This window comes from Mobula birostris, chromosome 15, assembly GCF_030028105.1.
Source record: "Mobula birostris isolate sMobBir1 chromosome 15, sMobBir1.hap1, whole genome shotgun sequence".
Lineage (NCBI taxonomy): Eukaryota > Metazoa > Chordata > Chondrichthyes > Myliobatiformes > Myliobatidae > Mobula > Mobula birostris.
In genome coordinates, this window is record NC_092384.1 from 25,968,503 (window position 1) to 26,077,529 (window position 109,027).

The window sequence follows — 109,027 nt, forward strand, 5'->3', positions numbered from 1 at the left end:
ATTTCTGGAAGATTATTTATGTCCTCCTTAGTGAAGACAGAACCAAAGTAATTATTCAATTGGTCTGCCATGTCCTTGCTCCCCATAATCAATTCACCTGTTTCTGTCTGCAGGGGACCTACATTTGCTTTTACCAGTCTTTTCCTATTTACATATCTATAAAAGCTTTTACAGTCAGTTTTTATGTTGCCTACCAGTTTTCTCTCATAATCTTTTTTCCCCTTCCTAATTAAGCCCTTTGTCCTCCTCTGCTGAACTCTGAATTTCTCCCAGTCCTCAGGTGAGCCACTTTCTCTGGCTAATTTGTATGCTTCTTCTTTGGAATTGATACTATCCCTAATTTCTCTTGTCAGCCACGGGTGCACTACCTTCCTTGATTTATTCTTTTGCCAAACTGGGATGAACATTTGTTGCAGTTCATCCATGCAACCTTTAAATGCTTGCCATTGCATATCCACCGTCAATCCTTTAAGTGTCATTTGCCAGTCTATCTTAGCTAATTCACGTCTCATACCTTCAAAGTTACCCCTCTTTAAATTCAGAACCTTTGTTTCTGAATTAACTATGTCAATCTCCATCTTAATGAAGAATTCCACCATATTATGGTCACTCTTACCCAAGGGGCCTCTCATGACAAGATTGCTAATTAACCCTTCCTCATTGCTCAAAACCCAGTCCAGAATAGCCTGCTCCCTAGTTGGTTCCTCGACATGTTGGTTCAAAAAACCATCCCGCATACATTCCAAGAAATCCTCTTCCTCAGCACCTTTACCAATTTGGTTCACCCAATCTACATGTAGATTGAAGTCACCCATTATAACTGCTGTTCCTTTATTGCACACATTTCTAATTTCCTGTTTAATACCATCTCCGACCTTACTACTACTGTTAGGTGGCCTGTACACAACTCCCACCAGCGTCTTCTGCCCCTTAATGTTATGCAGCTCTACCCATATATAGAAGGCCACATCGGGAGCACCAGACACAGTATATCATGCCAGCCGACTCACAGGTGAAGTGTCGCCTCACCTGGAAGGACTGTCTGGGGCCCTGAATGGTGGTAAGGGAGGAAGTGTAGGGGCATGTGTAGCACTTTTTCCGTTTACAAGGATAAGTGCCAGGAGGGAGATCAGTGGGGAGGGATGGGGGGAACGAATGGACAAGGGAGTCGCATAGGGAGCGATCCCTGCGGAAAGCAGAGAGGGGGTGAGAGAAAGATATGCTTAGTGGTGGGATCCCGTTGGAGGTGGTGGAAGTTACGGAGAATAATATGTTGGACCCGGAGGCTGGTGGGGTAGTAGGTGAGGACAAGGGGAGCCCTATTCCTAGTGGGATGGCGGGAGGATGGAGTGAGAGCAGATGTGCATGAAATGGGGGAGATGCGTTTGAGAGCAGAATTGATAGTGGAGGAAGGGAAGCCCCTTTCTTTAAAAAAAGGACATCTTCCTCGTCCTGGAATGAAAAGCCTCATCCTGAGAGCAGATGCGGCGGAGACGGAGGAATTGCGAGAAGGGGATGGCATTTTTGCAAGAGACAGGGTGGGAAGAGGAATAGCCCAGATAGCTGTGAGAGTCAATAGGCTTATAGTAGACATCAGTAGATAAGCTGTCTCCTGAGATAGAGACAGAAAGATCTAGAAAAAGGAGATGCCTATCGACTTGAAGGAGAACTCACATAAATCTCATCTCTCTTTACATCGATGGCACAGCAGCGGAAATTGTAAGTAATTTCCAACTCCTGGGAGCGTACATCTCACACTACCTCTCATGATCCCAGAACGCATCCTACACAGTCAGGAAAACTCACCTACACCTCTGCTTTCTGAGGAGGCTGAAGAGAGCTGGACTATACACATCTATACTCACCTCATTCTGCAGATGCGCTGTACAGAGCATCCTAACAAGCTGCATCGCTGCTAGGTACGGAAACTGCACTGCAGCGGACAGGGAGGCGCTACAGCGGGTAGTCAGAACTGCCCAATGCCTCACTGGCACCAGCCTACCTGCCATGAAAGACGTACATACCGAAAGGTGCCAGAAATGGGGCAGTAGCTTCATGAAGGATCTCACCTGTCGTGCTCGGAGACAGTTTGTCTCACTCCGGTCAGAGAAGAGGCTATGTAGCATCCACACCGGACCACCAGACTTAAACACAGTTCCCTTCCCTAAGCAGTAAGCCTGATCAACACTTCCAACCACTAACTCACCCAATACTCCTCACATCACCACTATTTTATCATTTTCTGTCAGTCACCTTACGTGGACACGCCTGTGCCTGAAATCACTTTATGGCTATACAGTACAACTGATCTATGTATATAAGCTATCTTATGTATTTATATTTACTGTATTTTTTATTATTCTGTTCTTTATCCTATTATGTTTTTCAGAGTAACTATAATTTTGTTGCCCTTTGCACTTATGCATTGGAAATGACATTAAACAATCTTACTAAGTTTCACTTGACTCAGAGCAATATCTTTCAGAAAGAAACAGCATTCCCAAGAAAAACAGAAATTAGGCATACTTAATAAACTTGTCAGAATTTTTAATAAATCTGTGAATACACAAGTTTTACAAGAAAACAGAACAATAAAGTCCATTTTAGTGCAAGAGGGCCAAAGTATTCACAGTGTGGCTTCACTGTAGCGGTGAGGGTTTTGCGAGCTGGTTCCAAAATCGAATGATTGAGGGGAAGGGGCTGATCTTGAACCTGCTGGCGTCTGTACCTCCCGCCCGGTGGTAGCTGCCAAAAGATAGCACGGCCTGAATGGTGGGGCTCTCTGATGATAAATGTTGCCTTCATGAAGCAGTGGCTCCTGTAGATACTGCCGATGGTGGTGGAGTTGTGGGATGCCTCGGACAAGAAGAGACTAAATTCAACCTCGGTTGTGGTAGAATGGCATTCCTCCGTCTAATGGATTCCAGTAAGAATGGAAATTAGGCTGGAGTTTTAGCTGTTGCTATAATGGGCCCGCCGAAAGTTAACTTCACCCGATCTGAACTTGGCAGTGGCATGAGACAAAGGGGGAGAGAACTGGGAAGAAGGTTGTCGGGGGCGGCAGCAGATGATCTCTATCAGTTTGATTAAAGTCCTGACGAAGGGTCTCGGCCTGAAACGTCGACTGTACCTCTTCCTAGAGATGCTGCCTGGCCTGCTGCGTTCACCAGCAACTTTGATGTATGTGTTGCTTGAATTTCCAGCATCTGCATAATTCCTGTTGTTTGCGTGATTAAAATGCTGGCGACTTCTCTGATCTTAAGCTTGGTGATGTTTTAAACATGCAGGTCTCCCGGAGAAAAGAATTCAGATATGAAAGCAATGGGATCCGGGATGAGGGTTTTTATTGTAAAAGGACTTCTTGCTAATCGGTATTTGTATCGTCAGGACGGGGTCATGGGTAGTTTATGTTTTAATCTATGAACAATGCGCCTCGGTTTAAACATTGAAGCAGCGGGACTTCACAGACTGCCGTGAAGTGCTGCGGCTGATTATGGTATATACAGCAAAATTAACCACCTTTTCGCTGTTTTCCTCAAACGCGGGCTTTGCTCATCATTAGTGACCCGATTTACAACCGCTCTTGGACTGAGCGGCAACTAAAGCACCTTCTGCGATTTGCGGAGAAATGCCACAGTCAAACAGTGCGCGCCCCTGAGTGCTCACACTCAAAATGTAAAGAGCCCTGGCTTCGAGGGCTCAGAGTACCTCTCCGGATTAAAGTGCAAACTCTTACTGTCTTTCCAACGAGAAAAGGCAGCCTAACCTTCCCTTAAATTGTCTTTCAGCGAAACTTGACAGCAGTGTCCCAGTGACTTGCCCGCTCAGCAGGCTCCCGGCTGAAGAGTCGAGATCAGGTTGCTTTTTTTTATATAGTGAACTTCATCACCAAACTGGCGAATTAAAAGAAACTGCAACTATTTAGTCTCGTGCAAATGTTCATAATCCCTCCTCCCTTTGTGATTACTCGCGCTTTTTGAATGGTATAAAAATACCGTCTCTGACTCAGCCCGACTCTTGGACCAGCTGCAAGTGTTCCTCTACCAGAGCCAATGGAGGGTTATCCCGCATCCTCCCTAGCTTACGCGTGTGTCATCAGCGTAGCAGGCACTATTGCTTTCCTGAGACTGGTCATGGCTGAAATACAATTGACTCATCGCCTGGTCATTTACGTGATACTCCTCGTCGTCCTGGAGAGGATCTGTTGCATTTTTCTGACAGGCTTTTCAGGAATTCTGATCTTCTCTGGCGCATGTTTCCTTGTTATTCGAGCACTGTCCTTGCCTAAATTACCTGTGCAAGGGAAAGCTGTGTTCATTACAGGTAAGACCTAGATTCAGGTAATCACTGGCACGTTGTGAAACTTGTTCTGCGGTAGCACTGGAGTGCAATAGATTAAAGCTATCCATTACAATAAAAGATGTGTATATATAAATATAAAAATAGTGAAGAGGTGTTCTTGGGTTGGTTCATTGACTTCAGAAATCTGATGGCCTAAAACTAGAGTGTGTGTCTTCAGGTTCTGACCTGCTACTGCAAACTGAACAAATGCGAAGTGATTTTAGGTTTTCTTTGTCCTTGATGGATTTTTTAAAAAAATAAATACAGTCTGAAATAGGGTTTCTAAAACTATTATTGAGAAAGTAAAAGTAATGAACTGCAAGCAATGGAATGTGAATTCAAGCTGAGAATGGGTAGTTTTACCAGTTTGAGTTTGTGTCTAACACCTGGGGCTCTGAAATAATAAAATGTGTTGTGTGTAAAATAGTTTTAGAAACATAGAAACATAGAAAATAGGTGCAGGAGTAGGCCATTCGGCCCTTCGAGCCTGCACCGCCATTTATTATGATCATGGCTGATCACCAACTCAGAACCCCGCCCCAGCCTTCCCTCCATACCCCCTGACCCCCGTAGCCACAAGGGCCATATCTAACTCCCTCTTAAATATAGCCAATGAACTGGCCTCAACTGTTTCCTGTGGCAGAGAATTCCACAGATTCACCACTCTCTGAGTGAAGAAGTTTTTCCTAATCTCGGTCCTAAAAGGCTTCCCCTCTATCCTCAAACTGTGACCCCTCGTTCTGGACTTCCCCAACATCGGGAACAATCTTCCTGCATCTAGCCTGTCCAATCCCTTTAGGATCTTATACGTTTTGTGCCATTGCACCATAGTGACAAAAAAATGAACTATGTTTGGAACTGCTATATGCTAAGTTGTAGAAAGCAAGACCTTGCAAACTCAATGTGTTGGAACTCTCAGAGTAATCTCACCCTGCTTCATACTATGTTTAAAACAACCTCAAATTTTCTTTCTGAAACAAAAACTGCTTGAATGTTTATTTGCTGCTTATAAAACATAATTCACTTTGCAGATTAGATCTCATCTACATTAAAATAAATCTTGGTCTCTGTTCTGGTATTCGGTGGACTAGATTGTGATTTGCTGCTTCAAAAGAAACTGCAATGAAATAGAGTGAATGCAGTTTAGTTTGTGCTGAGTGCCTTTGTAATTTGAATACTTTGCAATGAATTGAGTGAAATGGATGATGAGTTTGCCCTAATCAGTGGGAAAACAGATCCTAACAGCCACTCATCTTTTTGGCACTAGACTAGACATGACTGTCCACTTTCACAGCCTCCTCCTCCGTTCATTCCCATCAATACCAGCAGGAGGAATTGGCAATGATCTACCAGATCCATAGGGGCCACCAGCAGTGATCTATGTTCTTCATTGTAATTTGTATGTTTATATTCCTTTTAATATTCCAGCTTTAGTTCCTTGGATATTCCATAGACGAAGCACTGTGTGAAAGCCGAACTTGAAAGGCAGTTTCTGTAGAGTAAAAGGTTATTTTTTTACCATCCTTTCCATCCCTCAACCGTGTATTTGCCATGTTTTGTTTCAATGAACAAATATTAATGAAAGTTGAGCAAAGTTTCTGCATTCAGAATTGGTGAGGAGGCTATTCAGGTCTTTGAACCCAATCCAATTAAGAGTCATCTGTTCATTCACAAAATTCTATCATTTGGTTCTGATGGGTTCATATAACTTGACCTTTATTGTTGGCTGCCTAGCGTTCCAGATTTCTAATGTTTATTGCATGGTTTGAGAAATGATTCCTGATATCACTTCCAATTAGCCTGCCTTTAATTTCCCTTATAATCATAATTTAGTTATCATAAACACCTCAATTGGATCACTCTAGCTGTGCTGCAGTTCCATGTAGAGAGCCTGGAATGCTTCTAGATGTCCAAACAAGTATCAATCCAACCATTGTTATAATCCTCCTGTAGAAGCAACAGTGGGTAAATTGGAATAAATTTCCTTCCAATCATCTTCCTGCCTTGTAATGATTTTTGCCCAGTATGAATCTTCCTTCTCCAGATTTGATCATTATTCATGCCTGGGTCCATGAACTACTGTGACCACACTTTCCCACCTGGATACGCCAGTTACTTCCTCTTGCCAAGATTAAAATAGAATAACAAACCATTCTTTAATGATTAAAATGAATTATTTTATGGTTCAAAGTCAGTACAACTTGGAGTGTGTTTGTAGGGGCTGGTGGGAAGGAAAATACTTCCAGCAGGCTTTAAACGGGAGAGATTCTGCAGATGCTGTAAATTCACTGTAACATGAAATGCTGGAGGAACTCAGCAGTCAGACAGCAAGCATGGAGAGGAATAAACAATTGATGTTTCGGGCTGAGACTCCTCATCAGAACTCTAAAGGTACTGATAAAGGGTCTCGACCTGAAACGTCGACTGTTTATTCCTCCCACAGATGCAGCCTGACCTCCTGAGTTCCTCTAGCGTTGTGTGTTATCCAGCGGACTTTTGTTTGCTTGCATTAGTCACAATTTCCTAGAAACCTGTTTTATTAGTGTCTCTGATACTCTATCAGATTTTATGATTGAATTTATCTTTTTGCATTGAAATTCTTCCCCTTAATCAAATGCTATCACTTTCACTCTTGTGAAAGATCTTGGTGGATGGCAAGAGTGTAATCATTAAAGACTTGGTAACAGAGGGTTTAAAGCATCCAATGACTTGCCTTTCCTACTAATATATTCCACAAGGTTTGGAATAACACTGAATAAAATGTATTGACACTTGGAATGTTTGGAATTGTGTATGAAGGAATAATAATCTATTTGTATGTGGCACCTGTTAATAAAATGAGATATTCCAAGTTTCCTCGCAAGGGATGAATTAAGTAAGAGTTAACACCAAGTTGAAAAAGGAAAGATCAAGCTGGCATTTAGGATGCTTTAGCTCTGATTCTGATTTATTTAACACAGGTAAACGCATGATGAAATGTGTCATTTATACCCCTCCGATCAAGGGTCCAAACCGTGGAGCAGGACGAGACGTGCTCACGCTTCTTCTTCCAAAAGGTGCACAGGGGGAGCTCTGTGATCCACAACCTTAAGGGAGAGGACGGCTCAGTCGCGTCCTCGCAGACCGACATACTGAGGATCTGCAAGTCCTTCTATGCCGGTCTGTACGACGAAAAGGCACAGAATCCACAGCCTCCCGCAACTTCCTGTCGTCTATCACGCAGGTCTTAGACGACGGCAAGCGGGAGAGTCTGGATCAGCAACTGACCCTGGACGAGCTGACAGGCTCCATCCGTTCCTTTGGGTCGGGTAAGACTCCCGGAAGCGACGGCTTACCGGCTGAGTTGTACTCGGCTCTGTGGAACTAGATGGGCCCAGACCTGCTGGAAGTGTACAACGCTATGCTTCTGGCCGGCAGTATGTCTGAGTCCATGAGGAAGGGCATCATCACCCTCATCTACAAGCATAAGGGGGAAAGGGAGGACATTAGAAATTGGAGACCCATCTCTCTCCTGAATGTGGACTACAAGATCCTGTCCAAGGCTATCGCCAACAGGGTCAAGTCTGCTCTGGGACAGGTGATCCACCCGGACCAAACCTGTGCTGTACCGGGCAGGAAGATCTCAGACAGCCTTGCGCTGCTGAGGGACACCGTCGCCTACGTGCAGGACAGGGGGGTGGACGCCTGCCTGGTCAGCTTGGACCAGGAGAAAGCCTTCGACAGGATATCGCACACGTACATGGCGGACGTGCTCTCCAAAATGGGATTTGGGGAGGGAATCCGGAATTGGATTAGACTGCTCTACACAGACATCCGTAGTGCAGTGCAGGTCAACGGGTGGGAAACAGACAGCTTCCCCATCAGGTCTGGAGTCAGGCAGGGCTGTCCCCTCTCCCCTGTCTTGTTTGTCTGCTGCATAGAACCCTTTGTGGAAGCCATCAGGAGGGATGAGGGCATAAGAGGGGTGACGCTGCCAGGCAGTGGAGGGACCCAAGTGAAAACCTCCCTGTACATGGACGACGTCACCGTCTTCTGCTCTGATCCGAGGTCAGTTCGCAGGTTGATTGGCACCTGCGAACAGTTCGAGCTAGCGTCGGGGGCCAGGGTCAACCGCACGAAGAGCGAAGCCATGCTGTTCGGCAACTGGCCCGACCGATCCAGCGTCCCCTTCACCATCAGGTCTGACCACGTGAAGGTGTGGGGATCTGGTTCGGAGGGGCTGAGGCGTGCAAGAAGAACTGGCAGGAGCGGACTGCCAAGGTGAAACAGAAACTGGGACTGTGGGGAGGACGCTCCCTGTCGATAACGGGCAAGAACCTGGTCATCAGGTGTGAGGTGCTCTCAGGGCTGCTGTACTTGGCGCAGGTCTGGCCCGTCCCCCGCTCCTACAGCTCGGAAATCACCCGAGCTGTCTTCAGATTCGTCTGGGGATCCAAGATGGAGCGGGTGAGACGGACCGTCATGCACAAGTCCCTGAACAACGGGGGCAAGAACGTCCCCAATGTCGCCCTCACCCTGATGGCCAGCTTCGTATGTGGCTGCATCAGGTTGTGTGTAGAACCCAGGTATGTAGGCACCAAGTACCACTATGTGCCCAGGTTCTACCTGTCGCCCTGGCTACGAAGGATGGGTCTGGCCCCACTCCCGCGCAACGCCCCAGTCAGCTGGTCGTTGCCGGCATACCTATCCCACGTAGCAAAGTTCTTCCAGGAGAACGCCTTTGACCACAAGGCCATCAGGCAGTGGTCGGCACGAAGTGTCATGCAGGCACTGCAGGAGAAGGACGTGATGGGCACAGTGGGGTGGTTCCCTGAGCAGACTGTCCAGTTCATCTGGCAAAATGCCTCATCGCCAGATCTCACCAACAGGCACCAAGACCTCGCCTGGCTGGCGGTGAGAGGGGCCCTCCCAGTCAGAGCCCTCCTGTACGCCTGGAATGTCGTCCCCGCACCCCACTGCCCACGGGAGGACTGCAGTGAGGAGGAGTCTGTGACCCACCTCTTTGCACACTGCCAGTTCGCAAAGAGGGTGTGGAGGAGGATGGACGGGCTAGTGTCACGTTTCATCCCCAGCAGCTGCGTGACAGAGGACTCTCTGATCTACGGGCTGTTCCCGGGGACGCACACGGAGACCAACATCCGGTGCTGCTGGCAGATCATCAACTCGGTGAAAGACGCTCTTTGGTCTGCCCGAAACTTGGTGATCTACCAGCACATGGAGATGTCCGTGGGAGAATGCTGCCGACTGGCACATTCTCGGCTGCAGGAGTACGTGCTGAGGGACGCACTGAAACTCGGTGCAGCCACCGCAAGGGCCCGGTGGGGAAGGACCACAGTATAGGTTTCTCCACCCGTGGGAGTGGGAGGGGTCGGTGGGCGGGGAGTATACCCCTCAACAACGATATGGTACACTGAACTACTGGAGTGCCACGTGGGTGGCTATAAACACGGATATGTACTGAGAAATGGAAACGTATGTAAAGGATGAAAAGTTATTGAATGGTTTATTGTATATATTTATTTTTGAATAAAGTATATTTTGAAATTAAAAAAAAATTTAAACCCCTCAACAATGATATGGTAAGCTGAACTACTGGGGTGCCACGTGGGTGGCTATAAATACGGATATGTACTGAGTATAATGGAAAAGTATGTAAAGGATGAAAGGTTATTGAATGGTTTATTATATATATTTAATTTTGAATAAAGTATATTTTGAAATTTTAAAAAAAAATTTGCACTAACAACCAACACACCTAAAGACGTGCTGCGGCCGCAAGTGTCTGCACACATTTCAGCACCAATGTAGCATGCCCACAATGCTAATGCTATGCTGCTGATTAAAGAGTGCGCGGATTTCTGTAAAATGACATTAGACTGTGCAGGGATAACATGTGGAAGCCTAGTGCTTGAGCGGCTGAAGATAAAGCTGCTGGTGGTGGGTGATGGTACCGCAAATTTGTGGAAAGTTACTTTGCAAATTGATCAGAACTTCACCAAATAAAATCAGTCTGTTTCCAGTCTGCAATGGAGACATTGTGGTTGCCATTTCAAAGAAACTTTAATAGAATCAATGTTGTCAGTTTGAGTTGTGTAGCTTTAAAATTTGAATATTTCATTTTGAAATGAATGAACTTGTTGTTTCCCTGAACAGAGGGAAATAAATATTGGCTCCCACTCATCTTTCAGTATAAGATATGACTGTTTTCACTGCCCCCTCTTCCTCTTCCATTAATGCCAGCAGGGGAAATTGGCATTGATCTACCAGCTCACTGGGGACCACCCATACTGAATTGTCCACTTTCCTACTGTAACTTTATGTTAGTGTTTCCTAATATTCCAGCTCTGATTTAGTGTTTCACAGATCAACACCGTTCACTCAGTGAGGGCTGAGCTTAAGTGGTAGTTTCTGGATGGAAAAGGGATTTTTCATCTATTCCTTCCCACTGGTATTTAAACAAAATATTTTAGAGTTTGGCAAAAATTCTGTACTTGGAACCAGCACTAGTTATAAGCTCTGCCACAAAATGGAGTCTCATATGAGGTGTGAGAATGCTCTTCTGGCCCTCTGAGTTTGTTCCAAATCAACACAAATCTGTACCTTCACAATGTTCTGTTGCTTGGCAGTAAAGCATTCACTTAGCCACAGCTAGACAGCAGGAAAACAGGCCATCAGCCCAACTTGTCTGCGCCAATCAAGATGCCAAACTGAGCTGCCCCTCCTCTTGCCTATTGTTTGGCCCACAACCCTCTAAACCTGGTGTTCCCAATCTCTTTCATGCCACAGACCAATACCATTGAGCAAGGAATCTGCGGACCACAGGTTGGGAACTAGCCACCCTCAGTGGGGGTAGGGGAGGGAAGGGGCTGCAAGAATAGTTGCCTCTTGGATTCCTTTGAAAACATTCCCTGCTCTCTAGTTTTGGACCCCCTCCCACCCACCCTGGTAAGAAAAACTCTTTGCCTATTCACCCTAAAAAATGTCCCACGTGATTTTACAAATCTGTAAGGACTCTTCTCGGCCTCCACGCTCTTGTGGGTTGAATAACAGCTCCTACCCCATCCAGCCTCACCAAGTCCATCAGTCCTAGTAACATCCTCAAATCTTTTTAGTACCCTCTGCCGTTTAATGGCATACTTTAACCTATCTTTAATTGTTGGGTATTTAGTGTGGCGCGTTCTGGATTTCGAATCCCCATTGTATGGGGGTGGGAAATGCTTCCTGATATAACCCCTGATTGGTCTGCATCAAATTTCATTCTGGATTTCACCACCCAGGAATTGTACTAAAATCTTAATTGTCCATCGGCTCACTTTAATTTTCTTTTATTCAGTGAAATCCGACTTTGTCCATCAAAGCCATCCTTGTAATGAAACCTTTCTAGCCTTTAGCTATTTCAGCTGGGTGGCATTATTGCATTGAAAGTAAGTGCACCCAGGTTGGGGTGTCCAGGAACTGTACCCCACATCCCTAACCAGAGCTTTAGCCTTACAAGTACGCCTGTGACCTTGCTGCTGTCACAGTGGAGGCCATTCATAGAAAATGCTGGAAATACTCAGTAGGCGCAATTTAATGACCTCGCATTTGATCTTAGTATGTCCAGCCTCGTTGTCCAAATCATTAATACAGATCATAAGTAAACAAAACCTCACCACTGATCACTGCCTTGCATCTATTCGCGCTTTGTCAGCCTCTTCGTTTTCTGTCAGTTAACGAGTCCTTTATCCATGCTAGCGTGTGGCCCTCAGTAACAGTACACAGAGCACACAAGGTTGTGCAGCAGTTAGTACCGCTGGCTCGGTTCCAACCAGCCAGGCTGATCCTGGCTCCGACTGCTGTCTTTGTGGATTTGCACACTTCCCTGTGGGGTTCCTCTGGTGCTTCCCTTTCCTTCTGTCTCCCAAAGTCAAGCTGGTTGGTGGGTTTAAAAAGCTGCTAAGTGTTCCTGGTGTAATTGGATGGTATTAGAATCAGACTGGGGAGTTGAAGGATGTGGGAGAGAGCAGATTACTAGAAATATAAGAATGAGACATGCCTAGAGTCAGCACAACTTAATGGGCCAAATGGCCTCCTGTTCACAGAACTGCAAATAAGCTTGAGTATTCCATGCAGCATTGTACTGAATGTCACCTCCACTTGCTCACCATCATCCACTCTGCTAGTTACTGCATCAGAACCTTTTAAATCTTGCCAGACTTTTCAGTTTGCACTGTGATCAGCCGAAGGGCCTGTGTCTGTACTGTTCTATGACACTGACGTTTTCTTTCTTGGAATCAGAGGTCAAAGTTTGAGAACAATCTGATTCTGCCTGAAACGGTGACGTGGAACGAGATGACATGATCTATTTTCAACTGGCTTTTTAAAGGTCCATTCTGATTTGGTTCAACATGTTAGCAATTGGATTTATGGAATGCCTACTGTCCATTGGCATGAGAATGGATATTTGATGGAGCTATTCAGTATAACAATAGAAGGATGTAAATACCTTCGGCATAAAGGTTTGTTCCATATATATAACATGAAGGATTAAATAACCATGACGTTATTGAAGCCCACCTTCTCTACATCAACTCTACGATGTGGAGTTCCAGTTATAATGAAAAGTGATGTGTGTATTGTCATGGGCTATTCATGAGATTTGATTAATGTTAGTAGTTTAACGTTGCACCAAAATACAAGCAAAGGACATTTAACCTATTACAAGACTCAATATCACATAATTCTGCTTTCAATAGCAATGATTCTCAAAGTTCAAAATAAGTTTATTAAAGTACATACATGTCACCATATACTACCCTAAGGTTCATTTTTTGCAGACATTCACAGTAGATACAAAGAAATAAATGGAACTGAAGGGCGGTGGGGGGGGAAGTATTCTACAAGAAGGAACATATAAAATTTAACCCTATTCATAAGTATTATTAACTGATGACAGAAGGTGATTGCTGGGAAGATTTGTCACCTCTGGTTTGCTTTACACAGTGTGATCTCCCAGAGGACATTAATTTCAATTCTACTTCCCATTCCCATCTCAGTCCATGGCTGTCCCTGCTGCTGTGATGAGGCCTCACTCAGGTTGGAGGAGCAACACCTTGTATTCTGTCTGGGTAGCCTCCAACCTGATAACATGAACATTGATTTCTTGAACTTTCAATAATTCCCCCCTTCACATAGCCCTGACCCCAGCATCTGTAGAGTATTTTGTGTTCCTGTTCCTGTTTTTCACCCCCCCCCGCCCCTCACCTCATCTCCTTACCTGCCCATCACTACCCTCTGGTACTCCTCCTTCACTTTCTTCCATGGTCTTCTGCCCTCTCCTATCAGATTCCCCCTTCTCCAGCCCTTTATCTTCTTCACCAATCAACTTCCCGGCTCCTTACTCCACCCCTCCCCTGGTTTCATCTGTCACCTTCTACTTTCTCCCCTCCCCCACCTTGCTCTAACCAGTGATCTTTTTTCCAGCCCTGATGGAGGGTTCTCTGCTTGAAACATCGGCTGTTTACTCTTTCCCATAGATGCTACCTGATAGATGCCTGCTGAGATCCTCCAGCATTTTGTGTGTGGTGTTCCCAGTGTTGACTGAGCTGGCAGAAATCTACACTAGAACCTAGCACACCAGTGGTAAGAGGAGAGACTATTTCTGCAAATGTATTTGTCAAAAATGCAGCTGGTAATTCCAACAAGAGGGATGTGTGCCATTATGAAGGGAAACGCCGTTGTCTGTTTTAGTTATGCGGTGATTGTGAATTTATGCAGTTTTTGTAGAACTATGTGGAAAAGACAATATAGCAATGAGAAAAGTAAATGCAAATATTTAAATATTTCCAAGCCTCCGTGCTTCCCACCTTTATAAATGTCTGCCTTCTCTACATTTACCTTTAGAGATGCAGCACGGTAACAGGCACTTTCGGCCCAGTGAGCGCATGCAGTCCAAATACACCCAAGTGACCAATTAACCTACTAAGCTGCACGCCTTTTGGATCTGGGAGGGCACCAGAGCACCCAGAGGAAACCCACATGGTCATGAGAGAACATACAACCTCCTTACAGGCAGCAGCGGGAATTGATACCAAGTCACTGGCACACACTTCATAGTGAGAATGTGTACCTAGTGGTGTGGAAAGCTTTCCAGGTTTTCTCAGAATAAGATAAAGAATCTGAAGACACTTCAGGTCAGGCAGCATCTGTACAAAGAGAAACACTTAACACTTCAAGTCATAGACGTCATGCCAAAGTCAGTGGAACTTTCATTTCAACGTTATTAAAGTTCTGATTTATGAAAGATGCTGTTTTGGAAACCTTGCAACAACATTTCACTTTTTCATGTATATATATAAAAAATTGAAACTACATTTTGTGGAGATGAACTTCATATAGAAATAACATTTTTTTCCTTTTAGTATTAGATTAGATTAGGTTCAAGTTTATTATCATTGTGCCGAGTACAGATACAAAGCCAATGAAATGCAGTTAAAATCTAACCAGAAATGCAAAGAATAGTGTTATTTACAAAATAACTGCGAATAAAAAGTAAGTGCTACAGCACGCAAATATAAAAGTACTGAGACAGTACAATACGGGTGCAATACTGCTTAGCGCTATGATGTGAGGTTCAGCAGGGTCACAGCCTCAGGGAAGAAGCTCTTCCCGTGCCTGCAGGTGCGGGAGCGGAGGCTCCTGTAGTGCCTATAATGTATTAATGTAACACATGAGCTTAATTTCAGGCTGAGAATTTTGGCAAACTACAATGCAATTGATATTTCTTTATTCTAATAGACTAAGTACTTTAAAATGTTTTTTGAAAGGATTTCTTTTTTTAAAAAGTGCTTTGGAGGGTTGAACCACTGAGCTTAATTGAGGCAAGTAAAATATAGACCCCACTGTCTTTGAAGCTGAACAGATCCGTTTCTATATAATGTAACAAGCATTTGGAAACGTAATTTACACTACAAAAAACAAGTTGGCAGAATTTCTACACAACAGCAATGTATGCGACTGCTTAGAGGAATCTTCTTTCATTCCTAAGATATTTGAAGTGCAGTCCTATGTAGTGTCGATGGTCCTTCTCAACAGCTGTCTGAGCCCTTTAGTGAAACAAAGTTGTATAATCTCTGTCTAGCTCCAAGTGGGCGGGAATACATAGTACAAAGCTGCCCCATAATTTTGCACTAATGGACAGAAAATTGGCAGTTTCACAAGGAGGCCACAATGAGCAAGAAATAAAAAATATTCTAGTGTAGGAGTAGTGTTGTTCCAGCTTTCTTTGGATGCTGGAAGTGGAGATTACCAGTAATCACATTGTGTGTACAACATCAAAAGAGAAAATGCTGTAGTCCCTGTTACGTACCCCATAACTGGGTTGCCAAACCAGCAGAAATGGATTACTCAGTTGGAGTCTGGATTACTAGAACTAAGAAAGTTTTATTAAAGAAACAAGCAACACAGTAATCGAAAGGATAATAAATGCAACAGTTCAGCAATGATAAACACACATGTGCACAGAATTAAGATAACAGGATCAATCAAGCTCTATCGTTGTCTAGGGGTAAATGACCAACTTCAAAGTGACGCAAAGTTCAGTCCAATTTAGTTCAGTTTGCAGTAATCGTTGCCGTGGCGATGGACAATGTGGGGGGAAGGAGAGAGAGAACAAGAACGAATAATCATTCAAAACGGCTTCCACTCACAGACCGGCGATATTGCTCACAAGCAGCTTTCGGGCGGGTCCTTTGTGATGTCACCTGAGGTCACCGACTGTGACCCCTCCTCCAGATGCGGTCGATCCTCTGCAGTGAACCCGGCACCCAAGCGAGGGCAGACACACACCGGGCTCCCGCTGATCGTACCTTTCCACCCTGTGCGTTTAAGGCTTGGTTCCGCCACCAGCCTTCCAAAACGACTCCCGCCGACTTGCAGGGGGGCACCGCTTCCAGGGTCTCGTTACCTCGTGGTGTCGTGTGTGTCTTGCCTTAGCGAACCTGTCCCTTTTTATCCCCCTGCTGGGGTATCGCCTGTCCATCACTTCAGACAGTTCAGGGTTCAAAGGGGGAGCCGCTCTAGACAGCACTCTCTCCCGTCCCTTCATTACACATCTCCAAATCGCCTGTCCGTCACTTCAGACAGTTCAGAGTTCAAAGGGGGAGCCAATCTTGACAATACCCAGACCGATGGCTCCTTCATTAACATCTCCAAATGCTGCTTCATTGTGTTCCTTATCTCTCCCTCCCCTGAGGACAGGTGGCAGACCAGCTGCTGATGCCACTGGTGCTAGCCCAGGCCAGCAAACATCTTAATTTATGTGTATTCTCGTCACATCCACAACCTACAGTCCCTCTGCTCATGGGAACTAAATTCTATAGACCATGAGAAGACTTAATTTAAATTTAATCCAGTAAGGAAAAAGCAACTGCTCCTGTCTTTGGGCACAATATTTTTTCCATGGTCAATGGTGGCTGTGAAACTGGCCGGTGGTGTAGTGGAGAAAGCACCTGACTTTGAGGTGAATGGGCTCAGGTTCGAATCTGCACGGCTCATTGCACGCTTTCCATTTCTCATGAACAAGAGAAAATCTGCGAGTGCTGGAAATCCATGCAACGCACGCAAAATGCTGGAGGAGCTTAGCAGGCTGAAATGTTGACTGTACTCTTTTCCATAGATGTTGCCTGGCCTGCTGAGTTCCTCCTGTGTTTTGCGTGTGCTACACGCTTTCCATCCGTGCTGGGTTGAGGTTCGAACTAGCAACTCAGCCTAGTTTTATTTTTTTTAAAAAAGAGAATAAACAGTCTATGTTTTGGGCTGAGATGCTTCATCAGGACTGGATAGATGTTCCCTGATCTGAGCTCCTCCTGCAGTGAGTGTACTCTGGATTTCCAGCACCTACAGAATCCCTTGTGCTTTGCACCTTCTCCCACATCTATTGCTCAGCTGCTTGACTTTTGGCCACCAATGTCGCTTTATTCCAGCTCGCTTTCTCCTGATGGAATTTCTGTTTTTCTGCTTTCCTTTCTTCCTTCATCTTCACCATTTTGTTTCATCTCTCTGAAGTATTTAGAGAAATTGTTCTTGATGAGGAAAGGTGAAAATGGAATGAAAACAAAAAAGAAATGCAGTTAGTGACAGGCAATATCTGTGGAGAGGATTAGCTAATGACATCTCATCAGAGATGGTAGTGATGAGTTCGGTGTCTGCCCTGTTCTACTGGAAGTGAGAGCAATGTGATTATAACGGCAGCAAGTTTTGATGCCTTTTTTTTTTCTAATCTGCTGACTCGTAACTTGTCCTTACAATACTTAATGAAATTTAAACAGCTGTTGTACATTTGAGTTTACAATCATGAAACTTTACTGAATTTATCTTTGGGTGTCTTCACTCTTCTCAAAAGAAGCAGGAATTGAATTCAGCAGTTTCTAACTCTAGGACTGAGCCAAGGGCAATATATCAGTGTGCGTTTATGATCCAGCATTCCATAAAATGAGTTCTTGGTAGCCATCATGACTTGGAATTCCATTCCACGGCTGTCCGGTGAGTAGAACTGAAATCCCATCAGCCTCCAGCTTTTCATTCCTTGCAGAAGTCACTTGCCAGAAATGGTGCCAACCTAATCTTGTCAAATGCAACCAAAAATATTGCAACTGTGACGTTTTGGTAAATAACATCAAACGTTGATCAAGAGTGGCTGATTTCCGCACACTGCCCCAAATTTATGAATCCGTTGAAACAATCTTGCTCTGATGCAGAAGGCAAATTGTGCCTGGGCTTGTTCCGTGAATATTTAATATTTGAGTAATTGAGTGTTTTTAAGCGTTCTGTTTAAATTCATTATGGTTTATATGCATAGATGTGTGTTGCATAATCATCACCCTACCACACGACTAGTGCACACCTCGCTTAAAGTAAACACAAACTAAGATGCTTATCTCTTTACTTACTCTTAATACTTTGAAACTGCAAGACATAAGTGGCGATGAGGATGGCATTGGAAAACTCAAGCATATAATGGGTAAAATAACGTTAAATGAAAATGCCATGCTCAAGTTTTACCACCCATCCGGTTCCTTACACCAACCATGATAAAGTATCCAGTGAGCTGGATCACATGGAGGCTGATGGAATTTTTAAGGTTGAGTGGAGCATATGGGCAATACCTGTGGTATCAGTAGCCAGAAAGGATGGGTCTGCCAGGATCAGTGGTGATTTTAAGATCAACATCAACCCAGTACTAAAACTATATCAATACCCTCTGCCCAGGATAGAGGATAACTTTGCAAGCATTTCTGGAGGAAAACTCTTCAGCAAAGTGGACTTGGATGAGGCCTACCTACAGATGGAGATGGAAGAAGATTCCGAAGTGTTTCTTAAACACTCACAAAGGGATTTGTCACTATAATAGGTTTATTTTTGGTGTGGCATCTACACCTGCACTCTGGCAGAGAGCTGAGGACTTTGTGCTGCAAGCCTGCCCAGACGTTCAGTGTTATCTGGATGTCATCATTTATTACTGGTATGGATGACAAAGAACATCTCCAAAATATCAAGACAGTGTTAAAAAGAATAGATTATGGGCTCAGAACACAATGTGAGAAGTGTAATTTATATATATATATATAAGCCAAGCATCTGTTGCTATGGTCACACTATTGACACAAGAATTACACAAATGTGCTGAAAAATTTAGTGGTAGATGCCCCAAGGCCAAAGGACGTGTCACAGTTGTGGTCCTTTTAAGATTTGTCAATTACTTTAACAGGTTCCTGCCAAACCTGGCTACTGTGCTCCAACCCTTGCATTCGTTGCTGCAGAGCAGGAAGAAATTGTGATGGGCAAAGCAGTGTGAAGTGGCTTTCCAAAAAGTAAAGGAAATGATTACATCAGACACTGTACTCATACATTCTGTGATGCCCCACCTTGTGGTTTTGGTGCAGTCATGTCACATGTTATGAGTGATGGAAGTGAATTCCCCAGAGCCTTTGTGTAACACCCTGGGAGAGGTTTCACTGCTAATGTAATGGTCTTTCTGTAGAAGCAGTGCTTGGGTTATGCTTAGAGATAACGGGTGCGCTGGAACGTGAGCCGTACAATGACAGGATGGTGTTTTCGTTATGTATGCCTGACATTGGTGATCTGTAGTCAAATTAAGAGATATAAAGCAAAATCGTTTATTTGTATGCTGTGTGCTGTCTGTTTAATTGGTACTGATTTGTAACAAGGTAACAAGTCACGCAGCATCCACACAAACGGGGGTTTCGGGGTGGGCTCACATCTCAATCTCACCCGTTTCGCGGGGCCAGGGATTGTCTTCCCTAGACTTGAGCAGCCGACAGTACCTGAGTTGTATTTGCATCAAACTCCCTCTCTGCTGCAGGGAAAACTCAGGCACAGTTTGACAGAGAAGCCTTGAGTCTGGTTTGGGGTGTAAAGCATTTTAATCAGTACAGTACTTGTATGAAAGAGTTTACCCCTGTTACTGATCATAAGACCATAAGATATAGGAGAAGAATTGGGCCATTTGGCCCATTGAGACTGCTCTACATTTTGTCATGGCTGATCCAATATCCCTCTTGGCCTCAATCTCCTGCCTTCTCCCCATATCCTTTTATGCCCTGAACAATCAAGGATCCATCAATCTCTGCCTTAAATATACAGAAAGACTTGGCCTCCACAGCTGTCTGCAGCAGAGAATTCCACAGATTCATCACTCTCTGGCAGAAGAAATTCCTCCTTGTCTCTGTTCTAAAAGGACGCCACTCTATTCTGAGGCTGTCCTCTGCTCTCAGACTTTCCCACCATATGAACCATCCTCTCCACACCGACTCTATCAAGCTCTTTCACCATTTGATAAGTTTCAATCGGGTCACCTGTTATTCTTAATTCTCGTGAATCCAGGCTCAGAGCCATCAAACACTCTTAGTATGACATTCCATTCAATCCTGGAACTATTTTTGTGAGACTCCTTTGAACCCTCTCCAGTTTCAGCACATCCTTTCTAAGATAAGTTAAGACCAACTCCTAGTGTCTACTTTCAATCCACGGAAGAGTGTTCCACTAACAGCAATAGCACGAATGCAGAGATGGGCTCTGTTTCTTGGAGGACACAATCACAAGATTGAATTCAAGGATGACAAGTTATGGAAATGCTAATGGATTATCGCGTTTCCCTTTGCTAAAGGAAATCTGGAAAAATTGACAAAAAATACACTCCTCTTGATTAATTCTCCCTTTCACAAATCGAAAGCACCTATTGCAGCAGAGATGATCCAAAGACAAGCCCGAAAAGACCCCACTTTGTCTCAGATCTACATGGCCACCCAAAATGCGGAAACTCCAGTTACCATTTGTACCAGCACCAAGACGAATTATCCTTGACAGAAGTCACCTTGTGTGTGGATTCAGAGTCGTTCTACCATCCAAGCTGAGAGCTAAAGTGTTGGACAAGCTACACGCCAGTCATCTAGGCATGGTCAAAATGAAGGTGTTGTCTGGTGGCCTGGGATCGATCAGATTGAGCAGATCACCATGCACTGTTTGGGATGCTAACATGGCCAGAAGATGCCAAGAGAAGAGTCTCTGCAGCCCAGGGAATGGCCTGCAGTGACCTGGCAGAGGATCTGTGTGGATCTTGTCTGACACATTTTTTTTGGTAGCAGTAGATGCAGCTACAAAGTGTCCGGAGGTGTTCCCAATGGCCTCCACTACAGTCTTGCACACTGTTCAGGTGTTGAGAAGCTGCTTTTTAAGGACCAATGTTCCAGAGCACTTAGTGACAATGGACCCCAGTTTGTAGTGGAACTGTTTCGATCATTCCTGAAAATGAATAAAATAAGATGCATTACATCCAGACTGTACCACCCAGCTGTGAGTGGCTTGGTGGAGTCTAAAGCACTGAGAAATGTCAGCACAACACACTACACTGACACTGAATCAGAAGCTCACCAATTTCCTCCTTGTGTATCTCAATGCAGCACACTCCACAACCAACAGCTCACCAGCTGTACTGTTCCTGGGCCGTCCCTTGTGCTCACACTTGGATCTCCTCAAGCCCAGTCTCAGTAGGAGTTTGCAGGACAAGTAGCCGAGACGCTGAAGGTTTCTCGACAGGAGGTTTGACGTTCCACTTGTGGACAAGAATTCTTAGCAAGGGATTGCAGATAGGATCAAAAGTGGGCACTCAAAGATAAAGGACAGAATTGGACTCTCCTGCAGTGGAGATGATGTCTGATATCATCTGGCAACACATCGTTCAGTTGAGGAGAGCAGAGCCAATTGTTAAAGAAAGGTGGCCAGGGTTGTCATAACCACATCCAGCAGTCTCAACCAGCTCCTGCAACCTCCGCAGAGCAGGCCCCAGAACCTGAGATTGTTGCACAGCCACAAGCCTCACCTGCCAAGCAGAGTGATCCCCTTGTTATCCCACCAGTGTAAGAAAGCCTCCTCAGTGATTAAATCTTTCGGGCTGAATGGGACAGTTTAAAATTTACAGTGCTGTGGATGACTGTAGATAGCTGTTGTACTATATAGTGTACTGTGGATATAGTTGAGATGCATTTTCTATTGAGTTGGGGCTTGGAGCTAAGCAGAAAGGAGTGTTGTGTATTTATTTCAGAAGAATTTGAGTAATTGTGTGTGTGTATGGGGAGATGAGGCATTCTTGTTCATTTAAATAATTCATAAATGTGTTAATTACATGTGTCCTTGCACTACCACGTGATTAACACATGGCTCACTTAATGTAAACACAAACTAAGACTTGCATCTCGGCTCTTTTCCTTTGAATAAATTTAATGTTCTGAAGTTACAAAACATAACACTATGTTTATAAATTAACATCTACTTGGCAAACTAGTTCATCTTTTGTGATGTATTCCTCCACTTCTGCTCTCTTAAGTATGCTGGCATTTTTTAATTTAATGGGAAGTGATTGTGCTGTCAGTCAACAAAACCCTGCACTCAAGTTCATTTTCCTAAGGTCTGCCACTCCTCCTCTCCATTTCTATTTAAGACCCTCTCTTTGACCAACCTGATTGCTTCAAAGTTCTCTGTTCACTTGCTTTAGGTCGCATCTGGAGATTCCAGTTGGTGGACAATTTCCCTCCACGCCGCTGTGACATGTTGGGAACTCATGTACTCGGCAAGTTACAGCAGTGGTTTGCCTTTGCCTACTGCCAGGTGAGTTTAAAGAGATCACCACCTCTTGCAGCGGATGACCAGGATGTCTAGGTGCCTTGTCGTGCTCTTAACGCTCTACTAATGCCTGCTGGCCTGCCTTCTTGACCGTTGGACCATTAATCAGTCTCCTCTGCTCCATCTGCCAAGGCCAGACTTCATACGCTGGAATAAGCAAATCCTCTACCTCACCAAGGGTTGAAGACCTGTTGGCTACCCTCACCTGGTTTGGTCCATCTGCCGAGACGGTTTACCGGGGTGTGGCCGCTACGTATGTTACAGCTACTTGGAGCCACAGGTGAGAGCTGAGCGCCAGGTGGGGACCAAAGGTGGATGAGCTGCCCTGAAGAAGGGCACGGCAGGTCCCCCACCAGAGGTGCAACCCCTCCCTAGACAACCCGTACACCCAAAATTCTCTGTAGCTTGATATAAAACATCGCACAAAGTACTGAAGAAAAATGTGTTAACAAAGAAAACTGTCTTTTAAAGAGATTGTTATCTTAACTGGCATTTCTGTGCACGTAGCAAGTGTGGTGACAAGCCATCAAAATTCTAGGATGGTAATTAGTAAAAGACCTATCTCATGGACACGGCCTCCAAATAGAAAGGCATCCCCTGAACAGGGGTGAGGAGGAAGCGGAGGTTGATGGTGCTGTTTTGTAACTTCGAAACATATATTTACATGTGAAACTTTCTAAAAACTGAAGACCATATTAACAGACAGAAAGATGAGCACGTACACTAAAAACAGAATACTGCAGTGCTACATTTATTCTATCCTGACTTATGGAAGTGAATGCTGGACCATTTCCCCAGCAATGGAAAAGAGACGAGAAGCAGCTGAATTATGGTTCTACAGGAGAATGTTAAAAATATCATGCACCACACACATCAAATGAAGAAGTTCTCAGAAGAGCCCAAGCAGTTCGATCACTCATACCAACAATAAGAGAAAGACAACTCAGATTCCTAGGACACATCACGCGGAAAGATGAACTAGAAAAACTCATACTCTCTGGAAAGATCAGGGGGAGCAAACCTAGAGGACGACCTCAGCTTATGTACATCAAAAGCCTAGCCAGGTGGCTACACATCGAGGAAACGGAAGTCATCCAAAGAACGAGGGATAGATCTGTATGGAAAACCATGGTCACCAACATCCACATCGGATGTGGTACCTGGACAGACATGTATAAATATATTATATACACAAGACTACCTAAGTAACAAATATTAAATGCAGAATAGGTTCTTGATAAGAGCGTAAAAAGGTTATGGAGATAAGACAGGAAAATGGGGTTGAGGGGGAAAATGAGCCATGATCAAATGGAGAGAGGACTCAGAGATGAATGGCTTTATTTGGCTACTATTTCTTATGGTTTTGCCTACCAGCTTGTACTTTCTCTTACCCTTCGCATCCCCCACCCCACTTTATTCTAACTTCTTCCCCTTCCTTCCAGTCCCAATAAGGGGTCTCGGCCCAATATTTGGTTTATTTCCTTCTACCGATGTTGCTGGATCTTGAGCTTCTGCAGCATTTTGTGTGCTGCAATAGATTCCTGACCCTTGCTACTTGAGCTGCCCTCAGCGATGATAACTGATCACGGCTGTTGTTCACTCCTATGACTGGCAGAGGAAGGTGGTGCAGAATTCCTGTCTTGTGGTTTTGCATACGTTCTGAGCCAAGATTTGATTTTGCTGTGACCCTACCTAGAGCTGATGTGACTGCCTGTCCATGAAGAACAGATGCTTTAACAAGGTCAGCTGATGACATGTACAAACAATTAATCCCATTACCTTGTGGGCTGCGTGGCGTAGATGACTGATGTGCTGTAGTGTTGGTCAATCAGTGGAGGATACAATTCAGCTCTTACCACTCATTACTCCAGCTTTGGGCTCTGAAATTGAGTCATGACCATTTGCTTAGCCATTTAGTTCAACAACACACTAAAAAATACTTGGCTCTCGTTCTCCACTATGTTGGCATCAGCTGTGAAACTCAGCTGGAGCTTCTGAACAAGGCAGGATAGAAGATGAGGAAGAAAAACATACAATTCAAAACTTTTGGGTTTTACCCATTCTGGGCTCTTGTGCCAAGAGTACATCTCTACACCTTGGGTAGTGAGGGGATTTGGGATTAAATAAACAGTCAACAAATATCTATCTTTAATCTGGCCCCTAAAAGCAGGCAATCTGAAATCCTGTGTATGTCTGCGAGGCGCAACGAATGTGCGGCAAGGTTATTTCTGTGGCAGGCAACACTGTGACCACAAGTTGCTCCTTCTGGAGAAGCTGTTAAAGGGGGATCAACAGCAAGATAACCTTTCAACATGCCCTTGGGGTTGGGGACAGACACTGAGGATAGAAGGCCTGCATTTAGAATTTGCTTCAATGTAAATTCAGTGCACTTGCTACCAAGGAGCAGTGTGAAAGCTTGCCCAGAAATGTCATGACTTGTAATTTAACATGATATGAAAAGCATTTACCCTTGAATAGTTTTAGTCAGTTACTTGTTGCTTCCTGGAATGCTGAGCAGAGGAAGTGGGTGCCTTTTGCCTAGTACAATGCAGAAGGAGACTATCCAGCCCCACGGGTCCATGAGCTTCAGTCGAATCAGTCCCATCGGTCCTGTCCTCTGTCCCCTCTCCTCTTGTCTCCCCTGTAGTCCTGCCGTCTATCCTTGCTTGCGTTTCCACCCTCCGGTTCTTTTGCCACTTGCCTGTGCTGAGGTAACTTACACTTGACAATGAACCTTCCGGCTCATCTTGTAACTGGGGGCAGGGGGGAAAGTCCTACAGACGAGGAGAATACACAGGCTCCATGGAGACAGACCAAAGTCAGGATCAATTCTAGGAGTTTGGAGCCATTAGTTAGCCAGCAGTGTTAGCTGCTATACTACCAGGCTGCTTCCTGTAGCTGTCAGCGGAGAGACAGCCAACATCCGCAGGCAGTCCCCTGATTGGAAAAGCAAAGAAGCACCGAAAATCTATTAAAGGCTTTTCCCATGACTGACTGACAGAATTCATTGAGGACTTTGCATCTACCAATTTAGTAATACAATTGCTTTATTATTGCCACATGTACCGACTTGGTGGAAAGCTCGTCTTCTATACTGTCCATTCGGATCAGATCATGACTGTGTATTGAAGTAAAAAATGTAAAATCATATCAATGAAGAATATTGTCAGAGCTCCAGAGATGGTGCTGTGCAGGTAAACAATGAGGTACAAGGTCATAACGAGGTAGATTGAGTAGAGTCCAATTTGGCCTACTAGGGAGATAGTTAATAGTTTTGTAACAAGGGGGTTCTCAAATGTTTGAGTAGAGTTTGTAATCTTGTGTCTGTTGTAGTAAAGTTCACCCAGCAACTTTTCAATGGTGAAAATGTCTTCCTAGATTGTTCTCGTTCCATTTCACCTCAGCATGGACTCGCAGCAGCTAAACCATTGCAGGGCAGGACTGACTACTTCACGTTCAGAGGTTCAGATGCTTCAAAAGGAATGGGGGTGGGGGGTAGGTGAGAGGTGAGGAAGTGTTATAGCTAATCAGTAATAGTATCACAGCTGCAAAAGGAGGGTGTTGTGGTGGGATGATCTGTGGAAGTCAAAAACTGGAAGGGAGTAGAATAATTAGATTAGATTATGAGAACACTCAGTCCTCTTTTATTGTCATTTAGAAATGCATACATGCATTAAGAAATGATACAATGTTCCTCCAGAGTGATATTACAGAAAACAGGACAAACCAAAGACTAACACTGACAGAACCACATAATTATAACATATAGTTACAGCAGTGCAAAACAATACTATAATTTGATGAAGAACAGACCATGGGCATAGTAAAAAAAAAGTCTCAAGTCCTGATCGACTCCTGAGTCCCCGATAGCAGGCGACAATGGGGAGAAACTCCCTGCCATAAACCTCCAGGCACCGACAACTGCCGATGCCTTGGAAGCAGCTGACCACAGCCGACAGAGTCCATCCATCAGAAAACTTCGAGCCTCCGACCAGCCCCTCCGATACAGCCTCCCAAGCACCATCCTTTGCCGAGCGCCTTCGACCTAGCTCTGGCCGCCGAAACAAGCAAAGCCAAGGATTCGGGGCCTTCTGCTCTGGAGATTCTGGTTACCACACAGTAGCAGCGGCAGCGAAGCAGGCATTTCAGAAGTTTCTCCAGATGTTCCTCCGTACTCTCACGTCTGTCTCCATCAAATCAGAATGGTGCACGGTACCCTACTTGACAGATCACAAATATCATTCAGCGGAGAGGCCGCCATCTTCTCCTCCTCCTCCTCTATATTGGAGGCTGCCATCTTCTCCTCCTCCTCCTCTATCCTTCCCCCACCCCCCACACCTCATTAGCAACAGGCAGAGGAACTGATCAAGAAGCAGATTTTGGGAAGGTGCAAAGATGAACAGGCTGGTGTCATAGGGAATTTCAATTTCCTTAATGTTGGTTGGCGCCTCCTTAATGCAAAAGGTTTGAATAGGCTGGAATTTGTTAGGGGTCCAGGAAGGATTTCTAGCTCCATATGGAGGGAGACTGACTACAAGAGGCCATATTGAACTTGGTGAACCAGGTCAGTTGTCAGATCTCACAGTTGGCGAGCATTTCGGACAGTGACCCCAACTCCCTGGCCTTTGCCCTTGGAGAGGACTGGGAAAAGATGTAATGGGAAAGTATTGAACCATTGTGATGTGGCTCAGCAGGAACTGAGGAGCCTAAAGTAGGAGCAGATGTACTTGGAGAAAATGCACAACAGAAATGTGAAGGTTGTTTAGGGAGCACTCACTGCGAGTTCTGCCTAGGTTTTGTCCTATTGAGGCAGGAACCAGGTTGAGGGACATCTAGTCAAGAGGAAGAAAGAAACTTGCTTAAAGTTTAGGAAGCAAGGATCAGACAGGGCTTTGGAGATTTACAAGGTAGCCAGGAAGGAGCTTATGGATTTGGGAGTGCTTGAAAGAGGTATGAGAAGGGCTTGGTAAGTAGGATGAAGAAAAATCCCCAAAATGTTCTCAACATGTGAATAGCGAATAGGTGCAGGAGTAGGCCATTCGGCCCTTCAAGTCAGCACCGCCATTCACTGTGATCATGACTGATCATCCACAATCAATATCCAGTTCCTGCCTTATCCCCATAACCTTTGATTCCGCTATCTTTAAGAGCTCTATCCATCTCTTCTTTGAAAGCATCCAGAGATTTGGCCTCCACAGCCTTGGCCTTCTCAGAAGAACCGAAGAATAGCCAGAGTGAGGGTAGGACTGATCAGAGCTAGTACAGGAAACAATGTGTCTGGGTTGGAGGTGGTAGGGGAGGTTCTTAAAGAATACTTTGTTTCAATATTCACCAGCAAGCAGGTCCTTGGTGATTGAAAACAGCATAAAACAGACTTGGCCATCTTGATGTTAAAGAGGATGTGCCAAAGTTCTGAAAAATATTGGAATTGATAAGTTCATGAAGCCAGAAAGGGTATTCCCCAGACCACTATGGGAAGCGAAGGAAGAGATTGCAACACCCTGGTGATGTTTGCATCCTCACTGGCCACAGGATGAGTACCAGATGGCTGGAAGATTGCAAGTGTTATACCTTTGTTCAAGAAAGGGAGTAAGGATAACTTTGGGGATTGTAGACCAGTGAGTCTTTCTTCAGTGGTGGTCAAATTCTTGGAGAAGATTCTTAGACAGGATTTGAGTATTTGGAGGAGCATTAACCAGCATGGTTTTGTGAGGGGCAGATCATGCCTCTCAAGCCTGATTGACAAGGATGTGGTAAAGCACTGATGACGGTAGAGCAGTGGGTGTGGTGTACGTATAGGGATTTTAGTAAGGCATTTGATAAAGTTCCCCGTGATGGGCTTATTCTTAAAATCAGGAGGAATGGGATTGAGGGAAACATGGCTTTGTGGATACAGAACTGGCTTCTGCATAGAAGACAATAGATGGAGAGTATTCTGCCTGTAGGCTGGTCAGTGATGCTCTGCAGAGATGTATCCTAGAATTCCTGTTTGTGATTTTTTTAAAATAAATGACGTAGATGGGGAAGTGGAAGGGTGAGTTGGTAATTTTGCAGATGGCACAGAAGTTGGTGGTGTGGACAATGCAGAAGCTTGTCATAGGTTACGACAGGACATTGACATGATACAGAGCTGGGTTGATGAGTGACAGATGGCACTTAGCCCAGGAAAGTATAACATGATTCCTGTTTAGAAGGTCAAATTTGAAGGCATAATGAGGTTAATGGCAGGATCCTTGGCAGTGTGGAGTGTTACGTACCCCGTAACCAGGTTGCCAAACCAGCAGAAATGGACCACTTAGTTGGAGTCTGGATTACTGGACCTAAGAAAGTTTTATTAAAGAAATAAGTAACACAGTACTCCAATCATAAGGTTATAAATGCAACAGGTTAGCAATGATAAAACACGCATGTACACAGAACTAGGATAATAGGATCAATCAAGCTCTATCGCAGTCCAGGGGTAAAATGATCAGTCTCAAGTGATGCAGAGTTCAGTTCAGCTCAGTACAGTTCGCAGTAATCGCTGTTGTGTCGTTGGAGAGAGAGAGCGAATGATGATATGCAAATCGGATTCAAACAGACCTTTGATATTCCTTGCAGTTAGCTTTCGGGCGAGCCCTTTTTAATGTTTTCTGAGGTCACCGACTGTGACCCCTCCGTTCCAGATACGATCGTTCTTCCACGGTGAACCCGGCACCCAGGCAAGGGCGGACACACACACTAGGTTCCCGCCGATCGTACCTTTTCACCCTGTGCGTCTATGGTCGGTCCCGCGAGCACACCTCCAAAACTTCCACCAACTTGTGGGGGCACACCGCACTTCCAGGGTCTCATTATCTCGTGGTGTCTGTCTTGCCTTAGCAAACCTATTCCTTTTATCCCCCTGCTGGAGTATCGCCTGTCCATCAAACTTCAAACAGTTCAGGTTCAAAGCAACCGGTCTGTCAATACTCGGAACTGTGTCTCTTTTCGTTAATCTCTCTTGTCTCATTAACATTTTGAACGTTTCTCTATTTGTCTCTCTTATCTCTCTCATCAGCATCAATCTTCTGATAATTTGGTTTTTCGTCACAGGAGGAACAGAGGAATGTTAGGGTCCACATCTAGATCCCTCAAAGTTGTCACGCAAGCTGATGGGGTTGTTAAGGAGATGGAGGCAGATGCTGTATGTTAATAAACTTGGAAAGCTGCATGGATAATAGAAAATTGAGGATTGTGTAGGAGGGAAGGGTGAGATTGATCTTGGAGTAGGCTAGAATAAAATTGTGGGCTATGGGACCTGCCCTGTACTGCAATTTTCTGTTCTTCCAACTTTTCAAACTGCAACTGGTAGCTTGAGTTGGGAGCAATGCAAGTTCGAACATCAGACATCCCAGCAGGTTGTCAGTTTCATTTTGGTTCATTTCTTCTATCAATTTTAAGATGATTCTTCAATCTGGAGAAAACATGGTTATTTGGAGGATATGCTGTTATTTGTGTTTAGTAATTGAGTGTTTACATGATTATTTGCAATTCTTCTTTGTATCAGTGCCATGGTACCACTTTTTCCAAGCCTGGGTTGTTTTACGTCCCCTGTAATACCTCTGAGATGTAGTAACTGTCAGAATTTGGGAATGAAGGCCATGTTAATGGGGCTTATCAAAAACCTCAGTCATCAGAGGATCTAAACAAGTATACTATGGTTGTTACGGACTTCATAAAGACAGTGTGTCACCACAAAATCACTCAGTGTTTCCCAACAAGAAACACTGGATGAACAAGAGACCCATAATCTGCTGAGGCCTGGATCAGTGGCAGTCACACCCGATGACCAAGTAAGTACAAGAGGTCCAGGAGTGACAGCTGGCAAACCTTGTGCACTCACTGACAATTCTGGACCAAACTTGAATCGCAGAAGGATGCTCAGCAGCTGTGGAAGGGCTTGAATGCGACAGCTCCTACAGACTAAAATAGTGTCGTGTGTCGCAATAAGATTTTGCTTTCAAGTGAGCTCAATGCATTCCATGCTCACTTGGACTGACAAAACATGGCACCTTCAGTCCCTGTGATCCTGTGATTTCGGTTTCTCAGGCAGATGTGAGAACATCCTTCAGGAAGGTGAACCTGCAGAAAGGATCCAGCCCAGGTGGGGTTCCCGGACAAGTACTGAAGACCTGTGCTATTCAACTGGCTGAAGTGTTCACCGATATCTTTAACCTCTTGCTTCAGCAGACTGAGGTACCTCCCCACATTCTCCAGAATGATTGTTCTGCATTCAACACTATCATCCCCCTCAAAACAAATCAATAAACTCCAAGACTTAAACATCATACTTCCTTGTACAACTGAATTCTCGATTTCCTTGCTGATCCCAGTCAGTTCGGATTGGCAACATCTCCTCCACAATCACCATCAGCACTGGTGCTTCACCAGGCTGTGTGCTTAGCCCCCTGCTCTATTTGCTTTACGCTCGTGACTGTGAGGCTAGGCACAGCTCCAATGCTATGTTTAAGTTTGCTGATGACACCCCGTTGAAGGCAGAATCAAGAGTGGTGACGAATCGACATATAGGAAGGAAATTGTAAATCTGGCTGAGAGGCACTACAACAGCCACCCCTCAATCAATCTCAGCAAAAGCTGATTGACTACGGGAGGAGCAGACCGGAGGTCCATGAGCCAATCCTCGGGGTCAGAGGTGGAGAGGGTCGACAACTTTAAATTCCTTCACATTATCAGTTCTGAGGATCTGTCCTGGGTCCAATGTGCAATGCCATTACAAAGAAGTCACTACTTAGAAGTTTGTGCAGATTCAGCATACTATCAGTGGCGGCATCCGTTAGTCTCGTGAGACCATGGATCTGCGCCTGGAAAGTTTTGCTTCAGTCTGTGTTAGAGCAGCGTCTGTTGTGGCTGTGGAGTCCCACACGGGAGTGACAGTCTCGGCCTCAGCGACTGCACTTGAAGGCGCTGTCCTCCAGTGTTGTCTTGGTGCTGTTTTTCCGACGAGTATTAAAGTTCTGATAAACTTCTATAGATGGGCAGTGAAGAATATTATGGCTGGTTACATCAAGGCCTACTATGGGAACACAATGGCAGATGCTGTTTGTGGATCCTGAGCAGTGGATTTAAAGTTCTGGGGTGAAAAGGTCCCAGTGAGTTGTGTGGAGGTCAATTGGTGGTCTGGAAGTCAAAGCCCAGTGGCCGAAGGTTGGATGCCTGTTGTGGAGTTGGAGAGTGGGTGGAAGGAAAAGGTCTTGATGCTTTGTGTTCTGGAAAATGATGGGCATGCTATATTGGTGCCTGAATGTGTGGTGACACTTGCAATCTGCCCCAGCACATCCCTAGATTGTTTTAGTTGTTAAAGCAAGTGATGCATTTCACTGTTTCAATGTGCGTGATAAGTAAATCAGAGTGGTTCTCATTTGGAGCCTGCTTCTAAAGATGGAAGGAATTGTCAGTCAGAACTGTGGAAGAAGGAACTGCACAGGCACAAGATGGGGTGACTTGACTGCGAACCTGAAGGCACTCAATTCTGTAGTGATTCTGAGCTTGGAATGAGTGTTGCTGGCTGTTAGATATTGGGATGAGGTTGGATGCAGGGGCCGTGGATGAATTTAAAAACTTGGAAAGTTGACTCTGCCCAAGTTCCAAATGCTGAAATCTAACTGTGCTGGAAATGTACTGCATCCTGCTGGTAATGTAGTATCTGTAGCTGAAAGGATATTGGTCCCCTTGTACCTATGAAAGCGTTAATCCCAGTTTGGGGCCATTGACTCCTCCCTTCATCCAAAAAAAAAGTAATGTCTAGGTTATAGTTAAATTTTATGGTTTACTACTTTATGCGATCACGAATTCAAATTAAATTGCAAATAAAATATGGCTTTTATCACGGAGCAAAGTGGTGGTCTTGGAGTATGGAATAGGTAACTGGATGTTTAGAGATACAATAGGCCCTTCAGCACCCACGAGCCCGCACTGCTCACTACACCCATGTGACCAATTAACCTGCTAACCCGTACACCTTGGGAACGTACGAGAAAAAAACCAGAGCACAGGGAACCCCTGCAGTCAAGGGGAGAGCGAACGAACTCCTTACAGACAGTGGTGGGAATTGTCAGCAGTACTGTGACAGCATTAAGCCAAACATGCTGCCTCCCCACCCCAAAATATAAAAATAAAGTAGAGTGAACATTGATAGCTTAGTCGGACTGCTGAAATTTAATAAATAAAGTGAAACTAGTTCATTCCAAAGTTTAAGTGATTGTGGGCTGGTTAATAGATGGATAACAGGAGGAGGTTACCTCAGGACTGTGAAATACACTGCAGCTGGTTAATAGATGGATAACAGGAGGAGGTTACCTCAGGACTGTGAAATACACTGCAGCTGAAGAGAACATACTTGGAAACAAAACAGACCATATCCTACTTCTTTAATCTATAAGCCTGAGCTCCTAAGAGCAATGAACAGTGTAATTGCCATTGTTTCCCTTGCAGTGAATCCTCGTTCTGTTTAATGTCGTGCTGAATATGCCGATGTGTCGTTTGATTATTTTTCACTCTCCACCTGATTTATTGGAGTAGTACTTCAGTCATGAGAACATGCCAATGTTTCAGTGTGATAATTATACATCTTCTCCTCTTAATTTGTAGTCGTTGGTATTAATAGATCACATAAGCGAAGAGCATTTATATCGTAGTCTGGCATTGTGCCTGTGTGTGAATTTTCATCTGGTTCCAAACATTGTGATGTAATTTTTTAAAAATTTCTACTTGTTGAAGGATGTTCCATGTCACCTTGTACTTCACACTTGGCTTTGGTGAATTGCTGCTCAGGGAGCACGTGAGCTGAAGTGACACTGACTGCACTGTGGAAGTTGCAGAAAGCAAAGGTTGAAGGCAAGTGTAGTCAAACCCAGACAAGGGAGACCTCTGAAGTGGGAGTGCCAGAGCCAGCCTTGTTTACTGCAGATGGGCAGCTGAGAATGGCTATGGTGGTGTGTAACCCACCTAGAAACACACTGATTCCCTTTGCACAGCAGAGGGTGCCGAAGACAGACAAGGTGGGAAGGATGGAAGGATATGAGATACACTCACCAACTATGCAGCAATTCAAAGTGTCATTGGTTGTCAGCTTGGTTGACTTTTAACATCTCTTGTGGGAGCTGAGTGATCTTGCAGGTGAGGAAACCAAACATGAACGATATACCAAATGGTCAATATCTGTAACTGGTAAGCCGCTTCTGTATAAAAATAGCAGCTTTCCATTCAGACTTGTGAACAGTGTGGGTGACCGCTGCCATGCTGTTCTCCTGCACAAGTCAAAAAGGGTGTGTGCCCTCTATCCCTCCATTCCACGTACCTAAACAAATTTCTCTAATTGTTGAAATCAACCCTGCATCCACCACTACCACTGGTTCAACACTCTTCCCTCTGAGTGAAGAAGGTTCTCTGTTTCACTTAAACATTTCACCTTTCAACCCTGACCCATGACCTCTAGTTGTAGTCTCACCCAACCTAGTGAAAGAAGCCTGCTTGCATTTACCCTATCTATACAAATCATGAAGAGTATAACTTGGTGTAAATTTTAAGTGTAATGAGTCTTCATTCGGGTTTATTAGATTAGATTAGATTATGAGGACACGCAGTCCTCTTTCATTGTCATTTAGTAATGCATGCATTAAGAAATGATACAATGTTTCTCCAGAATGATATCACAGAAACACATGACAAACCGACTGAAAAACTGACAAAAAACACATAATTATAACATATAGTTACGACAGTGCAAAGCAATACCATAATTTGTTAAGAACAGACCATGGCACGGTAAAAGTCTCAAAGCCTCTCGAAAGTCCCATCATCTCACGCAGACGGTGAACCTCCAGCGCCGCAAACTTGCCGATGCAGCATCCTGGAAGCATCCGACCACAGTCTGACTCCGAATCCATCTGAAAACTCCGAGCCTCCGACCAGCTGTCTGACACTGAGCACTGAGCACCATCTCTGCTGAGTGCTTCAACCCAGCCCCGGCAACAGGCAATAGGCAAAGCCTAGGATTTGGGGCCTTCGTCTCCGGAGATTCTCGATCGCACAGTAGCAGCGGCAGCGAAGCGGGCATTTCAGAAGTTTCTCCAGGTGTTCCTCTGTGCTTCTCACGGCTGTCTCCATCAAATCAGGATTGTGCACGGCCCCTAGTTATCACATACGATATCATTCGGAACGTCCGTGCGCTGTGTCGCGCCATCTTCTCCTCCCTCCTCCTATTAGGACATTTGTTTTTTTAGATCCTTTGCTTAAAATGACATATGGTTTCTGTTCAGAATAATGATCCAATCAGCACACATTGGTATCTGGCCTGAGTTCAGGTTTTTCCCAAGTATAGTTTGTAGCTATGTACAATGCAGCTTCTTTCAATTTAAGTGTTGCTTGAGAGAGAAGTATCAAGTTGACAACTCGTCCAGTAACCACACACAGTACTATTGTACCTGCAACTCTGACTCCTGTAAAGTGCATGTCAGGGCAGTGCTGAATTTCTGACATGACTAACTAGGATTGACAGTTTATACACTTTCTTCATTTTGTATTAAGTGCCCATCAGTTGAGGATTTGAGGAAAATGCCTGGAAAAACTTGTATGTCTTGTAAAAGACCCACAAGGTGAGGAATCTTTTACCCCATGAAGTCAGCAGCAGTTCAGGAACTTTCAGATGGTTGAGGCCCTGTGCAATACTGCACCGTGCACACAGGCAATATCCCTGAGTAAGAAACTGTGCACGTCATGATCATGTACGTTTAGCATCCCTGGGACTTGTCCATAGGTCATTTAACAGACCCAGACTCTTGTGCACAATGTGACTTCTCTGATCTCCTGTCATGGTGGAAGCTTTTGGAAAAACTTGCTGCTCAGAAGTTATTCATCCAGGAAGGAGCTCTAGTCCTGGATTTTTCTAGTTCAGCTCTGGAGATCGGGCAAACGTGGATTTTGTCTGCATGACCTGACAAAAGTGTATAAAACTGAAGAATAGATAAGGTAGGTTTTTTTCCCTCTGTTTGGTCGGGGGGAAGGTGAAATATCAAATAAAATGGGGCATAAGTTTAAACTGAGAGGGAGAAGAGATTTGAGGCAACTTTTAATGAGTACCTGAATGCACTGCCAGAGAAGTGGTGAAAGCAGATAGCAACATTTAGGACATTAATCACTTAGCAAAGCGTGCAAAAGGGTTGCGGATGGAAGATGGGATGTGCAGGAGATGGGATTAGTTTTGACTGGCACTGGTACTGTAGGCTGAAGGGCTAGCATCTGTGCTGTGCTGTGCTGCTTTTATAGGTTCAAGTTCTTTGTAACAAGCAGAGACCCTGCACACTCCAGGAAAGGCCAGCCTCTAGTAGAAATGCACAGTGTGGCCGCATGATGCATTTCCATTAGAAAGCACGTTTGCACTCAATGCATTGGCCTCTATGCAGAGGCATGCCATGTGCAGGAAGGCCCAGAGCTGAATTCTGAGAAGCACACTGTGTGCAGACCAAATCAAATTCAAATCTGCGGCTCGACCCCATCTGTGCTGTGCAATTGAATTCTAGGATAAATATCACCAATGGATTGGTATTGCATGTGTGCGTGCGTGTAGTGGGCTGATCAATCATAAGACCATTAGACATGGGAGCAGAATTATGCCATTTGATCCAATGTCTGCTCCGCCATTCAATCATGGCTGATCCTTTTTTTTTTGTCCTCCTCAGCCCCATTTCCCAGCCTTCTCCCCATAACCTTCGATGCAGTGTCCAATCATGAGCCTATCAATCTCTGCCTTAAATACACTCGATGACATGGTTTCTACAGCTGCCTGTGGTAACAAATTCACCACCCTCTGGCTACATCTCTGCTTTGAATGAATGTCCCTCTATCCTGAGGCTGTGCCCTCATGTTCTGGACTCCCCCACCATGGGAAACATCCTTTCCACATCTACTGTCTATCAACATTTGAAAGGTTTTAATGGGATCCACCCCCCCCCCCCCCCATCCTTCTAAATTCCAGTGAGTACAGACCCAGAGCCATCAAATGTTCTTTGTATGATAACTCTTTCATTCCTGGAATCATCCTTGTGAACCTTTTCTTCTGGACCCTCTCCAATGCCTGCACTTCTTTTCTAAGATGAGGGGCCCAAAACTGTTCATAATACTCAGGGTGAGGCCTCACCCATGCCTTATAAAGCCTCAGCATCACATCCCTGCTCTTGTAATCTAGACCTCTTGAAACGAATGCTAACATTGCATTTGCCTTCCTCACCTGCAAGTTAACCTTTTAGGGTGTTCTGCACAAGGACTCCCAAGTTCTTTTTGCATCTCACATTTTTTGGATTTTCTCCCCATTTAGAAAATGGTCTGCACATTTATTTCTACTACCAAAGTGCATGACCATGCATTTTCCAACATTGTAATTCATAAGCCACTTTCTTGCCCATTCTCCTCATCTCAGTCCTTCTGCAGCCTTCTTGTTTCTCAACACTACCTGCCCCTCCACCAATCTTCACAATATCTGCAATCTTGGCAACAAAGCCGTCTATTCCATCATCTAAATCATTTATATACAGCATAAAAAGAAGCGGTCCCAACATCGACCCCTGCAGAACACCATTAGTCACCGGCACACAACCACAAAAGGATCCTTTTATTCCCACTCACTGCCTCCTACCAATCAGCCAATGCTCTCTCCATGCCTAGTGTGGCACCTCGTCAAAGGCCTTCTGTGTCATCCTACTCTGAGTAGGAATTTGCCACTGAGGATCATTAAATGGCTTCCACGTCAGTGGTTTGTATCCCATACCTTGATGTACATTCTTGCCTTTTCAAACTTTTGCCGATTGCAACGTAACAGAATCATCTGAGGGATCTTTTGTTCATTATATGCTGGTTACATGTGGCTGCATTTAAGGCTAGTGGTGTAATCCATTCTACTGTGAACATCTGCATCAGTTAACCATAAAACTTTTGGCTGAAATGTGCATGGCTCGCTCAGTTACTTCTGGGGTTCTGATGTGTGCAAGAATCATGTCATTTTGCGGAGTGCCACTTGCTCTCTGCAATTTGTATCATTTGCTTGTAGCAATCTCGCTTCTGTGTTATGTGTGAGCCATACAGAAGTTGGTTTGTACTCCGCATAGCTTCTCTGCATGCAACTCGTTCATCAATCTTTTTATGGCTGCAATTAAACCATTTCCTATATCTACCCTTTATACCTGGATTTACTTTGGTTTCCCCTTCCCCCCCACCTCTTTTTTTTTCTGGATCTTTTCCCCAACAACCTGTGTGCAGGTCATTCCCATTCTGTTGAAGTGTTGCTGCCATGCTTCAACATTTGATGGTTCCCAGTCCTTGAATACAGTTCTAGCTGCTTCCAGCTCCGTCTGCCTCCCAGGTTTACGAGTGGGTAACCCAGCTCTGGGAATCTAGGGTCATTTGTGACTTTGGGTTCTGTGATATTTACTCTCTCCCGGTTACCACTTTAATTCCATCTGGTGTACCAGGATCCATCAGTACAATGGTTAATGGGCCACTGTATATTGATCCAAGTTACGTAGGTGAGAGTAGAGTATGAGGCGAGTTTGATGGGAATTGGGGAAAGCCAAATGACATTAAGTACTATTCTAAATGTGTGTTTGAAGGTCAGCATGGTCAAGTTAGACTGAAGGTCCTGCTTCTGTCAGTCATACAAGCCTAAATAATTCACAACCAACTTCAGCCAGAAATGCTGAACCCACAATAAATCTTGACCTGTTTATGATTCTCCAAGGCAAATTCCATTTGGTCCACAGCATATCCAGGAACAGCTGTGAGCACGAGATACAGTACTGGACACTGTATGCTTGAGACCAAACAAAATCCAGCTCCAGTACTGGAAACCTGTGCCAAATCTAGTCTGTCCTCCAAGTCCTGCTGTTCCAGTACAGCAACACTGCTGACCTCTACCTGAGCAGAAGATTGCCTACATTTCCCGTCTGGAATGAAAAACAGGATCAGTTAATCAATCTGCTCTCAATCACCAGTAGAGTGATGGAATGTATTAAAATCAAGTTGTCTTAGCAAAGCCAAATTGTGCATTGGCAAGTTGGTTAGAATTATTCATAGCCAACTTGTCAATGGCCAATTTGGCTTTGCCAAGACAACTTGGCTCCAAAACTCATCATGAGTTTGGTCCAAGCAGGGACCAACCAACAAGCTAAATGCCAGAGGTGATGTGAGTGGCTGGTCTTGCATCAAGACAGCACTGGATGAAATGTGGTATCAAGGAGCCACAACAATTCTGCTGAAGAGCTTCAAGGGGAAAAGGCTTCCATGACTGGAGTTGCATCTGGCTCAAATGGTTGATGGTCAATAATCCCAGTGCCGGGCATCAGAGCAGGAATACCTCTGCTACTTTCTGCTACTTTATCAATAACCTCCTGCCATTGGATCAGAATTGGAGGGGGGGGGGCGGTGCAGGGTGGATAATGATCACACAATGTTTTATTCTGTTCGTAAAAGCAAGTGATGCAGGTGCATGGCTATCCGCAAACAGTCTTGGACAACACTGATGCGTGGGCTGGTAAGAGCAAGTAACATTCATAGAAGAACACAACACATTTCAGGCCTTTGGCCACCATGTTATGCCAACTCTTCAACTTCTTGCAAGATCAATTTAACCCTTCCCTCCCTCTTGGCCCTCAATCTAAGAGACTTAAATCTTATTAACGTATCTGACTTTATTGCCACCCCTTGCAGCCTGTTGCACATACCTACCACTCTCTGTATTTTTAAAAAATCTATACTTTCCTCACACCTTAAAATGCATATTATATTAGCCATTTCCACACTGGGGGAGGGGGGAAGTCTCTGACTATCCACTCTATCTATGCCTCTTGCATGCCTCTATTCAAACTGAAGTGCCAGGTAAAAGTCACTAATAGTCTTAAGGAATTACCTACTAGTTGAGGGCATTTGATTGTACTTGGGAAGTTGCCTCCCATTTAACATGCTTATAATTTACCTCACAGGGTGGTTGATGAATTGTAAGTATGAGTGTATTTTGGATCATCTGACATGAGCCGTCGTATTGAAGTAGTGTGGGGGTACAGTTGTGAAATGTCCATACTTGTATTTGTGAATTGTTGTGTTGTAAATATATTAGCTGTCATGATATGTTCGGGGAGGGCGGATGGGGGGGAGGTTTGTTTTGGGGGTACGATACTAAAGCAAAATGGAGGAAAATGTAATCCATTATCTATTCTGTATTGTGTCATTCCTTCAATAAAAATAAAAAATTTTTAAAAAGTCATTAATGAAACAGCATTGATCGTGACATTGAAGAGCATTGCCTTCATTGAGTCACCCATTATCAATCTACTGGGGTTCACAATTGACTATTGATTAGTAAGGGTGTCAAAGGTTATGGAGAGAAGGCAGGAGAATGGGGATGAGATGGAAAGTAAATAAGCTATGATCAAATGACAGAGACTGAATGGCCTAAAGATGCTCCTGGTCTTGTCTATATTTATATTTTTAATTTTTATTGATTGCAAAGATGTCAATTCTTCCAGTCTTTGCATAAGGATCGACTTTGTTAGCCATTTATAGTGCCTATAAAAAGTATTCGCCCTTGGATGTTTTCATGTTTTACTGTTTTACAAACATTAAATCATTGTGGATTAAATTTGGCTTTTTTTTTGACACTGATCAACAGAAAGACTCCTTTGTATCAAAGTGAAAACAGATCTCTGCAAAGTGATCTAAATTAATTGCATATATAAAATATCCAGGGGGTGAATACGTTTTAAAGGCACAGTACATCTACATTTGCAGAGGAGTGCTGGCGCAACATGAAACAAAACCAACATTCAACAATTATAACTATAAAAGTCTGAGGTTTAAAGTACAAATACAAAATAAAATGTGCTGAAATACACAAGTACCAACATGTACTTGTATTATAGCAAAAGAAAACATCAATGAATATGTATCCATCCGATGGGGTATTAACTATTTTGTAAAAGTTATGAACTGAAGTTGTCCACTTAAGTGTTTCAAGTGTAACACTTAGTTTCCTACCCACAACGCATGGATACCTCAGCAGTCTTTCACTGGCAATTTTGCTGTCTGGTCAGGATGTTTGCTGGCTCACACCTTTTAACGGTGAGTGAGATCCGATCCTGTGAGTGAGGAACAGAAGGTGGTGGTGGTGAGGGGGGGGGGGGGTACATGGCACCTGGATCCATTGGCTTGTAGATTCAGCAAGAGGCAGAGGTTGCCTCTGGACATCTTCCATTGAAAGAATGTGGAAGGCTTGGGTGAAGGAGAAATTGGGTCATCTGGGTATTTTTGGGCCGGTGGGAATTTAAAGGGACAAAGTTCAGAAAATAAAAGCCTACTGGTTGTGTATGTGATTCTACCAAGTACATTAACTTGTTCCTTAATCACCTTGAGCAGGGAGATGGAAGGCATCCAGTTTAATTATGTTAAGAATTGTGTGAAAAGAAAAAATCATTTAATGTACTTGTGTTAAAATGTCTCTAGCTTGGGCTAAAGGTCCCAGTGCTATGTAGTTGAAAGCAATCTTACTCTGGGTAAATTGCATATACAGACTTTGCTCATTGTCTCTCACCTTCAGGAAATTTGATTTGACACAGCTGGTTGAGTTGTCCTCATGACCACAGAGCCAGTTCCACATCCAGGATCATGCAAGATATTGTTCGCTCCTTTTGGTCCATGTGCCCAGGAGGCACTCAGGGGTACAATTAATCTTCGGGCAAAATATGGGATGAGAAGCAAAAAAAATCTCTTACTAAATGATTGCTGTCCCTCATCCTCATCCATATCAGTGGCTTCCACCTCTTGACACTTTCTCATTCCAGTCACTCGTGCCCAGTAATGGTGTTTCATTTTCTTGGTCCTTTGGCGCCTTGGTCAATAAACTTTCACTTTGTCCATCCGCATGCTGTGTTCCAAAGCTACTTGCCACTCTTTTCCTTCCATGCCACCCCTTCCAACAATAAGCAAATGGACAGTAAAACTTGTGACAAGGCTTGATGCCTGGTGACAATGACCTGACCATGACAATGACCATGTCATTCCAGTTTGCCCTTTTGGGAGGCACTGATTTCTGGTCACTCTGAAAATGCTTTCAGCATCTTGATTGGCTGAGTGTTTAGCTGTTTGGGTAGTTACAACTCACTGTAAGGGTGCTGAATATTTAATCAGGTTAAATAGACTGCCTCTCTCTGGTAGAACGATAGTTATGGCAGCTGCTACAAATTCTGCTGGGATCCTGCACTGTCTTTTGTCAGCAAAATATTTTCTTTCTACAATGTGTCCCATCACTATTCTTGGATGTAGCAAATATACTTTATAATTTATACTTTATTGTCACCAAGCAATTGATACTAGAACGTACAATCATCACAGCCATATTTGATTCTGCGCTTCCTGCTCCCTGGAGTACAAATCGATAGTAAATATTAAAAATGTAAATTATAAATCATAAATAGAAAATAAAAAATGGAAAATAAGGCAGTGCAAAAAAACCGAGAGGGAGGTCCGGATATTTGGAGGGTATGGCCCAGATCTGGGGCAGGATCTGTTCAGCAGTCTTATCACAGTTGGAAAGAAGCTGTTCCCAAATACAAAATAGAAATGTCCTAAATATTTTTTTTTTATAAATCAGCATAGAAATATGACTTCCAAACTAAAACTCTGATATAATCTGGCAACAATTGCCAAACAAGCCAGAAGACAAATGCCAGAAACCTTGGATAACTGCTTAGTGTGAGCTGACTGCTCTTAATATAACTCTTTAGGGTGTGATTCGGGTTTTGGAATGGCCATTGCTCAACGTTTTGACTCGCTGGGCCTTCAAGTTTTTGCGACAGTACTGAATAAGGATGGACCAGGAGCAAGAGAACTACTTCAGTGCTGCTCAGAGCAGCTGACCTTAATCCAGATGGATCTCACTAAACCTGAAGATATTGACAAAGCCTTGCAGATCACAAAGGACAAGCTTGGTGAAAAAGGTGAGAGTTCATTAATTAGTCCAAATGTTCTGCTGCTTGCTCTGATTTGATCAATTGTGTTCAATTGAGGTTTGATTTGAGAGAATAAAGCAGGCCAAATTTTTCCATTGGAAGAGGAGAAATGTATATGAGGAGGCTCCAGCAATCAGATCTGGAATTAAATTCGTAACTCATGGATTTGGTGTCCATGGTGCCTCAGAGTGCAATAGTGATACCTCTCTATGAGAAGCATCTTTCAAGAATATGTCAGATCACACCTGGAATACCGTGAGCATTCCTTACCTAACAAAGATGTGCTCCTTAGTGTTTTGGTTGTTGCAAAGGATACGCTGGCATTTGAGGAGGTTCATGAAAATAATCACAGGAATGAAAAGGTGAATGGGGAACATTCATTCCTGTACTCCTGTACTCACTGGAGTTTAGAAGAATAATGAGATTGCCCCATCAAATATCGAAAATCCTAGAGTGAACATGGAGAGAATGTTTCTTGTAATGGGTGAGTCTAGGACCAGAGGGCACATTCTCAGAATAAAAGATGTTCCTTTGGAACAGAGATGAAGTATTTCTTTAGCCAGAGCGTAGTGAATCTGTGAAATTCATTGCCCCATACAACTGTGGTGGCCAAGTCATTGCATATACTTAGAGCGGAGGTTGATAGGTTGTCAAAGGTTATGGGGAGAAAGCAGAAGAATGAGGTAGAAAGGGATAATGAATTGGCTACGATGGAATTGGAGACTTGATGGGCCAAATGGCCAAATCTGGTTCCTATGTCTTGTGGCCTTACTGTGTTTGCAGCTTGTCAGAGAAAATTGAAACTTGTATGTTCCAATGCAGCTACATTTTTTAAAAACCGTGGCTAAGTCTTCATACAAACAACCTCTGGCATTGAAAGCTAACAGCTAAATTTGTAGAACCTCTAACATTCAGATTTGCATCCCTACAATACCCAAAGCAGCCTGTGTAGAAAGTCCACTTTGATTAGGATCTGGAGAGGACATCAGAGATGACAGTGATGAGAAATGTGATGTACAATTACTCAATGATTCATGACTACCCTGTACATTATTAGTGGTGTACTTTAACGATTGGAAACTTGCTGAGTTTATCATGGGAGACTAATCTCTTTTTGTCCTGTTTACAAGATAAATACTTTATTGATCCCAAAGGAAATTTATGTCATAGTAGCATTACAAGTGTACAGATATACTAATGTACAAACATTAGAAGAGAAGCAAGAATAAAAAGTTACCTCAACAGTCTAATAGGAAGGGTAATCACTTCCCCAGCTATAGGTTGACTCACTGCAGTCTCTTACCCGAGGGTAAGAATAACCTCAAATAGTGCTCTTTGAAGAGCACGGTTGTCTTAATCTATTACTAAGTGCTCCTCTGTTCAGCCAAGGTACCCGCAGGGTGAGAAATATTGTCCAAAATTGCCAGGATTTTCCGTTGGGTCCTTTGTTCTACCACAGCCTCCAGTGTGTTCAGTTTGACTCTTATAACAGAGCTAGCCTTTCTGATCAGTTTATTAAGCCTGGTAGCATCACCCATGTTGACGCCATTGCCCCAGGACACCACTGCGCTGAAGATTGGTACTGGTGACAACAGACTGGTAGAACATGAGGGAGAGGCCTGCAAACTCCAAAGGACCTCAGACTCCTCAGGAAGTAGAGGCGACTCTGGCCTTTCTTGTACACAGCCTGTGTTGGTGCCCCACTCAAGTCTGTCACCCAGCTGCACCCCCAGGTACTTGTAGATCCTCAATACATCCATGTTCTCAGTATCAATAGTAACAGGGAGCAGTGCAGGCCTAGTCTTCCTAAGATCCATTGCCATTTCCTTTGCTTACTGATGTTGAGCTGCAGATGATTCATCTTGCACCATTTGACAGTCCTCCACCAGCCCTGTATTCATCCTCCCATCCTCCCTGTACACACCCAGCTATTGCTGAGTCATCAGAGAATTTCTGCAGATGACATGACTCCCTGTTGTCTGAGGTATACAAGGGAAACAAGAACGGAGCCAATAAAGTTCCCTGAGGGGCTGCAGTGCTGCTTATAGTCACCTCCGACACAGCTCTGAAGTGGCACATACTGTGTCCTGCCAGTCAGGTAGTCCGTTATCCAGGATACAATGGAAGTGCCAACCCACATTGAATGGAGCTTTTCCTCCAGCAATGAAGGCTGTGAGGTATTGAAGACACTAAGAAATCAAAAAACACGATCCTCACAGTGCCATCCTGCTTAGATACAGGAACAGAATTAGGCCATTTGGCCCATTGTGTGCTCTGCTATTTCATCATGGCCGATCAATTTTCCTCTCAGCCCCAATCTCCTGCTTTCTCCCTGTATCCCTTCATGCCCTGACCAATCAAGAATCTATCAAGCTCTACTTTAAATATATATACTTGGCCTCCACAGCTGCCTGTGGCAAAGAATTTCACAGATTCACCACTCTGGCTAAAGAAATTCCTCATCGCTGTTCCAAAAGGATGCCCTCTTTTGAGGCTGTGTCCTCTGGTCTTAGACTCTCCCACCATAGGAAACATCTTCTCCACATCCACTCTATCAAGGCCTTTTCACCATTTGATTGGTTTCAATTAGGTCTCCCCTCATTCTTTTGTATTCTAGTGAATACAGGCCCAGGATTATCAATGCTCTTCGTTTGACAAGCCATTCAATCCTGGAATCATTTTTCCTCACCACACTCAACCTGCAAACTGGCTTCTAGGGAATTCTGCACAAGGACTCCCAAATCCCTTTGCACCTCTTTTTTTTGTATTTTCTAACCATTTAGAAAATAACCAACCTTTCATTTCTCCTACCAGGCTGCCTGATCATATACTTCCCGACACTGTGTTGCATCTGCCACTTTGCCCATGCCTCTCTACTTCCTCAAAACTACCTGCCTCTCCCCTATCTTTGTCACATCTGCAAACTTTGTAACCAAGCCATGTATTGCATCATCCAAATCACTGACAAGTAACATAGAAGGAATCAGTCCCAACACAGACCCCTATGGAACATTAGTCACCAGCAGCCAACCGGACAGGGCTTCCTTATTCCCACACTTTACCTCCTGCCAATCAGCAAATGCTTTATCCAGGCTAGAATCTTTCCTGTAATAAAACTTGTTGAAAAACTAATGACATTCTTAGGAAATCGTCTGTGCCTGTGATCTTTGATGTTGTCTCCAAACAGGTTTCAAAGCGGATGTTCAAGTGGTTATTCCAGATTCTGACTAAAGGGACGTCTAATTTTCTTTCTTCCACCCCCCCCCCCCCCAGGTCTATGGGGTTTAGTCAACAATGCTGGGAAGTGCATCAATATTAGTGATGCTGAGCTCTTGGCTATGTACAATTACAGAGACTGTATGCAAATCAACTTCTTTGGTGCTGTGGCTATCACACAGGGCTTCCTTCCATTGATACGCAAAACAAAGGGAAGAATTGTGAATGTTTCCAGTCCAGTGGGTAAGTTGGAACGAGAATAAAACTTGCATGTGAACCAATCAATTCCTGCAACTGTGTGTGAGGGGTTTGTGCTCCGGAGACCACAGGGGTTTCCTCCGGGTGCTCTGGTTTCCTCCCACAGTCCAAAGAGGTATGGGTAACTGGTTTAATTGGTAACGTGGGTGTAATTGCACAGCATTGTCTCACCGGTTGGAAGGGGCCCATTACAGTGTTGTATCTCTAAATAAATTTTAAAATAATCAATTTGGGGAGATGGTCAATATGGCATGTACAGTGGATTCCAGTTAATTGGGACACATGGGACAATACATTTTGGCCCATTTAAGTGGCTGCCCCAACTGGTGGAAGTTTCATGGAAATGGTTAAATGGATATAAGAAGACAAACTAGTGTTTAACTGTGAGACCAATTATGCACTTAAATTAAATACAGACTAATTATATCACTGCCAATACTACTACAGAACTATAAAACTGTATTAGTTCCTCCTGGTTATCGATAGAATAATTTCTCTAATGCTTACTGCTGTGTTTTCATTGTATATGAACAAAATCAGTGCTGATAATCAACTGCCTTCAGAAATGCTTTTGACAATTGCATCTGCCAAATCTTCATTGTAATGTTCGACCTGATTAACGATACTTTCAAATTCTTAGGTCCTAACTTGAAGTAGTAAAATCGCTTCATTTTCATTTTGACAACACATTCCCAATGGTGAGCAGGAGACAGCCACATCCGTCGCCACACAATGATGCTCGCAATGCCTGATTGAATAACTCAGAACGCAACAAGCAACAAAACAGTAAACGAGCTCTGATCCTTTCTCCCTCCTGCCCACATCATCCTTCAGTCCCAGCACCGGCTCCAGCCTCCAGCAGAATTCGGGTTTCAAACACTCCAGCGGACTCAGAGATTTGCAGGCCCTGCTCTGGCCAACGGGCCTCAATTTCCAGACTTCCATTTTGACCCTTGTGTCTTGATCCTTGGTGTCAGTTCCAGGACAAGCTAATCATGGAACACTAGGCCGTGAGCTCAAACCTCACTGATGGGACCCCAAACAAGCTTTGAACTCCAGTCCCACTGATTTGCAAACGGGGGTGGAGATGTTTTCAAACTTGCTCCTCCAACTCAACCTTAGAACCCATTGACAACTCACTGGGGGGGGGGGAGAGAGAGGGGAAGGGGACCTCGTCCACCCTCAGATGCTAGCCTGACATTTGACCGTAGATGTCCCAGACCTGCATCTCTCGCCTTCAAGCATGGAGCAAAGGCAGAGACTCCAGCCTGACATCTAATTCCCCCCATATCCCTGTCTCTAATCTCTAAACCGTCCCCTAGCTCCACTCTGACCCCCAAATAATCCTTATTGACCTAAGAAAGCAATTAAAGTAGAACAACTGAATCCAAGCATTGACCCAAAGCCGGTCACAGCTCAGCACCATCTTATCTTTTAAAAAAAAACTTGGCTGATAGATATGAAAATTCTCCTAAATTTCTGATAGCATCACCTACTGACAAGGTTTCTACAAAAGAACCCAAATGCAGTGTTGCATTCCATCCTTTGCAATTATGAATAAAGATTTTAATCCTCTTGTTGTGCTTGTACCTTTAGGGGATTTTCCTTTACCGTATTTTTCATCTTATGCTGCTTCAAAAGCTGCACTCTCCTTGTTCACAAGTACCTTGCGCCTGGAGTTGAGTAATTGGGGAGTGAAAGTCTGCACCATACTTCCTGAATTCTATAAAACGGGTACGTATTATATGGTAGAAGTGGTGTAAGATGGTACAGACCATACTTCAGTTCTTTGCATTCTTCAGCTCTGCATCTCTTAAACACTGGTCCAGGACTATGAATGATCCAAAATACCACGTTGATTTTTTAAAAATAAAAGTAACATGTCAAAGTGATATTGAGAGAATTGTTAAACAGGAGAAATTGCCTGACGTATTGCCCACTTTACAATAACTTTAGCAAAGAAACAGAACGTTAGGGCCTTTAATAGTTTAAAGTTTGATTGAGGAAGTGTTGAACGAACACTTGCCAGCTCTCAATCATAGAACTGATTTCCTTGGCACCAAGATCCCTGGCAGTTGCTGCCTAGTCCTTGCACTAATTGGCAGGAGGATCAGTGAACAGAAGCAAAGAGATAAGTATCTAAAGCCAGGAAGAGGATTAGGAAACATATCTTTTAAGTCGGCAGTCTGTGGATTGGAATTTAGCGCTCTAACTACTAAATGCGACTTGGTTAAATTCTCCAAGGAAAATTTGCGGGGAGGTTGTGGAGGAGGAGAATGGCAATGCTCATTCAGAAGGGGAATGGACTCATTTGTGTTCTTAATGAATGATCCTGCCAGCTACCTTTATCCGAGGAAGTTTAAAAATGAAACAGTACTTGGTGGTTAATTTTACTGCAAATTAATTGGATTCCGAGGCCAAGTGGACCCAAACACCATTGGTTGAGAAGGTAAAACATTCCTTTTGTCCTCTCAAGCTCAGTGAATCGATTGGACGCAGTTTGCAATTTCAGGTTCAGATTTATCCCATGCATATCAAAACAGTGAAATGCGTCATTCACTTGAACAACTCACACACCCAATGACATGCTGGGGGCAGCCTGCAAGTGTCGCCACATGTTCTGGTGCCAAGGTAGCATGCCCGCCCTCCTTGGCAGAGCAACGCAGCAAGTGACAAAATAACAATGGCAAAACAAGCCCCGTTCGTCACCTCCCCACCCACCCCCCCATTCCTACACATAAAGTCCTGTAACCCTAGGACAGGCAGCCTTCCGCCTCCAGCCTCTGGCGTTCTTGTAGGTTCATACATTGGGCCTTTGACTTCCTCGGCCGATTGAGAAGTGCAAACTCTGTGCTCTAGCCACCCGGCCTCGACTGCTGATCGACCTTTGATCTTCTGATCGACCCGGACTCATCGATGGTGACAACTGAGAGCCCAAACTCCAGGCATCAAACACCAGTCCCACTCATGATAAGACCCAAATACTAGGCCTTGAACTCCAATCTCACTGATCTGCATACCTAAGGTGTCATCAGTCGATGTGCCTCCTTCCCACAAGGAACTCCGATTGTGGGAGCAACTCACTGACCTGGCTTTGATAATGACTACACTCCTTCCATCTGCCTGGACTACTGCTTCGGCGTTTTCTTTAAGAATCACTATAGTTGTGTGCTATAGATACCAAGCCTCTTTAAGCCAGAATAATAGTTCAGCACGGACTAGATGGGCCAAAGGGCCTGTTTCTGCGCCGTGGTGTTCGATGACTCTATACAGTATGGCTGCAGGGCCTTTAGCCAGAGTCCATGCCAACCATCAACTCGTCCATTTACACTAATCCTACATTAACCCTTTTTCTGCTCACAATCCTGAATAATTTACCAGTGTCAATCCACAAACCTGCCTGCCACTCTTGTAATCCTTCAATTCTTATTAATCTAGTCATAACCTAAACATTGCAGCTACAGAGAAACTATTACATGAGCAATGAACCCTTTCCCAGGGCGTTACACTCTTCCCTGCCCCCCCCCCCACCAAATTTGTCATGTCCTCATGACATTGAAATAATTCACTAACTCTTCCTGGAAAACACAAAGTCCAATCCAGGTGTAAAAGGCAGTGACATGGCTTCCCAACACGGTAAGAGTCACACTCTGTTCCCCTGGTGCTACGTAGGCCAGCCTATCTGGTGGTCTCCTAATTCTCTGAGACCTCCGCACCCCCTCACCTAACTCAGGTTCAGACACTACTGGGGATACTTCCAGTCTACCTGGTGAGGCCTCCCCTGACCTATCACTCGTGCCCAACCGCAACTCGGACCCCTCGGTCCCGTGGCCAAGCCCCGCTTCATCCCTTGTAGGGTCCTGCTGCAACCCAGGCTGCCCACAGATAGACACCCACCCCCCCACTTCACCTGAATCAGCGGGAGAAGTCTCTTCCTCAATCAATGGGAAGCTAGCAAAGAGCAGTGTATATCACACATACAGGTCCTCATCCTCCAAATCAGTATCCCTCTCAGGGGTGGGGGCCAGCCTAACCTCTCCTGCTGTGGGCCTTGCAGTTGCCCCGCTTTTCCACAGAGTCTTCTTACTAGGTGTAGGCTCCACGTCGGGCTCTTGGTCTACCCTCACCTCTTGTCCCAGGGGCAGCAGGTGGTTCCAATAAAGAATCTTGACAGGCCCATTCCCTTCCTCTGATTTCACCCGGAAAACCGGTAGGTTTGGCATTTGACTCTCCACCACATAGAGCTTAGCCGCCCAGCCGTCAGCCAACTTATGTTTCCCAGGTGGCCCCAAATTCCTTATGAGGACTCAGTCTCCCGGCAGGAGTTGGAAGAACCTCATCTCTTGACCAAACCACCTCTTATTCCTTGATTCTGCTTGGCAGCCATGATCCCAGCTAATTCATAAGCCCTTTTCAGCTCTCTTCTTATGTCAGACACATACTTCAGATAAATCTTCGGCGGTAAGCCGCCCTCGTCAGTCCCAAAACAAAGGTCAATGGGCAAGCTCGCCTCACACCCAAACATCAGATAGTATGGTGAGTACCAGGTAGCTTCATTTCCAGTACAGTTGTAACAGTGGACCAGATGTCCAATATGTTGTCTCCACTTGCTCTTCTTGCTGACCTTCAGTGTCCCGAGCATGTCTAGCAAGGTCTGATTAAACTTCTCGGATGATAGGGCGTGGTCCTGAACTTCTCCATTCCACTCATAGCCAGTAACTCATGGATGAGTCTGCTCTCGAAGTCCCATCCCTGATCACTACGTATCCACTTGGGAAGACCATAATAAACAAAATACTTCTCCCATAACACTTTGACCACCGTGGTCACCCTCTGGTCCTTGGTAGGAAAAGCCTGTGCATATCTGGTGTAGTGGTCTGTGATGGTTAAGACATTCGCCGTGTTGCTGGCATCGGGTTCCATTGACAGAAAATTCACACACACCAGGTCCAGCGGCCCCGCACTCTGCAAGTGGGACAACGGAGCTGCCCGCATAAGCAGGGTCTTCCACTGCATGCATCGAATGCATGGCTTGCAGTACTCTTCAACCTCCGACTTCATTCAGGGCCAGTAAGACTGGTCTCTGAGCAATGCATAGGTCTTCTCAACCCCTAAATGTCCAGATTAATCATGAAGTGACTTCAATGCAATCCTCTGATACTTCTTGGCAGAACCAGCTGGCAACACTGAGGTCGGTCCGGGGGTGACGTGACCCGGTATAGAATCTGGTTCTGCAACTCCAACCGAGGCCATTCTCTCAGTAATGGAGGAAACACGGTGTGTTTCGGCTTCTCCACCTGAGCCATGTCTCCCTTCTCGACCACTGACCAAATGTTACCAATGCCACTTTCCCAGAACTCAATTCCGGCAGCTGATCTGTCTTTAGAACAGTCTGTTTACAGTAAACTTGGGAATGGCGTCATCTTCAGAAGTTTTCTGATGACTCTGCCATAGTTGGATGCATCAGCAGGGGAGATGAGGCTGAGTACAGGGCTACAGTAGGAAACTTTGTCACATGGTGTGAGCAGAATTATCTGCAGCTTAATGTGACAAAGACTAAGGAGCTGGTGGTAGACCTGAGGAGAGTTAAGGTACCGGTGATCCCTGTTTCCACCCAGGGGGTCAGTGTGGACATGGTGGAGGATTACAAATACCTGAGGATACGAATTGACAATAAACTGGACTGATCAAAGAACACTGAGGCTGTCTACAAGAAGGGTCAGAGCCGTGTCTATTTCTTGAGGAGACTGAGGTCCTTTAAAATCTGTCGGACGATGCTGAGGATGTTCTGCGAGTCTGTGGTGGCCAGTGCTATCATGTTTGCTGTTGTGTGCTGGGGCAGCAGGCTGAGGGTAGCAGACACCAACAGAATCAACAAACTCATTCGTAAGGCCAGTGATGTTGTGGCGATGGAACTGGACTCTCTCACAGTGGTGTCTGAAAAGAGGATGCTGTCTAAGTTGCATGCCACCTTGGACAATGTCTCCCATCCACTACATAATGTACTGGTTGGGCACAGGAGTACATTCAGCCAGAGACTCATTCCACTGAGATGCAGCACAGAGCGTCATAGGAAGTCATTCCTGCCTGTGGCCATCAAACTTTACAACTCCTCCCTTGGAGGGCAGACACCCTGAGCCAATAGGCTGGTCCTGGACTTATTTCATAATTTACTGGCATAATTTACATATTACTATTTAACTATTTATGGTTCTATTACTATTTATTATTTAGGTGCAACTGTAACGAAAACCAATTCCCCCCGGGATCAATATGACTATGACTATGACTATCAGAAGCTCCCAACTGATCTACTGCTCGATCCTGCCCTTCCTTTCCCTCTGCCTTCACGGTGATGGCAAACTGATACATGGCCTTCAACCCCAGGGCAGGAACACTCTCCCACTCATCCTCCCTGTCCAGTCCCTCATGCACCTGTCAGAACAAAGCATCAGCGTCAATGTTCCTACTTCCCAGCTGGTACTTCATGCTGAAATCATAGGCAGCCAACGCCACCATCCACTAATGGCCTGTGGCATCCATTTTCACTGAGGTCAGGATATAAGTTAGGGGGTTGTTGTCTGTCCTCACCTCAAACCTGGCCCCATAGGGATAGTCACTCAGCTTATCCACCACTGCCCATTTCAATGCCAGAAACTCCAACTTGTGCGTGGGATAGTTTTTATTCCAGAGGGCAACATTCCAGCTGACAATTGCAACGAGTCTCAACCAGGTGTCCTGATCTTGATACAGGATGCCCCCTAAACCCTCTTGGCTGGCATCCATGTACAGTACATAGGGCAATCGGGGGTCCGCAAAAGCCAGCACCAGCACCTGGGTCAGCAGCTCCTTCAGTGACAAAGGCATCCTCACATTTTGCATCCCACCTCAGTCCAAAGGGCTCCGACGGGCTAAGGCACTGTCCACCCTCCTGTCCTCTTTTTATTTCCCCTCCCTTTCTTCCCCAAGGGAGGGTAACAGCATAGAAGCCGATTCGATGGGTAACTCACTTTCACGTAGACTTTCACAAACCTCCGATAGTATCCACAGAACCCTAAGAACGAACACAGAGCTCTCAGAGTCTGGAGTCTTGGCCAAGTGGTAACCGCCTCTATCTTAGCCAGATCTGTAGCTACTCCATCCCAGACTAGGTGCTGAACATAGCTAACAGACGTTTGGCAGAACTGGCACTTGTCCAGGCAAAGTCTTAACCCTTCAGCTTTCAGGTGGCCCAGCACCTTCAGCAGCCTCGCTCCAAGGTGGATCCAAACTCTGAGGTCATCCAGATACACCAACACTTCAAGCAAGTTCATATCCCCCATCGTCTTCTCCATGACCCACTGGAAGATTGCAAGAGCTCCTGATATGCGCTGGGACATCCTGTCGAACTGGAAGAATCCCAGGTGACATATAAGTGCCATCTTCTCTTTGTTAGCCTCACTCGTGGGGACCTGGTAACATCCACTTTTCTGGTTCAGCACACTGAACCACTTCGCACCACTCAGGCAGGCCAGTGCATCTTCGACCCTTGGGACCGTATACTGGTCAGGAACGGTGCACCTGTTCAGAGTCCTATAGTCCACACACATTCCCATTCTTCTTCCGGGCCAATACTATTGGGGACGCATAGGGGCTTCAGGACTCGGTGATGATCCCAGCTTCCTTCAACTTACACAAATGCTGCCGAACATCCTCCACCTCTGCAGGGGCCAGTCGCCACGACCTTTCTCTGAACGAGGTGTCATCGGTCACCCGGATAGTGTGACGAGTGCTCTTGGAACAACCCACATCAATCTCATCAGTGGAAAAGACATCCTCAACATCTTCTCTACCAACCTGCAGGAGCCAGGGAGTTCCCGAAGTTGAATGACTCAGCGGTCAAATTTCCCCCTTTTTCCAATAGCTTCTCCCTAATTGTCTCAGAGGGACACTAGATATTGCCATCACTGGAAACAAATGCGCCAGGGACATCCCTCGCTTGAAGGTGACCTTCCTCTTTGTAGTGTTCCTGACGATCACTGCCATCCTGCTCACCCGTACAACCGAGGGCTTCTGTAATTCGGGCCTCACCAGTACCCCAGCAGGAAATCCCGACTCCCCCCGTGGTCTTCCAGAGCGTCCACTAAGAGGGCTTTGCCCGTAGGCACTCTGGGAAAATTTGGGGGTCCCCATCACTCTCGCTACTTCACCAGGCCATACCACCATTGGCTTCGACTGGGTGAACCACAAAGTCCCTCGTTTAAATTTGGTATCTGGCCCAATGCAGCCACGCACTTCCTTAAAGTAGCTCGAAACACCGGGTGCACGGACAATGTTCCCAGAAAGCTCTCGCCAGCCTTCTCCTTGCGGGCCCCCATGAGCCTCCTCACAAGAGAGGTGTTGGTTCCCACCAGAAGTGAAACGCCGTCTGTCTCAACAGGGTCTGGACAAACCAGCTCTAATGTATCAAGGACCTCAGACACTCTCACATCAGGCTCCAAGAGCTCTAGCTTCACTGACAAATACCTGTCATATGGATAATCACCAGCACTGAGACCCCAGATCTCCAGTGCACTGAATGGTGTCAGGAATAAATGCTTCAGAAACCAGTTGTAAAACGAACAGTACAGTAACGTGATCTGTAAACTGGTGTTGAGTATGGCATTAGCATAAGTGCCCTCTATCCGTAGCGACACACTGGAGCATGGAAACACTAAACCTTCAGGAACAGGGTCTTCTGCTTTTGGGGGTTCCTTGGTACATTGTTGGGAACGCGTTCCCCCAGAGACACGAGGCCGTTCCCTCACTGAGTGTCCTCTAAGTTTTCCCAACAACTCTCCCTGCTGAGGTACCTGGGGGCTCACTCTCCTTCTGCTGTGACACCTGCTGCCAGCAGCCCTCCGCGTTGTCTGTCCCCTTAGGGGGTCATATGGGGGAGTCACACCCGCTGATAACAGCTGACATATCCCTGTTCTGAACTCGGTCACAATCTCCTTTACCGCTCCCTGTGGTAACTTCGCTGCAGAGGACCACTACCGATGACTCCTACCCTGCTAATGGACCTCTTCCCGTACCTCTCTGATCAGCTCCTCAAAAGATGGAGGGGGACACGTCTTACGAGACTGTCAGAGACCCCAAGCAATCAGGTCCTGGGACTGGGCACCCCTGGCTATCTAGTCCATTCTTAACTGATCCACCTCAGCTGCCTGAGTTACCCTTCTGTGCTGCAAGCAATTTAGCTGCCTCCCTAGCCGAAAAATATGAGCATAAAGCTACTCCCCTTTCTCCTGCCAAATGTTCTGAAACCCTGCCATGAGCTTCACTGGGCTTCCTGCTGGGCCAAAAGCATTGTCCAGTGCTTGCATGTAATTGACAGCTGTCGCTACGGGATACTGTAACCTGACAACTGTCACAACGTCAGTGGCCCGCCCACTCAAACTCTCAACCAATCTCTGTCGCTTTATGTCATCAGAGCACTGCTACTCCTCTAACCACTGAAGTCTACTCTGCCCAAGCCTCATTCTCCTCTTCCCCTTTAGGGGTGGGCGTTATTCCAGAGAATGGGCGGAGCCTGCCATAGCTGGGACTTTGAACCTGGGCATTTTTCCATTTACTCTCCAGAGAGGTAAGGGCGGATACTACCTCAGAATTCTCACTCTCCCCTGGGGGACGGGGACTAATTAGACATTCTAAATCTGACCACTCCTTCCACTCGCTCCTCAGAAATGATAGAACCCTGCCTTTGAAATCTCCACCACCAGCTATCGTTATGTCAGCGCTGGTCTGCAGTAAAATGAGAGCTGCGCCCACCATTTCATCAAACCTCCACCCTGCAATCACAACTTTAACAGTACTTAATAGGTGAATTAACAATTCATCCAGAGTATGAATATCTACCCCACTGGTTCAAGTCTTAGGGTAATCACACAGCATCCAACGAAATCAATCCCAGACGAGCCCCCACAATTGTATCTCTCAGTTTGGCTAGTGGCTTAATCTAGGGGAAGACAGCCATCAGCCCAGCCAAGCTTAAGAAATCTTGTTTGGGTGGATGCCACGCGATATGTCCCTTGTTACAAATCAGTATAACGAAATAACAAATGGTACACAATATGTGATTAAATGATTGAGCTTTATAATTCTTAATTTGACTGCATGGTTAGTAAAGAAACAAAACAAAGAAAAGGGCCCATTCTCATGAAACAGTCTAATGGTGCAATGTTAGAGCTCACTGTTCAATCCACTGGTTCCCCGTCGACTGACCTCTGAGCGTAGCCAACCCTCAGACCCTCACTCCAAGTCCACTCCATCTGGCGGTCTACCAACTCTCTCCATTTGCACTTTCCCTCCTTATTTCTCCCTGGCAAAAGACTGTGAAATCCCTGCTCCCAGACCCACAAGAAAGAACAACATGCCTCTCATTGGATAGCCCACATTCCAAAGCCCCGTTATCTCTGGTCATAACCCAAGCATTGCAGCTACAGAGAAACCTTTACGTTAGCAGTGAAACCTTGCAGCATGTTACATTAATGTGGCATAATTTACAGGTTGCAATATTATGCAACACACCAATTTGTTGCGTGAAGCCAAGGTATTCAGACCTCAAAGAATTTGCTTTAAACTGGGCGGGAGAACCATCCACTATAGACCCGGCACAGGCCCTCGGTCAATTGATACAGCAGCAGAATGTCTCGGGAGTGAGTTAAGCCGAGACCTCCCTATCATAAAAATCTATCCATACTGCTCTGAGATCCTGGTGTCTCTGACAAGGATTTTGGCTTTGGGGCGTTAAGCAGAATGAGCCTATCTGTTTATAGACTGATAGATGTTGTGAAAACAAGATACCACTTTGCCTCACTGTGTTGCAGGAACATTGGCGTTTCTCAACAGCTGTATATTGAATCAACTGAGGCATTGTACTGTTGAGCTGAAAGAATACTCAGTAGAAACATATTTATCGGACCTGTCTAGACAGTGCCGATGGGCAAGTTCTACTTGTATGCTGTATTTGGATATTATTTCAGTGTCCGATTCCATAATATCTGCTTACTGAGGCATATTGTGCATAATACATTTACTACAATATGTAGTAAACCTGTATATAAAATAACTAAGTACGTTCAGCTATTCGTGGGCCATTTTTTAGGCATGCTGAAGAGTATAAATGGTTGTAAAACTAGGAAGTTGCCATTCTAGTGAGCTCTTGTCAGCCTTTCATCAATATCAAAGGCTGGTCACTAAATCATTCTGTATAAATTGATTTTTCTTGCTGCATGGAATTGGGGATTTTTATCACTGCTTTGGCTGGCATCTGACCATTTATTTTCACGTAGCCATTTTCATAATGTGGCTGTACTTACAGCAGGAGATGCTGACTGAAAGCTCCCTTCAGAGTAATTCGGGTGAGAAGGAACTGCTAAGCAGCATAGACCACTCGACATTGAGATTCAATTCATCAAAAGCAAGGTGCTATTTAATTTTGTGTTGCATGTGAAAACAACTTGAGAGAGAGTTTATTATCTGCACACTATCAGCAGGAGACCTGTCTATTGAGAATGCATTAGATGTTGGGACGCACACAGTGGCTTCAAGAATCCAGATGCACCAGCAGATCTGCTGGCCCGTCAGAAAGTTTCATCATTTGATTATCAGTAAATAGAACATATCAAAGGGCTACTTGGAACTGTGAGCAAAGGTCCAGTGTGGATCTTAATGAGGGCTTCTGAACTCCATGCTCTCCAAACAGAATGATTTGTAGTAACCAATTGACAACCTCCTGCATTGGTCAAAGACCAAGTGGAATGTGCTCAAACTGAAATGTTCTGGTCTCACAATCGCTTTTGGAGCTCTTTGTAAATTATTGTTGGCAACTGTTTCTTGCACATCAGCTCACCATGTGATCTACAGTAATTCTGTTTTGTGTGAGCAAATGCCAAATTGTACGTATTTTTAGCTCTTCTATTTATGAAATAGAAAATGTGTAATTTTCCTGCTTGCTTTTATAGTCAGTGTTATATAGCCCTTCACCCCAACTCGTCCAAGCTGACAAAATTGTCTCCCTCAAAGAGTCTTGTTTTTATGCCATTGTTCTGCCTGGAGAGATCCATTACATTCCAGTGATGTTTTATCTGAAAGCTCAGTTAACTTATTCAAACCAGCTCCTTTGGTTGTGTGTAGATCTGGTCACTGCGTTACAGGAAGGATGGGGACAATTTGGAGAGGGTGCAGAAGAGGTTTACCAAGTATAGCCTGGATTAGGGAGTATTAGCTTTAAGGAGAGGTTAGACAAACTCTCTGGATTATCAGAGGCTGAGGGGGAACCAAATGAAGTATGTAGCATCATGAGGGGTATAGATGGGGTAGATATTAAAATTATTTTCCCAGGGAGAAGGGAAATGTCAAATGATAGAGGCATAGTTTTATTTCCTAATTAATCCTCTATTTTCCCCTTGTTGAGTTTTCTCTTCTATTTTTTGTGTGGGCTGGTGCAAAATGTTGGTCAATCCTTAATTCCCCAAGCTGGCTTCTGCACTGCCCTGACAGGTCTGTGATCAGTGCCATTCCGCAAGTCAGTGCTGGTACCTCTACGCTTCAGAGGCCTACGTAAACGATTTGATTGAAAATATAGGTGGGGTGACTCGTTGGAAATGTAGGCAGCGGACTGGCAGCCGGAATTTGATCCAGGCAAGTAAGGAGTGTTGCAGTTTGAAAGGTCTAATGTAAGGGGTAAATGGACAACGGGAGGGTCCTTCAGAACACTGATAACTGGGGATTTGTGAGAGCAAATCCATAGCTCTCAAAGTGGCAATGTAGTTGGTACAGAGGGTGTATTGACATGCTTACCTACATCAGGGTGTTGAGTATAAAAGGTGGAAAGTCCTACTGCAGCTGTGTAAAACTTTGGTCAAGTCCCAATTCAGGTACTGTGTGCATTCTGGTCACTGCATTACAGGAAGGATGTGGACAATTTGAAGAGGGTGCAGAAGAGGTTTACCAGGTATTGCCTGGATTAGGGAGTATTAGCTTTAAGGAGAGGTTAGACAAACCTGGAATATTTTCTCTGGACTAGCAGAGCCTGAGGGGCAAGCAAATAAAGTTGTAGTATCATGAGGGGTATAGATGGGGTAGATATTAAGGTTGTTTTCCCAGAGTGGAAATGTCAAATGCTAATGGGCATAACTTTGTGATGGTGGGGATGAGGTTAAAAGACATCTGTGAGGCAAGTTTTGTCTATATATATTAATCGGTGCCTGGAATGTGTTGCCAGGGGATATAAAAGCAAAATGCAAGAGGTATTTGGACAGGCACGTGTGTAGGCAGGGAATGCTGGGATATGGACCATAGGTAGGCAGGGAATGCTGGGATATGGGCCCTGTGTAGGCAGGGAATGCTGGGATATGGACCATGTGTAGGCAGACTGACATCTTGCTTGGCACAGCCACCATGGACTGAAAGTCTGTTCAGTTCTCCATGTTGTATGTTCTAAAGACCTTTTTAACTGAGTTTGTTTCCACTTCCTGAATTTCATTTGGGTCCCATCTATCAACCATTGGAATTTCCCTATAATACTTGTACTTGTACTTGGTATTTGAGGTTTAGTGGAGGTAAATGATCTCAGTGAAGAGTTGAAGTGATGCAGTATCTTGAAACGTGATGTACAGGAAATAAAATCTATTAGCAGCAGTAAGGGTAAATATTGAGAGCTGAGATAATGGTGACAATCAAACAGATGAAGTTTGTTGGTGCTACCAGGACATGTCCATCCCTATATTGCTGAGGTTGCCACCTTTGTACTTTAGTGATTATTGAGAGCTTTATTGAACAATGCATAAGCCGAAGTTTCTACTGTACTTTCAATCAAGTCAAAAGAATGCAGCAGCTGAGAATCTGAAGGAGTTCTGGATTAAAGCTAGATCATTCTATCAGTGTCGTCATTGTATGAGAAGCAGAGATGCTGCCCCAGTTTACACCTTCTCCCTGCCAGCATGTGGGTTATCTGCAGATGCTAGAGTTGCCTCTTGTGCCCCAAAGATGTGCTGGTTGGTAGGTTAACTGGTTGCTGGAAACTTCCACTGGTGAATAAGTAAGGAGTATAATCAGGGGAGAATTGATGGGAAATTATGAGCATATGATTAGTTTCATGGTGTAATTAGAAGGCTTGGGCTCTTTGGGCCAGAAAGACCTGTCACTGTGCTGTATCACTCAATAAAACTTTTAAAATAAAATTGGATTACAGCAAGTGGATGTTTGGTTATTGGTATGGGTTTGTTTCTGTAATGCATGATAATGGCATTTGCTGATTTATTAATGTTAATGCCTAGGATCCATCTCATTTTGGTGCTGGCAAAAGGCAGTATCTATTTTGTGGGGGGGAAAGAAGTATAATTTTATGTTCTGTTGGTTATACTGTTCAGTTTTTGTCATGTCGATCTTTCAGCTCCATCGTATAATCCTGAATACTGGAAAAAACAAGTGCACCACCTCATGAAAGACATTTCTACAGAACTGCTGCAGGACTATGGAGAAGACTATATACTAGAAACAACGGACTTGTTCCTGAAGCACACCACCACTGCCAAAGAGGACTTGAGTCCAGTGGTTGAAAGCATCACAGATGCCATCCTGTCTTCAAATCCAAAATCAAAGTATTATGTCGGAAAGAAGGTTATCATTATGTACATTCTGTTTGGTATTTTACCAACATCATTAAGTGATTTCATCTTCAGCAGGTCTTTCCTATTTAAGAAAGTCTTACCAAAAGCTTTACAAAAATAGGCTGATATGGGAAAAGTCCAGAAATGAATATTTTCTTAAGTAGTCGGTTTTGATAATTCTCAATGTATTAATTTCTCACTTGATTTGGAAGTAATGAACATGTGTGACTGGAACTAATGAAGGTGGATGTGGACAAATGGGACCAATTTTCACCTTCATTTCTGGGTAATATTCTGATGGGTCAGATTGTCAAACTGTGGTTAAAATCTAATCCCGCCCAGTGAGGTTTAGAATTCATTCCAATAGATGGTACAGATGAAAATTACCAAACATATGATGCTTGGGCATTTTATATTTAAAATGCCGGGTGTAGAAGTGTAGCTGGTTTCACATAACTCCATCCCCAGTCAATTATTACACAATCTTCCATTTTTACAGTACTGTTATGTGTTGCTTGAATTGTACAGTATCCACTGAATTGACTCATTGATAGTGTGGGGACTATGAAAGGTCAAACTCCAATGCGGTTTTGACTACAAGCAATTGCAAAATAGCATCTGCAATTAAGTTCAACATAAATTCTAAAACTATTTTTGTACAACATTCTCTTGCTGCAGACTAAATTATTAGGAAAATTTGTGATGTTTCAACAAGTTGTTTAAATAATCAACCTGTTGTATGGCCAAAGGCTCCTGGAAATCATTGTCTACAAACAGCTTTCTAAGAATTTTGTATAATGGCTAATAATTTTCTACATATAAGAAAGACAGAGTTGGGCGTCATGTCTGGAAGCCTCTCTAGTCAGAAATAATCAGTAATGTTAAAGGAAATGCTGATCAATACAAGCCCAACGAGGGAATATTCTTTTTATAATCCCGAACCGATGCTTAAGACTGCATTTGCAAAGAAAATTTACACCTGGGATTGGACATAAATTACACCAAACAAGTTTATATTTGTGTACCATTGCTGCTTGTTACTTATTGCCAAATGTCCTTTGAGGCTGAACTATCTGTTATGAATCTTAAAAGTATCAAATAAAACCGAATGTGGAATGTACTGTATAACAAAAAACAATGGCATAAAAATTGCATTGGCTGTTACTGCGGTCTTTTGTTATGTATACTGGCTATACATTTATTTGTTTGTATATTGAACGGATACATTTCGTCATCTTTGCCAAAGTTGTGTATTTATCATGAATTGTAATGAACGCTAATTGTAACTGATGATGAGGGCTCTTGGTTCAGTCATTAACGTTTGCAAAAAAAGTATTGATATCCTTGGGGGTGGTTTAGTGTTTCTTAATGGGTGTGACAGCTTGCATGGAAAGTTAAACTTTGATATTTGACCTCTTTAAGACTGATTTATGAATGTTCTGAAATAAATTCAGCAAATGGAGAATGACCTTTTCTGTTTCACTAACGTCTTTTTCATACCCGCAAGTTACTTCAGAAATGCGTATAAATCTTCCAGGCTTGAATGTAACTCTATCTTGATTAACAATAAGTTTAGGGTGGAGTCAAAAATGCCAATGGTTTGAAAGCATGAAAATGGAAGTTCATAATACAGCTTCAGTTTTGTTTAGGAGTATTTCGACTTAAAAATGAGTCAAGTTGCTTTATATTTAACACGTTTGTTTTTGCTTCCCAGGATGAAAAAAATATTACTTCTGAAACAAAAAAGCATGTACCATCATGAGGGTTTATAATTCATAATTTATTTTGGAACTGAATCCTATATTATTCACATACCACCATAGATCTTGTAACAGCATGAATAATGCTCTTTAGATCACAAATCTTGTAACAGCATAAAGAATAATCTTGGGTGATGCTGTATTTTGTATAATGAATGAACTATATGATCAATGGATAGAGGGTAAGTATTCCATTCCATATTTTGTGATCCTGAAAACTCCTTCAAAAGAGGACACAAATTGACCACTTGGCTCTATTAGATCAACGAATTTAAAAGCTTTGATAACTTTATTATCAAACTACATATTTCTCTCCTGAGATTTATTTTTCTTGTGGGCATACACGTAAATCCAAGAAACATAATTGGATCAACGAAAGATCACACCCAACCAGATGGGCAAACAACCAAGGTGTGAGAGACGAAACTCTGTGCAAATACAAAAGTGGGAAAAAGTAATAATAAATATTGAACATGAAAAGTCCTTGAGAATGACTCCATAGGTTGAGGAAACATTTCAGTGATGGGGCGAGTGAAGCTATCTCCCTTTGGTTCAAAAGCCAGATGGTTGAGGGGTAATAACTGTTCCTGAACCTGGTGCTGTGGGTTTTGAGGCTCCTCTGCCACCTTCCTGCTGGCAGCAGCGAAGACAGCATAGTCTTGGGTGGTGGGAGTTCAAGATGTATGCTGCTTTTCTGCAACAGTACTCCATGGAGATGTGCTCAATGGTGGGGAAGGCCTTGCCCGTGATGCATTGCTGTATCCACTAATCTTTGTAGGATTTTCCATTAAAGGCCATTGGTGTTTTCATAATAGTAACCAGTCGATATACTCTCCACCACACATCTATAAAAGTCTGTCAATGTTTTAGATACCATGCAAAACCTTCACAAACTTTCAAGGAAGTAAAAGTGCTGTTGTGCTTTCTTCATAATTTTTTTGAGGATGTAACTAGTAGAGTGGATAGGGGAGAACCAGTGGATGTGGTATATTTGGATTTTCAAAAGGCTTTTGACAAGGTCCCACACAGGAGATCAGTGTGCAAACTTAAAGCACACAGTATTGGGGGTAAGGTATTGGTGTGGGTGGAGAATTGGTTAACAGACAGGAAGCAAAGAGTGGGAATAAACGGGACCTTTTTAGAATGGCAGGCGGTGACTAGTGGGGTACCGCAAGGCTCAGTGCTGGGACCCCAGTTGTTTACAATATATATTAATGACTTGGATGAGGGAATTAAATGCAGCATCTCCAAGTTTGCGGATGACACGAAGCTGGGCGGCAGTGTTAGCTGTGAGGAGGATGCTAAGAGGATGCAGGGTGACTTGGATAGGTTGGGTGAGTGGACAAATTCATGGCAGATGCAATTTAATGTGGATAAATGTGAAGTTGTCCACTTTGGTGGCAAAAATGGGAAAACAGATTATTATCTGAATGGTGGCTGATTAGGAAAAGGGGAGGTGCAACGAGACCTGGGTGTCATTATACACCAGTCATTGAAAGTGGGCATGCAGGTACAGCAGGCGGTGAAAAAGGCGAATGGTATGCTGGCATTTATAGCGAGAGGATTCAAGTACAGGAGCAGGGAGGTACTACTGCAGTTGTACAAGGCCTTGGTGAGACCACACCTGGAGTATTGTGTGCAGTTTTGGTCCCCTAATCTGAGGAAAAACATCCTTGCCATAGAGGGAGTACAAAGAAGGTTCACCAGATTGATTCCTGGGATGGCAGGACTTTCATATGAAGAAAGACTGGATGAACTGGGCTTGTACTCGTTGGAATTTAGAAGATTGAGGGGGGATCTGATTGAAACGTATAAGATCCTAAAGGGATTGGACAGGCTAGATGAAGGAAGATTGTTCCCGATGTTGGGGAAGTCCAGAACGAGGGGCCACAGTTTGAGGATAGAGGGGAAGCCTTTTAGGACCGAGATGAGGAAAAACTTCTTCACACAGAGAGTGGTGAATCTGTGGAATTCTCTGCCACAGGAAGCAGTTGAGGCCAGTACATTGGCTATATTTAAGAGGGAGTTAGATATGGCCCTTGTGGCTACGGGGATCAGGGGGTATGGAGGGAAGGCTGGGGTGGGGTTCTGAGTTGGATGATCAGCCATGATCATAATAAATGGCGGTGCAGGCTCGAAGGGCCGAATGGCCTACTCCTGCACCTATTTTCTATAATTGCACTTGTGTGCTGGGCCCAGGACAGATCCCCTGAAAAGGTAACACTGAAATTTAAAGTGACAGACCCTCTCCACCTCATGCCCTGATGAGGACTGTTCATGGACCTTCAGGTTTCTCCTGAGGTCATCAATCAGCTCCATGGTCTTACTGACGTTTGAGTGAGATGTTGTTGATGTAACACCACTCAGCCAGAATTCCAATCTCCCTCGTCTATGCCCATTTGTCACAACAGTTGATTTGGCCAATGGTAGTGGTGTCACTGGCAAACTAGTATGTCACTGGAGCTGTGCTTGCCCTCAGTCACAAGTATAGAGCGAATAGAGTGGGAGGCTAAGCACACAGCCTTGTAGTGTACCCACAATGGAGACGTGGTTGCCAATCCAATATGACTGGGGTCTGCAAGTGAGGAAATCGAGGATCCAGTTCCACAAGAAAGTAGAGGCCAAGGTATTGAAGCTTTAGTTTTGAGGGGATGATGTTATTAAATGCCAAGCTTTAATTGATAAAGAGCATCCTGATATGTGCATCTTTGCTGTCCAACTCTTCCAATGATGTTGGATACAATTTACAGTTTTAGAATGTACAGTATAAACCTCCTTGTACTCTGTACATAGACTACCGGAGCTGATAGAGTGAAACTAAATCTACAGAATCATCTGGGTTTAAGATTTTGTTGAAAGATTTTAAACTTGTGTCCATAAATGATGGCCTCCATCAGTAACATGTCACTGCCTGCATGTGAGACCAGGACAATAGATTATACAGTTGCCATAAGTAAGCACCTCAGACAATTTGGTTTGCAATCTGCTCCCAACCTGGGACCAGAGTTGTGTCAGTACTGTCTGCCTCCGTTTTTTTTTTGCCTTGCGTCCTTAGCCCACACTTGGAGACAAGGCAACTGTTGATGAAGTTTCTAAGCACAGACCATGAATGTGACAACGTGCCACAAGAAAAGCTGTGTTGTTTGATTTGTGAAGCAGTACCCAGGACATGGCAGCAGAAGACCACTTTCATTCTGCAGCATCCAATTAGTGATGTTTAAATTCATTGTCCTCATCAAATTGCTCTTTAATTTAGAATTCATTGCTGTAGTTTATAAAGGTTTCAGCTATCGTACTGAAGGCATGCAACAGAGAATTGGAGCTGTTCCCTTTGTTCCACCCTTCCCTCTCCAACCTTTTTTAAACTAACTTGTTTTTCCCTTTCCCAGTTCTGATGAAGTGCCAAGACACAGACTTGACTTTTTCTACAGCAACAGCCTGAGCTGCAGCATGTTTCTAGTATTTGTTGTTTATTTTGGATTTCCAGTACTGCGCAGGACCAAGCTCTTCATCCCATAACTCAATCAACCCCTGGGCGCGGAGCACTCCAGCTTCCAACCACCCAACCTTTTCTTTCTCTAAGGAGGTTTGTTAGCTTAGTCTTTGCACAAACCACCTTGAAATTAAACCATTTAAAACTCCATCCCCTCTTGACATTTGAGAGAATCTCAGGGAATTGGACTGAACCTGTCTTTTGTATCCAGCTTTCTTAAAAACTTGGCAAGTCACTGATTACTTCACTGATTTTGATCTAATTTGTTGAAATTGATTTTATTGGATAATGTGAGTGTGTGTAGTTGTTACAGATTTCTCTTAACTAATAGTAGCTATTATCATAGAGGGGCTGAATATAATTCTTTCACATTGTTCTGAAAGGGCCGTTCTATGGTCACTCCAGCAGATGGGTGTTGTTTCTGTCTTGCATTTACTTCTATTTTTATTACAAGCACACTGACTTTTGTCTACATAGGGGCATGATTTGCTGGAGCGAACAAAATATTCACATCTTTCCAACTACAACTACCAATCATAATTCAGAAAAGCAAACATGTGACTTTCCAAATCATTGACATGCAACATAGAATTTGTTGTTGTGAAGGTCATATTTTTTTTAAATTACTATTTACAAAAAAGTGTGGAGGAGGAGGAATAGTGAGGTGATGTTCATGGACTATTCGGAAATCCAATAGCAGTGAAGATGTTTTTCCTGCAATGGTGAGTACTGATACTAATAATGGAAAAGGACATGTCCCAGATGGTGAAGCTCTTTAATGATGATTGCTGCTCCTTTTGAGCCCCACTTTTTGAAGGTGTCCTTGATGGTGAGGAGGGGTCAGTTCATGATGGATTCCTAAGATTCTGGCCACGAAAGAAAATTATTTAGAACAAAACATAGAACCCTTGGCCCACAATGTTGTGCCGACCATGTAATCTACTCTAGAAACTGCCTAGAATTCCCCTAGCGCATAGCCCTCTGTTCTTCTAAGCTCCATGTACCTATCTAAGAGGCTCTTAAAAAGACCCTATTGTATCTGCCTTCACCTCCTTCGCTGGCAGTGTATTCCACACACCCACCACGCTCTGTGTGAAATACATACTTCTGACATCCTCCTTGTACCTACTTCCATGCACCTAAAACTATGGCCCCTCGTGTTGGCCATTACAGCCTGGGGAAAAAGCCTTTAGTTATCTGTGTGTAATGCCTCTCATCATGCAGAGGGATTTGGACCAGCTGGAAAAATGGGCTGAAAAATGGCAGATGGAGTTTAATACAGACAAGTGTGAGGTATTGCACGTTGGAAGGACAAACCAAGGTAGAACATACAGGGTAAATGGTAAGGCACTGAGGAGTGCAGTGGAACAGAGGGATCTGGGAATACAGATACAAAATTCCGTAAGAGTGGCGTCACAGGTAGACAGGGTCGTAAAGAGAGCTTTTGGTATATTGGCCTTTATTAATCAAAGTATTGAGTATAAGAGCTGGAATGTTATGATGAGGTTATATAAGGCATTGATGAGGCCGAATCTGGAGTATTGTGTTCAGTTTTGGTCACCAAATTACAGGAAGGATATAAATAAGGTTGAAAGAGTGCAGAGAAGGTTTACAAGGATGTTGCCAGGACTTGAAAAACTCAGTTACAGAGAAAGGTTGAATAGGTTAGGACTTTATTCCCTGGAGCGTAGAAGAATGAAGGGAGATTTGATAGAGGTATATAAAATTATGATGGGTATAGATAAAGTGAATGCAAGCAGGCTTTTTCCACTGAGGCAAGGGGAGAAAAAAAACAGAGGATGTGGGTTAAGGGTGAGGGGGGAAAAATTTAAAGGGAACATTGGGGGGGCTTCTTCACACAGGAAGTGGTGGGATTGTGGAATGAGCTGCCAGACGAGGTGGTAAATGTGGGTTTTTTTTAACATTTAAGAATAAATTGGACAGATACATGGATGGGAGGTGTATGGAGGGATATGGTCTGTGTGCAGGTCAGTGGGACTAGGTAGAAAATGGTTCGGCACAGCCAAGAAGGGCCAAAAGGCCTGTTTCTGTGCTGTAGTTTTTCTATGGTTTGTATGGTTTTTATCATGTACACCTCTATCACGTCACCTCTCATACTCCATCACTCCAAGGAGAAAAGGCCAAGTTCACTCAACCTATTCTCATAAGGCATGCTCTCCAATCCGGGCAACATCCTTGTAAATCTCCTCTGCACTCTCTATAGCATCCACATCCTTCCTGTAGTGAGGTGACCAGAACTGAACACAATACTCCAAGTGGGGTCTGACCAAGGTCTTATATCGCTGTAACATTACCTCACGGCTCTTGAACTCAATCCCATGGCTGATGAATGCCAACACACCACACACCTTCTTAACAACACTGTCAACCTGCACAGCAGTTTTTAGTGAAAGATCTCGCTGATCATCCACACTGCCAAGAGTCTTACCATTAATATTATATTCTGTCTTCAAATTTGACCTACTGAAATTTACTTGTATTAAATATCACTTAAACCCAGTTTTAAATTCAAAACTATTGTGTGGAATCTTAATGGGTAGTTGGTAAGAGTATGAACTGCTTTAGTCAAATATCTTGGGTATGACCCTGTAATAATTCTAAAGCCTATGTTTGTGTTAGGTGGGATTGAGAATGTGATGTCTGCTGTACAATTTGAGGCCTATAGCAGTATAATGGCCATTCGCTGCATTTAAGAGTGATGATTCAGTAAAATAAGTTCAGAATGGTGAAACTTATTTATCCATTAAGTATATTATAACTATTTAGTGACTAAGTCATTGAAGGCACTGTGATCAAACACTTGATCTATTTATGATTCTCAATAATTAGGCTGGGTCTCTCTACAAACTTGGCCTCCTGCTGCAAGTTCTCATTCATTTATGTCTCAGATTTAATCACACTAAATACTTCATTAAGTATTCCTTTATATGCACATGGCCATTGTACCCACCTTGGGCCACCTGCCAAGGTTGATGTGACAATGTTTCTCCTAGTTGTCCCAGATATTTCCTTTTTTTTTTATGTTTTTTTAGATTTAGATTATGAGGACACTCAGTCCTCTTTTATTGTCATTTAGTAATGCATGCATTAGGAAATGATACAATGTTCCTCCAGTATGATATCGCAGAAACACAAGACAGACCAAGACTAAAACTGACAAAAACCACATAATTATAACATATAGTTACAACAGTGCAAAGCAATACCGTAATTTGACAAAGAACAGACCATGTTCTTGTTTGCTTGAAAGACAATGTTTGACCATGTTTGCTTCAAAGCAACCAGTAACAAAGGCATGTATGCTTCCAGCTGCAGATCTCCAACCCTTCACCGTAACAAAGTTCTTGTTTAAAGAATGGGTGGTAGAACAAAACAGGGGTGCAATAAAAAGAAGAAGGGAAAAGTGAACTGAGCTTCATATTGACATTTAAAAACGCAAACTGCAGATGCTGGAATTTCAAGCAACACACATAAAAGTTACTGGTGAACGCAGCAGATTTATTTATATACACACATTCTTTTTCTCTTTCTCCTTTTTCTCCCTCTGTCCCTCTGACTATACCCCTTGTCCATCCTCTGGATTTCCCCCCTCCTCCTTTTCCTTCTCCCCGGACCTCCTGTCCCATGATCCTCTCATATCCCTTTTGCCAATCACCAGTCCAGCTCTTGGCTCCATCCCTCCCCCTCCTGTCTTCTCCCCCTCCCCCTCCCACTTTCAAATCTCTTACCAGTTCTTCTTTCAATTAGTCCTGACAAAGGGTCTCGGTCCGAAACGTCGACCCTACCTCTTCCTAGAGATGCTGCCTGGCCTGCTGCGTTCACCAGCAACTTTGATGTGTGTTGCTTCATACTGACATATTGCTTCTTGCTGCCTTAAAACACTATATTCAGTTAATCATTTTATTTCAATTATGTTAACTCTACTTGTCCGAATAGTTTAACATCTTACTCCAGACGTGATAAAGGAGCCACATAACTCACATTTTCTACTCCTTGTGCTGTTTTTGTATCTGTAATCATTTCATTCATTCTAGATACTAAGTTTCATCCTCAAAGGGGAAGAAACTGTGGGAGTGTGCTTTGCACTGTGCTGAGCTAAATAAGGTATTCCTGACCAATGTTTTATCAGTTTTGATTTTAAAAGAGCAGTGATCCTATTACAAAAAAGTTGCTGCTGAACTGTAATCCCCATCCCTCAGTGCTTTGACCAAGCGTCAATCAGCAGCACATGTTGGACATTTAAGGGGATGTTTTGCATCACTAAGGATTACCAACGGGTGCATAGTGACTCGAGAGAAGACTTTCTCAAGCAGAGGTTCTCAAGGGAGAAGGTGATCTGTACTACTAAGGAAGTATGTGAGGATCTCAGAGAAGACAGTTTCTTCTGGCTTTGCTAGACTTGGTGTAATGTTCAATCAGATCCGTGGGTCTAGCAAGTGAGACAGGAAATGCACCAACTATGAATAGGTATCAATGATTTATTACAAGCAGTAAAAATTTGACCAAACATTCATGCTCCCCAAGTTACAGACACTACAAAGCTGAATATTCAGTAAATATACTTGGTTAAAGGTGTGTACAGAGCATACCTTCCCAATGGTCATGAGCACTATTCCCTGAAACAAAGGGAAAAGAGCAAGCCCCTTCCACGTGCTATTTTATATACCCAGGGTATCTGAAACTGGACGCCAGGCAGCTATCAAATGGGAAAAGCAGCTGCACTTTCTAAATTAACCAATCACAACAGAAGTGACTTTACAGTCAGAATAAGACACCTCCCCCCCCACCGCACACTTCACCCCACCCCTTGAAAATTGCAAATATGGTGATTCAACACACAGACTAGTATCACTCATGAACTCTCAACTAAGTTGTACATAAAACACAAATACAATACCCAGTACTGCAAATCCAATAGTCACCTCCCAGTATACTACAGTAGTCCACCTGTGCCACAAAAGGCCACCAGCCCCACCCTGGAGTGTAACAGCCAATCAGTTGCTGATCTCCCACTTGACCTTGTGGACTGACTCTGAGATATGATCAACCAGGTGAGTGATGTTCACACATCCATCTGGAATGCAGGTGCAGCGTTCTTGACCAGTGACGGTACAGGTGTCCCCTTCCTTTGTGAGCAGGTAATCCAAGGCATCAGTTCCTGGGACGGTCTGACCATACCATGCTGAAAGGCTATCATTCAAAACACCCTTCCTTTGTAATAGCCCTCTCCCTGACCAGCATGGTCAAGGTGCTCATCCAGGGCACTGCGATGGCATATGTACCAGCTGCACCACCCTGTAGGAACCACAGGTGAGCTTGGGAACTGTATATCCAGTAAATGCCATTCAGTGTCCAACAATGGCCCAGCTTCACAATACCATTTGATGTAGACACAACTGTCCCTTTTCACACCTGCCATCCACCTTGCGCTTTGCTCCTGTACTCAACCTACCATCTACACCAACACGCTGTCAGGTGGGGACTTCACTTTAAGAGTCAGGATTTTCCGATTAAACGACTGGGAATACCAGTCCTTAGAGCCCTCACCTGTGTGGGCACATGGCTAGGTGGTTAAGGCATTGGACTAGCAACCCGAAGGTGGTGAGTTCAAGCCCCAGCCGATGCAACGTGTTGTGTCCTTGAGCAAGACACTTAATCACACATTGCTCTGCGATGACACCGGTGCCAAGCTGTATGGGTCCTAATGCCCTTCCCTTGGACAACATCGGTGTCGTGGAGAGGGGAGACTTGCAGCATGGGCAACTGCTGGCGTCTTCCATACAACCTTGCCCAGGCCTGCGCCCTGGAGAGTGAAGATTTTCCAGACGGAGATCCATGGTCTCGCAAGGCTAATGGATGCCTTTTTTTTTAAGGCCCTCACTCCACCAAATCTATTAAGGCCCAAGTCCCTAAGGCTGTTAGCAAACTCTGGGTTGTGATTGGCTGGAATAGACCCAGTTTCCCCAAAGCAGAATGCCAAAACCTTAGAGGCCAGATAATTTCCTCCAACTGTCTTTTCCTTGTTGCCAAAGGGATCAATATCAGTGGCTTCCCCTCTGTGATGTAGTAGGGAGTCTTCATACAAATTCAGCAATCTGACCCATTGGTCCAGAGTGCAAACTCAGACAACATCCACAGGACTGTATCATAGGATCTCTCAACACAAAATGGCATTCTCCACTTTGTTATTCTGTAATGCAGGGAGATACAAATGCACTCGCTCCTGATTAGTCACTGGATATTTAGAAAACACAAAAACAATAGAACTACAATAATTGCTCCCCAGATGCTCAATCCCCTCTGAAATGTGGGCATCTCATATCCAGAATAAAGTTGCCCAAATTTCAACTCAAATTTCATATGGCCACTACGAAAAATGAGTAATTCCTAAAACCAATTACAAAAACCATGGAGAAACAAGTAACAAAGTAACAGATTAAGACTCAGTAAACAAAGCACAGGCAGTACTCCTCTTCCTTTAAAACTTCCTATAGAACTGCAAAAATTTAAAACAGTTAATCTCACACAGAGGAACAACACTTAGAAGAGAAAAACTGATAATGAAAAAGCATCTGGGCAGGACCCAACACATTCACAGTCTCTCTCAAAGGCAAAGTTCTCTCTCTCACATGCAGGCATACGCACACAAGCAAACTGAGGTGTATGGTCACACCTCACATTTCTCCGCATTCAAATCATTCACACTTTTCTTTGCAGGGCAGATGGATTCTGGTTGAATGACTCCCTCCCTACAACAGTGAGGCACTAGCCACCCGCTGATTTCCACTGCTGGTGATCATTAACCAATATCCTTTGCAGGGAACACTGAATGGAATACGAGGCATCCGGCAGAGGACGAAAGAAGACCTTCTCTGCAGAGGACATGCAGAATGACCCTTCTTCCTCAATAGTCTCCCCTTTTTTTGGCTCTACATTTCCTAGAGAGTGGGGGGTTGAAACTCCATTTACCTGCTTCACCAGAACCCCAGCTTTAAGCAACACTAAAAGCATTTCTTTCCGGGACATGCAGGATCCTCCACCACCCCCAACTGGCCATCTGCTTATCTAACTTCTGTACCTGGCTACACACACCCTCTTCTACACACTCTAAACCTTGTAATAATTGAATCACTGTAATGATAGGATGACCAACAGCTGGTGCTATTAAAGACAGCACGACTCCTTTTTTTGGAAAAACTGCCTCTGTAACCATGTGTCCCACCATTCCAGTAGTTAATACAACATTCTCTGGTGGGCTACCACTGTTGCAGTGCATTTCTGTGATAAGAGCCCACTGGTGTAGAACTTTAGTACCCTCCTCTATCCTCCCAAGCTCCATTCCGCTTGGAATTTTAAATTCAAGTCAGTAAGAGTGGGATACCCATTTTGACTGCTGCCGTTACCTGAATCCATAGTGATGCATTAAGCTCAGGGGAAGCAAGCAGTGTTCTCATGGCGATATCCATCGTGTGCTGGGACGATAGGCTCCCAAACGCATCCATCTCTCTATGAGATAGGCTCACACAGGTATTCCCCCCCCCACCCCATCTCGTAACCTCAATAACCAAACAGCCAAAGTCTCCTCAGCCTTTTACCTGTACCTATTACCTAATCTTGCTAATTCCTTGGCGGAGTATTCTCTGAGCTCTGTTGCCTCGAAGGTGTTCATTACACCATCCCCGCACATTCCTGAGCTCCTCCCCCTCCCCCTCCTGAGGAGAAGAAGCTGCGATCGATGTCCCCCCGTGGCAGATGTGCGAACGCGTGATCACTGGCCTGGCCCATAGTGTTTCAGACACACATGGAGAGAGCAATCATCTCGAGGATTAAACCGAGGGGTCTACACTACTCCACCCCACCCTCATATTCATCATATTCACCAGCCAGATATCCCCATCTCCCAATCCCACAGTAGGATGGTCATCTCGTCTCAACATGGCTCAAATCTTAATGGGATCAGGTTCCCAATTGGACTTCGAACCACCTCTAAATTCTGTACTTCTATTAGCCAACAGGCTATCTGTATACTTGTATCTTCTAACGTCCTAGCCCTACTCTGAGCCGTCAATAGTGATTCACTCAGAATAATGCAGTGCTGACTGTCTTCTTCCAATTCATTCTTGAGACTCACTATTGCTTTACACTGATGTCTTACAATTGCTGCAAAAAGCCAGAAAGTGTCCTGCTGGCTATCTTTTCTTCTGGGAAAACCCAACATTTGAGTGTAGAAATCTAGCTGGTCTGACCAATCTACCGGGATTCCATAACCCACCAGTAAGTTACTGAGACTACCAAAGCCCATACTATTATCTGTCCACCTTGGGACTCTGCATCTCTCAAATGGAGGGTCCTCGCTTTTAAAAAACCTCTTAAAGAAATGCAGTTCTGCTCCAACAGCCATACCCTGCTCGCAGTGCCAAATTAAACATTCAATTAGGTTCATGGGTCTGTCAAGTGAGACAGAAAGCACTCTCTGTGAATAGGCATTTCATCATTTATTTACAAACAGTAAAAATTTGGCCAAAATTTCATGTTCGCCAAGTTACAGATTCTACAAAGCTGAATATTCAATAAACATACTTGGTTAAGCGTGTGTACAGAGCATACCTTCGCAATGGTCATGAGCATTATTGCCTTAAACAAAGGAAGAAAAGCAAGCCCCTTCCACGTGCTATTTTATATACCCAGGGTATCTGAAACTGGACAGCAGGCAATTATCCAATGGGAAAAGTAGCTGCACTTTCTAAATTAACCAATCACAACAGAAGCAACTTTCGACAATCAGAATAAGGCACGCTTCCACAGGACACTTGGTGAGTAATCAGTCAATCCTCAGTGAAGATTTGACTGATCCAATTGCTAACATTTTGGTAGCATCGAATATATCAGTGTTAAGTTTGGGTCAAATCTCAGTTCAAGTGTCTTAGCTGACATACAAACAAGTAATGATATCTCTCATACAGCAGCACGTGTGTTCCCTCAACAAAGGGCTTGTTGCCTACTTAATAGCATCAAAAGTAACTCGGCTCCAAGGTGTCTGAGGTAATGTTATGGTTGATCATCGGCTAGGTAACATCTGCTCTGCAAATCATTGTAACAGTTTTTCTGAAGGCAAGAGACTGCAGATACTGAAATCTAGAACAAAAACAGAATGTTGGAAGAATTCAGTGAATCGAATGCATTTGTGGAGACCAAGGTACCAGATGACATTGACTTGCAGCTTTTGCCTCCACAGATACTGCATGACATCTTCAGTTCTTCCAGTGTTCTGTTTTTTATAACTTTTTTTTATAGTGGGTTCAGAATTTTGAAGTCATAATGTCAAATTCAAACAAAGTTAATCTCAGCTGACATTTTACAGAAAAAGAAGTACAAGTTGGTGTTTAAATAAAGACTGGAAAGGTTTCCCATCTTAGTTGGGATGCCAAGACCAAGAGATGTCAGTCACTACTACCAAACCTGTATTTTTTTTAAAGTCACAAGCAGTTACATTACTTGTGGATAACTGTGTGTGAACCTTTGCCATATTTCAAACAAATCCATCACTGGATATTTTCCATTTGGCAATTAAGTAAATTTATAATGTTATGGACTCCAATCAGTTGATTTTAATTATTTCCAGGCTTGATTTAGAAATACTATTTCCACAGCAAAATGTCAGTCCTGATAGTGGCACTGTACACCACCTACGTCATGCAACATAGAAGCATAGAAAATAGGTGCAGGAGTAGGCCATTCGGCCCTTCGAGCCTGCACCACCATTCAGTATGATCATGGCTGATCATCCAACTCAGAACCCTGTACCTGCCTTCCCTCCATACCCCCTGATCCCTTTAACCACAAGGGCCATATCTAAGTCCCTCTTAAATATAGCCAATGAACTGGCCTCAACTGTTTCCTGTGGCAGAGAATTCCACAGATGCACCACTCTCTGTGTGAAGAAGTTTTTCCTCATCTCGGTCCTAAAAGGCTTCCCCTTTATCCTCAAACTGTGACCCCTCGTTCTGGACTTCCCCAACATTGGGAACAATCTTCCTACATCTAGCCTGTCCAATCCCTTTAGAATTTTATACATTTCAATAAGAACCCCCCTCAATCTTCTAAATTCCAGAGAGTATAAGCCTAGTCGATCCAGTCTTTCATCATATAAAAGTCCTGCCATCCCAAGAATCAATTTGGTGAACCTTCTTTGTACTCCCTCTATGGCAAGAATCTCTTTCCTTAGATTAGGGGACCAAAACTGCACACAATACTCCAGGTGTGGTCTCACCAAGGCCTTGTAGTACCTCCCTACTCCTGTACTCGAATCTTTTGGCTATGAACAAGATCTTGTCAAGTGTTATGTAAAACAGGGTGATTTTTGAAGTTATGCAGTACCACAGATCTTTCAAGAATGAGGGCTTTTGCAAGAGATTAGTTAATTATTTCTTTGGATATCATTAATCATGTCTTTATCTTGTTGATACCCTGGTACTGATTCCCAGAGCCTGTTGTTCCTGAAATGGACGTATCTCTTGTTTTTCTATGTGGAAGATGGATATCTCAAGCAAACATTCTCTCTAGGCTATGTCTGAAGGCTATTAATGAAAACATCACAATACAGAGAGGTAACCTGTTTTAATCTTCCACATATGCCCTATATGAGGAAGTTGGAAAATATCCAAACCCTTTTCGACAGAATAGGTATAATCTTCATTTGCTTCCTTACAGTCCACTAACTCGTGGTAGTGTTGTGGTTAGCTGAAAATTGCCAAGGAGTCAATTTTTCATTGGTCTAATATATGTGTAACTAATAGAGACTGGAAACGAAAATCATCCAGTCTGCATCACCAAAACACCTCAAGTTTGCTCGCATGCCAAAAGAATTCCATTTTCTATCAGAATATTGAAGATACCAATTCATATCTTGTAACATGAACAACGAAGCCTTTTCCTCACTTTCGCCAACCATCTCCTCTCTGCTGAACAACACTCAGAAGTATGGAAAGTGGCAAAAGTATACTTTATACTTTATTGTCGCCAGACAATTGATACTAGAACATACAATCATCATAGCGATATTTGATTCTGTGCTTCCCGCTCCCTGGATTATAAATCAATAGTAAATATTAAAAATTGAAATTATAAATCATAAGTAGAAAATAGAAAAATGGAAAAAAGCTGTCTGGATGGAGCCCTGGGGAGGGAAACATCAGTGGCCTAATACTTTCTCTCTCTGAAGCTGGTTAGGTCCTGAAGGACACAACTACCAGAGCAGGTTAACGTGACTGATTATCTATTTGACCTTGTCCTTACCAGCCAGTCTATGGCAGATGTTTTTCGCTCTCAGAGCATTGGCAGAAGTGATTACCACACGACCTTCAATGTAAAGCTGGGACTTTGACTCCACAAGGGACTTCCCATCACCTCGTGTAGCATAGTTATGTGTGAACAGGATAGATGTAAAACCGGACATCCATGAGACTGCTGTGGACCAGCAGCAGTGGGGAGGTACATCACTGAAAGCTGTAACATCGTGACCAGCACTTTATCATTACACTGAAGTTAAGGGGTTAACTCTGCTTTAGTGAGTGGTGTATGTGCGCTTGAGATCAGAACCAGACATCCAGAAATGATCTGGCAAGTTAGTGAAAGTACAGCTCAGCACTGTAGGTGCTAAACAGTGGACAGAGCTGAGCAGTCTCACAGCCAATGGACCTGGTAAAAGTTCTGCTGCGCCACAATATCTAAGAGCGAATGGTGGCAGACAATTTAATAGGTAATGTGTGGCAGAATCTCTAGGAGTAGTACCAGCCTGAAGCATTTGCAACCTGGTTCAGCCAGAAGCATGAAGTGGATGATCCACCTTTGCCTTTTCCTGAGATCCCCATCGTAGAAACAGCTTTCAGAAACTGAGAGAATTTAACCAGCTACGCCTGGCATTCAATGCCATTGGCATCGCCACGTCTGCCACCCACTGGTACTGATCAGAAACTCAGTTGAACTAGACAAACAAATCCTGTGTCCTCAAGAGAAGGTCCAAGGCTGAACAGGCTGCAGGGAATGACTTGCCTACTGACACCACGTGACACTTCCAGCATCTACAATGGACAACTCAAGAGTGTCAATCCACCATTGGCTGGTTGAATGCCGTTCTCTCTGAGAGGGTACGATATCATCTACAGAATAAAACAGCACACTTGATTGCTTTCCTACATTACATAACACAGATTGGCTGCAGTATGTACCACTTATAAAGTTTGTTGCAGTTACTCATCTAGACTAGTCCAACAGCGCCTCTCAAACCTGTGACCTCCACCACAAGAACAAGGGCTTCAGAAACATGGGAACACCACCTTCAGGTTTGCCCACGATCCTGACATGAAAATTACATCACTACATCCTTCGCTCTTATTAATTCCAAATCCCAGAATTCCCCATCCAACAGCAGTTTGCAACTACAATACATTCACCTAGTGGACCATAGAGATTCAAAATTGAAACCCCCAATCAACTTGTCAGGATCAATGAGGGATGTGCATTACATTCTGAACATGATAGCACCTCCCCAATCCCAAACAAATAACAATTTAAAAGAAAAACTGCTGTAGAAATGTGTGTGGTATGTTGAGTTGCATCAACATGAAGCTTTATCGAATTTTAACTTCAGCTTGGATGTGTTATGATCTGCATTGAAATGGTGAATGGGTTTTATGAGCCTTTGGTTATTGTAAAAGCTTTGATTCTGAACCCTTCTGTTTTTACAGTTAAGTCCTAAATGAAGGATTAGACTATGTCCATTAGGAGACACGGTTATTGCAGGAGAAAAAAAAGTTGATTTTATATTTTATTTCCAGTAACCACAGACAGGAATTTATGCTGGAGACATGGCAGAAAACAGACTACTTGTGAAGCTATTAGAGACTAGACTTAGCTTGGAGCAAAATACAGCCAGAAGAGCCGAGTCAGGACACCAGCATAGCAATAATTTAAAAAAACACATCAAATTACTCAAGTGAAGCTTTGATTCTTGTTCCGCAAATGGTTGAGTTACAATTTAACTATTTCTCCACATCCCATGCAAGCAGAAGCTGGTCTTTGTTTCTAGCTTTTAGTTAGAGAGCTAAGGGAAACAACTCTGCTTCCATCGGGTCATAGAAAACTACAGCACATAAATGAGCCCCTCAGCCCCTCTAATCCCTGCTGAACCATTTAAGATAACTACTCCCATTGACCTGCACCTGAGCCCTCCATAACCCTCCCATCCAGGTACCTATCCAAACTCCTCTTAAAAGCTGAAATCAAAATCGCATCCACCACTTGTGCTGGCAGCTTGTTCCACACTCTCACCTCCCCCTGACGTTTCCTTAAACATTTCACCTTTCACCCTTAACCCATGACATCTGGTTGCAGTCTTAAAAAACCTCAGTGCAAAAAGCCTGTTTGCAATTACCCTATCTATAACCCTCATAATTTTGAATCACACTATTAAATCTCCTCTCAATCTTCTATGGTCTAGAGAATAAAGTTCTAACCTATTCAATCTTTCCTTATAACTCAGATCCTCCAGTCCCGGCAACATCCTTGTAAATTTTCTCTGTACTCATTCAATCTTGTTTACATCTTTCTTGTAGATAGGTGACCAAAACTGCACACAATACTCCAAATTTGGCCTCACCAACACCTTATACAACTTCAACATAACATCCCAAGTCCCGTACTCAGTACTTTGATCTATGAAGGACAATGTGCCAGAAGCTTTCTTTACAACCGTAACTTTTAGTGACACCAATTTCAATGAATTATGAACCTGTATTCCCAGATCCCTTTATTCTACCACATTCCTCAGTGTCCTGCCGATCACTGTAGGACCTAACTGTGGTGGGCCCAACTGAACAGCAACATCTCACACTTGTCTGCATTAATATCCATCTGCCATTTTTCAGCCCATTTTCCCACCTGGTCCAGATCCCACTTCAAACTTTAATAGTCTTCCTCGCTGTCCACTACATCCCCAATCTTGGTATCATCTGCAAATTTGCTGATCCAGTTAACCACATTATCATCCAGACCACAGATATAGATGGCAATCAACAATGGACCCAGCACCAATCCCTGTGGCATTCTACTAGTTACAGGCCTCCAGTCAAAGAGACAACCATCTACTACAATTCTCTGGCTTCTCATGCGAAGCCAATGTCTAATCCAATTTGCTACCTCATCTTAAGTGCCAAGCGACTGAACCTCCTTGACCAACCTCCCTTGCAGAACCTTGTCTAAAGCCTTGCTGAAGTCCATGTAGACAACATCCACTGCCTTACCTTTATCAACTTTCAGAATCAGGTTTATTATCACCAGCATGCGTCGTGAAATTTAGCAGTTCAATGCAATACATGATGATATAGAAAGGAAAAATAAATAAATCAATTACAGTAAATGTATATTTGCATATTAAATAGATTTAAAATAGTGCAAAAACAGAAGTAATATAGATTTTTTTAAAAGGTGAGATAGTGTTCATGTGTTCAATGTCCATTTAGAAATATTATGGCAGAGGGGAAGAAGCTGTTGCTGAATCAGTGAGTGTGTGCCTTCAGGCTTCTGTACCTCCTTCCTGATGGTGACAATTAGAAGAGGGTATGCCCTGGGTGATGGGGTCCTTAATAATGGATGCTGCCTTTCTGAGTCACCGCTCCTTGAAGATGACTTAGATACCACAGAGGCTAGTCCCCATAATGGAGCTGACCAATTTTACAACTTACTGTGGCTTCTTTCAGTCCCATGCAGTAGCCAAACCCTGTACCAGGCAGTGATGCAGCCTGTCAGAACACTCTCCATGGTACATCTATAGAAGTTTTTGAATGTTTTTGGTGACAAACTATATCTTTTCAAACTCCTAATGAAATATAGTTGCTGTCTTGCCTTCTTTATAGCTGCATCAATATGTTGGGACCAGGTTAGATTCTCAGAGATCTTGATACCCAGGAACTTGAAATTGCTCACTCTCCCCATTTCTGATCCCTCTGTGAGGATTAGTTTGTGTCCCCTCAGCTTACTCTTCCTAAAGTCCACAATCCTGGTAACTTTCCCAAAAAACAAAGATTGGTTAGACATGACCTATCATGCACACTATCCTTAATCAGTCCCTGTCTAACTAAATACTCATATATCCAGTCCCTTAGAATACCTTCCAATAACTTTCCCATTACTGATGTCAGGCTCACTGGCCTATAATTTCTGGTCTACTTATTGAGCCTTTGTTAAACAGTGGAACAACATTAGCTATCCTTCAATTCCCTGGTACCTCACCTGTTGCCAAGGATGATTTAAGCATCTCTGCTAGGGCCCCTGCGAGTTCCCGTGGGGTCTGAGGGAACATTTTGTCAGGCCCTGGGGATTTGTCCACCCAAATTTGCCTCAGGACAGAAAACACCTCCTCCTCTGTGATCTGCTGCTGTTTTGCCTCACTTCTGTGTCTGTCTCCTGAGTAAATAGAGATGCAAAAAATCTATTGAAGATCTCCCCCATCTCTTTTGGCTTCATGCAGGGATTACCATTCTGATTTGCGAGAAGACCAATTTTGTCCCTTGCAATCCTTTTGCTCTTAACATTTCTGAAGAAGCTTTTAGGATTCGCCCTCACCTTGACTGCTATAGCAACCTCGTGACTTCTTTTAGCACTGCTGATTTCTTTCTTAAGTGTTCCCTTGCATTTCTTATACTCCACAAGTACCCCAATTGCTCCTACCTGCCTATACCTGCTATGTACCTCCTTTTTCTTTCTTAATCAGGGCCTCAATATCTCTCAAAAACTAAGGTTCCTGTTATCCTTGCCTTTTATTCTGACAGGCACATACAAACTTTGTAATCTCAACATTACACTCTTAAAGGCCTCCTACAAGTACACCTTTACCAGAAAACAGTCTGACCCAAATCAAAAATGACAGATCCTTTCTATAACCATCAAAATTGGCCTTTCTCCGGTTTAGAATCTCAACCCAAGTACCAGACTATCCTTTTCCATAATTATCTTGAAACTACCGGCATTATGATCACTGGATGCAAAGCGTTCCCCTGCACAAACTTATGTCACCTGCTCTGTCTCATTCCCTGATAGCAGGTCAAGTATTGCATGCTCTCTCATTGGGACTTCTATGTACTGATTAAGGAAACATTTTAAACACATTTGACAAACTCTATCCTATTTAGTCCTTTTACAGTAGGGGAATCTCAGTCAATATGTGGAAAGCAAAATCCCTACTATCATAATCCATTGCAACAGTCTGCAATCTCCCTACAGATTTGTTCTTCTAAATCCCGCAGTTTGATGGTTGATAATATAGCCCATTAATGTGGTCATACCTTTCTTATTCCTCAGTTCCACCCATAAAGCCTCACTATACGAGTTCTCCAGTGTGTCCTGATTGAGCACTGCCGTGATATTTACCTGACTAGTAACGCCACCCCTCCCCCTTTAATCCTTCCTGCTCTGTCACGTCTAAAACAATGGAACCCTGGAATATCGAGCTGCCAGTCCTGCCCTTCCTGCAGCAGTCTCACTAATGTCTACAATATCATAATTCCATATGTTGATCCATACTCTGAGCTCAGCTGTCTTTGCTACAATTCTTCTTGCATTGAAATATCTGTAATCAGATCATTAGTCCCACTGCACAGCAGTGGATATTGTCTACATGGATTTTAGTAAAGCGTTTGACGAAGTCCCTCATAGGAGGCTAATCCAGAAGGATAAGAGGCATGGGGTTCGCGGCAGATTGACGGTTCGGATTCACAACTGGCTTGCACATAGGAGACAGAGGGTAGTGGGCTTATTTGAGCTGGAGGGCCTTAATTAGTGATGTTCCACAGGGATCTGTGCTGGGACCTCCGCTGTTGGTGATGTATATAAATGAACAGGAGGAAATTGTAGATGGGTGGGTTAGTACTTTTGAGGATGATACCAAGAATCATCCAAGAGAAGATGGCAGCACGACGCAGCGCACGCGGCCACTCCGAAAAGATATCGTATTTGTGAAGTAGGATGCTGTGCACAATCCTGATTTGATGGAGACGGACGTGAGAAGCAAGGAGGAGCATCTGGAGAAATTTCTGAAATGCCCGCTTCCCTGCCGCTGCTACTGTGTGATCGAGAATCTCCGGTGGGGAAGGCCCCAAATCCTCAGCTTTGTCTATCGCCTGTTGCCAGGGCCGGGGTCGAAGCACTTGGCAGAGATGGTGCTCAGCTCTCGGTGTCGGAGGGCTGGTCGGAAGCTCAAAGTTTTTGGACGGACTCAAGAGTCAACTGTGGTTGGGTGCTTCCAGGGTGCTGCATCGGCAAGTTTGTGGCGCTGGAAGCTCATGGCAGGAAGAGTTTCTCTTCCTTCTACCGTCTACGTGAGAAGATGGGACTTTCAAGAGACTTCGAGACTTTTTTTTACCGTGTCCATGGTCTGTTCTTCATCAAATTACGGTATTGCTTTGCACTGTTGTAACTATATGTTATAATTATGTTGTTTTTGTCGGTTTTTTTAGTCTTGGTTTGTCTTGTGTTTCTGTGATATCTTTCTGGAGGAACATTGTATCATTTCTTAATGCATGCATTACTAAATGACAATAAAAGAGGACTGCATGTCCTCATAATCTAAAAAAAAAGAATGATGGAGTTGTGGATAGTGTAGAAGACTGGTAAAGAATACAGCGCAATATAGATCAGTTGCAGGTATGGGCAGAGAAATGGCAGATGGAGTTTAACCCAGATAAATATAAAGAGTTGCACCTTGGTGGGGCAAATGAAAATGAGACAGTACACTAATAAGGGCAAGATCCTTAACAGTGTTGCTGAGCAGAGAGATCTTGGGGTCCAAATTCGTAGCTCCTTGAACGTGGCTACACAGGTCGGTAAGGTGAAGGAGGCTTATGGAATGCTTTTATTAGTTGAGTTCAAAAGTTAAAAGGTTATACTGCAACTTTATAAAACTCTGATTAGGCCACATCTGGAGTATTGCACCACTTTATCTGGTTGCTCCACTACAGGAAGGATTTTGAGGCTTTGGAAAGGGTGCAGAAGAGGTTGATCAGGATAATTACTGGTTTAGAGGGCATTTGCTATCATGAGAGGATGGATAAACTTGGGTTGTTTTCCGTGGAGTGCCGCTGAAGAGATAAAGGAAGAGGCAGTTGGCTCACAAATAGAGAAAGCTCGGAGACACTGCAAGAGGGAAGATAGGCAGGTGATAGAGAAGGGTCGCGCTCAGACCGATGGTTTGAGATGTGTCTATTTTAATGCAAGGAATATTAGGAACAAAGCGGATGAGCTGAGAGCATGGATCAGTACTTGGAGCTATGATGTTGTGGACATTACAGAGACTTGGATGGTTCAGGGTCAGGAATGGTTACTTCAAGTGCCAAGCTTTAGATGTTTCAGAAAGGACAGGCAGGGAGGCAAAAGAGGTGGGGGCGTGGCACTGTTGATCGGAGATAGTGTCACGGCTGCAGAAAAGGAGGAAGACATGGAGGGATTGTCTACTGAGTCTCTGTGGGTGGAAATTACAAAACAGGAAGGGGTCAATAATTCTACTGGGTGTTTTTTATAGACCATCCAATAGTAACAGAGATATCGCGGAGCAGCTAGGGAGACAGATTCTGGAAAGGTGTAATAATAACAGGGTTGTCGTGGTGGGAGATTTTAATTCCCCAAATATTGATTGGCATTTCCCTAGAGCGAGGGATTCAGATGGGGTGGAGTTTGTTAGGTGTGTTCAAGAAGGCTTCTGGAAACAATATGTAGATAAGCCTACAAGAGGACAGGCTGTACTTGATCTGGTACTGAGAAATGAACCTGGTCAGGTGGCAGATCTCTCAGTGGAAGAGCATTTTGGAGATAGTGATCACAGTTCTATCTCCTTTACCATAGCATTGGAGAGAGATAGGAACAGACAAGTTAGGTAAGCGTTTAATTGGAGAAAGGGGAAATATGAGGCTGTCAGGCAGGAGCTTGGAAGTATAAATTGGAAACAGATGTTCTCAGGGAATGTAGAGAAGAAATGTGTCAAATGTTCAGGGTATATTTGCGTGGAGTTTTGCCTAGGTACGTTCCAATGAGACAGGGAAAGGATGGTATGATACAGGAACTGTGGTGTACAAAGGCTGTTGTAAATCTAGTCAAGAAGAAAAGAAGATTCAAGACAAGGAAAGGATTCTACAGGCAGCTGCCCAAGCTGCCAAGAATAGAAAAGGGCCATTGATGATTCAAGGGAACAAAATTTTTTTCTATCCTGACATAAGTTATGAACTTTTGAAGAGAAGGAAGAAATTTAATCCAGTGAAAAAAATCCTACGGGATCACGGTTATCATTTTATATTGCGTTACCCTGCAACTTTGAAGATTTTTTTGACCGGTGGAGAAAAAAGATTTTTTGATGATTACCGGAAAGCGGAGCAGTTTGTGCAAGACTCTTTGAATATTCACCAGGTACAAGAACAAAACCAGGGGAGCGAAATGGATTGAAGAAGAAGACTGGGTCAAAGAATGGACTTGTTGGATTTTTGAAGGCGGATGAATATATAAATATATTACTAATTATATGAGGGAGGGGAAGTAAGGTTAAAATTTGAGGAATACTGGTTGGGAATAGTAACATTAATTTTTTTATATATATATAATTGTTTTTTGTTACGGGGGAGCTGGAAGAAGCACTGATCAATTGCTACGCTAATCATGTGTGCAACCGTGGCTCTAGCCACGACCCACAAAATGGAGGGGGGGTAGTGTTGTGTATCCTTTCATTCACAACATTAGTGGGGGGGTATTTTGTTTTTTCTTTTTTTATATATCTCATCTATCTTTTTTTTCTTTTTGCCTGGATGATTGGGGGGGGGGGGGGAACACATAGCAACATGGTGAAGTTCAAAGAGATTCCCCAAGGAACTATGAGAGTTGAGCAGTTAAGTAATGTTTTAGATTGGAGTAACTTTGTTAAAAATAATGACTAATTTATTGAATTTTTTGAGTTTTAATGTTAATGGGCTTATGGACTAGTGAAAAGAAAAAGAATCTTAACACATATTAAGAAAATGAAGATAGATTCAGCCTTTTTACAGGAAACGCATTTAACAGAAACAGAATATCAGAAATTAAAGAGAGATTGGGTGGGTAGTGTTGTTGTAGCGGGGAGTAGCAATTTTTAAGTCAAAACAAGAATGGGAAACAGATCTGAATATTGATATTGATGAAACAAATTGGTCAAGACTGTGCCTTGACAGTATGACAAACACAATAAATGTTCGACTTAGATTAGTATAATATAACTTTTTACACCAATTATATATTACACCACAAAAAATAAATTACTTATAATTTAAGAGATAAATATGTAACATTTTTGAATATTTGGCGCCCTTATTTACAAAAGATAGGATGGCATATTTAAGTGCTCCGATAAAGATCTTGGTCCCTTGGGGAAAGTAACGAATAAGTATACCAAATTTATTTTGAATCCCATGGAGCATGTGGAAACCTTCCAATACCCAGGCGGCTCTCTTTTTTTTCTTTTTTTCTTTTTAGGTAGGACTTTATATGGGGGGGGAGGGTAGATACTATCTTTTCATGTATTTTTGAAAACTCAATAAAAATTTTATTAAAAAAAGAAGAAGAAGAAAAGAAGAGCTTACAAAAGGTTCAAAAAGCTAGGTAATAACAGAGAGCTAGAAGATTATAAGGCTAGCAAGAAGGAGATCAAGAAAGAAATTAGGAAAGCCAGAAGGGGGCATGAGAAGGCCTCGGTGGACAGGATTAAGGAAAACCCCAAGGCATTCCGCAAGTATGTTCAGAGCAAGAGGATAAAACGTGAAAGTGTGACAGTGGGCAAGTTTGTATGGGACCAGAGGAGATAGCAGGGGTACTTAATGGAGTACTTTGCTTCAGTATTCACTTTGGAAAACGATCCTGGCAATGGTAGGGATGACTTACAGCGGACTGAAAAGCTTGAGCATGTAGATATTAAGAAAGAGGATGCACAGGAGTTTTTAGAAAGCATCAAGATGGAAAGGTCACCGGGACCAGACAAGATGTACCCCAGGCTACTGTGGGAGGCGAGGGAGGAGATTGCTGAGCCTCTGGCAATGATCTTTGCATCATCAATGGGGACGGGGGAGGTACCGGAGGATTGGAGGGTTGAGGATGTTGTTCCCTTATTCAAGAAAGGGAGTAGAGATAGCCCAGGAAATTATAGACCAGTGAGTCTTACCTCAGTGGTTGGTAAGTTGATGGAGAAGATCCTGAGAGGCAGGGTTTATGAACATTTGGAGAGGCATAATATGATTACGAATACGGTAGTCAGCATGGCTTTGTAAATGACAGGTCATGCCTTATGAGCCTGATTGAAGTTTTTGAGGATATGACTAAACACGTTGATGGTAGAGCAGTAGATGTAGTGCATATGGGTTTCAGCAAGGCATTTGACAAGGTACCCCATGCAAGGCTTATTGAGAAAGTAAGGAGGCATGGGATCCAAGGGGACATTGCTTTGTGGATCCAGAATTGGCTTGCCCACAGAAGGCAAAGAGTGGTTGTAGAATGGTCATATTCTGCATGGAGGCTGGTGACCAGTGGTGTGCCTTAGGGATCTGTTCTGGGACCCTTCGTGATTTTATACATGACCTGGATGAAGAAGTGGAGGGATGGGTTAGTAAATTTGCTGATGACACAAAGGTTGGGGGTGTTGTGGATAGTGTGGAGTGCTGTCAGAGGTTACAGCGGGACATTGATAGGATGGAAAACTGGGCTGAAAAGAGGCAGATGGAGTTCAACCCAGATAAGTTTGAGGTGGTTCATTTTGGTAGGTCAAATATGATGGCAGGATATGGTATTAATGGTAAGACTCTTGGCAGTGTGGAGGATCAGAGGGATCTTGGGGTCCAAGTCCATAGGACACTCAAGGCTGCTGTGAAGGTTGACACTGTGGTTAAGAAAGCATACTGTGTACTGGTCTTCATCAACCATGGGATTGAATTTAGGAGCCGAGAGGTAATGTTTCAGCTATATAGGACCTTGGTCAGACCCTACTTGGAGTACTGTGCTCAGTTCTGGTCGCCTCACTATAGGAAGGATGTGGAAACCATAGAAAGGGTGCAGAGGAGATTTACAAGGATGTTGCCTGGATTGGAGAGCATGCCTTATGAGAATAGGTTGAGTGAACTCGGTCTTTTTTCCTTGGAGCGACGGAGGGTGAGAGGTGACCTTACAGAGGTGTATAAGATGATGAGAGGCATTGATCATGTGGATAGTCAGAGTCTTTATCCCAGGGGTGAAATAGCTAGCATGAGGGGGCACAGTTTTAAGATGCTTGGAAGTAGGTACAGAGGAGATATCAGGGGTAAGTTTTTTATGCAGAGACTGGTGAATGTATGAAATGGGCTACCGGTGACGGTGGTGGAGGTGGGTATGATAGGGTCTTTTAAGAGACTCCTACATAGGTACATGGAGCTTAGAAAAATAGAGGGCTTTGGGTAACCCTAGGTCATTTCTAAAATAAGTACATGTTTGGCACAGCATCGTGGGCTGAAGGGCCTGTATTGTGCTTTAGGTTTTCTATGTTTCTAAAATAGGCACATTTAAACTTGCAGAAAAGGGAAAAGGATGGATAGAGCAAAGAAAGTGTTTGGTGTGAAGACAAAGGAAGGTCAAATGATATGGATTGGTATTGATGAGGAAAGGGTGCTGAAGACTTGTTAGCTATAGCTCATCTGTCTGGAAGAGGAGAGAAATATTGATGGTGTAGCTGGTGGTACTGAACTAAAGGAGAATGCTGAGAAAGTCCCAATAGGTCAGGCAGCATCTGTGTAGTCAGGAATAACTGAATTGCGTAAGGACTAAGCAGGGCTTGAGATCTGGAACAAAAGCTGAAAATCTTGGAAACAGTCAGGGGAACAAGCAGTATCCACAGAGAAAGAAGTACATCTAATGACCCAAGATGCCAATCTGCTGTCTGACCTCTGAGCAATCCCAGTTATGCCTGAACTGTTCACTAAATCTATTCGCTCCAAGAAAAAAGGTTTTCTATGTTTGTATGTTTCTCTGCGATCTTAACAATATCTATTTCCACAACCTCTCCACTAGCTGTTCTGGTACTCTAGTTCCCACCATTTTGCAGCTCTAGCTTAAACCCACCCCACCCGTGTGCAGCACTATCAAACCTTCCCACTGGGATATTAGCCCCCTCCCTCCCCCAGTCTAGGTGCAAACCATCTCTTCTGCACATGTTCCACCTTCTCTGGAAGAAAGTCTGATGATCCAAAAGTCTGAAGCCCACCCTCCTCCTCCTCCAGCTTCTTATCCATGTGTTAACCCTGTCACATCTGCAAAGATGAACAGTAACCAGAAAAACCTTAAGGTAGATGACTCGAGGCACAAATGGTGAGGACAAAGTAACACTAGTAAGAATATTCAGATATTGCACAAATTATTCAACCCACACTATTTTTTTAAATCATAAGCTTGCGTTCAATGTGTGTACATGTATATCTGACTAATTAATTTGTGAATGTGCAAGAAATTACTGAACTCTATTGCTGCAAACTGTCATTTCCTGTGTATTTGCCCAAGCTGTAAAAACACAAGTATTTATAAATTCATATTTCAATTATTTCAATAAACATGTCAATGGTTTAATTGTAATGCATTTTGGAATAGTTGATCTCTTAATAATCTTTCATCTGTACTGATGTTTTTGCAAAGAAATCTTCGTTGAGGTAAGAGCACAAACCTATAAAGACTCCTGAACTGGCCCAACTATTTTCTGCAATTCGATGGCTCCATTCCTCAAACGTACTCAACACATTCACCATCAGCACAGGAGCACCACGGAACTGCTCTGTTCACGTTATACTGATTGTGTGGCTAAGCGCAGCTCCAATGCTGTATTTAAGGTCACTGATGACACCTCTGTTGGCCAAATCAAAGGCAACAATGAATAGGTTATAACAACAACCCCTCACTCAAAGTCAGCAAGACCAAAGAGCGGATTATCGACTACAAAAGGAAGAAGATGGAGATCCATCAGCCAGTCCTCATTAGGGGAATGGAGGTGGAGAACGTCAGTCGCTGTAAGTTCCTTGGCGTCAACTTCTTAGTGGATCTATCCTGGGACCAGCACATAAACACCATCACAAAGAAGGTGCAATAGAGCTTCTACTTTCTTAGAAGTTTGCCTGGATTTGTCACAACACCAAAAACTTTGTCAAACTTCTATAGATGCACAGTGGAGAGAGTCCTAACTGGTTGTATCATTGTCTGGTAGGAAAACACTAAGACCCAGATATGGAAAAGGTTACAGAAGTGCTGGAGTCAGCCCAGTACATCAGAGGTGAAGCTCTCCCCACCATTGAGAACACTTACATGTAGTGCTACCACAAGAAAACAACATCCATCCATCGAAGGACCCTCAAACAGGCAGTGTTCTCTTCTCGCTACAGCCATTGGTAGAAGGTACAGAAACCTTAGCTCCCACACCACCAGGTTCAGGAACAGTTAATACCCTACAAGCATCGGGCTCCTGAGCCAGTGTGGATAACTTCAATCACCACTACTCTGAACTGAGTCTGCAAACTACAGACTAACTTTTAAGGACTTTACAACTCATTTTCTCGGTGTTATTTTTATTTCCACAGTTTGTCAGTCTTGGTATTGTTTTTCATAAAATTCTACTGCATTTCTTTTCCTGTAACTGCCTGCAAGAAAATGAATCTTATGATAAAAAATTCATACTTTCATAATTTACTTTGAAATTGGAGGATTCAAAACTGTGTTGAAGTTCATCTCTGTTGGACCTATGTCCATGCTGTAGTTTCCAAACACACAAAGGTCAGGCACTTCCTTGACATGTTGTTTTTGTGAAATCCATAAGGGGCTTGGATTGTTCATCTTGATATACTGGAATTAGCAAAACTGATCTGCTCTTTCAAGTTTGATATCATGAAATTTCTAAAACTAGCAATCAACCTATGAACTTTGAAAAGGGTAAACCACAAACTGAATTTTACCTTCCATCAAATTAGCCGAGAGTAGCAAGAACATAACGTACAACTTCTCAAGCAAGTTAGGAATTAAAACAGGCTCAACTGTAATGGAGATTGATTTCAAATAGACACTGGGGCCGAAAACTGATGTCAGAGAAATGTATGCGGTTTTCAGAACATTAATACCAATTAACTTAAAAATAGCCAAATTTCACTGCCAGTTTTCTGGCTGACAACAAATTAAATACCCACAATGTTCTTGCTCGGCTAATTCAGCGGATGGAGTTTTTCTTCCTCTTGTACAGAGAGGTTTGCCAAGTGCCTGTAACCACTTCCATGATCCCACACATTTGCTGGGTCAGTGAAAATATACTGGAGACAAAAGACCGCAGATATTAGAATGTGAAACAATGAAACATCTGCAAGAGGAACAATGGGTCAAACAGTAGCCGTGGGAGGATTGGAAATGTCGACAATTGGAGTGATGTAGCGTCTCAACCAGAAATACTAACGATATTTTTTTGTCTCCTCCAGATGTAGGAAGTGGTGAATGTGGATACAGAGAAGTTTGGGTAAATATATGGATGGGAATGGTGTGGAGGGCTAGGGTCCGGGTGCTGGCCGATGGGCTGTAGTTCTCTCTATGGCTCTAAAATGTCTTTCTCTCTGATCATCTGGCTCTTTCGAAGTTGCAAGCCCTTCACAGCTTACAAACACTCGAATTATGTGGAGCCTGTATACAGTGGCATGCAAAAGTTTGGGCATCCCTGGTCAAAATTTCTGTCACTGTCAATAGCTAAGTGAGTAAAAGACGAACTGATTTCCAAAAGGCATAAAATTAAAGATGACACATTTCTTTAATATTTTAAGCAAGAAAACTTCTTTATTTCCATCTTTTACAGTTTCAAAATAACAAAAATGGAAAAGGGCCTGAAGCAAAAGTTTGGGCACCCTGCATGGTCAGTACTTAGTAGCACCCCCTTTGGCAAGTATCACAGCTTGTAAACGCTTTTTGTAGCTAGCTAAGAATCTTTCAATTCTTGTTTAGGGGATTTTCACCCATTCTTTAAGTATCACAGCTTGTAACCACTTTTTGTAGCCAGCTAAGAGTCTTTCAATTCTTGTTTGGGGGATTTTTGCCCATTCTTCCTTGCAAAAGGCTTCTAGTTCTGTGAGATTCTTCGGCCGTCTTGCATGCACTGTTCTTTTGAGGTCTATCCACAGATTCTTGATGATGTTTAGGTCAGGGGGCTGTGAGGGCCATGGCAAAACCTTCAGCTTGCACCTCTTGAGGTAGTCCATTGTGGATTTTGAGGTGTGTTTAAGTTCATTATCCTGTTGTAGAAGCCATCCTCTTTAAATCTTCCGCTTTTTTACAGATGGTGTGATGTTTTCTTCTAGAATTTGCTGGTATTTAATTGAATTCATTCTTCCCTCTACCAGTAAATGTTCCCCATGCCATTGGCTGCAACACAAACCCAAAGTATGATCGATCCAACCCCGTGCTTAACAGTTGGAGAGGGGTCTTTTTGTGAAATTCTGCACCCTTTTTTCTCCAAACATACTTTTGCTCATTGCGGCCAAAAAGTTCTACTTTAACTTCATCAGTCCACAGGACTTGTTTCCAAAGTGCATCAGGCTTGTTTAGATGTTCCTTTGAACCTTTTGAATAGAACGTTTTGGCCTCACTTGTGTCTTATAAAGCCTCAGTATCACCTTCTTACTTCTATATTCTAGTCTTTGAGAAAGGAATGATAACATTGCATTTAACTTCCTCACCACTGACACAACCTGCAAGTTGACTATTAGGGAATTCTGCATGAGGAGTCCCAAGACTCTTTGCACCTCAGATCTTTGAATTTTCTGCCCATTTAGAAAATAGTCTATGCTTTTGTTCCTTCTACCTAAGTGCATGACCATGCACTTCCTTACATTGTATTCCATCTGACACTTCTTTGCCTATTTTCCTAATCTGTCTATCCATCTGCAGACTCCCTGCTTCCTCGACACTACCTGCCCCTCCACCTATCTTTGTATCATCTGCAAACTTGGTCACAAGGTCATTAATTTCATCATCCAAATCATTGACATATAATGTGAAAACAACAGGTCTCAACACGACCCCTGCGGAACACCACTAGTCACCGGGAGCCAGCAAGAAAAGGCTCCCTTTATTCTCACCCTTTACCTTCTTCCAAAAAGCCAATCCTCTATCTATGCTAGTATATTTCCTGTAATAGCATAGGCTCTTATTTTGTTAAGCAGTCTCATGAGTGGCAGTTTGTCAAAGGCCTTCTGAAAATCCAGTACACAACATCCACCGATTCTCATTTGCTTATCTCCTTCAGAACCCTGGGGTGTAGTTCATCTGGTCCAGGTGACTCATCCACCTTCAGCTTCACAAGTACCTTCTCCCTAGCAATAACAATTCCACTCACTTCTGCCCTGACACACTCAAACCTCTGGCATACTGCTATTGTCTTCCATAGTGAAAAGACTGATGCAAAGTACTTAATTAGTTCATCTGCCATTTCCTTGTCCCCCATCACTACCTCCTCAACATCGTTTTGCAGCAGTCTGAGATCTAATCTCACCTCTTTTACTCTTTATACTGTATATCTGTAAAAAAAAACACTTCTGGTATCCTCTTTGATATTTTTGGTAGCATATCTTCATATTTCATCTTTTCCACCTTATGCCTTTTTGGTTGCCTTCTGTTGTTTTTTAAAGGCTTCCCATTTCTCTAGCTTTCCTACTAATTTTTGCTCTATTATATGCCCTCTCTTTCACTTTTATATTGTTTTTGACTCCCCTTGTCAGCCATGGTTGCATCATCCTCTGTTTAGAATACTTCTTCTTTGCTATGTATCGATCTTGCACCTTCCGAATTTCTCCCAGAAACTCCAGCCATCACTATTTTGCCATCATCACTGCTAGTGACCCCTTCCAAACAAATTGGGCCAACTCCTCTCTGATGTCCCTATAATTTTGTTTACTCCACTGTAATACTGATACATCTAAAATTAGCTTCTCCCTCTCAAACTCTGGGGTGAATTCTATCATATCACAATCACTGTCTCTTAAGGGTTCCTTTACCTTAAGCTCACTAATCAAATATGTTTCATTTTGCATCATCCAATCCAGAAAACCTTTTCCCCTGGTGGGCTCAACCACAAGCTACTCTAAAAAGCCATCATAAAGGCACTCTGCAAATTCTCCCTCTTTGGATCCAGTGCTGACTTTCCCAGTCTAGCTGCATATTGAAATCCCCCGTGACTATTGTTACATTGCCCTTTTATATCTTTTATATGCATTTCTATCTCCCATTGTAATTTGTTCTTCAAATCCTGGCTACTGTCTGGAGGCCTGTATGCAACTCCCATCAGGGTGTTTTTGTCCTTGCAGTTTCCTAATTCTATCCACAAGGATTCTACATCTTCCGGTCCTATGTCAACTCTTTCTAAAGATTTGATTTCAGTTTTTACCAACAGGGCCACCCCACCCCCACCACCTCTACCTACCTGCCTGTCCTTTTGATACAATGTGTATCCTTGGACTTCAAGCTCACAACTATAATCTTCTCTCTGCCATGATTCAGTGAAGCCCACAACTGTGCCTATCAATCTCCAACTATGCTACAAGATCATCTACTTTATTCATACACTACATGCACTCAAGTATAACCCCTTCAGTCCTGTATTCATCTTTTTTGTTTTTGACCCATGTTACATAACAGCTCATCCCAATGACTGCCTGTCCTTCCTGATGGTCTCACGGCACACTGTGGCTGGTTATATATCAATTGTCCCATCTTCCTATTATTCTGGTTCCCAACTCTTTGCCAGTTTATTTTGTACCTCCCCAACAAACCTAGCAAACCTTCCTGCAAATATATTGGTTCCCCCTTGAGTTCAGGTGTAACCCTTTCCTTAAACATTCACCAGTTGTGATGAAGGGTCTGAGCCCAAAATGTCAATTGTTTATTGCTCTCTATAGATGCTGCCTGATTCTGCTGAGTGCCTCCAGCATTTTGTGTGTCTTACTGAAGATATATGTAGTTAGAGAACCTATAGACTTCTGCAAAAACCAACGGAGGCCTAGAGCTCAGAGATGAAAGACTCAAAAAGTTTCCTTGTAGGCTGTCCATAAACAAGCATGTTAGTCCACTAAAGTTCTAGAGAACTGAATTTATCTTCCCACCAGGAGAAACAAGACAAGTTGAACCTGATTTGATAGCAGTTTTATTTAACGGACAAGCCAATATGTAAAGTTTATCGGTCATATCTGACCAAATATTTTTCCCATTAAGAAAAAACTGGGATGGTATTCAAGGGTTCCACTAAAGTGCACTCAAAATATTTTTGTTATTAGGCAGCTTTGTCATGTTTAGCATGGTAGCATGTGAAGATTAGTTATGTTGTGTGGGATAGCAATCACGATTATATCTGACTATTTCTCAAAATAATTAGCCCACAGTTCCAAGAGGCAGTCCTGAAACTTATAGAATCCATAAGACATGAATGGACCTTGTAGAAAGGCTGACTTACATCAGCATTTGTGTCAGCCACAGGACTGCTGAGAACGATTTCATTACGAATGAATGTCGGCAGCTGGGTATCAGTTTCACATGCCTTGTGTCTGAAATTTTAAAAACCAGGTGATTAACCAGGTGACCGTGTACTTAGGGATGCAAGTTCAAGGTAAACTTACTGTCAAAGAATGTATGTGTTACCATATGCAACCTTGAAATTCATTTTCTTGTTGCCATTTATAGGGAAGAGAAGAAATAAAATAGTATTTTATAAAAAACTACTGTCTATGAAACCCCTTTTTTACTGGGCCCCTCGCTAACAGCCTCTAGACTCCTTTTTCAGGTGGGGTACATCTAGGGTGTATATAACTCTGGTCCCGCCAATCCCGTGACGTTGGAATGTCTTGCCCACCCAAACCCTGGTTTGTGTGAATGCTGTGTGATTTACTGCCCCTGGCAATCAGCTGTCAGCAAGAAATAACAGATTGTACACTCCATACAATTATAAAGAAAATTTATTTATGATCATTAATGATAGTTATTAAAGAAAAGAAAAAAAAACAAAAAGGGCCCACTATAATGTACACATAAGTTGGAGCTCACCTTGAACTTGTCTGTAATTCACACACTGGACCCTTGGTCTGCATGAAAGCACACACCACCTTCCGAACGGCACTCAACATCCTTGGATGGTGGCGTCTTTGATGGGTGCTGTTTCCTTGTGCTGGGACCATACTGTGATGGACAGCAGCTCTGTCAAAATTTTAATTCTGAAGGTAGACTGCTGTGCAGTTTAAAATATTCATATATTTCAAAAGAGATTGTCACCAGGCATCCTGTCTTCATACCTTGGTCAGTAATTAATTCCTCCAGCTTCAGTTAAAAGTCAGCTTACAAACACCCAGAAACTACGTGCAGAAATTGTCGGACTGGAAGAGATATTTAAAACATCTTTAGCTAGATATGAGTTGCCAGAGGACTGGAGGATAGCTAATGTTCCATTGTCTAAGAATAAGTGGGAAACCATTGGCTGGTGAGCCTGACATCAGTAGTGGGTAAGTCATTGGAAGGTATTCTAAGGGTCTGAATATACAAGTCTTCGGATAGACAGGGACTCATTAAGGATAGTCAACAAGGCTTTGTGCATGGCAGGTCACGTCTAACCATTCTCTCTCTGGTGTAATACCCTAACTGTTCCTGCACAACATCCATTAAATGGCTTTTCCTGCTCTCCTTGTTCTGTTGACAATCACCTGATCTGTTCATGTGTTCACACTTATTTAAGTTTAATTATTGACGTCTGTGCATGTGACCATTCAGCTAATTATTGATTGTTCATGGCTGTCTGCACAATTGTGTTGTAAATTGTTGGTTGCTATTGCGTAGTCTTTTAATGATACTGTCCCGTGTTTTATCCTTGGCACCAAACCACAATCAGTTCTGGTAGATTTCACACACTGGCAATAAAATGCTTCCGATTCTGATCATAAAAGTTTTTTGAGGAACTTACCAGGAAAGTTGATGAAGGCAATTCAGTGGATGTTGTCTACATTGTCTTTAGCAAGGCATTTTTTCAAGGTCCCCCATGGGAGGTTGGTCAAAAAAGTTCAGTTGCTTGGCTTTCAAGATGAGGCAGTAAACTGGATTAGACGTGAGCTTTGGGCAAGAAGCCAGACAGCAGGAGTAGATGGTTGCTGCTTTGACTGGCTGACTGACTGTGACTAGTGGAGTGCCGCAGCGATCAGTGCTAGGTCCATTGCTGTTTGTCATCTATATCAATTATCTGGATGATAATGTGGTAAAGTGTATCAGCACATTTGCAGATGACACCAAGATTGGGGCACACTGGACAGTAAGAAAGGCTATGAAAACTTGCAGCGGGATCTGGACCAGCTGGAAAAATGGGCTGAAAGCTGTCAAATGGAACTTAATGCAGACAAGTATGAGGTGTTGCACTTTGGGAGGACCAACTAGGGTAGGTCTTATATGGTGAGCGGAAGGGCATTGAGCAGTGTGTATACGGATCCATAATTCCATTGTGTCACAGGTAGACAGGATTATAAAGAAAACTTTTGGCACATTGGCCTTCAGAAATCAAAGTACTGAGTACAAGAGTTGGGGTGTTATGTTGAAGTTGTATAAGACGTTGGTGAGGCCTAATTTGGAGTATTGCGTGCAGTTCTGGTCACCTACTAACAGGAAAGCTATCAATAAGATTGAAAAGAGTACAAAGAAAATTTACAAGGATGTTGCCAGGACTTGAGGACCTGAGTCATAGGGAAATATTGAATGGATTAGGAGTTTATTCCCAGGAGTGTAGGAGAATGAGGGGAGATTTGATAGAGGTATAGAAAATGAGGGGTATAGATAGGATAAATGCAAGCTGGCTTTTTCCACTTAGATTGTGTGAGACGAGAGCTAAAGGTCAACGGTTAAGGGTGAAAGGTGAAATGTTTACGGCAGGGATCTCTAATTTTTTTTATGCCATGAACTCTTATCATTAACTGAGGGGTCTGTGGACCCCAGGTTGGGAACTGCTGGTTTAGGGGGAACATGAAAGAGAACTTCTTCACTCAGAAATGGTGAGAATGTGGAATGAGCTGCCAGCAAAAGTGGTGCATGCATGTTCCATTGAAACAGTTAAGAGAAAATTGGATAGGTGCATGGATGGGAAGTGTATGGAAGGCTATAGTCCAGGTGCAAGTCAATGGGACTATGCAGATTAATATCTTAGTATGGACTAAATGGGCTGAAGGGCCTATTACAGTGCTGTAATGTTCTATGACTCTACATTCAAAATACACTTAGCTCAAATTGGGCGATGACCTTAGATTGTCCAAAAAGTAGATACCATGATAATGCTGACACAAGGGTCGTTCAGGAAAGAGACATATTACCTTTGAAACAAATGATGCTCCAGGGTAAAAAGGTCTGCCACATATCACTCAGCATGCCTGCCTCCCTACGCAAGTGAACTTGCCAACCAAATTCCTAAGATATGGTTATACAGTATATGATACCACAGCCAAAATTGCCAGGCATAAGAATGGCATATATTTTGGCAGTCCTCCATGCAATGTAGAGGGTAATGATCAGAAAGACTTTTTTGTTTGTGCTGGGTGCAGCAGTGATTTGTCCAACTGGGGTATCAGGCTAGTGTTAAAAGGATCAACTGTTTATGGGGCGGAGGCATGAGATACAAAAGCTGAAAATTCTTTTATGCGACAACACTTTTTGGCTTAAATCCGAATTCAGTTATTAACTCAACTGGTTTAACACAACACCCAGAAAGCAAACATCATATACTTAATAGGGAAATATTAATGATGCAGTGTTTGCAATTACCAGTGAATGAATAGCTTCATTCATTCCTCATACTCACACAAAGCCAAAGACCCCTTTTGGGAGTTAGCACTGAAAGGCAATTATAAACTTGCTTTAGTGTTGCAGCTTCTACAAGGAAACTGAGAAAAGTAAACTGGACAAACAATAGTCCTGCTGAAAAGTGTCAGTCCAAAATGTTGGATGTTTATTCCTCTCCACAGATACTTCCTGACCTGTTGAGACCTTCCGCATTATGTACGTTGATCGGGATTTCCAGCATCTGCAAAATGTCTTGTGTTGGTGTGTAAGTGATAACAGATGTCCTTAACCAAACAAACTGAAGAAAGCAGGAAACATGGATAATTTCACTATTTTATCTGTAACAATATCATAACTCTTTCAAATAGACCAATGTAGGATGTTATGGTGGTCATTCAATATACAGGTAGATGGGAAAATAAGTTTGATGTTGGATCCCAAGAGAAGGAATTTGTAGAATGCCTATCAGATGGCTTTTTAGAGCAGTTTGTGGTTGAGCCCATTAGGGAAAAGGGAACTCTGGATTAGGTGTTGTGTGATGAACCAGGTTTGATTACGGAGCTTAAGGTAAAGGAACCATTAGGAGGCAATGACCCTACAGTTTGAGAGGAAGAAGCTAAGGTTGGATGTTATTGGTTTTACAGTTCAGTAAAGGTAACTACAGGGAGGAATTGGCCAAATTTGACTAGAAGGGGATGACGGTAGAGCAGCAATGGCTGGGGTTTCTGGGACTAATTCAGAAGGTGCAGGATCAGTTCATTCCTAAGAAGTAGTAGTGATCTTCTAAGAATCTCTAGGTTCAGGAACATTTCTGGAGGACTCACAAATCACAAATGTCACTCTACTCTTTACGAAGGGAGGGAGGCTATAGGCAGGAAATTATACACCAATTAACCTGCCTTCAGTGGTTGGCAAGATGTTAGCGTCCATTAAAAATGAGGTTTCAGAGTACTTGGAGGTACATGATAAAATAGGCCAAAATCAGCATGGTTTCCTTGAGGGGAAATATTGTCTGACAAATCTGTTGGAATTCTCTAGGAAAATAGCGGGCAGGATAGACAAAGGAGAGTCAGCAAATATTGTTTACTTGAATTTTCAGAAGGTTTTTGACAAGGAACTACATATGAGGCTGCTAAATAAGATGAGAGCCCATAGTATGACAGAACAGATACTAGCATTGATAGAAAATTGGCTGACTGGCAGGAGACAATCAGTGAGAATATAAAGGAGGCTTTTGTTTCTGGTTTTCTGGGTGGCTGCCAGTAACTAGTAGTGTTCTGCAGGTATCATGTTGGGTCTAATACTTTTCACGTTTTATGTCAATGATCTGGATGATGGAATTGATGGGTTTGTGGCTAGGTTTATGAATGATACAAAGACAGGTGGAGAGGCAGAAAATGTTGACGAAACTTAGTCAACAGAATGACTTGGACAGACTTAGAAACAGGAGCTATGAAGCAACTTGGGATTCTTAGTGCAAGATTCCCTAAAGGTTAACTTGCAGGTTGAGTTGGTGGTAAGGAAGGCAAATGCAATGTTAGCATTCACTTCCAGAGGACTAAAAGTAAGGAAGTATTGATGACCTTTTAAAAAACATTAGTCAGACCAAATTTGGAGTATTGTGAGCAGTTTTGGGCCCCATATCTAAGAATAGATGTGCTGGCATGGGAGAGGAAGAGGAAGATTGCAAGAATGATCCCATGAATGAAACTGTTAATGTATGAGGGGTTTTGATGCCTCAAGGACTGTACTCGCTGAACTTTAGAAGAATGGAGGGGGATCATTCAGATTAGGAAAACATCCCATAAGACATTGGAGCAGAATTAGGCCATTCAGCCCAACGAATCCTCTCTGCCATTTCATCATGGTTGATCCATTTTCCTCTCAACTCCATTCTCCTGCCTTCTCCCCATAACCTTTCATGCCTTCACTAATCAAGAACCTATCAACTGCCAGCTTAAATGCATCCGATGACCTGCCCTCCAGAGCCACCTGTGGCAATGAATTCCACAGATTCCCCACCCTCTGGCTGAAGAAATTCCTCCTTATCTCTGTTCTAAATGGATGTTCCTCTGTTCTGAGGTTGTGCCCTGTGATCCAATACTCTCCCAACTATAGGAAACATCCTCTCTACATCCATTCTATCGAGGCCTTTCAATATTCAATGGGTTTCAATGAGATCGCCCCTCATTCATCTAAATCCAGTCAGTACAGGCCCAGAGCCATCAATTCTCCTCATACAATAACCCTTTCATTCATGCAATTATTCCTGTGGGCCTTCTCAGAACACTCTCCAACGTCAGCACATCCTTTCTTAGATAAGGGGTCCAAAACTGCTCGCAATACTCAGTGAGGCCTCACCCGTGCCTTATAAAGCCTCAGCATTACATCCCTCCTCTTATATTCTAGTCCTCTCAAAATGATTGCCAACATTGCATTTGCTTTCCTCACCACCAGTTCAATCTGCAAGTTAACTTTTAGGGAATCCTGCATGAGGAGTCCCAATTCTCTTTGCACCTCAGGTTTTTAAAAATTTTCTCCCCGCTTACATAGAACATAGAACATAGAATAGTACAGCACAGTACAGGCCCTTTGGCCCACAATGTTGTGCTGACCCTTAAACCCTGCCTCCCATATCACCCCACAACTTAAATTCCTCCATATACCTGTCTAGTAGTCTCTTAAATTTCACTAGAGTATCTGCCGCCGCCACTGACTCAGGCAGTGCATTCCACGCGCCAACCACTCTCTGAGTAAAAAACCTTCCTCTAATATCCCCCTTGAACTTCCCACCCCTTACCTTAAAACCACGTATACAAGAGTATTGAGCAGTGGTGCCCTGGGGAGGAGGTGCTGGCTGTCCACTCTATCTATTCCTCTAAATATCTTGTATACCTCTATCATGTCTCCTCTCATCCTCCTTCTCTCCAAAGAGTAAAGCCCTAGCTTCCTTAATCTCTGATCATAATGCATACTCTCTAAACCAGGTAGCATCCTGGTAAATCTCCTCTGTACCCTTTCCAATGCTTCCACATCCTTCCTGTAGTGAGGCAACCAGAACTGGACAAAGTACTCCAAGCACGGCCTAACCAGAGTTTTATAGAGCTGCATCATTACCTAGCAACTCTTAAACTCTATCCCTCAACTTATGAAGGCTAACACCCCATAAGCTTTCTTAACTACCCTATCTACCTGTGAGGCAACTTTCAGGGATCTGTGGACATGCACCCCCAGATCCCTCTGCTCCTCCACACTACCAAATATCCTACCATTTACTTTGTACTCTGCCTTGGAGTTTGTCTTTCCAAAGTGTACCACCTCACACTTCTCTGGGTTGAACTCCATCTGCCACTTCTCAGCCCACTTCTGCAACCTATCAATGTCTCTCTGCAATCTTTGACAATCCTCCACACTATCTACAACACCACCAACCTTTGTGTCGTCTGCAAACTCGCCAACCCACCCTTCTACCCCCACATCCAGGTCGTCAATAAAAATCACGAAAAGTAGAGGTCCCAGAACAGATCCTTGTGGGACACCACTAGTCACAACCCTCCAATCTGAATGTACTCCCTCCACCACGGCCCTCTGCCTTCTGCAGGCAAGCCAATTCTGAATCCACCTGGCCAAACTTCCCTGGATTCCATGCCTTCTGACTTTCTGGATAAGCCTACCATGTGGAACCTTGTCAAATGCCTTACTAAAATCCATGCAGATCACATCCACTGCACTACCCTCATCTATAAGCCTGGTCACCTCCTCAAAGAAATCTATCAGGTTTGTTAGATACGATCTGCCCTTCACAAAGCCATGCTGACTGTCCCTGTTCAGACCATGTTTCTCTAAATGCCCGTAGATCCTATCTCTAAGAATCTTTTCCAACAGCTTTCCCACCACAGACGTAAGGCTCACTGGTCTATAATTACCCGGACTATCCCTACTAGGGATAGGAAAACAGTCTAAGCTTTAATTCTTTCTACTAAGACGCATGACCATACACTTCCTGACAGTGTATTCCTTCTGCCACCTCTTTGCCCATTCTCCTAATGTGTCCAATTCCTTCTGCAGCCTTTCTGCTTCCTCAACACGACCTGCCTCTCCACATATCTCCATATCATCTGCAAACTTGGCCACCGAGCCATCAATTCCATCATCCAGCTCATTCACATACAACATAAAAAGAAGCGGTCCCAAGACCGAGCCCTGCAGAACAACATTCGTCATCAGCAACCAATCAAATAACATCATAACATTGCCCCTTTGACATCTCCCTTTAGAAGAGAGATGAGGAGGAATCTCTTTAGCCAGAGAGTGGTGAATCTGAGGAACTCATAGCCACAGTCTGCTGCGGAGGTGAAATCATTCGCTATACTTAAAGCAGAGGTGGTTAAGTTCTTGGTTAATAAGGTTGTCAAAGCTTACAGGGAGAAGGCAGAGGATAGGGTTGAGAGGGATAAATCAGCCATCACCAAAAGGCAAAGTGGAATCAATGGGCTGAATGGCCTAATTCTGCTCTTATGTTTTTTGGTCTTATATAATTCAATGCCACATGGCAAGAGACAATGTCAAAGATGAATGGAATTGAGAAGGCAAGAAGTTGAAATCTGAAGGAATGAAAGCATGTTAAGGTGAAAATAATTATTAATTTTCCATGTCAGTCATTTTACAAGCCCAACATCAATGAATAGGAAGATTAGACTTGTGCTTTTCAGAAGTACTATTTTCACAGAAATCCCATAAGCAGTAGGTAACCAAGCGGTTAATAGCAGAGATACTAAGAGAGTTGCCTGACTGTAGAATTTTATCCGGAGTTGAAAACTTCTGCTGCAATAGACTGTGGACATTAGACACCAATAGAATGGAATATCTTGGTATTTTCTGAAATGCATATATTGGAGGAAGGGTTGCTGAGACACCAATTACTAATAGTGTTGCGATTACTATTATTATTATCTTCTGGCGTTTAGGGCAGCAATGAAGGTCCTCCATCTCTGGCGGTGTTCAGGGCTTCCTTCAGCACGTCAGTAGTTTCCCCTCAGTTTTCACCATTGTCAGAAATGGAAGTCCCAGGTGGAGACTCAGGAATACCATCACACTCAGGTGCAGAAGGATTCTTCATTGCTGTTTCCATAACAATTTTGTTTTACCAATCAGGGTTGAGCGCCCTGGGCTGAACCTCCGAACCTGGAGGATTGGTTGACCACTCGTAGTCCGGCCTTTATCCTTTGATCTGTTTGGCATAGGTGACCCTACCAAAAGCCAAAGTATAAAGCCCTAATTCCAGCCAACATAGCTCTCTGGGTCATTGAGGCACACAAGCCTCCAAACCCTACGGCAAGGCTGTGGTCCTCTTGGAGGCCCGTGCATGTGTGGTTGGCTATAATTAATTCTGATAGAAGATGATCAAAACAAAAATCATATTTAAAAAATCTGAAATTAATACAAAATGCTTTAATTAATCAGCAGCTAATTGTGGAGAAAGAAACAAAGGTTCTGCAGGTAGATGTTTGGATTCCAAGTATGCATTTTGCACACCACAGTTCCCGAGTGGACATTGGATTGCGTAGAAGGACAGTGAGTGGGGGCAGTCGGCACATTTTGTGCGCCACAGTTCCCAAGGAGACTTTGGATTGCTCAGAGGGAGAGTGAGTATTTTCGGTAGTGGACTCCACCTCACACAGGCCGGGGAGAGAAAGATTTATAAATTAAGCTTTCATAGGGGTTTTGGCTTTTTTCAGCAGTGCTGTTGCAATTCATTAGCCAAGGCAAATAACAATAAGGCAGGGACAAGCAAAGCAGCCATTTTTGGAGTGGCCATTGTGTGAGTGGATCAGGATTAGAGTGGGGAGGCTTTGCTCATCAGGCTTCAATGAGAACAGACTTGGGTGAGTTAAGTGCCTGGTGATCTTTTTCCTCTTCATTCTTTGTCTGTTAGTGCATAGTGCAGTGAGGATGGCTCCAGAGGCTGTGTTGTGTTCTCTGTGTGAGATGTGGGAATTCTGAGAGACCTCCAGCCTCCTTGATAACCACATCTGCACCAGGTGCACCAAGCTGCAGCTCCTCAGAGACCGTGTTGAGCAACTGGAGCAGCAGCTCTGTCCTTCAGCTCATGCAGGAAACTGACAGATAGGAGCTACAGGGAAATAGTCACACCTAAGTTGCAGGAGGCAGGTAAATGGGTACCTGTGAGGAGAGGAAAAGGAAATGGGCAGTCAGTATTTAGTTACCCCTGTGGCTGTTCCCCACAATAATAAGTGCACCGTTTTAGATACTGTTGAGGGGGAGTGACCTATCAGGAGGAGCAGGGTCACTGGCACCGAGTCTGGCTCAGAAGGGAATGGGGAAGAAGAGGACTGCAGTACAGGAGCAGACATGATATTCTGTGGACGTGATAGAGACACCCAGATGGTATATGCCTGGGTAAGGGATGTCTTGGATGGTGTCTACAATATTCTAAGGGGGATGATGAGCAGCCAGAAGTCTTTGGTACATAATGGAACCACTGACATAAGTTGGAAAAGCAAAGAGTTCCTGAAAGGAGAATTTAGGGAGCTAGGTAGAAAGCTGAAAAGCAAGACCTCCAAGGTAGTAATCTCTGGATTGCTACCTATGCCACACGCCAGTGAGGGTAAGAATGGGATTATTTAGCAGATGAATGTGTGGCTGAGTAACTGGTATAGGGAGCAGGGTTTTTATGTTTCTGGATCATTTTGTGGAAGGTATAATCTATACAAAAGAAATGGATTACATCTAATCCTAAGGGGGGGTCCAATAACTTTGCAGGCAGGTTTGCCAGAGCATTTGGGGAGGGTTTAATCTAATTTGGTAGGGGGTTAGGAACCAGAGTGATAGGGCTGAGGATGGAGCTGTTGGTATACAAGGAGATCCAGTGTGTAGTGGGACTGTCAGGAAGGACAGGCGGATGACAGGGCAAAATTAGAGTCAGTGGGATGAGTTACAGTGTAAAAAGGGGACAAAATCAAAAAGGGTGATGGATACAGGACCAAATATTATATTTGAATGCACACAGTATACAGAATAAGGTAGATAATATTGTAGCACAGTTAGAGATTGGCAGGTATGATTTTGTGGGCATCACTTGAGTCATGACTCAAAGAAGATTATGGTTGGGAGCTTAACATCTAAGGATACACATTGTATTGAAAACACAGGCAGGGAGTCAGAGGGAGTGGTGTGGCTCTGTTGGTAAAAAAAAAATCAAATCCTTAGAAACAGGGGACATACTGTAGTATCAGAATAAGTAAAATCATTGTGAGCAGAGATAAACTGTAAGGATAAAAAGACCCTGATGGGAGTTATATTTCGGTCTCCAAACAGTAGCCAGGATGTGGGCTACAAATTACAACGGGAGATAGAAACGGTATCTCAAAAGGAGAATGTTACGATAGTCATGGGGGATTTCAATCTGCAGGTCGGTTGAGAAAATCAGGTTGGTGCTGGATCCCAAGAGAGAGAATTTGTAGAATGCCTACAAGAGCAGCTTTTTAGCGCAGCTTGTGGATGAGCCCTCTAGGGAATCAGCAATTCTAGATTGGGTGTTGGGTAATAAATCAGATTTGATTAGGGAGCTTAAAGTAAAGGAGCACTTAGGAGGAAGTGATCATAATATGCTAGAAATCGCCCTGCAGTTTGATAGGGAGAAGCTAAAGTCAGATGTATCAGTATTACAGTGGGGTACAGAGGCCAAAGTTGACTGCAAGGGTACACTAGCAGGGATGACAGCAGAACTGCAATGACTGGAGTTTCTAGGAGGAGCTTTGAAGGTGCAGGATAGATACATCCCAAAGAAGTAGTATTCTAAGGGCAGGTTGATGTAATCATGGCTGACAAGGGAAGTCAAAGCCAACATAAAAGCAAAAGTTAGTGGGAAGTTAGAGGATTGGGAAACTTAAAAACCAACAAAAGGCAACTAAAATGCATAAAGAAGGAAAAGATAATATCAAAGAGGATACCAAAAGTTTTTACCTATATATAAAATGTAAAAAGAGGTGAGAGTAGATATTGGACCATTGGAAAATGACACTGCAGAGGTAGTAATAGGGGACAAGGAAATGGTGGATGAACTGAATAGGTATTTTGTATCACTTTTTACTGTAGAAGACACCAATAGTATTCCAGAGATTCAAGAATGTCAGGGGACAGAAGTGACAGCAATTGCTATTGCAAAGGAGAATGTGCTTGGGAAATTGAAAGGTCTGAGGATAGGTAAGTCACCTGGACTGGATGGGCTACAATCCAGGGTTCTGAAAGAGGTGGCTGAAGAGATTGTGGAGGCATTAATAATGATCATTCAAGAATCAACAGTGAAATATTGCAAACGTCACTCCACTCTTCAGGAAGGGCGGGAGGCAAAAGAATGGAAATTATAGGCCTGCTGGTTTGACTGACTGGGAAGGTGTTGTAGTTGATTGTTAAGGATGTGGTTTCAGGGTACAGGGGTACATGATAAAATAGGCCAAAGTCAGCATAGTTTCCTTAAGGGAAAAATTTGTCTAACAAATCTGTTGGAATTCTTTGATGCAATAACAAGCAGGATCGACAAAGGAGAATCGGTAGATGTTGCGTACTTGGACTTTCAGAAGGCCTTTGCCAAGGTGCCATGCATGAGGCTACTTAACAAGTTACAGACCCATGGTATTACAAGAAAGAAACTAGCATAGCTGGAAGATTGGCTTATTGGCAGGAAGCAAAGAGTGGCAATAAAGGGGGTCTTTTCTGATTTGGCTGCTCGTGACTAATGATGTTCTGTATGGTGTTGGGACCACTTCTTTTTACATTGCATGTCAATGATTGGGATGACAGAATTAATGGCGTTGTGACCAAGTTTGCAGATGATACGACGATAGGTGGAGCGGGAGGTAGTGTTGAGGAAGCAGGGAGGCTTCAGAAGGGCTTAGACAAATTAGGAGAATGGGCAAAGAACTAGCAAATGCTACAGTGTCAGGAAGTGTATGGTCATGAACTTGGTAGAAGGTATAAAAGCATAAATAATTTTCTAAATGGGGAGAAATTTCAAAAATCCAAGATGCTAAGGGACTTGGGGGTCCTTGTGCAGGATTACCTTAAGGTTAACTTGCAGGTTGAGTCAGTGGTGAGGAAGGCAAATGCAATGTTAGCTTTCATTTTGAGAGGACTAGAATACGAAAGCAAGGATGTGATGCTGAGGCTTTATTAGGCACCTGTGGGCCTCACTTGAAGTATTGTGAGCAGTGTAGAATCCCTCATCTTAGAAAGGATATGCTGACATTGAAGAAGGTTCAGAGGAGATCTATGAGAATAATTGCACAAATTAAAGGGTTATCGCATTAGGGGGAATTGATGGCTCTGGGCCTTCACTCACTGGAATTTAGAAAAAAGGGGAATCTCATTGAAACCAATCGAATGCTGAAAGGCCTAAGTAGAGTGGATGTGGAGAGGATGTTTTCTATGGTGGAGGAGTCTAGGACCAGAGAGCGCAGCCTCAGTCTATTTTGAAATGACATGAGAAAGAATTTCTTTAGCCAGTGGGTGGTGAATCTGTGGAATTTGTTTCCACAGACAATTGTGGAGGCCAGGTCATTAGAGGTTGATAGGTTCTTGATAAGTCAGGGTATGAAAGATTATGGGAAGAAGGCAGGAGAACAGTGCTGAGAAGGAAAGCCGGAGCAGTCTCAATGGGCTGTTTGGCCTAATCCTGCTCCTATGTCTTATGGTCTGAAAGAACTTGGGGGAGGGAATTGGCACCGTTTGTGTGTTACAGTTTCCAAGGGGACATTGAATTGTGCATAATTAGATATTTGGCAAGATCCAATAAAAATAAGTTAGGTTTAAGATTAAACTGAGAAGGCGATTGTGGGAGTGGGCCAGTGTTAGACTGGGGAATTAAGGCTTCAGTGAAGAGAGGAGTAGGCCATGGGAATTTTTTTTTGTTATTTAATTACTTATTACACATTTAGAGTAGGGGAAATACCAGGCAGGACAGTGGAATTCTCAAGAGCTGTGGGAAGGCAGGGAGACCGCCAGTGTCCCTAGCAACTGCACCTGCAAGAAGTGCATCCAGCTGCAGCTTCTACAAACTGTGTTACAGAGTTGGAGCCAGAACTGGATGAACTCTGGATCATTTGGGAGGCTGGGGGGGGCGGTTGATAGACGGGTAGCTAGGTGATTGTCAGGAGGAAGAAAGGAGACAGGCAGCCAGTGCAGAATACCCTC

At 43.5% G+C, this 109,027-nt stretch overlaps 1 protein-coding gene across 1 annotated transcript; it reads left to right on the plus strand.

Annotated features, from left to right (window-relative positions):
- Positions 1-4,029: 4,029 nt before the first annotated feature.
- hsd11b2 (hydroxysteroid (11-beta) dehydrogenase 2) lies at positions 4,030-62,113 on the plus strand. The gene is made up of 5 exons (XM_072279140.1): positions 4,030-4,323; positions 42,324-42,536; positions 45,822-46,007; positions 47,619-47,756; positions 60,439-62,113. The coding sequence occupies exons 1-5, from the start codon at positions 4,053-4,055 to the stop codon at positions 60,774-60,776; spliced, it is 1,146 nt and encodes a 381-aa protein (XP_072135241.1). The 5' UTR covers positions 4,030-4,052; the 3' UTR covers positions 60,777-62,113.
- The last annotated feature ends 46,914 nt before the right edge of the window (positions 62,114-109,027 follow it).

Coding starts and splice junctions, on each gene's coding strand:
- hsd11b2 (XM_072279140.1), top strand. CDS start 4,053: ATGGAGGGTTATCCCGCATCCTCCCTAGCTTACGCGTGTGTCATCAGC. Junction 4,324..42,323: donor GAAAGCTGTGTTCATTACAG/GTAAGACCTAGA, acceptor ATAACTCTTTAG/GGTGTGATTCGGGTTTTGGA. Junction 46,008..47,618: donor GAATGTTTCCAGTCCAGTGG/GTAAGTTGGAAC, acceptor TTGTACCTTTAG/GGGATTTTCCTTTACCGTAT.